Below are 144,179 nucleotides of genomic sequence, written 5' to 3'. Positions count from 1 at the left end.
GGACATAAAAGACCATTAAAATGTGATGCTAACATATTTTCTTCATCTTTACCTTTAGAAATAATTAGAAGTAATCCCACATTATAATGTCAAAATTGACTCATATATGAATATATCCTCAGATGAGGCAAGTTTGTATTTACAAATATAGAAATATAGCTTTTGGATGAAACATTCTTGTCTATTACACCCTATTCCTATGTAGAAATTCTTTAGCACAGAAAACTTCATAAAGATATGTGATTAGATGTTTCTAAAAATCCTCTTTTTTCTTGCAATATTTTCCTTGTAACTCAGTTAACAATTTCATGAATTTTAAAAGTTATGATAAAAATAAACTTAAATGGATTTCCTTACAATACTTAGAAGTTTATCAGTTCTTAAATTTCTTACCTCAGTATTCATCATTTTCCACAGTGCAATTCTAATCCCCAATGTTTAGTTTATGAGAGAACTTGTCCTTTCTAATAATCATGACTATTAAAAATCTGAAAATTCAGGGCGGCTAGGTGGCGCAGTGGATAAAGCACCAGCCCTGGAGTCAGGAGTACCTGGGTTCAAATACGGTCTCAGACACTTAATAATTACCTAGCTGTGTGGCCTTGGGCAAGCCACTTAACCCCATTTGCCTTGCAAAAACCTAAAAAAAATCTGAAAATTCCATGATTAAGTTAAATGTATTCCCAGATTACCTTATAAAATAGTAAACCAAAGTAGAACAACGAACTTTCTCTGAATCCTTAACTTCTAAATTTTTAATGCCAAATAGTAAAATAAATTCTGTATTATCTTAAACATCAAATTAGGAGAGAATAATTTCGCTTAAAATGTGACTAAAACTGAATTCAATAGCACCTGAATCTATATTCCAACTTTTACATAAAATCCCAATTTTTGATAGGATTATTGTAGTGTTATATTGAACAAATGAAATACATCTTAAACTTTTCATATTATGGGGTTTTTCATTTCAGTCAATTCACTGCCAGAGATGCAAAAGCAACAATCCAATGTTAAATTTTTAATTATCCCAATCAGATTTAAAAGCACAACTCAATTTAGAACAGAAGAAATTCCATAGCTTACAAAAGTGACTCATGGTTCATAGCTTATCAATTCACTCATAATTTTCTAAATTCTTTTTCTTTTTTAACATTGATTTTCAAATCAATTTTTAAAATTTCCATAATCATTCTTTTACTTATACAAAGTCAAATCTGTTCATATTCATTCAAAAATCCTCAACCCATATTCCACAAATTTTATATACCTCACTTAGGGTTCAAAACAATCTAATCTTCTTCATACATTTTACTTTGCAAACTTTTAAATTATTATTATTATTATTGTTATTATTATCTTCTTAAGTCTTTCCTAGTCATTACTCAAACTATACAATTTACATTTTCCGTTAATACACTGTTTAATCATATTTCAAACTGGATTAATTCCAAAAAATATTTCCTTTTCTGATTTTATTGCATATTGTCTTTAACCAGATTCTAAAATTTATGTAAAACCCTACTTTCACAGTTAAATAATATAGGTATATAATGACCATATTGTTAATACATGACTTTACTTATCATAGCATAATTCTTTCTCTTAATTTGTCATAATTTAAATATTACTTAAAGATGAAAATATTATAATAATTTTATAGATGTGTTTAACCCTTTACAAAAATATGTAACAGCTTACCAATGCAAAATTTACAAAAATAGCAACAAAATATATTTGTTACTTTCTTAATTGTATGATAAATAGCAAAACATTTCTTCAAGATGCAAACATAGTCAAGGAAGCTAGGTGGCTCAATTAATAGAACACTGTCCCTGGAGTCAGGAGGACCTGAGTTCAAATCCGATCTCAGACACGACTTGGGGCAAGTCACTTAACCCCACTGCCTTGCCAAAAAACAAAAAAACAAAAAAAAACTAAACTAAAAAAGATGAAAACATAGAAAATTATTAGAAGCCTTATATAAATTGTAGCAAGATACATTTGCAGTGAACAACAATTGATATTAACTTCCAAGATGTTAAAATAACAAACTCAATCATGTTATACTTTTTCCTATTTCTCAAAAGACCCTGAGAAGGTTTCTTGTTGGTATTATTTCCAGAATGGGGTGTGCCTTAGATTACACAGAAGCTGAACTGCATTTTGAATTTTTGCTCTGAGAAAAGACTGCTAAAAGAAAAAAAAGTAGAGGAGGGAAATTCCAAGCACTCAAGGCAGAGCAAGAAATAAGAGGGAAGACAGATTTTTCCTTTTCAAGAAAGCAACTTCCAATAAATCTCTATGTGTTGGCTACATGTCACTACTTCCCCTTGTTGTATGGGAAAAAGCAGTGAGAAGAAAATATTTCCCTTGAAAGGGGAGGGAAGGAAAGCTGGGATGGTTATCCACAATACAGAGATCCAGATCTCAGAAACACACATGCACACACACACACATGCACACACACGTGGAAAGACTTTTTATCAACATTGTAAAAATCTTATACCAGCTTAGGTTCTTCTTTGGATTTTTTCCCAATCATATAAATATCTAAAGATTTAATAATTTCTCATGATTGTGCACTCAGTGCAGTCTCTGAAGCTGAGATGCAACAAAATCTGGATCAATTCTGTTCTGCTTGTGCTAAATTTGGTCTAACAATTAACACCAAGAAAATACAGCTGCTCCATCAGCCAGCACCACACCATCTATATGTGGAATCATCGATTATAGTGAATGGGGAAGTTTTGAGTACTGTGGACAAGTTCACTTAACTTGGCAGTGTCCTTTCCAGGGAAGTACACATTGACAATGAAGTTGACACTCCCATTGCCAGAGCTAGTTCAATATTTAGGAGTCTCCAAAAGAAAGTGTGAGAGAAAAGATATTAGACTGACTGTCAAACTGAAGGTCTACAGAGCTCTTGTGCTGACCTCCTTGCTATATGCTTGTGAAACCTGGACAGTCTACCTGAGTCTGTCAGGAAACTGAATTGCTTCCATTGAAATTGTCTTAGGAAGATTCTGAAGATCACCTGGCAGGAGAAGATATCAGACACTGAGGTCCTTTCTGAAACTAAACTGCCTAGCATACAGAGTGTGACTTTGATGGAATTGGTCATGTTGTTAGAATGCCAGATGTATGCTTGCCAAAAACTATTTATGGAGAACTCATACAGGGCAAGAACTCACACGTGGGTCAGGAGAAGCAATACCAAGACACTCTGAAGATCTCATGAAGTACTTTAAAATTGACTGTACAACATGGGAGACACTGGCACAGGATCACCCAGCATGGCATGCCCTCTTCAGTGAGGAGGCTGTACTCTATGAGGAAGAATTGAATTGAAGCAACTCAAAGAAAACTGGACAATTGTAAGTTTAGAGTACCCACCCCAGGTATTTCCTATGGGCTATTTGTGCCCAACCTGTGATAGAGCTCATATTGGTCTGATCAGCCACAATTGGACACACTGCAATTTCTCTTGATCATAGGTATCATTTTGGTCTTCTTCGATAACAAAGGACAAGAGTTAACCAATCAATAATTTCTCATGGTCCTCTAGATAGTATTAAGACTAAGCAAAAATAATTCAAAAATTGGACTAATGGTATTTGGGATCTCAAATCCAATAAGAATGGATGCCATAGCATCTTCCTCAGTAAAGGAAGGTAGGTGAATTTCAGTGTGGGCTATTATTCAGAATAGTTAGTGATCTCTCTAAACCTCACAATTCATCCCATTTTTAATTCCCTTTTTTAAAATCTTCTAACATGGAATTCCTTCTTTCCCTTTCACTTATCATCCTGATAGTCCCATTGGGGATTCACTGGGGCCAGATTCAAAGATGACTATGAGAGAACTCATATGGAAAGGAATGTTTTTAGCTAAAGTTTTTATTCTTTCCCAAAAAGCCAAAGTAAAGTCAAGTAGAATAGAAACTAGTTGACCAACCATGATGGGGGCTGGGGGGGGAGGGGAGAGGAAGGCTTTTTAATGAAAAATTTTTAGACCTCAGGCAGGTACCCATAGGCTAGGGAATTTTCCATTTGCAAAATTCCCAAGATGGGAATTCTCCGAAAGGGAAAGGGAGCAAGAGGGCTTAGAGATAATGGAATAAGGATGAATTTCATGTGCTTGAACCATATTACAAAAGAGACTTATGTCAGTAATTCTTTGTCTGGGACCTCCTTCCACACATAGTTAGGTGCTATAATATCACAGTTAAACCTTCCATTTCAAAGTCCAAATTAAGCACTTCAGTTAACCCCATAATATATGTTGTGCCAGCCCACATCCTCAGTTCACAATCTCTGCCTAAAACTGATCACTATTGTTCTTCACCAGGAGCTTAAGTTCATCCTAGAAGATACTCAGAGGTCATGCACACTATGCTTACCCTTTCTACTTTTTCTTCTTTCTAGTTCTTGTTCCCAGAAGTCTCAGAAATAATTGAGACTTCATTGTTTCTGTGACCTTTAGATTCTTCCCACAATTTCACTGGTAGTATTAACAGAATGGCAGAGGGTCATGCTAACCAGGTGTTACTTCATCTCTGAACTTAAGTTTTGTCATTTGTAAATGGGAAAATAATACAATCTCACTTTCCAACTAGTGAAAGAAGGCAGTGAATTATGACAATGTCCAGTTTTATGTGCAGTTTTTTAAATATTTATTTATTCTCTTTTTGTACAAATATTTTTTTTATACATTAATAAAATATTCTTGTTTGAAAGGCTTATTCCTCCCCTTTATGCCAATCATTGGTTGGGGTCACAATCTAATTGATACATTCACCCCTATATGTTTTCCCCACTCTGGTCATTATACTAATGAGCTAAGGGGAGTGAACAGTAATATGCATGAACCTCTGCTGGGAACCGTTGTGTATGGGAACATTGTAAATTATCTTCACCTGGTGTCTTTGAACATCAGAGCCTTTTTCTACTAAGTGCCACGGGAGTGGGAGCAGATTAGAGACTGGAAAGGTATTTAAGCACTTTTATTCTGGTGAATAAACAGAGCACTTGGAGCATTTGGAGCACTTGGTGATCTTGAGAGAGAAAATTGTCTCCTTTGTCTTCTTTGTCTCCTGCCCCTCCAATGCTCACCTGGGGAAGATTGAAAGAGTCCAGAACTGGGACTCGACATATGGTGTCCAACAGGGACTAAACAAACGTCCTTGAGCAGGTGCAAAGGACAAGGACACAGACCCCAGATCAACCCCTGAGTAGTTGAAGCTAGTTTTTGACCCCTCCCCCCATGGAGAGGGGGCCTTATTCAGCTCATGATCATTTCTTTTATCTTATACTCATAAACCCAAATGTAGACACCAACAGCCACAGATAGACCCCAGTCTTTGTAATGTACACTAAAAATCCCTCCTTATATTCTGTGAGAGCCAACTATCTTACATTACTCACAGCATATTTACCCTCATTTCAAAACTGTGATAGTAGGTAAAATGGTGTTGATAAACAAAGGTTTCTGGCTTATTGTTTTGTCAGTCTATCAAGTCAGGTGAGCGCAAAATTGAGGAAACTATTGGGAAAATTTCCCCAAAGTAGGGAAATTTTGGCCTTAAGAAAGAACAAAAGCCAAATTAGGTTAAAAGCATATTTATTGATGTTTTGCTAAGTTGTGATCAGCCAGAGGGTTAAACTTCTGACTTGATGGGCATTAGTACCCCTACAATGTCACCTCTGGTTTATGCAACCATAGAAAAGGTACAATACTCAATGTAGGATGGGGGCAAGAAGAGGAAGAGGCTGAGGGAACCCAGAAAGAGGTGGGGGAGGAGGCAGGGGACTGGAGACTTTTCATAAAAATAAAACAAAAAAAAAACCCTAGATTCTATCCAAAAATATACCTTACAGGTCTGTTGATCACAATACAATCAGGGTTGTTTTGTGAGTCCTCTTAAGTATCCTTTGTAAATGCTAATTAACTTAATTACCAATAGGTAGTTTACCTTGACTGGACATCTCCCTCTTCTCTTGGTTTCCTAATCTGGTCAAAAGAAAGTTAATTTGTGAAATAGGAGAATTTACAGAGTTGTTACGGAAATATAACTCATTTACATTTGGCAGTTGAATTGATCAGTCTTTCTGATCATTGCTAAGTCTTTCACATTTGAACTTCATAAGTAAAACATTTTGCAAACAGTTAAACTGACTGTGGCTCCACAATATTTGGATTGTTTCTTTCTGGCTGCTTGCAATATTTTCTCTTGAAATTCAGATATAATATTCCTGACAGTTTTTACTTTGGGATCTATTTTAGAAGGTGATTGGTGATTTTTTTTTCAATTTCTATTTTATCCCCTCCTTCTAGGATATGAGAGTAGTTTTATTGGATAATTTCTTGAAAAATGATTTCTAGGCTCTTATTTTTTTTGGTTATGGCTTTCGGGTAGTCCAATAATTTTAAAATTATCTTTATTGGATCTGTTTCTAGGTCAATTATTTTTCCAGTGAGATACTTCACATTTTCTCCTGGTTTTTCATTTTTTTGGTTTTATTTTATTGTTTCTTGATTTCTCAAAAATTCATCAGCTTCCCTTTACTCCATTCTATATTTTAAGGTATTATTTTCTTCAGTGAGCTTTTGTATCTCCTTTTCCATTTGGTCAGTTCTGCTTTTTTAAGGAATTCTTCTTCTCATTGGCTTTTTGGACTTCTTCTTCCATTTGATCCAGTCTGGTTTTTAAGATGTTATTTTCTTCAGTGTTTTTTTGAATCTCCTTCACCAAACTGCTAACATGGTTTTCATGATTTCCCTGTATCCTTCTCATTTTTCTTCCAAATTTTTCCTCTACCTCCCTTATTTGATTTTCAAAAGTTCTTTTTGAGCTCTTCTATAGTCTGAGACCAAGTCATATTTTTCTTGGAGGTTTTGGATGTAGAAGCTTAGACCTTGTTATCTTCTTCTGAGGGTATATTTTGATCTTCCATATGATCATAGTAATTGTCTGTAGTTGAATTTTTTCCTTCTGTTGCTTGCTCATTTCCCAAGCCTATGACTTGATTTTTAATTCTGTTAAGATGGGGCTCTGCTTCCAGGGTGTAGGGAATCCTGTCCCAAGCTTTTGAGTTTTTTCAACTGTTTTCAGAAATACTTCTATGAACCTGAAAATTTTCAGTTCTTCTAAGGTCTTATGAGAGGTCCTGACCTGTGCTCTGGTCTGTGAGAGACTCCAGGAACTCCCTTCTTCCTGCAACTATGAGGAGAATAGTTCTTTCTCCACTACAGCAGGAAGCTCTGGTGTGCTTTAGTACATTTTCTTGGGAGTGGACTGCAATTCAGATCTGAGTATGGGTGAAGCAACAGAGTCCTATCTTAGGAATAGCAAAAAGACCCTATAATCTCTTTCCAACCCTCTTATCACTCATGGGCTTAGGGCTCTGGAAGCAGCTACCACTGTTGAATAGACTTGTTCCTCGTCTGCTGAAGCCAGGTCTGTGCTGCTGAGGCTTTTGTTGGCCTGGGCTCCACTCTCATTCCAGTGTAGTAGTTATCCTTGGCAATCCCTAGGCTGAGAGGTCTGGAAACGACTCTTGCTGCTCCTGACCCAGTTTCCGACCTTCCTGTTTCTGAATGATTAAGGTCTGTTCCCTTCAGTGAGGTCCACGAACTCCTATCCTCTCTCACCCTGGTGCAGAAGCCCCTTCCCACTGATCTTCCATGTCATCTTGGACTGGAAAATTGTTTCACTCAGTCTTTTGTGGGTTCTGCCACTCTAGAATCTGGTTAGAGTTATTATTGAAAGTTAGTTAGAGTGGTTTGGGGGAGAGCTTGTATCTATGGATAATCACTCTACAACTCTCTCATTTTTCTTTTTTTGTAAAATGGGTCTATACAAATTCTTATCTCACAAGAATGCTATGAAGAAAAGCAAAAAAAAAATCAGTTTCTATTCATGTCTCACACCATTATAGTACTTAGTTCTGGAATAGATCTGATCTACTCCAACTCTCCTTTTTATAAATGGGTAAACTGAGGTCCAGAATGCCTTACAGGTAATAAGTAGTACCTCTAAGTTCCCTGGGAAACTCTCTTAGACTCCAAGTTGCAGAAATAGTACCAATCTGCATTCATAGAGGAAGATCATTATATCAATGAAAACAAAGATCTAGTCTCCCCAAAAAAACAAATAAAAAAAACCAAAACAAAGAAATCACATTTGCCTCAATTATACATAGCAAAGAATATTGTATCTTGAATTAAAAAAAGTTTGAGAAACAAGACTCTATCCCCAGCGATGCTAATTCTTGAATTAGAAATTTAGTTCAGTGTGCAGTGGTTGTTGTTTGTCCTTTTTCTCAAAGAAGACCATGTCATCAGGGAAGTGATGCCATGACATGCAAATGAGTTGGGTTTAAGAGATGGAATACAACACTAAGTTACCAGTCTCATTTTCTCCATTACAATCCTAGTAAGGGTGTAAGGAGAATCTTAAGTTGTCCCTTTTCTTTTCTCTTAGTTATTATTCTGTTTAATAACATACCATCTTCTCTTTGTGTCTGAGTTCTTCTTTACTCTTTCTGAACATGCCTTCTTGGATATCTAATCACTTCTCCATTAGTGGGAATTGATGGTGAGAAGCAGGACCATTCCTTATACAAGAGAACCTCAAAAAGTATCCAACCACTCAGCAAGATTTGTTGCAATAACTTTATCTCACCCTCTTCCTGCCCTCTATGTCCAATTGCACCATCTCAACTGCCTCTAGTCCTTCCTCTGTGCTTGGCTCCCCCATTTCTGAATCTTACCAAAGAAACAGGGGGAAGAAATTGAATGCCTCTCATCTATGTCTCACCTCACATTCTGACAAGTCATTATGGGGAACTTTTCTCTTATTCTCTCCTCCCCCTGGCTAAGATGCTCTTGCTCTGCCTGTACTATCCTTCCCCTTATAATATTGATTTATTAATGAATGTAGAGAATAATTTTTCCTCAAATATTAATTCACATCCTCCATCTACTCTTGTCATGAATTTTGCTATTATTGCTTTTGCCCCCTAGACTTATTAACCCACTGATGTTCTTTTTACCTTCTCATTGCTGCTCAATATGTTTTATTTTAATTTCCTTTTTATTATTAGGAACTTGATAAACATTGATAAAGAGGGACATTTTCCCCCAGCTAAAATTTTTCTTTCCCTCCTCAAATTTTCCTAGAGTGCTCAGTCTGAGTTCATCCTTTGCTCTCTTCACATTCTATATTATATTTATTTGTATTCTTGTCAAGTCTACATCTCTACCCCACATCACAAGTTAAGCTTCTTGATGATAGGAACTTTGTCATTATTTTAAACTTCTGTATCCCTGTTTCCCTGTACCCAGTAGCATTTTTATATATTTATTGAATGAAATAGAAATAATGTTATGGCAGTGATTCCTTTTGTGTCTAAGTTGTACAAGATGATTGATAAGGTTCCTTATAATTTTCAGGGAGAAAATTTTCTTTAGGTGGCTCCATAGATAAAGCACTATTCTTGGAATCAGGAAGATTCATTTTTTTGGAGTTCAAATCCAATCTTAGCTATTTACTAGCTGTGTGACCCTGGGCAAGTCACTTAAACCTGTTTGCCTCAGTAAAATGAGCTGGAGTAGGAAATGACAAAAGAATCCAGTGTCTTTGCCAAGAAGATCCCAAATGGGGTCACAAAGAGTTGGCCTTGGTTGAAACAATTGAACAGCAACAATAAAATGTTAAATCTTGTGATTTTATGATACTATGAATTGAATGGTTTAGGATGATGACATTGGACATTCATAATTTGACTTCTGATTTTGGAGAGGGCACTTTAATAGACATTATGTTGGTGTGGCTAGGTGGCACAGTGGATAAAGCACCGGCCTTGGAGTCAGGAGTAACTGGGTTCAAATCCGGTCTCAAACACTTAGTAATTACCTAGCTGTGTGGCCTTGGGCAAGCCACTTAACCCCATTTGCCCTGGCAAAAAAAAAATAGACATTATGTCAACCTTCATAGTCAGTGATAGCTTGAGATACAGAAAAATTAGAAACAGAGTTAACAATATTATTCTATGAATATTGTCTCTAATAAATCTGTGTGAATAAGTTCTGACCAAAGAATCACTAAATAATAATGATAATACCACTTATACATACTACATGTCAGTTATTTTACAAATATTATCTCATTAATAAATTAATCCTGAGAGGTAGATGCTTTTATGATCTCTATTTTACAATGGAGGAAATTGAGACAAACAATGATTAAGTGTCTCGCCCAAGGTCACACAAATATTAAGTGTCTGAGGTCAAATTTGAATTTAGGTCTTAAAAGAGACTCGTGTTTGTTTTCATTGGGGGGATGGATGAGATAGAAGGAATATGAGGGAAGAGGGCTACTAAAGGAGGAAAAAGGAAGATGAAGACACAAACTTAGCAAACCATATTTTTTCTTACATAAACCTGATTAGATCTGTAAATTTCTTGTGATCTTTTTATAGTTTATAACCCAACACTGCTGGTTTTTTTCTTGGATGGTAGTGGTGAGGAGGGTAAAGTTTTCTTATGTGCCATTTTTACTGTTTGGCTTATGAAAGTTCAATATTAAACTATCTCATATAGCCATTAACTGTGCAACCATTGTCCATGTAATCTTTTTTTTTCTTTTTTAAACTTTTGGATTTAATGAAGTTAAAGTAGAAACAACTAGGATGGTTTAGTTCATATCTCCTTTTTTACTGTCTTCTTTTTTATCTTTATATTTGCAGATGGGACAATATAAAAAACACTGACGTCTTGAAAGTCAAATGATCCACCTGCTCCTTGCTGACTTTCAGAACTGAAGCTCAAATTCAGCAAGCCAATGAGTGGAATAGACGGGCCAGTCATGGTTGTCATAGAAACCAACAAACATGTTTTGGCTGCCTCCTTCTCACCCCACCCATACAAGAAGTAAAGACTCCAATGATGAAAGTTTTGAAATTTGATAGATTTATCTACTGTTTCAGTTTTACTTATTTTTCAAAATTATCTAATGTTATGAATTACCTGTACCATTCTATTGATTAATTTTAGCAAATTGTCACTGTTTCACCCTCGTTACCATCTCTATCATAGCTCCCCCATTTGACATGAAATTCTCACCTCACTAATGTCATATTATAATCTGCCTGTCTGTTGGTAAAAAGAATATAGCAAGCAGTTTAACCTCTTTTTTGCCTTATGGATTTGGTACAACCTATCAGTTTTTAAATGCATAGAATAAAATATTTAGTATTACAAAGGAAATAATCTATTTAGACATAAAATATTTTTAAGAAATGGTTAATAGACCCCAAGTTCTGATTTTGCAACTAATTGTAGATATCATCTTAGAAAAGTTTTTTAACCTTTTTGAAATCTGTTTTCTTACCTAAAAATAGGGGAAAAAATCTTTCCTGTTTATCCACAGTGATTTATGAGGATACATACAGATGATATAATCTCTTCAAAAAACTTGAAAGTGTTACACAAATGTAAGATATTATTAGATTAACTGGAATGAGAATGTCATGTCCAGACTGGGACAAACCCTGCATATGTCAGTAATTAGGAGAATACTAATTATTTAAGGTGACACACCCCTATTATGGAGCAGGCAAGGCCTTAAATTTAGAAGAAAGGAGACAACCCCAAAGTCAGGTCAGGTCAATTCCTGGAATGTCTCTTTAGGATTATAATGGGGGAGCTGATGCAGGAGCTCAAAGTAGAGGAAAGTTTAGAGTCTAGGAAGCATAAGTATAGGGAGTGCTGGGCAATGGCAGTTTGGTTTAAGGTGACTCTAGGAAACAGGGAGGACTTTTTTGCATTAAAAATGTTTATCTTTAAAAAATTTTTGTGAGTTATGTGCTCAATCTCTCCTTGATGATTATATATATATATATATATATATATATATATATATATATAAGTGTATAGGTATACATCTATACACATATACAATACATATGGATATATGTATACATGTATTCCAATGTATTCTCAAATTCCAATTCATATGTTTAGGGAGTTTTACAGCTTACAAAGCACTTTCCATACAATCTTTCTAAGGTACAGATGATCAAAATAATATTACTCTTGGAGGTAGGAGCTATTATTATCTCCATTTTACAGATGAGGAAGCTGAGGCCAACATAGATGAAGGGACTTGCCCAGGGTCACACAATGAGTAAATGTTTAAGGTCATATATTAACTCAGGTCTTCTTGACTCCAGGTCCAGTGCTCTGCTTCACTTAGTTGTCCCATTATCGTGCAACACAAGCATCTTTTCATGCATCACACAACACAAACATTATTTATATATGAAAGGTAGCTCCCAAGTAGACTCACCTCAGATAGGGACTGCTAGAATACTCAAAATTCCTGCTACTTTTCCTCCCTGCTGTTGCTGAAGCCTAGGGAGTACCATCCTTGCTTCCTTGACATGGGATTGGGTCTAAGAATTGTTCTCATTTCCTCACCAAGGATTAATATTGGAGTTTGGAACCTAGTTCTATAGGGTGGTTTGGTTGAAGGGAAAGAGTATTCTATAATTGAGCTATATTCTGGGTAAAATGAACTTGAGATGGAGTGGGGCTGGATTCTGGGAATCTAATAATTGATAATAATTTCTATGGGAACATGAGCTCCTTAATAATGACTTACAAACCAGCTTTGGATGCACAAATCTGAAAGTTTGAACTGAAACTTAAGGAGCCTTATCATATTTGAAGAACTTGTATACAATCTCCCCTTGTCTTCAGAAATTCCTTTATCTCTTCCCCATTTTTTCCCTAAAGCAGAATCTATCTTAGGGAGAGTCCTGCTAGTACCTTATCTCCTCGAGCTCAATAAAATGAGTAGTTTGAACTATTGAGCAAGTGGATCTTTAGATGTGAATTTCTACAAATTTGTGAAAGACAACAGAAATGTCACTTAGGGTAGGCATCTAGGGCATGGAGGATAAGGGAAGGAAACCATTTTCTTGAGTGAGGGTGGGGCAGATCTTCATCAGCTATGCAAAAGATGGTGTGGTTTCCACACTATCCTTTAAACCCCAAGCATCTCCGCCTCCTTGCTCCTTTCTCATGATACCTAGTCTGAGATACACAGTCTTAAGGGAGTAGCCAAGGGATGGTCAACCACAATAGCCATAGAGATAACCCCAGTAATTGTAATGCTTTCTTTTGAAATCCGTAATGCTTTCTTTTGACATCAAAAACAATCCTAACAAAAAAAAGGAAAATATTGGAGAATATGAGGCCTCCTCCTCCTTTAATTATGAACTTTGGTGGATTAGTATAGGGCTCTGCTCACTTTACTTATAATGATAGCCTGGTCATATATGTCCTCCCTCTTCTCTCTTTTTTTCTTTTGCAGACAATAGTGTTAAGTGACTTGTCCAAGGTCACACAGTAGGTGATTATTAAGTTTCTGAGGCTGGATTTGAACTCAGATCCTCCTGATTTCAGGGCTCTATCCACCGCATCACCTAGCTCACTCCTCCCTTTTATCTTGAACCAGAGAACTAATTTCAATTCCTTCAGGCTGACCAGGCTGTCTGAGTCCCCTGTCTGTGGAGTGCCCTCTGCAGACTCCCTTGGCAGTCAATCAGATGTAATGAAGAGATTGTGTTGTGAAACAGCAGCCAGGTCCTGATAATGCTTTTGTGTTCAGCCCCAACCTTGCTCAGTCCATCACACCACACTATTACAGCTGTGGATGTTGAAATTGCAGATACCATAGTGATAGAAATCTTAAGAATGCACAAGGCATAGAGACAGACCAAGAAAAGGATTGTTGCAATCTTCTGTGTAAGGTTTTTAATTTCCCAATGGCTAATTAAGGTGATAAACCTGGTGGGGGGTTGGGGAATCAACCCAGAGATCTTTGCTTCTTGGACTGTACAGAAATTTATATTGTTTTCTTTAGACTAGATAGGATTTATGGCATTTTCCTCTCTGAACACAGCCACCCTTCTCATAGTCTTTCATTCTTAGTGGAACTTAGACTTCACCTTTATAATTATTATAATGATAATTAGAGAAAACATTTATGTGGAGTTTTAATGTTTGCAGAACTCTATATATTCATATGCACAAATATGTATGTGTGTATGTATGTATTTGTGTAGCTAGGTGGCACATTGATTTTGAAATCAGGAAGACTCCTCTTCCTGAGTTCAAATTTGGTCTTAAATATTTACTGTGTGACCCTGGTCAAGTCATTTAACTCTGTTTGCCTCAGTTTCTCATCTGCAAAATGTGTTGGAGATAGAAATGGTAAACCACCCCAGTATCTTCACCAAGAAAATCAAAATGGGTTCACAAAGAGTTGGACATGACTGAAATGACTTGAGCAACTACATCTATAACTACTCTATTTATCTAGATAATAGATACTATATATACAAACATAAAGTATATTGTATGTATATATATATATATTGTGTATCTAGTATCTATATATTTCTCTATGTGTGTATGTATGTATATATATTTATATATGTATGTATATCTCTGTTTTAGACTTATCTATTGAGGATACTCTCACTTCTGTTACAAATCAGATCAGCAACATCTTTGTCATTTCCTAAGGCATTACTTGTTGCTTAGTGTACTGAGGAATTAAATGACTTGCCTAGGGTCACACATCCCAAATGTGTCAGAGGGTATTTGAACTCAGATCTTCCTAACTCCAAGGCTAACTCTCAGGCCATCACTCATTTGTTTTTTTGGCTTTTGCAAGGCAATGGGGTTAAGTGACTTGCCCAAGGCCACACAGCTAGGTAATTATTAAGTATCTGAGGTCACATTTTGAACTCAGGTTTTCCTGACTCCAGGGCCATTGCTCTATCCACTGTGCCACCTAGCTGCCTCCATCACACATCTCTTTATGGAGATATCAGTTATTATTATTATTTTGTTTTCACTTATATTTCTAGCTCTGATTTCTCCCTTCTGATCACCAAATTGATATGTCCAATTGCCTACTCACAACACCATTTAAATATCCTGAAGAAACCTATGTCCAACAACAAACTGATCACCTTCTTCCTTACAATTGTTTTTTTTCTCCCTGACTTCCCTATTTCTATTTTATGCTACTAATATTATTCTAGTCACCTAGTCTGGAACTTCTTAGTCATCCATTTCTCCCTTCCTCTCTCTTTCATCATACTTACTGTGCATCATCAACTCTTGTCTGATCTATCTTTAGACTATTTTTTCACTTTTCTTTTCCTTTTCATTGTCATTGGTACAACCCTGATTCTGACTCCTTATATGGTTGATCTCCATTGTTATAATAGTCTCTTAGTTGGTCAGTACTGACATTCATTCAAAATATAGCTGACTGGTATTCTTGACTTTATATTCAGTACACTACCTGCTAGATTACTTAGCTGACTCATCTTCAAAATTACTTCTGTTTCCTATTATAGCATAAGTTTAATCATGCCACATGTTTCTACTTAAAAACTCTAAAATGCTTCCTGTTGCCTATCAAAGAAAATTCAACTCCATAGTCTTATCATTCATTGTCCTCTATAATCTGGTTCCAACTTACCTTTGAAGCCTTTTGCCACATTACTTCCTTTCATATTTTCCATATTCCCATAAAACTTGACTTGTGGTCAATCAACTGATCAATCAACAGGGATCTCTTGAATGTATCTCTTACTTTTTTAACCTCTTTGCAATGGTTTATATTCCACCAAAAATGGGATATGTCCTTTTCAGGAATTTCTGACTCTCATAATTCCACCCATCCTTGAAGGTCCAACTTATATGTTACTTCCCTGATAGATGTAGTCAATGTGATCTCTGATTTTGCACAGCATTGTTTGAATGTTTAATGCACTTGCATTTTGTATTATTTTCATTTGTACATGTTTTATATTCATATTACCATGTAAGTTTTTTTGAGGCTAGGGTTTTATTTATTTCAACAAATATTTAGTTATTATTTACCATGTGACAGGTACTGGACTGTTTCCTTTCTTTTTTTTCCATTTGTGTTTGACTCTTCTTGATGCCGTTTAAGGTTTTCTTGATAGTTTGCCATTTCCTTCTCCAGCCCATTTTACAGATGTGGAAACTGAGGAAAACAAGGGGAAGTAATTTGCCCAGAGTTACATAGCCAGTAAGCGACTGAGGACAGATTTGAAAACATGAAAATGATTCTTTCTGACTTCAGGTCACTTTGACACCTAATTTCATCCCATGGTTATTATTATTATTATTCTCATTTTACAGATGAGGAAACTGAGAATGAGAGAAGGTAGGTGAGTCACTTGAAGTTACATAGTTATTTTCTGAGGGAAGATTTGAACCCAGCACTTCCTGACTCTAGATCCTACTGTACCCAATAGCACTTTAAGATTAACAACACACTTTTCTTATAACTCAGAAAGGCAGGAAGTATAAGGATTTTAGAGATAGGGAAATGAGGCATTGAGTGTTTGGGTGTTTACACTCAAAGCTACTACTGTGAAACTAGAATCTAGGAGTCCTGACTTCAAATCTATTGCTCATTCTTCTCTACCTCAGTTTCAGCTTCATCATGAAAAGGCATCTTTTCATCAGTTTGCAAGACTTCATGAGATCAGAGGAGCCTAAGTTTAGAGGCTATCTGGTCTTCCCCCACTCCCATCATTTTTCAGATGAGGATACTGAGACCCAGAAGGATTAAATGACATACCCAAGGTCACATAGACCTATAAAGTGTGTTGTTTACTTTAAACTCTACACATGTAGAAGTGTCTCTTTATAACCAAGTTCATTTAAGAAATTAGCAGCCCAGATGCTGGTATCCTATATTTATGGCTTACTTAGTGAACTGGTGATCAGTATCACTACTATAAATACAGTGAACTTTTTAATTTTCTTTGTAAATAAAGAGGAAAACATGAAAGTCTCTCAGATTGAAAATAAATGGAACATAGAGTTTATATAAAATGCACAAAGCAGAACTGAATGCATTTTTTTAAACTCTAGTTTTTGTATTTTTATTAAATGTCAAGAAACTGACTTATCCTGGTCAGCTGAGTAAGCATGAGATATATTTTCTGATTTTACAATAGTTTATATTAGTTGGGTCATGATGACTGGGTTCTTAATGTCACAAAATTTGATGTAAGAATTAATGTAAGAATTAAAGTCATCTCAACTCATGGAAATGGACTAATGAAATAGAAATGCACTATATATTTGAATATTCTATACACTGCAGTTAGATGGTAAAGTTGATAAAGTGCTGGGTCTTAGAGTACAAAGCTCTGAGTTCAAGTTAGGATCTCACACTTACTGCTCATAGGAATTTGGGTTCACATGCCAATTGCATAATCCTAGACAAGTCTCTTGTTTACTTCTATTTCTTCATCTATAAAATTAAAGTAATAATAATAATACTTATCTCCCAAGAGTATCAAAAGAGATAATTATAAAGTGCCTGGCATATCATAAGTATAACATGAATGTTAGTTATTATTATAATATTAGTATTCTGTAGTCTATGTAGGCCTTTAGGAAACATTCATGATTTATGCATGAGGTTAGTCATGATTTTAAATCAGGAGTTCTTATCTTTTTTCTTACCTAGCTTAGTTTATTTTTCAAAATATTTTGATAGCTATAGTTCAACATAATTGATTTCCTTTACAGTCAATCCTATGCATTTTATTTTATGCATTTAAAAATATTATTTGGAGAAGGGGTTTCCAGGTTTCACCAAATAGCCAAAAAGGTCCAGAACAAACAAAGAATTAAGATTTAACTGCTCTAAAATAATTGGATTTTTTAAAAAAGATTATATCAAGATTCATATATTCAAACTAGTGTTGTCCTTTAAAAAATCATCTTGAGATACCAGGCACTTATTTCATAGATCTATCTATGTACCTATATTTATAATCTATATACCTAAAAATGCAGAACACCTTCTTAAAATTGCCTTCATGGAGCAGGTAGGTGGTGCAGTGGATAGAGCACTAATCTTGAAGTCAGGAGGACCTGAGTTCAAATTTGACTTCATCACCTAATACTTACTTAGCTGTATGACCTTGGGCAAGTCATTTAACCTCATTGCCTTGCAAAAACTAGGAAAAAATTCCTTCAAAGGCAATTCATGACTCAAACAAATAGAAATTATTCAGTCTCATTATCTTATAATCACTTGCAGAACACATGAATATGTAGCATGAAAACAAGCAAATGTTATCCCAGAATTTATCTTGCTGGTGACATGTTGGAATTTGGATTTCTGGGACACTGTTTTGGAGGGAGAGAGAAAACTAAGTTGGAACAAGTAACCAACTATTATTTCTGTTCAAAGTAATTGTTGTCCTTCATGTTCAAAGAGGACCATGTCGTCATATACATAATGACATGTCTTGCATGTTATGCTTATTTTAGTGAAAGGAGTGTTGTGCAAAAACAGGAAGACAAGAGGGTTCAAGGAGCTACCTAACTTCTGGGTACTCACTTCTCTTTTCTCCCTTCTTTGAAGTCATTGGTGTTAGGCCAGAGGAACAAAGGTCTTCTTCTCCACCCCCTCCCCTCAAAAGAATTGATGGGCATCCACTGGTGGATTGTTGAGTAGTCACAGGGACCTATAGTATTTCTCCTCACTTTCCTCTCAAAGAGGATTTGACACAAAATCCTGTCTCCTTTAAGTTGATAAGATTGGTCCTCTGTTAAGAAGGCAAGAACTCAGAAATAGTGGATTCTACCACTATAGTTAGGAGTGCTGACTTTTGATCTATAAATGAAATGTCTTCTCTCTACTTCCCTTATGCTTTTCCTTCCATTATTCAGTATCCTTTCATTGCTAGTTTTTACTCTCCAGTTTATATATCTATCAAGAACCACTGCCAAGTTCAAGAGTCTGACAAGTTATGACCACTTTCTTTTTTACTATGGCACAGCTGTCCTGGATCTGGGTACATAACTATACTGTTCTTAGCCCTGGGATTTTTCCCCCTTTGTCAACAGTGGACTCAAGAGCTATGAAACCTTAGAATTCACAAGATAGTCTCCTTACCTGAACACATCCATCTTAGGAGTTATATTAATTCACCTAAAATCAGGACATTAGTTGTCGAAAACATGCTTGGGAATTCACCATTTTTGCTGAGATGAAGGAAAAAATGTATACTTTTTCCAGTCCCACATGGGAGAGTTACTTGCCACATGGAAAATTCAGGGAAAAAGAGAGTCAGGGCAGAATCACTTGGGATCTTTTTGAAGCTTCTCTGAGTCCTTGGACTTTTCTTCTTTGGGGTCAAATAAAGAGATGGTTTTTATCAAAGTAGTCTTCAGTGCTGAGGGTAGCCATCCCCAAAGTACTCACAGTGGCATATACAGTTAGCTGAGATTGGGAAGAGCAGCTTTGCCCACATTAAATTCAATTCCTATTTACATATAAAAGGCAATTTGGCAGACATTAATCTTTGATAATCAGAGATTTGAGGAAAGATTTGGATTTCTGTTAAGGGGAGTAATTCCCCTGGGGAGAGAATGTTAAGACAGATGATTCCATTTAAAAGTCACAAACATAAAGAAGACACATAAAAATAATACTCTAAAGCAAATGGAAGTTTCCATGAATGGGAAAGTCTATGAGTAGAGAAAAATTAATAACAAATGAAAACTGACTCCTCACCCTAATAGAGAAAAGTCCTTGGGACAAAGGGGATTTAAATCCTACTTGTGTTAATATTACTATTGTAACCCTGTTGTTTAGTTATGCATAACTACATTTAGGATTTTCTTAGTAAAGGCACAGGAGTGGTTTGCTATTTCCCTCTCCAAGTTTATTTTACAGATAAGAAAACTGAAGAAAACAGGGTGAAGTAACTCGCCCAGGGTCACAGGCTAAAAAGTAGCTAAGGCTGGATTTGAACTCAGGTAGGTGAACCTTCCTGACTTTAGGCCCAAAACTCTAATCACCAAACTACCTAATTTTTTACCTTTTCTGGGTTTCAGTTTCCTGAGGAGATATACCAAATTATCTTTTTAGGCTCTTTCTATCTTTAAATCTATGACCCCCCACAGAAGCAAATGGATCTACATGTTGACTCTGTATGATGCTTGTATCCGAAAGCAGGAGTTTTTTCATCCCTCAAAATGAATTTCAGCAGAGATATTTTGGGGACAGGGATCATAATACTGTTATTATTGATAATGATATTATAGGTATATCAATTATTACCAAGCTAACTACGTGGTAAAGTAGATTGAATGCTAAACTTGGAGTCAAGAGTACTCATCTTCCTAAATTCAAATTCATCTTGAGATACCCTCTAGCTATGTGACCCTGGCCAGACACTTAACCCTGTTTATCTGAGTTTTTTCAACTGTAAAATGAACTGGAGAAGACAAACCACTCTAATATTTTTGCCAAGAAAACCCCCAAATGGGATCACAAAGAATCAGACATGATTGAAAAGTCTCTGAACAAGTCCATATCTCTATCCCTCATTAGAAGGTAGGCTTGTCGTCATTTAAAAACCTAAAAAGTTGAGAAGAATAATTGAAGTATATAATTATATACATATACAATAAACACAATTATTATGTATAATATAAGAAATATAATAATTGCAAATATTATATATCACATAATTAAGATAAACATTAATGATATAATTATATATGACAATTTTAATTATTAAATATTTATTATATATAATAAATAATCATAATTATATAGAAATTACATTAGATATACAATAGAATCTATTAAATATAACAATAATTATTATATTATTTTGATAATGTCAATATAAATGACAATAAATAACATTCATATTTACTATGTGTTAAGTTCTTATATTATTATTATCTCATTTGATCCTTACAACAACTCTAAGACATAAATGATCCACCCCTTTTTAAAATGCTTAAGGGAAATAGTAGAGTTAACCTGGCTTGGAAATGTCTCATCTATAAAGGGTAAGTCAATTTTTAAAATATAGCTTGGTAAGTTTCTCAGGGTCTAGTTATGTAAAATAAAAGTTTCAAATCATAGGAAACATTGGATCATAGATCTAGGACTGGAAGGGACCTCTACCCATTTAACCCACATTTTATAGGTAGTTTAGGTGATTTGATCAAGATTATCTAGTTAGATAGCATCAGAGGTGAAACTTGAGGGTCCTCTAGATTTAAGAGGCAATACCTTTTCCGCTGTATCAAAACATTAGCATTCAAGGGCATTTGCATTGAGAGAGCTGATGAAAAGAGGGTATTTTTGATTTAACCAACTCCACTGGTTTATGTAACTGTGAATCCATTCAGTTTTTACAGTCAGGGATAGGAAACTGTGTTGGGGGTGTGCCACCTTGTGGTGAGAGTGGGGGTTTTTGTTTGTTTCTGATGAAAAGAGGCTCATGGAAATCTAGGTCTGGGAGGACCCATAAAAAGTCATCAAGTTACTGATATAGTAATATTTGGTCCAGACCAGCTGTTTTATCAGTGTGGGAAACCTCTCAATGGTGCAAATGAACAGTTTGTCTGTAACTTGAATCTTAAAAGAGTTGTCTGAGAGAAATTTATTGATGGTCAGAGGCAACAGAGCTCAAACATGGCTGGCTAATTCCAAGAAAGATTCAGTAGCCTGCTTCTATTGTAGTTACACACTCATCTATAAGAATATTCATTCATTTTTCTGTCATGTCTGACCTCATTTGAAATATTCTTGAAAAAGATATTGGAAGCATTTGTCATTTTCTTCTCCAGTATATGAGTACTTGTCTATATTTCTACAACACTTTAAATTTACAAAGAAGAAAGAAAATAAGTATTTATTAAATATCTACTGTAATAATAGTAATTTATATTTACATAGCTAAGCCCTTAACAAATATCATCTCATTTGATCCTCACCACAACCTTGGGGGGGACATGCTGTTATGACTTTGATTTCATTATCAGGGAAACTGAGGCAGATAGAGGTTAAGTGACTAGCCTAAGGTCACATAGCTAATAAGTATCTGAGTATGGCTTTGAATTCTGGTCTTTCTGATTCCAGGTCTAGTGTTCTATCCACTACTCTGGCCATCACGAGTTGACTTGTCTTGCTACTGGACTCTGATGACTTTGGAGAAGAGAGACTGATGACTTTGACTCACTTAAATTCAGTTCACATGCAAATTAAGACACTACCCTCATGATGTCATTGGTACTCTTCAAGAATAAAGGATGAACATAGGCAATCTGTTCCGTTCAACATCTAGACTGGGATTTGCAACACAATTTGCCATTGTTTAACCCCCTAAGTGGTTTTATACACTGTCCAGTTATCACTTAGCTGCCTAAAAGTTAAAGTAGTGTGACTACTTTCATTCATTTAATATACACAATAATCCTCTTTGTAAACTGGCTATTCATACCTTCATTTTGGAGAGGGGGAAAAAAAAGAGGCTCTGAGAAATGGAAAGACTTAATCAGCCAGTTAGATATTTATTAAATGTCTACTATGTATTAGGCACTGTACTAAGTTGGGGATACAAATACAAATACAAATTTGATTATTATGTAGCAAAAGGCAGTCCTTGCCCTCAAGGAGTTTGTAGTCTAATGGGTAGATAACTGTAAAATGGCAGCATTGGAATTTAAATCCATGTTTTCTGAAACTAAGTATAATGTTCTTTACACTTGATTTCAGCAAAACTGTCCCTAATCATAACAGCTGACATGGCTACATGGCTGAATAAAACATTAGAAGAGCTTAAAATGGCATAAGGAACAGAATACTGATAGCTGCTATATAGAAACCATTTTAAGGTTTGTAAAGAGATTTTCAGATTTTTTTTTCATTTGATCCTCATAACATCCTAGAGAGGTAAGGACTGTGCTCGCTTCGTCAGCATATATATACTAAAATTGGAGAGGTAAGGACTAATGGCATAATTATTCCTATTTTCAGATGAGGAAACTGAAACTTAGAGATAGGAAGTTACTTGTCCACAAACAGATAACTAGTAAATGTCCTGTACAGAATAAGAACCCAGGTCCTTTCTGCCTCAAAATCCAACACTTTCCATTCCTTAAGCTGTTTCTCTGTAAATCAGCCTTTTTAACACCAAAGAAGAGAAACTAAGACAATTGTTCAGAATTTTCCTCAGATTATAGCTCTGACTAACATAGAGTTAGTCTGTGATTAGGTAGACAAAGGTTAAATAATTTACCCAGGGTCATATAGCTAGCAAATGTCTGGATCCACATTTAAATTCAGGCCTTCTTAACTCTAGGTCCAGTATTCTATCCAGTATAGTTGCTTCACCTTCAAGATCATGTGCTTCTCTATGAAAGATTAAAATTTCACTAAGATTTTGGGGATACCCTTTATCTTATTCTGCACTCCAAATCCATCCTCTCAGAAAAAGGGGGAAAGCATACCATACCATTGATTCTCCAGAATCATGGATAGTCATTGTATTGATTAACTGTCTTATGGTTTTATTGATATCTTTCATCATTATATATTTTTTTCAATTGATATTTTATTTTTCCAAGTACATGTTATGAAAGTTTTTAAGCATTCATCCACATGCACATACATATTTTTAATTTCCTTCTACCCTCCCTTCCCACCCCCCTCCTCTCAGTGGTGAACAGTCTGATGAATATTATACATAGACATTTGTGTTTAACATGCTTACAGATTAATCATTTCTGTATGAGGAATTAGAATTAAGGGGAAAGAAAGTAAACCATGAGATAGAAAAGAAAAACATAAAAGAAATTTTTAAAAAGTGAATATAGTATTCATTTAAATTCTGTAGGTTTCACGTGTTTTGTTTTGCTTTTCTTCCTCTGGGTGGGGATAACATTATCCATAGCTGGTCTCCTAGGGTTGTCCCAACTCTCTGAACTGCTGAGAGGAGTTGTTCCTATCAAGGTTGATCAACTCACAATCTTGTTGTTAATGTGTACAATATTCTTTTGGTTTCTTTCCCTTCGCTCAGCATCAGTTCCTGTAATTCATTCCATGCTTCTCTAGAGTCTGACCATTCATGGTTTCTTATAGAACAATAGTACTCCATCACATTCGTATAACATATCTTATTCAGCCATTCCCCAATTGAGGGGAATCCCCTCAATTTCTAATTCTTAACCATTACAAAAAGGGCTATTATGAATATTTTGGAACACATCTTTATGTTTTCTAATGAATCTCATTCTAGTTATATTAACCAACACAACTGATATTTGTAGTATTCTACATCTATAATCCCTCACCAATGGAAAGAAATCAGGAAGATGCCTTTTCATATCTCTTCTTTGTGACAAAAACTTGATTATTATAATCATTCAGGGGTGTGTGTGTGTGTGTGTGTGTGTGTGTGTGTGTGTGTGTGATCAAGACTTGATCTCCCTATCTCACCTGGATTGGAAGTGCAAGGACTTGATCCCCCTCTGTTTAGCTTGGGAGCTTGGATATCTTCCATCTTCTGACATTGCCTTGTTTGTCTTCCTTAGCCAACCTTGTTGGAACAGCTTGGTGGCTTGGAATATAGAGCACCAGGCCTAGAGTCAGGAAGACTCATCTTCCTGAATTCAAATCTAACCTCAGATTACTTACTAGCTATAGGACTCTGGGCAAATCACTTGACCCCTATTTGCCTCAGTTTCCTCATCTATAAAATGAGTTGGAAAAGGAAATGGCAAATCACTTTAGTATCTTTTTCCAATAAAATCCCAAATGGGATCACAAAGAATCAAACATGTCTAAACAAGAAATAACAAAAATATTTTAAAGTTAAATATCCCACAACACTTTGGGATAAGATGTTGAAGGTACAAATGAGAGACAATTCTGATGAATGAGAGAACAGGTACTAAAGGATGGATTACTAGAGAGCATTGCCAAAGGATGGAAAGGACTTTGAAGGAATTATTCAAAGAATCTGTTCAAGGCTGACTGGTTAATAGACAATGTTTCAGAAAAGGTGGAAGTTATAGACCAATAGGTTGAATTTTGAAAAAATAGAATACTCAACTCTTTAGATTTTATCACAAAAAAGTAAAACTTTTTTTTTAAATCAGTAATCATGGAGTCCTAGATCTAGAGCTTGGAGCACTTCCCAAAGTCATCTACTCCAACCCCTTTATTTTACAGAGTCTAAGAAAATTGGCAAAGGTCATGCAAACAGGAAGCATCACAGGATTTGAACCACGGTGCTGTGATTCCAGAGTGATTTCTCTTTTCCTTGAAAGAAGCTACCTCTTGTAGCACATCAAAAGGGAGGAAGAACTCAGAAGACTTGAAAAAGAAAGGAAATCATCATTGCTTAAGCCTTGATTGGAAAACTATATTGATGGCTACTATTTAGTTGTCCATGAGGCCCTGAGTACTTAAGTAGATTAGACTCAACTGATAGGATCCTAAGATGGGGGTGGGGAGGGAGGAGAGTTACATTCATTGGGGAAAGAGGGTGTAGCTAAGTCTTGTTCTGAGAGTCATCAGGATGTGGGTTCACTACTAACCAAATCACAGAATCACAGGATCTCAGAAGTCCAAAGCTGGGAGGGGTCACCTTGTACTTGGAAAAAAAAATTATCATTTGAAAAAAACATTCCTGACAAGAAGAAAACTGACAAGCATTATGAAGCATCTGTGGTATACTCTGTGAGCATATATAAAAACAAAACATTTTCTATCTTTAAGGAGCTTACATTCTCCTGGGGGATACAACAGGTACACACACACACACAAAGAGCTGGAATTTAGAGATGCTATTTGGCCAGATAAGAAGTAAATGGAAGAGTGGGTATTTGGATTTGTATATGATGAGTAGGTTTATACATTATATAACTTACAAGTTGATGTAAAATATATAGAGATATAACACATGCATATATTTACACAGAAATACAACTCATATATAGAAATATAACATGTAGATACACACTTACAAATAAATATCACATATATAAGATATAACACTTGCATGTACATTTTCAAATGGATATAATGTATACAGAGATATAATATGTGATACACACTTATAAGTAGATAGAATATAATATATGGAGATATAATACATGCATACACACTTGGGCCACTAGGTGCAGTGGGTAGAATACTGGTCAGGGGAAGCTGGTTTAAATCCAATCTTAGACAATTGATACTTACTAGCTGTGTGACCTTGTCACTTAATACTGATTGTCTCACAACCAGGGCCATGTCCAACCATCCTAATTCATATTGGATCACTGGATCCAGATGGTTCCAGAGGAGAAGTTGAGGCTGGTAACAGCACAGCACCCTTGCCATGGTATCACCTCTCTGATGCCATGGTCTTCATCATCACACATTTACAAACACACACACATATCATACGTTTATGTATGTATACATAACTTATGCATGTATACTTTCAAATAGATATAGTTCATATATGACATAAGACATGCTTACAAATAGATACAACATTTATAAGGAGGCATAACATGTACAGACACACTTATAAACAAATATCACATATATAGATATAACACGTGCATGTACATTTCCAAATAGATATAATGTAAATGGAGATATAGCAATTGATACACACTTATAATTGGATACACTATATGGAAATATAATATGTATATGTACACTCATATAACTCATGTATGTACATTTTCAAATAGATAAAATCTATAGATATAACATGATGCATATAAATAGATACAATACATATATGGAAGTAAAACACATTTGTGCATATTTTCAAATGAATATAACATGTATGTATGGAGATATAATCTATGTATGTAAACTTATAGATATATCAGACATAGACATTTGGCACATGTATGGAACATCTATTATATAATGCATCTATTTGAAGGTATACAGAGATTCTAAATGATACTAGATAGAAGGATGGACCTAGAGTCAGAAAGAGCCAAGTCAAAACCAATCTCAAATACTTAGCTGTGTGACTTTAGGCAAGTCATTTGATCTGTCTGCTCAGTTTCCTCAAATGTAAAATGGGAATCATAAGGACACCTATTTCCCAGAGTTGTGAGGATCAAGTGAAATAATATCTCATTTTATAAAGTTATGCTCAGCACCTAGTAGGTGCTTAATAAATATTTATTCCTGTCCCATCCTCCTAAATACAAAGTCATTTCAAGATGGTGGGTGGAGGAGCTGGTGACTGGAATCAGAAAGGACCTCATGTAAGAGATGGAGCTTGAGCTGAGCTTTAAAGGAGCCTAGAATTTGGGGAGGTCTGCATTTCAGGCAGGAGAGACAACCTGGGCAAAGGCACTGAGATGAGAGATAGAAGGTTTTCTGGGTGTGGAACAACAAGAAGACCATTTTGGCTGGGCTACAGAGATCAGGAAACTGCTCAGTCTGTCAATAAGTTTTTATTAAGCACTTAATTGGAGCCATGTACTATGTTAACCTCTGAGAAGTCAAAGAAAAGCAAAATTAACACTCCTGTGCTTAAAGAGCTCCCATTCTTATGAGGAGATAAAGGTAAACATGTACATATAAAACATCTGCTGAGAGGACAGGAAATATTCAAAGCGGAAGGGCATTAGTATTTGGGGGGATGGTCAGGTCCATTTTTTTTTTGAAGAATGGAGACTCAGGAACATGTGAAGGCAGAGAAGGAGACAGTAGATAAAGAAAGAATGAAGATTAGAAAGTAGGGATGACAATAGAAGGAATCTACTAGAGAATACTGGAGGGTTTGGGATCAAGGGTGTAGGTGGAGGGGTGAACTTGGTGATGAGAAGTTATTTCATCATCAGAGACAGGAATGAAAGAGGAGAATGTGAGGAAAGATGTCTGAGTGATGCAATATGAGGAAGTAGAGAAAAGAGTTCTTGGTGATGGTCTAAATTTTTTCAGTGAAACATGAGGCAAACTGAAGGGAAGGGAAAGGAGTATGGTGGGGGACTGAAGAAGAACTAAATAATTTAAAATAGCCACTGAGGTTCTAGAATAGCAAATTAATGCGGGAGGTGAAAAAGAATTCCCTTGTTCCAGAAAGGCTCTAGCTGACAATGCATAATATAAATTTGTGATGGACCCAGCCAACATAATTTTGTGATCTTTTCCATTTCTGTTCAGGAGCATCTCAAGGCTATTGTTAAAATTAATGAATCACTATAAAGGACTTTGAGTTGAATAAAAAGGGAAGCATTTGTTCAAAATGCTATTATCTCTTCATTTCTATTATGAAATTATAATGTTCTGAAGAAACTAATGATATTGAGTACATTCTACTCATTGGTCTCCTTGCCTTTAGTCTTCCTATTCCCCAAGTGCACCTGAAATTTGCAGTAGAAATTATTCTCCTTCCTCTTTCTCAGTTCCCTAGAATCAGTCTTTCATTTGTTTCTCTGAGAATGTCACAACTAGATTTAGAGTTGGAAAGGAATTTACAGTTCATCTAATACAATCTTTTCATTTTTATAAAAAAAGAAATTAAGTTCCAGAGAGAGATAAGATGACTTGTCCAAAGTCACAGAAGTAGCATATAGCAAAATCAGAATTCAAATCTAGATTCTCTGATTCCAAATCCACTGTCATTTCCATGGTATCACACTATATTCAGTGTCTTTGGGTCTACATCTTTCCCTCCTATATGTCCCTTTTCTCCTTATATCTCTTTCCTCCTTCCTCCTTCCTCTCCCTTTAAAGTCATTCATTGCCATTATTTTTTCAATACTATAGTGGGAAGTTATGAAAAGTTTCCTGTCATCTCTGTCTCTTTAATTTTTCTCAAATAAGTTTGTATGGGTCTTCTCATTTTCTTGATCATTTCATACTTGTGCATTCATACTTGAGGCAAGAGGACTCTGGTGCATAGAATATTGGATTTGGAGACAATAAGATCTAAGTTCAAATTCTTCCTCAGACATTTACTAGCATGATAGGATCATAGGATTATAGATTTAAAGTCAGAAGGGACTTTAGAAGCCATCTAGTCCAGCCCATTCATTTTATAGCAGCATAGAGAGGATTTGCTTGAACAGCTATTAAATGTCATAGGTAGGATTTGAATCCTGGTCTTTCTATTTCCAAGTTAGGCTATTTGCTATACCACATACTTATGAATTTCTTCTTTGTTTCTTCTCCCTTTTTATAGCAACTTCCTCATATCTTGCTATCTATGAACAAATTCCAAATGCTCAAGCAGCAAGTTGTTCTATGTCTTTGTAAAAATGGTGCCTATGTCAACAGATAATGATAAGGTAATCTGATGGGTTGCTATGCTCATCTTCATGATGAGTATTCAAAAATACTCATGCAGTGACTTGTTTCCATTATTAAGAAATTCACAATCAATGGACTATCTTTGCTAAAATTCCTGAAGGCAAGTTGAAATCAACTTTAAAAAGACTCACCATTAGGAGTATAAGGTAGATCTTTAAAGGAGACCAGCTAGTGGATTTATTCTATTCCCTTGTCTGCTGCCAACTATGAATAATAGAAAAAGATCTTGTTTTTCAGTTAATTTATTTGAAAAATGGGAATAATCTTTCTGTTATAGATTGTGATATGTATTATGGGAATGCCAATACATTTAATTAGATTTTTAAAAAATCTGATGTTCCCTTTTCTCTAATTCCCAAAACTAAGACGCTACTTAAGAACCTCATCCTATCTCTCCTGGACTATTGCAATTGTGAAGAGGCCACCTCAGACTTGCTTCAAGGCTCAACTGAAGTGCCTTTCTTAATCATTCTTACTTTGAGATAATAGAAAGAAAAATGGACTTGGAATCAGAGGTGATGGGTTGGACTTCACTTGCCCCTATACTTAAAAAAAAAACTCCGCCATCTTTATAACTTTAGACATGCTAATAAACTCTGTACCTCAATTTCCTTATCTATAAAAAAAATGGCTGAGTTAGTTGACCTTTGAGGTCTCTCTAAATTCTAAATTTTAGAGTAGGAAGTTATAAAAAAGTTTCCTGTGTCTCCGTCTCCTTAATTTTCCTCAATGAAGTTTGTATGTATCTCCCCCTTTCCTTTTTAAAAACATTACTTATTTTGAATTTTACATTTTTCCCCTAATCTTGCTTCCCTCCCCCCCCCACCTCTCCACAGAAGGCAGTCTGTTAGACTTTACATTGTTTCCATGGCATACATTGATCTAAGTTGAATGTAATGAGAGAGAAATCATATCCTTAAGGAAAAAAAGTATAAGAAATCACAAAATTACATAATAAGATAACATTTTTTTTAAATTAAAGGTAATAGTCTTTGGTCTTTGTTCAAATTTCACAATTCTTTCACTGGAAACATATGGTATTCTCCATCACAGATATCCCAAAATTGTGCCTGATTGTTGCACTAATGGAATGAGCAAATCCATTAAGGTTGATCATCACCCCCATGTTGCTGTTGGGGTGTACAATGTTTTTCCTGGTTCTACTCATCTGGCTCACCATCAGCTCATGCAAATCCTTCTAGGCTTCCCTGAATTCCCATCCCTCCTGCTTCCTAATAGAACAATAGTGTTCCATCACATGCATATACCACAGTTTATTAAACCATTCCCCAATTGATGGACAATCACTCAATTTCCAATTCTTTGCCACCACAAACAGGGCTGCTATGAATATTTTTGTACAAGTGATGTTTTTACCCTTTTTCATCATCTCTTCAGAGTATAGACCCAGTAGTGGTATTGCTGGATCAAAGGGTATGCACATTTTTGTTGCCCTTTGGGCATAATTCCAAATTGCTCTCCAGAAAGGTTGGATGAGTTCACAGCTCCACCAACAATGTATGTGTCCCAGATTTCCCACATCCCTTCCAACACTGATCATTGTCATGGCCAGTCTGAGAGGTATGATCTCCCCTTTTCCTTGATCATTTTATTTGAGGGAGGAGGGTGGAGTGGTGGCTAGAATGCTAGAGTTAGAGTCAATAAAATCCAAGTTCAAATTCTGTCTCAAACATTTACTTATTCTGTTGTTAGTCATTTCAGACTCTCATTTTATAGATGAAGAATGAGACAAATAGGGTGAAATGACTTGCTTAGGATCACACAACCAGTAAGTGTCTGAGGTCAGATTTGAACTCATGAAATTAAGTCTTCCTGATTCCAAGGACCTACTACTAGCTCTGGGTAACACATGGTATCCCCTGAATCATCTCTCAGCATCAATTTCCTTATCTGCCAAGTAGGGATTATAATGATACCTATCTTTCAGAGTTGTAAGAATCAGCTGAGATATGAATGGACTTGGAAACCTAAAACAGTGTTGTCAGACTCAAACAGAAATATCAATCTGTGGGTCATATATTGATTTAGTTTTAAAATGTAATATTAGTTATATGTTATTATATTTTTATTTATTTTATTAAATATTTCCCAATTACATTTTAATTTGATTCAGGTTGCACTCTGGAATGTTGCAGGCCAAAAGCAGTGTATTTAAATACCTCTAATTTAAAGTATTATAAAATGCTAGCTATAATTTTGGGAGGCATATATTCCTTCACTTCTTGCTCTTCCACTCCATCAGGGAAGGGACACACTCTTTTCCCCTTTGAATTCTGAGTCACTGCAAAGTGACTTGCACACTTTATACATGTTTGTTGAATAGGATGGGATTGAATGGTGGTAGATTTGGCAGTGAGATGTGGCAGTAAATAGAGCACTGGACCTGGAGTGTGAATTCTGCCTCATATACATAATATCTATGGTATCTTTCTCCTCCTCCTCCTCTCTTTCTTTTCCTCTTCCTCTTCCCCTTCCCTCTTTCCTTATTTTCTGCTTTCCCCTTCTCCCCTTCCTTTTATTCTTTCTTCTCTCCTCTTCCCCCTTTCTCCTTCTCTTCCTCTTCCTCCTCCTCCTTCTCCATCTTCAACTAATACCCTGTTAGTTTAGATATAAAGTTGAAATGAAATGCTGCATTCATGGGTCACTGAAAATTAACAAGAGGAGATGTACTTAGCCTTAACATATAAAGAATATATATAGTATCACTTGGCTTCAGAAGATGCAGCCTCCCCTCCTTTCCTATTTCTCTCTATGGAAACATGTCTGGTCAGTAAACCAAGGTATAGTGACTGCAGTTGTCTCAGGACATTCACTAAGTCTGAAGGGCATCAACCCTATATAGATGGAAACTTTTAATTGCCTAGGTGACCAATTTATTTCAGCATAGCTAGATGCAATCAGGAAAGTGTTTCAAATTGTCTTACTCTAATTCTTGAGTTATTCAAGGTCCAGTTTTGTTTCCTTTTTAGGAAAAAAAATCTAGCTAAGTAGTGTAGTGGATAGAATACTGGATCTGGAGTCATATAGACTTATCTTCTTGAATTGATATCTGGTCTTAGATATTTATTAGCTGTGAGATTTTGAGTAAGTCACCTGTTTGCCTCAGTTTCCTCATCTATAAAATGAGCTGAAGAAGGAGATGGCAAATCACTCCAGTACCTTTGACCCCAAAAAACCAAACCAAATGGGGTAACAAAGACTTAATCTACTGAACAATAAAACCCATGTTTGAGAGTAGAGAAGAATGATTCTATCATAAATGGTTCCCTTTCCCAAAGTTCCTTCCCATTTCCCCTTAGTTCCTGTCACAGGTTCCAAACTGTAGCCAAACAAAAGTACCATTCTCTGCTGCTCTCTCTTACTAAGACAATTTTAACAAGGTATATCATTAGATGCTAGCTGGGACTGGCACTATGATCCCTAATTCTGAGATTGGGCTAGTATGAGGTTCCTAGAATGAAATGAACCCAGACTGACCAATCTAGTCTAAAGAATATTCTATCTTCTTTCACCAATGGAAAAGGAAAAGTAGGTAGTTCCCTACCATCCTTGAAATCTTTTATAAGGGATTTGACATCAGGATTTTTTCTGGTCTACTCTTTTGCTTTGTCTTCTCTTTTAGCTTTAGTTTTTCTCCTCCCCTTTCCCTTTAAATGTTTTATTGATTGTCCTTTGTTTTTTCAAATATCACTGTTATTTCCCAATGACTCCCCTTCATTCTCAATAGAATCCTTCCATGTACCAAAATCAGTATAGTCTAGCAAAACTAATCAATACATTGACTATGTCTGAAAACATATAATCATTCTGTACTTACAGTTTACTCACTCTTCTAAAGAAAAAAAGTCTACTTTTCTTAAAGATTGATCCTGATTGGATCCTTGGACCTGTTTTTTACAAGCAGACTGAAACACAGCTCTCTTCTCTCAGTCTCTGAGTTGTCCTTGTATATTAAATTATTTATTTTGCATTATGCAAAAGGATTAGTCTATCACATTTTCCTGGAGGCTGAATCTATTATTTCTTCATGCACCCAGTTAGGGGAATATAGCTGAAAATATAACCATCATGGCTCTAGATAATGAGATTTATTAGACTGGATATACATATATATATATATATATATGTATTTATATATATATATATTTCAGTACATACTTTTATGCATGTAATATTATTATATGGAAATTAATTGTATTGATGAACTTGATTTATACATAATGTACATAATTTGTACATAATTCTGTTCTATGTCCTTTTGTTATGTTTTGCACAAAACTTGTAGTTTTTGTTATGTGTATAATATTGTAATATAATGTTATTATTATATAACATGTTAATTTCTACATTTCCATAAGCTTGTGAACATCTTGGTGTAGTTTATGCTGTTTGTGGGGACTGATAGATGCAGGATAGATTTGTTACTAGAAATATGAGGGAATTGACTAATGAGAACTAGTCCTTAGAGAATGCTCATATATTTTTTTTGTTGTAGGTTGTAAGAAAAATGCATGATCCCCATTTGGTTTCAATCTAACATGTCAAGGCTTGAACCTACTTCTAGCCATTAATGAGAGTTTTAATGCTGTGTGGAGATGAGGAGTCTTCTGGTTGCCTGGGGAGCCAGAAAATCTAATAATTTAGGAGGAATGGAGTTAGAACTGAGTTCAAATGAAAAAAGATTGTTATATTCCTCTTTCAGTCTCTTGCATTTTTTTTTCTTCTGGCAGGGAAGACAACAACTACTGTGAGGCACCAGGGGGTAGGAAGGCAGCAGCTGCCTAGCCTCTCCCCTGCTACCATACAGCTATGAGCATATGGTGCCTCTTTTTCCTGTATGTTTGTTCTTTTCTGATCTTAGCTGGAGAATTTTGAAAAGGGGTGGGGCAGGGTATCCAGGTAACCCAGGGAACTGGAGATCCATCAAAACAATCAGAGGTTCAACTAGCAAGCACTGCTGGTAGCCAAGACCAATGAAGAGCCAGCACAATGGTTGAACAACCTATTAAACTTAGGTCAGAAGTGTATTGACTTGCCACCAAAGACACTATGCCATATGAAGACAACCTAGCTGAGATGAGGAGTTTACATCTTTAATTCTGATGCCTTATCCTGAACTGAATGTGGTGGGAGCCCCTTGAAGAGAGAAAAAGATAATCAGGGACTTGAGTCCCAAAGTAATCCTTGACCCCATATGTTCCCTGCATGTAAGCCCCATTGCCTCTGAATTTTTTGTTTGAGTCTAATCTCTCTGGGCCATTGTGGGTATGTGGAAAGGGATAGTTGCCTCATGATTGGAAGAATTGTTTTATAATACTATTCTTGCTATACTTCCTAAGCACATATTCTTTTGTAAAAGTTAACTTTTTCAATTGTTTAGTTGATATTGGAAAATACAATGGATAAGGGCATGTGAGTTGTAGGATTAGAAGTCATAACCTTGACCCAAGAGAAGAGTCAGATTCTTTCCTCTGGGATCCAATCTGCCAAGACCAGTGAAAGTTGGATCTAGGTGTGATCATTACCTACATATAAATACACACATATTCATTATGTTATAGATGCACCAAGACATATGTACACATGTATGTAAAGATGTGTTTGTATTATATATTTATGTGTGTCTATATTTGTCACATGTGTCCATATGTTTAGATACATATGTGCTTGTATGTGTAAATATAATGGAATATGATAGAATCAGAGAAGGATGATGACTTTGCCTTCTGAGATTAACTTTATTTTTGTGTCTGTCTTGTTAAATAAAAATAAACTTCTGAAAGGGCCAGAGTTCAATCACAGTTTGCAAAGATTATAAATGCATTTATTGTCTGAGAAGGAGCTTGCAAGCTGGAACAGTAAGACAGTGTTCTTATGTGTTCAAGAGGGAATTGGAAAACGTAAGATATTTATTCTTTATAAACAAAGGAAGGCAGAGAATTGGGGAGAAAGGCAGGAATTGAGCAGGTCCTGGAAAGGAATAACAAAGCCTATTTCCAAGGGGAGGGGAAGATCCAGAAAATAGGGGGAGTGAGGAGTTGGAGGTGTCAGAACTGTGGCCATTTGATGCACAAATCAGAAGGCATTCTTGGTGATAAGCAATCCTGGGTAGTTCAAGACTTGAGCACAAACAATAAGGTAAGGGAATGTTTCCAAAAACTTTAAAACAAAATGTGTCCAAGAGTCCTATAACCAATAGAGGAATCTCTGAGGATAAGATCCATAAACTACCAAAGGGTTCAGGGTCTGCTTCAAAGCTGGTTTCTGCAAAAGATTGGTATGTCACGAAACTAAGATATCTACATAGAAATCTTCTTGGTCACCTGGATAATTGAAGGTTCAAGCAAGTCAAGGTAGTTAGCATATCTATTTTTATAGTCTGATTCCCACTCATTTACTGGAGAATTTTGCAGTTTAAAAAAATGGGCATCTAATGTGTCTTTGGTAGTTTGTTGTCTTTAAACGCCTGATTAGGTGTGGTTTGGCCAAATAAATCATGGAATTCAGTGGGTTTTCTCACTCTAAAGACTTATTAGAGAGAGACAGTGGCTTTGGTGACCAGGAAACATAGGCAAATGAAATCTGAAGGTCCAAGTTACCTGGAGGAGATTCCATTCTGTTTTCCTTCTTGGTTGCCCTCTAATCAAGGCACCCCACCTCCCAACAAAATATATATATATATATACATGTATGTATATATCATGGCTTATGGAGAGAAATACTGAAATGCATTTTTCATTGTTTATTGATGAGTTGTATGAGGTTTCTGCTTTTCTAAAAAAACTATAGTAACAAAGATTTTGTACTTTAATCTAAAAGAAAAGTTGCAGAATACATTCCTCTTCTATGAGGAAGAAGTACTTTAATTAAGAAATCTAGTTTAATTCAGAAAGGGCAGTCAGGAATCTCAGGAGATAGAGTGCCAGACCTGGAGACTCATCTTTTTGAGTTCACTAACTAGCCGTGTGACCCTGGGCAAGGGGACAGCTAGATGGCATGGTGGATAGAGTGCCTCACCTGCAGCCAGGAGGACCTAAGTTCAATTCTGTCCTCCGACACTTACTAGCTGTGTGACCTTGGGCAAGTCACTTAACATTGTTTGCTCAGTTTCTTTATCTGTAAAATGAGCTAGAGAAGGAAATGGCAAATCACCTTAGTATCTCTGCCAAGAACACCCCAAATGGAGTCAAGGAGAGTCAGACATAATTGAAACAACAGAAGAGCAACAAATTAATCCAGAAGCCTGAAGCAGAGAAAAACTCCATAACCTAGTTCCCAATGGAGATGGGCATGGAAGCAACTAGCAACGACCACAGATAACATGATACAATGGAAAGAGTAATGAGGTTGGAGTCAGAAGACCTGGGTTCAAATGATGACTCTGCTACTTTTGTGACCTTGGTAAGTCATTTAACCTTTCTGGGCTCATCTGTAAAATGAATCAATTAGATTAGATGACCTCTAAGGTCTTTTGCAGCTCTAAATCTATTGTCCTTTATAACATCAAGCAGTAGCCCTTTAGAAGAAACCAGATGGCGGCTAGGTGGCACAGTGGATAGAGCACTGGCTCTGGAGTCAGGAGTACCTGAGTTCAAATCTGCCCTCAGACACTTAATAATTAGCCAGCTGTGTGGCTGTGGGCAAGCCACTTAACCCCATTTGCCTTGCAAAAACCTAAAAAAAAAAGATAAGAAAAGATTGTTTAAAAAAAAAAAGCAGAAATTATATGTCTTTCCAACATTGCCCTCAATAACAATGTGATAACATTATCAGAAGACCTAGAGGCCCCTGGAGCTTCAGGGATGGGAGCTGCCTTTGCAGACAAGGGTGCCATAGTTATGTTTGTTCCATATGGGTGTGTACTCTGTGTGTCCACTCTTGCCACTAATGGTGTACATGTTTATAAAAAGATATGTTCCAGATTTAGTGAGGACTGTTTCACTGATATTTTTCTTGCTGTGCTATTTTATTAAATACCTTACTTAATAAGTTACCAAATAGCTTATTAAATAGCTACTATTTTATTAAATAGCTCATTATGCCCTTTGCCCAGCTAGAAAAAAGTAAACACATAGGTGGTGGTGGTGAGGAGGATTCTGGAACTTTGTTCTTTGATATGGATACAGACCCACAGAGTACCTTGAATTTAGGGTAGCTTTGTTTGAGGAACCACCTTGAGGGTTGGGTGTGGCTCTAGGCTCTATATGAGACAGGTGCTTAACAATTATTGACTTTTATTACTTGAGGCTACTGAGGATGCTAAAATTTTCCTCAGTCCGGAGGTGAGAATCTTTAAAAATTAGATTAATGGTGTTTACTCTGCCCATATCTTGATCATTCAATAGGGCTCAGATACATTTCCAGCTAACCAGATGGGCTTGTTGATAAATAGTACTATCAACTATTAGCTCAGTCCCTAGAGAAGGAGCTGATGACAGAAGGAGTTTGAGAATAAAATAAACCTGAGAACAAAAGGTGGTCTAGTTGCCTGGTTCCATGGTGTTACATAGTTCTTTTTCACTCAGGTTTCCCAGACAGGTGACTTATGAAGATGAGTTTGTGTATCCTGTCTCCTTAAAAGGATTCCTGATTTCAAACACTATAATGAGCTTTCTCTATATGCAGGTTGCTTCCTGAGACAGGTTTGGCCTGGCAGGCTAGGGGAGAGAATGTCACAACCAGTACTTTGTTATAGCCGATCATGATTTAAAGAAATTAGACCCTTGGGGGAGACAAGATGCTGTTTATCTTTGTTACTTGGCTAAGCCAGGGGTGACTTAATTCACAACACCAGTCCCCATGGGATAAGCCAAAGAATTGATTTCACCTTGGTTCCAGGTTGTCCTGTGGGGTGAGAGCCTTGGTATTAAAATGTTCTGGAAAAGTACCTGGTGATCCTATCACCATATCCAAGATCAGACTTGGATTTTGGCCATTGCGAAACTGAACACATGTGAGTTAGACCCACAAGAGGAAAGGGATTTTTCTGTTCTTCCCATAGGTGTCCGGATAGGTGAACAGAGAGTTCTTGAATCTGTGAATAAGAAATCAGATAAGCAGAGCTGTGCCTAGGAATTTTTTCACTTGAGGCAAAAGGGAGGTAGCAGTAATGCAGAGAGTGAGAGAGGAAGGAAATAGGGTGCAGAGGTGATTCAGACCAACCCCAACCTATGACCCTATTCTCATTCTCCATCAAGATTTACCTTCCCCCACAATCTGTGGGGGTGGAAGTATGCTCCCCCCACTCTGGTTCAAAATCTCAATTGCCAACCCTAGTTACTATTGTGTAAATGATGCACAGGCTTATACATACTAGGTCTAAAATGACACTCAGACATGACAAAAGAATTAAAATAATCAATCCTTCTATGTGAACACATATAACACTATAAATTTATAATAAATTTTGACCAGTTTCATTGTATGTCAGAAACCAAAACTTCTGCACTCTGTAATCCAACCTTTAAAAAGCAAAGACATTCTTTATTCTCCATAGCTGCAGACTGGATGGTGCTTGATAAGGAAGTGCTAGAAAAGAGTCCAGCTGTCAAACCTTAGCATAAAGCTGTGGAGATTAAAAACCATGGTTACATAAACTCACCCACACCCTCAAGGGAATTAATCCCACTTCTCTCTCACAACATATATGCTTCCTGTAGCTTCTCAGATTAATCTGGCATATGGTCTAAAATAATCCTGGGAAACAAGTGATTCTTAATAAGAGGGTAGAGAGAGTGTGGCCTTTCCAAAAGGATAGAGACAAGGGAATGAATCTCTAACAAATATAATTTCATTTGACCCTCACAACCACTCTGGTAGAAGCTGTTAATGAATCCATTTTACTGTTGAGGAAACTGAGGCAGACAAGTTAAGTGATCTCCTTCCTATGTTTAATTTCATTTGACCCTCTTAACACTTTGGGAAGCAGATACTGTTATTATCTCCATTTTACTGAGGAAAATTCTTAATCAGTGAAATCATAGACCCACATGAATATTTTTGTATTGAGCTAGACATTTTCCCCATGTTGCGTGTTCATTTTAGTTCTGTGTGATTTATAAAAAGAAATTGTTGTGTAATTATTTTTGAACTCTAGTCCATGGTCAGCATTCTATTTGTTCCCAAAATATTTAGTAGGGACTAGCTGGAAAGCAGTGGGGAAATCCCAGAACTCTAGATCTATTGCTAGCTGAAGGTAAAATACAATGAATCAGTATACATCATGAGGTTGATGCTAGACAGGGAGGGTAACAGGGAGATAACCACAGAGTCAAGGAAACAGTGTTTATTAAGCTTCTGCTCCAAGCAGGCAGTGTGCTAAGTGCTAGAGATATAAAAAAGGGAAAAATAATCACAGCCCTAAGAAGCTCACAATCTAAAGGGGAGAAGGGGTGGAGACGACATACCAACGCATATGAGCAAAGGAGCTATTTATTGACTGGGGAGTTGCCAAGTGGTCAGAAAGAAATACAGATGCTTTGACTTTTCGACTCTGAAGGCTATCTTCAGAAAGTTCCTATTTAATACAAAAAATACTTCAAAACGCTTTTGGGGAAGCATTACGTTTAGCCAAGACTCTCTTCTTCCCCTCAAGTCTATGAAATAGTCACAACTCACACCTCTGGTATGCAGAGGCAGATGCATGTTAAAAAACAAACAAACAATATTATGACAGTTATGGAAATTTATGCAGATTAAAAATTACACTTACTAAGAGAGTTCGAAAATAAACAGAAATTTATTTGGAAAACACTTGCAACTAAGAGTGTTAAAAGCTTTGGGAGGTGAGCCAACCTGATGATTCTATCTCGAACAGAGCCAGCCAGGATAGGGAATATCACAAGGTAACTGCTCTTGGTAAGTAGATAATTTTTATTTTCACCTGTAATGTTCTGAAAACTGTGGTTCTTGGGGCAGGATATGTGAGCCATTATTTCATTTGACTGGGACTCTTTTTGTCTTCCAGTTTTATCATGAGATTATTGATCGATGACATTGAAATTTTTCACTTGTATAACAGACTCACATTGGTTGGTAGTAGTTATTGATGATTTCCTATTTCTTCTTAAAATTTTTAACTTTTTTCCAATTACATGTAAAGATAGTATGATTTTGAGTGCTACATTTTTCTCCTTTCTTTTCTCTCCCCTCCCCTTGACAGTGAGTAATCTTATATAGGTTATACATACATAACTATGTTAAACATATTTCCATAATAATGATATTGTAAAAGAAAACTCAGAACAAAAGGGAAAAACCCAAGAGGGAAAAAAGCATAAATTTTTTTTTAAAGTGAAAATAGTATGATTTGATCTGCATTTAGATTCCATAGTTTTTATCTGGATGTGGATGGTATATTCCATCAAAAGTCTTTTAGAATTGTCTTTAATTGCTTTAGTTCTGAGAAAAGCTAAATCTATCATAGTTGATCAGAAGACTTCATATGTCGAGTATGTATAATTAAGTTAATGTTTATGTAGCAGCTAAATAGCTCAGTGGGTAGAGTACTAGTCCTAAAGTCAGGAGGACTTGAGTTCAAATCCAGCTTAGACACTTGGGCTGTGTGATCTTAGGTAAGTCACCTAACCTTGCATCCAGTACCATCTCCAGTTTATCTGTTTCACATCTAGTCTCTGGATCCAGATGGCTCCAGAGGAGAAAGTGAGGTTGGTGACTTAGCTCAGCACCCCCCCATTCAAATCCAATCCAGTGTCATGGCATCATCTCCTTGATGTTGTGGTCTTCTTCAAGAACAAAGGACAAACATCAGGAGCAGCAGGTCACCAAAAACAATGTACCTGACCACTGATAAGTAGAACTCCCTTAGTCTATGCCCCTGGAGAGTCATTGAGACCCTCTTAGTGATGACCTAGCTCTGAAAAATCATCTTTTCTCCTGAGGATGAAGGAGTGGGAGAGGAAACCTTTCAAGAGGAGTGGAAACAGAGGGCATACAAGATATGGTCTCTGGCCCATAAATGGAGACTGTCATTGCTACTATTATTACTGGCCTGAAAAAAAGTACAGATTCTGCTATGGTCAACCAAGTAAAATGATGGGTAAAAGCTGAGGAAGTAAGATAATGTTCAGGAGTCCCCCAGAATAAATACCAAATGGCTGGAGCCAATCATACTGCTAAGAACAGAACAGATAACTCTCCAATTGCCTTTTACTTCATTATATTCCCAACATTTTTAAGAGGTTTTTTTCCCTCTTTGCTAATGTTTTTGTAGTGAATATTCTGGTCTCATTCTTTCAGATTGAAGCTACATCCCCCCTTTATGTTTCTGAGGGTACTTACTCCTGAGTGACTCAGAAGTGGCACAGAAGATAGAAAGCTAGACCTGGAATCAGGAAGACCTGGATTCAAATCTGAACTCAGACATTCACTAGCTGTGAGACCCTGGGCAAGTCACTTAACCTTGTTTATCTCAGTTTCCTCAACTGTAAAATAGGGACCATAATAGTATAAATCATTCAAGATTGTTGGGGGATCAAATGAGATAAAACTTTTAAAGCATTAGCTATTATTATTTCTCTATTGCTAATGGCTCAAACCCCCATTCCAGGGTGTTGCTACCCATATTAGCAACCAGTGATTAGCATCTAAGTTCTATTTAATTAACATCAATTAGTCTTTACAAAGGGATATTTACTTTGAAGACATAGCAAAAATAAAAGTACAAACATTTCCACCAAAGTCTCAGGGACATACTCTCATGTACCATCTTGGTCTCTGAGAAGAGAGAGGTCATATTTAATTCAATTCTACATTGGCCTCACAAAGTCCTTGCCTGATTGCAACATCCCTATTAGAAGAACCCTTGTTTCACATGCTTCTTGGCTGGATATCAACAATCTTTGAGCTCCCCTGGGCTTCAAAGTTCAACTAGCTGGTTGCAAAACTTAATGTGAACACAGCCCTTGCCCTTTCTTAGTGTTTAACTCTCCTTACCTCTTGAGTTTCACAAGTTTGTGGCTGCTAGAATAATTCCTTCATCTAAAATAAACAAATAAATAAAATGAAAATAAAATGAAATAATAGATACAGAGGCAAGGAACTACATTCTATTATCATGGACCACAGACGAGATTGAGATGGCATGCATGCAAGGTCTATTCCCTTATGATATTATGACATTAGCCAGGAAGAAATCAAAACCAAGTAAGATAAATTAACAAGCTTATTCTTTTAATTTTGGATGATTATTTTTTAATTTTTATTTTTTTGTGGTATGCTTTTCCAATTCCATTTGTGTGTATGTGTGTGTGTGTGTGTGTGTGTGTGTGTGTGTGTGTGTGTGTGTTTTGGTTCTGTTTACTTCACTTTACTTTAGTTCATGGAATTTTTTCTATGCTGTTTTCTGTATACTATACTTGTTTCTCACTTTCACAATTTGTTTAGCCATTACCAAATGGGCATCTATTTTTTCCATTTCTTTGCTACAACAAAAAGGGCTGCCATAAATATTTTGGTGTAAATAAGACCTTTCTTCTTATTAGTTGCATTCTTGGGGAATATACCTAGAAGTGGAATCAAAAGGTATGACTAGATTATAGACTTTCACCTTTTTTGCAGAATTCCAAAATACTTTCCAAAACATGGATCCACCAATAATACTTTAGTGTACCTAGCTTTCTACAATCCTCCAACACTGACTATTCTGTCTTATGTCATCTTTGACAATTTGCTCAGTGTGAGGTGAAACCTCAGGGTTGTCTGATTTGCACTTCATTTATTATTCATGATTTGGATCATTCTTTCATATGATTGTTGAGAGTTGAAATTCTTCTTTGGAAGCCCATTTAATCATATCCATTGGTCATTTATCTATTGAAGAGTGGTTTTTGTTTTTGTTAGTTGTCTGAATATCTTGGATACCAAATCCTCAACTGAGAAATTTGATACAAAGATTTTTCTTTTCATTCAATAGCTTCTTTTTTTTTTATCATAGATACATTAACTCTATGTGGGCCTGAAGTCAAGAAGACTCATCTTTCAGAATTCAAATTTGACCTCAGATATTTCTGAGTAGTTGTATGACCCTGGGAAAGTCATTTCAAGCCCTTTGCTTCAGTTCCTCAGTAAAATGAGTTGAAGGAAATGACAAATTGCTCCAGTATCTTTGCCAAGAAAGAGCTTTAATGTGGGTTGGTTTTGAATCTTATCTCTGCCATTTGTGTGTCTTGGAACAAGTAACTTAATTTCTCTAGACCTGAATTTCCTCAGGGTCACACAGCTAGTAGGTTTCTAAGCCTGGATTTGAATTCAGGTTTCCACTGACTCTAGGGCTGAGACTCTATGGACCACCTAGCTGCCTAGATGATCCTTTTAAGGTCCTTCCAGCTCTTGATCTCAAGAGCCTGTGGAAATGAAATATTAACAAAGCATCTGGAATAATCAGTTTATCACAATGGAGCAAGAATGAAAGGCAACCTTGGGGACCCAGAGAGGGCAAGTGATTACTCCAGGTCACACAAGAAGTAAGTGACAAGAGGTAGGATTTGAATTCAAGTCTTCTGACTTCAAAGTGAATGTTTTTTCCCAATTATATCTCACTGCCTCTTAGAGCTGCAGGCAGAGTCCTACTTGAATAGGGTTGCTATTTTCCCCTGCTGTTAGGTTGAACAGTGTCTTGTTTTTGCCATTCCTGATTTAAATGACAGAGGGACTATCCTCACCAATTAGCATGCATCAAATGCCACCTGGGTATATGGCTCCATAATAAGAGCTAAGCAGGCAGCCAACCAATTTCTTATTCTCTTTGTTCCATTTTTTAGAGGATTTAGGTCATGCTAATCTTTCTTTTCTTTCTGTTTTCAGTTCTTCTTGATCATTTATCCCTGAATGAGATCATTGAGTGGCTTGGCTTTAATCACATAGTTCTTCACACATTTCAGTTAACAGTCCAAAAAAGTTCTTAACTCTTGAAGGCTTTGAACACAGCTAGCTGAAGAACACAACTACCTTGTTTTGATAGTTGTGAGCTGGTCATTGTTTAACAACCTTCTCTTCAGGGAAAAAAATATGTTCAATCGAATTTTAAATTTAATCTGAAGTTTTTCCTTTTCTCTATCAGTTCCATTAAGGTGAAGTCTAATATATAAAAAAAAAAACTGAACCCTGATTTGTAGTTTTGCCTATTTCCCAGAGGTAAATGCTCCCATTAGAACTTTAACAATGGACATACTTTTGTATGAGACCCACCTATGTGTGAGAGAGGGTCTGTGACACTAGAAAGTGACCCCTGTAAGCTTCAGACCAACTTCCACTAGATCATTCCAATATTTTATCAGTTTTTTTCCTAAGTTCTCTCACAGTTTTTCTAATGATAACAAAGTCATCTTGACATAGCAACATTTCCATGCAATTCCTGTCTACAGTTACCTTCTCCATAAGGCTTCAAATTGGAAAAATACTTAGGGAAGAATGAAAATTACCTTTTCTCTGTCTTCCTTTGCTATTGGAATCTGATTATCCACTGCATAAATTCATCATTGAAAACCACTTAGCCTAGAAATCATTGAGGGATATCTTGAACTCTGGACATGATATTTTGATCTATTCTAGTTACCTTATTCAAAGTTTGGTAACCCTATAAAATTATAGATTTTCCCAGTTTTCTTCTCTACTCTTACTCTAGGTTAGTGGTGTCAAATGCAAGCAGAAACAGATCCCTATAGGCCACACAATGACTTAGAAAACCACAAAAGAACATCATCTATATTGTATTGTATTGCAGTTTTATTTTGCTTAACATTTCTCAATTAAGATTTAATATGGTTCCTGGGCCATTGCATGTGGCCTCTGGTAGCTTGACACCTTTGTTGAAGGACTGTAGGATTCTGTAATAATGCCACTGTTCTGCAGTTTTTCAGAGTTTAAAACATCATTCATTAGAGAGGGGCATCTTCCCTGAATGTTAGGCATTCTAGGTGGAGAAAAGAGAACCGGAGCTAAAGTCAGGAAGACCTGAGCTCAAACTCAATCTTAGAGACTAGCTGTATGATTGTGGCAAGTCACTCAATCCCTATTTCCCTCAGTTTCCTCATTTGTGAAAATGAACAGGAGGAAGAAATGATAAACTACTCCAGTATCTTTGCCAAGAAAACACTAAATGGGGTCATGAAGAGTTATGACAAAAACCCCCCAACAAAATTGTATTTTGTTTGTTGGGATAGCCTCAAAGGCAAGGGTTATATAATGTGTATTTTGTCATCTTTAGCATCTAGCACAATGAAGTCTCTTAGCAAGTATACATACATACATATATATATATATGTATATATATATATATATACATATATATATATATATATATATATATATATATATATATGTATATATATATATATATGCATGCGAGGTGGGGGGAGGATTTGTCCCTTTTTCACCACCCTGAGTTCAATTGATGTAATCACAAATGATGGAGTATTAACATGTTCTTTTTAAAAAAAAAATTGTATTTATTTATTTATTTTTCCAACCACATGGAATGAGTTTTTCAACAATCATTTTTTTCAAGGTTTTGAATTTTATATTTTTCTCCTGCTTTCCCTCCCCCCCCAGAAAACAATCTAACATAGCCATTTATGTATAATCATGCTAAACATAGATTTATGTTAACATGTTTTTCTGATGGAATTTAGGGGACATGCCCCTGAAAGTCTTTAAATAGCTAAGGCTGGAGTTAAATAGCAGGCCAGTTTCTAGCAGTTTGGGAGTGAGATCATACTAGGAAGTAGTAAGGAGGCATGGGCAGGTATCCATCCCCCCACCCCATCATGGCATCAGAAGAGCACTTTACCCATTAGGAGATTCCCTGATCAGTAGTTGGGAGAGTCAGCTTGAGCTACAGCTGAGATGCATCCTGCAAGAAGCAGAGACATCCACCCTGGAAATATCGAAGGATCCAAAGAGGCAGTGACTGGGGAGGGGGGGAGGCTCTGCAGAAAAGAGAGCAGCTGTCTACACTCTCAAGAGAGAGCTAGCCCTGGCCCCTGGGTGTCACCCAAGCAGGGCGAGCCCTGGGAGGACTCTACAGGAGACAAAGGGATGGAAACCCCACAGTGTTGTGGTCCCGCTACATTGTATCCACTCTGCCCTCCCTGGGATACAGTGTGTCCTCGTGGGGAACATTTCCGGTCCCTGTTTTTTTCCATCGCGTTCTCCTCATTGTGACCGTGGGCTGCAGCTAAGGAGAAGCTCGTCTTGGCTCAGTGGCTCTAAGGGGCCGGTGGGCCCGGAACGTGAGTAAGAGACGGGACTAGCGGCGCCTCCATTTCTCCGTAAGGGAGTGCAGGCCCACGGCCTTGGGGGCCTCGCCGGCCGGCGTCACCCAGCTGCTGGCGGCGGCCCTGTAGCCCGGAGGCTCCACCCCAGGCGGGGGGCGCCACGCACAGCGGGGCTCAGGCCCCGAAGCCCTGGACTCAGGCGGCTTACAGCTCCGGCGGGAGCCGCCTCTCCCGCTGGCTCCGCCCATTCGCGTGAGTAAGGGCGGGGCCCGAGGCCCGCCCCCTGACCTCCTCGGAACTCCGGCCCTCCCGAGCCTCCGGTGGCCGAATGCCCCGCCCGGCCGGGAAGGCGCGCTCTGCTATTGGCTGCGAGGCCTGAGGGGGCGGGGCGCCGAGCCGGGAAGGCGGTCCCGGCTAATGGTTGCGAGGCCCGAGGGGGCGGGGCGCCGAGCCGGGAAGGCGCGCCCGGCCATTGGCTGCGAGGCCCGAGGGGGACGGGGCACCCCGCCATGTAAGGGCGGGCCGGAGCGCGCTGCGCCGGCGCGTCGCTGGGGACGCCGGAGCGGGACGCCCCGGGGCCCCGCCCACTGGGCTCTTGTCCCGTTAACCGCGGCGGCAGGAGGGCGGCGGCGGCCCGGCGGCAGGGGCGGCCGAGACATGCCCGTGCGCTTCCGGGTGAGCCCCCGGGGGGGCGGGGGGCGGGGGGCGGCGTGGCCCGGAGGCCCGGCGCCCCGTTTTACAGACGAGGAAAGCGAGGCCCCGCGGAGGGGACGGCCGGGCCTGCGCGGCGCGGGCCGCTCGTGAGCGCGCCGGCCGGGCTCGGGGGTCCCGCCGGGCGCGGCCTGGGGAGCGGGGGACCTTTCGCCTCGACTACTCCAGCTTCGATGCTTCTCGAGTCTGGTGTTGGGGGGCGGGGAGGGGGAGGGTTTCTCAATCAGCGCTTCTGAGAAGGGGGTCCCCAAAGCTGGCGGACGTGAAAGCCATTTGGGCTTGAGACTGCGCCTGCGCGACCCCCGTGGTCATGACTGTAATAACAAACGATAATAAGATTGCTGTTTCTTGGCAGAGACACGGCAGTGGTTGGGCATTTCCTCTTCCGCTTCATTTTACAGACGAGGAAACTGAGGCAGGCAGGGCACAGTGACCCACCCAGGGTCACACAGCCGCAAGTACCTGAGGCTGAGTTTGACCTCAGGAGAATGAGCCTTCCTGATCCCCGGACTTGATGCTCTGTCTGAGGCTGCTCATAATCATCATCATCATCATAATAATAATAATAGTGATGATGATGATATAATGATACCGATAATCAAATAGCAACCATTTACACAGTACTTCATGGTTTACAAAGAGCTTTATGTATCTCAATTCATAATGATAATGTTACTATTTTTGTGTGTTTTATGCTTTGCAGAGAGCTTTATGTATCTCAATAATAATGACATTGGCACCATTTATATAGTACTTTATGGTTTATAAAGAGCTTCATGTATCTCATTCGATAATAATGATGATAAAAGCAACTAATATTTATATAGTAATTACTCTATGCCAGGCAATTATCTCTTTTGATCCCCAGGAGAACCCTGGAAGGTGCCGTGCTGTCATTTGCTTTTTATAAGTGGGGAAACGGAGGCAGATAGAAGTGAAGTGACTTGCTCAGGGTCACACAGCTAGTATGTGTCCAAGACAGGATTCAGGAAGACAGAGAACTAAGTTCTGTGCTCTCTATGCACGGTGCCACTTGGCTATATTTGCGTTTCTTTGTATGTGTATGCATACATCTAGGCACAGACATATACATACATATGTATATGAGCTTACACATTTGCATAGACATACATGTGTAGTGTCCCAAAAGTCTTAGTGCACTCACACGACTATTTCTGTGTATATTTTTACACAATATGCACACACACATATCTATAATATATACATGTGGATACATACACATATACAACAGATGTTCCAAAAGACTTAATGCAATCCTTTATACACTATGCCCATTTTTATGTTTATATATGTATAAGGTTTATGGATACATACAAACATACATACACACAACAGGTGTCCCCCAAATCTTAGTGAACTCTTCTATGCACTCTGCCTCCTAACTGTATTTGTGTGTATGTGTGTATTACAGATAATATGTGTGTGTATTTAAGAGAGAATATGTCCCCAAAGTCTTCGTGCAATTTAAATTTTGAAAAAGAGTCGTTTAATAGCTATTAAAAGTTATGATTGCATGAAGACTATTGGGATAACTTATATGCGCATGAACAAATTGGCAGCATGTGAATGTATAAATGTATAAAATGTATAAAATTCCTTGTAAATTTTAATTGCACTATATGACTTCTAGTGGTTATTATTTATCATTTGATATTTCAATTGATAAAGCTGGTTTCTTTTATTTACTAAGTGGTTTACCAAAACTTTTGAAAGCACCAGAGGCAGCTGCCTGATATTTTGGAGGCAGTGCTGCATTTGAACTCAGAGGTTCTAAACTCTAATACTTGCTCTTCCACTCTAGTGCAAGACTTTGGGCAATCAAGTTCACATCTCTAGATCTCTGTATCCTCATCAGTAAAATGAAATTGGACCAGATAGTTCCAGAGTCTGTGTGTGGTCTTTTCTAGCTCTAATTCAATGATCCTCCGCATTTTCATTCTTTTAAGAAATGGAGATTCTGATCGAGAATCACAATTTCTTATGCATTTTAGAGTTTGGGTGAAGTGCTAGATTAGCTCTTGAAATCATTTGCCCTTTAAAACTTGACCGATGAAAAAGTGACTGTCTTTCACGTGGCCTGACAGGCCTTCTGGTTAGGTAAGTGTGTACTCAGGGTTCTCAGTCTTAACTCTGCTGCACCTTATATTATATAGATCCTGTCATCCAGAGAATACTTTAACAAGTTTTAATTCAATTTAACAAGAATAGTAAAGATTGAAGATTGAAAGATAAAAAAGGCTAAATATACCCTCAAAGAGCTTGCTTTCTATTGAAGTATGTACGTGTAAACAGAAAGGTAAAATGAAGATAATCTGAACAATAATAAACATGGAACTCAAGAAAGGCTTCCCATAGAAGAGTGTACTACAGGCAGAATTTGAATTAAGTAACAATAGTTTCATGGTAATGATAACCTACCATGAAGGAATTCATTTAATTTCTTGTCCCCCCTAGTTATCACAGGGAGATCTTTTGTATTTGATTACTAATCCTGAGTTTTGAAAAATTTTTTAAAGGTTCAAAAGTACTACTATACATATTTGTCTTTTATAGGGTTTGAGTGAATACCAGAGAAATTTTCTGTGGAAGAAATCGCATCTCTCAGACTTAAGTAATTCTCTAGAAAGTCAAAAGCATCCATGGTCTGGACTTCGATCAGATCAAATTGGTAAGTTTTGGAAGCTGATGGCTATTAGAATTTGTGCTAATTTTTTTTCTTACTTGTCAAAATAATAATTCAATTTGGCTTTGCAGTTAATAAATTGTGAGGTCTTCCCAGAGGTCTTATGGTTGTCCTTGTGGACATTTGCGAACTTGACATGTTTGACATTAATTTAAACCACATTGACTTATAAACATCAGAACACTATCCAACAAAGAGGCATGTGAAAGTCTGCAGGGCAGAGCAGATGGTGTATTTTGACTTGTGCTCTGGCCAGTGTTTTGTGTAATTTTTGCAAGTTGCTATCAGTTGACATCACCTCATGAGCAACCGAAGTTGAGGCTGTAGAGAACAGAGTCAAACTGGAGTTTGATGGAAGGGCCCACTGTATTTAACCCCTCTATCTCTAACCCCTCTGCTCCTGTACTTCACCCCTTCTCTAAGTCAGACAAGACCTCGCCATGCTGGGAAAGTCTTTTTGGGTGCTCTTGGTCTTGGAGTAACAGGACAGGAACTGGGAAAAGGGAGAACTTTTAACAGATTAGGTCAGGGGATTTCTGGAATCATCTGGGGGTTGGGAAGAAGAGCGCCCCCATCACTAAACTCAGGAGCAGTTAGGTGTCTGGACTTCTGACTGTGCTTGCTCAGAATTAGGCTGCTCTCTTGTCTGAGTTCTTAAATACTTCAAAAGTGGGGTAACTTGTTGGTGCAGTGGATAGAGCACCGGCCAGGGAGTCAGGGGGACCCGAGTTCATATATGACCTCTTTTACTTTCACTAGCTGTGTGACCTTGGACTAGTCACTGAACCCCATTGCCTCACAACAAAACAACAAACAAACAAACAATAAATACTTCAAAAGCTATGTGATGTTGAATGCAAATGGTAATTCCTCCATACCTTGATTGGTGGTTCAAGTTGTTCTGGACAGCCTTTTTGAACTTGTTGTGACTCAGTTTTTTTTTTTTTTTTTTGGTGGCAGAACTTAAAGCCTTTTCCTCTTATTATGTCAGCCCTGCTTGAGCTTTTTCTGCATGCAAACTTTGAAGACCTCAGATTTACATGCAAGCAGTATGAATCTCAGTGTATGACTTTGATAGTTGTTACTTAGTCAGATGCTGGAAATTCTACCAGTTGGAGTCTATGGTAAATTGTCAAGTCCAGTAAATGTCCTGAAAATGCAGATTTTAGTTGGCGTGATAAGGGGAGATGCTATTTATAATCTATACCTTTGGGCTCAATTAGTTTGATCAGATTTCCTTCTTAAAGTGAGATGACCCCATGGGGAAATAGGTAGAAGGAGGGTATAGAGAAGGAATAGATAATTTGGAATGATGGTAATATTGTGGGAGGGGAGACTTATAGAGGGAGCTTGGGCAGTGTGAGAAACTGCAACCCTTTAAGGATCCAGAAGTCTGGAGAAAGGGAGGTGAAAAATGCCAAATAAAATCTCAAGATATATCTATGGAACTCTCTGTTCTTGCCTTTTCTGCCAGTTTTCTTGTTAATATTCTCTATTCTCCAAGACTCTACAGTGTTGGAAGGTAAGAGCAAACTCCCTTTTCTATTCATGTTGCCTGGTGAGACTTGGAAAAACTCCCTTGTGTTCCTCGCTTGCCAGATGGAGCTACCCCCACTCAGAAACATAAATCACTGATGTGCCTTTACTTTACCTAGGATCTGAGCTAGGAAGCATCTTAGGAATCATGCAGTCTACATCCTTCCTTTTACAGGTGGAGAAACAGGAGTTAGCTCTGTGACTTAGGGAAACCCCTGCCTGTGTACGTGCCCAAGGTTGTGTGGGTGGTATGGAGCAGAGCCATCATTCCTGAGGGGGTCTTCTGCCTCTAGATCCAGGATTATTAGTGGGTGCAGTAAACAGGATTTGGAGAGAGACTTTTGGTCTTGCATCGTATTTTATAAGGTCACTTAGAAGGAATAACAGACACTACCCAGGCCCCCTCACTTACTCTCTCCATCATCATGTTTCTGTCCTCTCTTCTTTCACTTCTTGATTACTTGAAAACAGAGAATTTAGAATTACATCCTGTGTGCTCTTGGGCAAATCATTTAATCTCTATTCCAGTTTCCCCAGTTTTAAACTTAAGGGGTCATATCAGACTTAGATGGCCTTTTTGACTCCTTGCAAGCTCCAGATTTATGATTTATGTCTGAACTTTTCCACACAACACAATTTTCTTTATAACTAAAGAACTTTCCCCAGTTTTAGACAATTTTGGTTTGTTTTGTGACTGAGACTCGCAATCTGTAAATTCCATTTGTCTAAAAAAAAAGTTTGCTCTATCAAAATAGATTTATCAGACAGTATTCGCTTGCTAAGGATAGTTTTCTTAGTTCTCTGGCCATCAAGGCTAATGTAGAATCTTTTTTGGGAATCTCTTCTCATCTTGGAATATTCACTTTTCCTCTGCCTAGTCTGCATAAGTAAGCCTTTTGAAAAGGTTCAAATTTGAATAGCACCAGAGTCAGTTGTTTTTATTAAATAACCAGGAAAAAAAATTAGAAACTGTGGCAACAGGTCCTCTTGACTTTCCAAGAATATGATGTCATAACCTTGCTGCCTATCACAACTGACTGGAAGAGTATGACTACTTTTTTTTTCCTAAGAAGACTTGTAAATTTAGATTTTTTAGTCTGTTTCTTCTTTTGAAAAATCCTTATTTAGTTTTCTTAAAGACTCTCTAAAACTCAAGTAAGCTGATGCATTTTAACTTGAATTTCTCTGTCTTATACAAATTCATGTCTTTATATCATTAGAACTACCGTAATGAAATTAGAATCACTTAAGTAGTCTTATTATTAACTCTTTTATAGGAATCACAAAAGAACCAAGTTTTATCTCAAAGAAAAGAGTTCCTTATTATGACCCACAAATTTCCAAATACCTTGAGTGGAAGTCAGAAGATGCCTCTGAAAATGAGTTGGTTGTATTACCAGAACCTGAAGTCCCCAAAGGGACAGAATTGCAGGAAAAAGATGGCTTGAATGAAGGAAGAATTTTAACCCGTGAGGCTCCTAGAGTGCTCAAGAGGGTTTGTTCGCACTCTGCTGACTCCCAAGTTGAAGTCATTGACCCTGTGGATGATGATAAAGAAGAAATTTCAGATCCCACACCCATGAAAGAAAATACAGAAACCCAAAAACCTACCCAAGGTCTTTCAGAAAATGTCCATGACCAGGTAAGAATTTTCACTAAGTTTTTCTGAAAGGTAAAAGAAAAAAATCTCAGTTTTACAGTAGCTCTAGTAGTATTGGCATAACTAAAACTCTTTTGTGTGTTATACATTGGGGAGGGGGTGTTTTTGTGTGCGTGGGGGGGTAGTCAGTGCTCACTGAGTCTCCCCTTTGGTGTTATAATTGCAGGGATTGGTAGTAAAAGTTGAACTTTGGCTGAGTTAGGGACCATTTCTAAACTTTGATTCCACATAAACTTTGGAAACAGTGTCAGTGACACAAAACAGTAGATGATCTGCCTCTGGATTTTATTCACTATTTATCAGTACCTGAATCATGAGAGAGAGAGAGAGAGAGAGAGAGAGAGAGAGAGAGACAGACAGACAGACAGACAGACAGACAGACAGACAGACAGACAGACAGAGACAGAGACAGACAGGCAGGCAGATACTTTGGTCTATCCTTTAAAGGTTGACCTCTCAATAGTCCCTTTTCAGTTTCTTATCATGGACCAACAGGAACTCAAAACAAAATCATGATTGACAAAAATCCTAAGAGGAAGGAGGAGAGATCTGGCTGGGTGTCCCAAGTATTATTGCCAACCTTGCTTTCTCCTTCCAAAGCCACGTGGTGGTCACACACATAAGGGTGTGTAGCAGTTCTTGTAGGAATATCACCCTCTCCTAGGTTCCTTTGCCTGTTGGAGCTCTCCTTCCCAGTTTCTTGTCTGCAGCTAATGGGGACAACAGAAGATACTAATAGTATTAGAGAAGAACCTGTGGCCCCTTAGAGAAAGCAGACAAGGAGAAGGGATTCCAGAAAGGTGATTTGGGAAGCTTGGTGGGCAGGGGACAGTGTCTGTGGCAGTGACTGAGCAAATAGTGACAGCTCTTGATGGCTTGTGGATAAGACAGTCATAACTAAAATACTAGCATAATATTTAAGAATGTCATTGTTAAATGTTTTGTCACTATTTGGATTTGAAAAATCTTAATAGCTTTAAGGAGAAATTAAGAATTGGTTTAAATGGCAATTGCATCAGTGATGGAAATTAAAAAAAAACTTGTATAAAAACATTAAAAAAAGGTTTTTTTAAACAGTTGGACAGGATTCTACGGAGGAAAGTAGGATTGCCTGTTGCTCCCACATATCATTCCCTCAGAAATTCTGAATATCAAAGACAATTTGTGTGGAAGACCCCAAAGGAGAATTCCCCAATTCTTGCAGCTAATCAGGTAGCTTGAAGGATGGGTTTGACAGTATTTGGTAACTTTTTACATTGCATGCTAACATGGGATGAAGATCTTAAAAGAAATTAAACTGATGTATGAAAGAAGTAGAATCCAGAAAAGTGAAAATTTTGCTTAAAATTTTCTTTAAATTACTGAGTTGGGTTCCTTAATATTACTTCAAATTTCTCCAGAGATTTAATTTCCTTTTTCTTCTTTTCTTTGTAAGTCTACTCAGACCTCATATTCATTTTTTCCCCTTAAAGACCCCCATGAATTAGAAGTGGAATGAGATATTGTTAATTATATCTAAAGCAATGATCTTGTCAGTTATAAACTGTTTTGCATTTATAAGCATTAGTTTGTTACTTTAGTCATAATTCTCCAATGCAAAAAAATGTGACTTAGATAGCTTTCCAGAACTGATAACAGGCATACCTTTGCTTTTTAAAAATCTACTCACAGAGGTCCTAAATAGATTAAATCTGCTAACAAGGTTAGAAATCTTACTTGAGAATTAGAAAATGAAAGGTTTTCTTCTCTGTGGTCTCTAAGATCTTATTTTTTTCAGGTTGTGTTCCTTAAATAGAGATGAAAGCTGTGTCATAAACCTGGGGGTTGCTTTGGTGGGCTTATATGCAGATGAAAGAATTGGGTTAAGTCAATGTTGTTTCCTTAGAATGAACTAAGTGTCTTAGGCATTAATTTCATCCCTTTCATTAGAGAAGGATTTAAATAAGTTTTTTGGGATGCAAATTTGGTATTTCATTTGAAGCCAGATAAGTTTCTGAATTCTGTATCTCTATTATCTCTCTCTCTCTCTCTCTCTCTCTCTCTCTCTCTCTCTCTCTCTCTCTCTCTCTCTCTATATATATATATATATATATATATATGTATTGGAGAGCTGTATGAAAGAAGCTCAAAATGAATTTCTAAATAAATTCTGTTATACCAAAAACCTGTTCTCTGAAAAGATAACTTATACAAGTTTGTAAGTTAACTGTGGCACCTTTGGTTAAGAAATTCCCTGGGATTATAAAGTACCAAATCAGTACATTCTGTACTTGGATTCAGACTTTATCAAGAAATAATGTTTAGGAAGTACAAACAAATAATAAAATCTCCATCTTTATATATTGAACTTATACCCTCTGGACTTGTTTTTTCAAGGGAAAAGACAGAAATATGAAAAAAAGTTTTTTCTTGCCTCTTATAAGTTGTTTTAGTTTACGATAAATTTTATTTTTAGTTTTTGCAAGGCAATGGGGTTAAGTGGCTTGCCCAAGGCCATATAGCTAGGTAATTATTAAGTGTCTGAGGCCAGATTTTGAACTCAGGTACTCCTGATTCCCAAGGCCAGTGCTCTATCCACTGTGCCACCTAGTCACCCCTATTTAAGATAAAAATTAAATAAGAGATGCTCACCTTTCAGATATAAGTTTTTCCTTACTGAATATAATTGAACTTAAATAAATTATGATTTAATAAATAAGTACTGCTGCACTGTTTAAAATACTATTGCAGGAAATGGGAAAAAATTAAGAGAATAAATAAAAAAAAGTACGAAGCTAGTAAATGAGTTAATTTTTTAATTAAATTAATATTATGATTGAAAGATCCTGAAATCCAGGAATCCAGAGTTCGAAGCTTCTAGACTGAATTTTCTCATTAAATTCAGACTTATTGAATATGAGAGCTAGAAGGGGCCTTAAAGTTTACCTCTCTGGGCCTCAGTTTCTTCTTATGATGAGACTTGAATTAGATGACTTGTCCAGTGTCTAGCAATGTAAAGTGGCTCATTACTGTTCCTTTTGTTTTCCAAAGGTCCTTTCCAGATTTAAACTATCAGAATTCCTTGACCTTGTAGCAACAGCCTTTTAAGTAGCTGGTATTCATCACAACTCATTTTCATTTGCTGGATTGACCCTGTAGCAGACATGACTAGGTGTGTTTGGTTGGCCTTTCTGTTTTCTGTCTAATACTTTGTTTCTTTCACTCTTGTGTTCAGAAGGAATTAGTGCACTGAAGTTCAGTTTAATAGATAGTTGTTAAATTAAGGTATTTGTTAGACTGTCTTCTATATTGGGGATAGAGAGGCAAAATGCTTGGGGATCAGATGGGTTCATTTAGCTGGATACAAACACAGGGATGGTTTTGTGGAGTGCTTTGGTTGAGCTGTCGTGGTAATGTTGACCTCCAGGGGAAAGTTAGTAGACCAGTTTGACCTGAAGATAGAAACTGAGACAAACAGGGTTAAGTGACTTACTTTTGGCTAGATTTGAACTTAGATCTTCCTGATTTCCAGGCCAGTACTGTCCACTGGGCCACCCAGCTGCCTTAATGTTGTTGTTGTTTAGTCATGTCCAACTCTGTGGGGTGTTGTAGGCAAAGAGACTGGAGTGGTTTGCCTTGTCTTTCTCCAGCTCATTTTTACAGGTGATGGACTGAGCCAAACAGGGTGAAATTGAAATTATTTACCTAGGATTACAGTGCTAGTGTTTCAGGTTAGATTTGATCTCAGGTCTTCCTGACTCTAGATCCATTAAAACATGATTACAGATGAGTCAATGAGGCATGTGTGTTTGTATGTATATGTATGTATGTATGTATATATGTGTAGATAATTTCTGGTAGGATACTAGCAACTGAGGAGAGCTTCTTCATGGAGGTGGCTGTCAGCCTGTACCTTGAAAGGAGCTAGGATGGAGAGATCTTATGGGCTGATTTCCTGGGGGTACAGTGGATGAGGACAGGATGGGCAAATGAAGCATTTGGAGAAGATATTGTGAAGAGTAGTGCCATGTGGAGGTGGAGTGGAGAGAGGGAGCTGGGAGAAAACCATTTAGGAACCTTGTCAAGTAGGCCATGAGGAGGCTCCATGTGTGGGGAGTGGTGGAGCACTTGGAGAGAAGAGAATGAATCTAAGAGCCAATGAGGAGAGAGATCTGATAGATCAGAGCTGGGGGGCAGGGGGAGCTAGTGAGAGTGAAGGGAAGTGCTAAGAATGACTCCTGTTGGACCTAATAAGATTGACATGCCAATGGGATATTAAGGTAGGATGGAGATGTGCAGAATCAATCAAATAAAAAACATTTATTAAGCACTCTTTCTATACCAAAAGACAGTTTTTTTGGTAAGACTTGGAGAGATTGGGGCTGAATTTGTTTTAATAGTCATCTGCATAAAGATAATTGAAACCCTATTGAGAGTGAAGAGAGGATGGCCCAGGAAAGGAATTCGGGGAGTAGAAGCTGAAAAGTTTGGAGATACATGATGATTCAGCAAAGGAGACTGAGAAAGTAGACAAGGAAGATAAATAGGAGAGCATTGTGTTATGGAAGCCAGGGGAAAAGAGGTTCTTAAGAGGAAAAGGATTTTGAACATATCAGAAGCTACAGAAAGGTGAAAAAAAAAAGGATGAGAAATGAGAAAAGATGAAAAGAGATAATGGTAACCTTAGAGAAATAGGTTTCAGTAGGGTAGTGCAGAAAGAAGACAGATTTTAAGAGGCTGAGAAGTTGAGTAGGGACTGGGAAGGGAGAAATAAATTGGGAGAGTGGGATGGGATTAGAGACAATCCTTTTTAAGGAATTGACCTGAAAAAAGTCATTGGATTTTTGCAGTTAAGAGATTTTTTGTATCCTTGGGCAACATTATGAACCCTCCCTTCACCCCTTCATCATTGAGAATTAAAAAAGCAAACAGATCCATTTTGTTATCTTTTCACATTATTGTGATGTGCTAACAGTCTGTAATAGGAATTATAATTTAAAGCATTAGTCTGAGAACAGAGCAGATGGATTAACACATGCTGATCTTTGGGTTTTAGCTTCTTGGCATGAGAGTGGAAGTATAATGGACATCAAATACAGTTTTGTGTGCTGTAACTTAATCTTCAATCATTGTGATGTAGTGAAAAGTGTGTTAGATTCTGAGTCAGAAGACCTGGGTCTAGTTCCTGGTGCTGCCATTAGCTAGTTGGATAACCTTAGACAAGTTGTATTGCTTTTCTTTTCCTCACTTTTCTTATGTTTAAATTAAAAGAGTTGGATGAATTATCTTTTTAGCCATAGCATTTGGTTATATTTTATTTTCTATTCTTAGAGATCTCATTTTTGAATAGTTGAGCCTTGAAATTAGGAAAAATAACTTTGTTGTTCTTATTTTAAGGTTTTTTTTAGTAAAAATAAATCTGTTCCACCATTCAATGTTGATGTAACTATCCCTGAAACAGAATACAAGAGAAATTTCAAAGGTTTGTCTCCAAATAAAGAGAGAAGATATGGGCATGATTTGAAAGAGAATGAAAATCCCAAAATTGACTCCCCTGAGAAGGTATTTATCATTTCTTACTCCTTTTAACTACCATTTTCTGTATCTTATTCTTATTGGACATATGATGGCTTAATCTACTGGAAAAATAGCCTATCATAGCTTTCTAGGAACCATGAGTACAGACAGAATTTAAATAAAGAAAAAAAATATGGTCACAGAAATTGCCGTTCCATTCTTTTGTGCAAAGTATAGCAGATGACAAGATATCATTCAGTGTAAAGCATATGCATTACGTCAATATATATTATATATATATAGTATTTTCTTTAGAATATTGCAACCTTAGGGGGTGGCTAGGTGGCGCAGTGGATAGTGTACTGGTCCTGAGTTCAAATACAACCTCAGACACTTAATAATTACCTAGCTTTGTGGCCTTGGGCAAGCCACTTAACCCCATTGTCTTGCAAAAAAAAAAAAGAATATTCCAGCCTTAGAGAAGCATAACTTTGTCTCTACTTGAAATATTGTGTATATTGTCACTCTAGTCACCTTAAGAAAGATTATAATAGAAATAGAAAAGATTCGATGAGAGGTATTATCATCATCATCATCATCATCATCATTTTGATGGATCTGACCATGCTTCTCTTTTGAATTGGAGAAATGTAGCTATTTAAGAATAGCCTGGGGTTCATAACCACCAAATATTTGAGTTACTTCTCTCAATCCCTAGCTTCCTTTCAGACCCAGCTCAGAGATCATCTGCCATGTGGAGAAGCTTTCTTGGTGTTTCCCTTATCTTTGACCAACAGTTTTGGTGCTTTCTTCCTTCACAGATTTTCCTTATTTTGTGTTTAGTTGTCTGTATTCTCTAAGGCCTAAGTTGTGCTGCAAGTGCTGACTTGTATTGGTAGAGGGAACTCTTCCCTGGGAATACCCTCAACTAGAGAACTCTTGGATATATTCCCCAAGATCCCCAAGCCCTGTCCCTAAGGGTGTTGTGTAGGACACAATGGAGATTACCAAGCTCCCTGCCTTTTAGAAGCTTGCATTCTTCAGTTATGTAAGTCAGTACAAGGAGTCAGGGCAGACTCTTGGCCCTTACGGGCTCAGGAAAGGCCTCCCTTGTAAGGAGATTGAATGGGCTGCTCTTTGGGCCTGGTGGACAGTCTGGCCACCAAAAAAACCAGTGGAGGGTCCAGTTTGGGAACACAAGCTCCTTGAGGGAAGGGACCCTTTTGGTTTTGTCTTTGTATCCCTAAGACACCACCATGCTTTGTATGTATTTAACAAATTTCTATTGAATTGAGTGTTGGAAATGTGGCCAGCCTCCTGGGAGAGTAGTTAGAAGGACATTGATGTCTGGTCTTAGCAAATGAAGTTAGACATCTAAATAAATAACATATTATAGAATCATAGATCTTGAGCTGGAAGGGACCTCTAAGACCCTCTAGTCATAGACAGGAAATTGAAGCCAAGGGAGGTTTTATGGTCACACAAGTAGTAAGCCTCAGGGGTGGGATTTGAATTCAAGTCATCTAATGGGGGTGGAGTGGGCATTCTAGTCATTTAATGAAGAGTTCCCTCTAATGGGGGTTCAGTGACTAGTGTGCCAGCTTAATCTTGCTGAGTTCAAATCTGGCCTTAGACACAATGACTAGCTAGGTGACCCCAGGCAAATCACTTCACTCTATTTGTCTCACTTCCTTATCTCTAAAATCTGTAAAATTACTACAGAAGGAAATGGCAAATCATTCCAGTATCTTTGCCAACATAGTATATTCACCAGTATTTTTGCTTAAAATGGAGTTACTTAGAGTCACATATGACTGAAATAAGTGAACAACATCTTGCTCCAAAGTCAGGGTTATTTCCCCTCTACAATTTTATCTTACTCATTGAAACTGCTTAGGAAATACTTGTTATACTTAATTTTAATATTACTGTGCCTTACCTAGTCTCTTTTTATAAAGGTACCACATGGTGTTAAAAAGTATATATTTTATTTAATGTAGATGCATATAATGCAATATGACTTTAAATATAATATGATATATTTTAATATATTACTATATTATATTTTGTTCTTTAATATGTTTGGAAGACTTCTTTCATCTTTAATCTTCCTTTTTTCTTTATTGTTGTTTTGTTAGCTCTTGGGAGAAGATTTATTATTATCTATTATTATTATTATTTTTACATATCTTTTTGTAATTTAGTTAACTCTTCCCTTATGAATTTTTATTTTTGCATATTTCATATTTAATATGATACTTGCAACATTGCTATCTTTGTTTCCTTCTGAGTTTCCTTCTGCTCTCTTCTGTGTACTTTTAAACTTTTTATTTTTATTTTTTATTTAAGGCAATGGGGTTAAGTGACTTGTCCAAGGTCACACAGCTAGGCAATTATTAAGTGTCTGAGTTCCCTTTTGGACTCAGGTCCTCCTGACTCTAGGGTCAGTGCTCTATTCACCTAGCTGCCCCTTTCTGTGTTCTTTTAAAACGATTCATTGATGCACTTTTGTTTTTTTTCTTTCCTTTTTTTCCTTGTTATATTACTACCCCCCCAAAAAAAGGAATAAGAGAAAAACTCTCCCTTGAAACAAGAGTAGTTACATAAAACAAATCATATACCTAATATTAATGTGATCTGAATATTATCTTACTCTTCATCTTTCAAAAATCATTTTTCTAGCAGAAGAGGATGATCATGCTTCAACATCAGTTTTTTGGTATCATTACATTAATCAGAGTTCTTAAGTTTTTCACAGTTGTTTCCTTCACATTATAACCAGCATTTTATTAATTGTTCTCCTGGTTCTATGTTTTTCACTCTGGATAAGTTCATACAGTCCTCCTAGTTTTTTCAGAATCTATCCATTTAATCATTTCTTTCTTTTTGAAGAAACTATTTCATTTGTTTCTTACAGTTCATCAGTATGTCACATCTATAATTTTTTCATCCATTCATTCATTTGCATATATAAAACTGGCTTATATCCAGTTTTAGGTTTACAGGTTGGTACAAATGGGTCCTTTCCCTCTTTTCTTTATTCTTTTAGAGGTAGATGCCTAGTACTATTATTCCTAGGAGATGCACAGTTCAGTGATTTTTTGATGTTAGAACCAAACTGCTTTCTAGAATGGTGGTACTCTATTTTATAGTAAGCTCCTATGTATTTTTAGTATCAGATCTTTATTATAAAAATTTGGTGCAAATCTTTCCTAGTTCATTTTTTTTGTTTTGGTGGGGTCATGGGGTTAAGTGACTTGCCCAGGATCACACAAGCTAGTAAGTATCAAGTATCTGAGGTCAGATTTGAACTAAGATCTTCCTTACTAGGACCTATGCTCTACACTACATTACTCGGCTGCCTTCCCCTAGTTCGTTTTTTTTTTTTTAAATTCTAGCTATATTGATTTTGTTTATGTAAAATCTTTAAAAATAATCAAGACTGCTCATTTCATTTTCTGGGATTATCTCTTTTCTTTGACTGCTATTCTTAGATTTAACTTTTGCCTTTTGAAATATTGTATCCTAAGATTTTCTCTTCTTTCTGTTATTTTCAAATCTTACATAATTTTTTGCTATGGTTCCTTGGTACTTGAACTCTGGATTTTAGTTTTGATTGTCTTAGGTGTATTTTCAGTTGAAGTTTCTTTGATGAGATACTGTTTTTTTTTGGCAAGGCAATGGGGTTAAGTGGTTTGCCCAAGGCCACACATCTAGGTCATTATTAAGTGTCTGAGGCCAAATTTGAACTCAGGTACTCTTGACTCTAGGGCTGGTGCTCCATCCACTGTGCCACCTAACTGCCCCTACCCTCTGATTTTAATAAATCTGGATATTTTTTAAAATACAGTTTTTGTTTTATGTAGTTTTTCAGGGAATTGCAAGGATTTTAAAATTCTCTCTTGTTTCCATTTATTTGTTTTTGATAGATGTATCATGTAGCTGCTCTTTTAATTCTTGTGGTTGGGCCATTTTTTTCCCTCTTGAGGTTCTGTTTGTAGATGGTGTAGAGTTAATTTCTTCCTCTGGACTTATCTTTTAGGCTTCTCATGGATGGTGGTTTTGTATTTATGCCACCCCCTCCAGGGCACTATTGGTCCTGTTTCCTCTGTCATCTGCTTTGCCTTTTTCTAAAATGTTTTTCTTTAGTTTCTTCTGTTTATTATTTCTCTTACATTCCATCCTAGAATTGTATTCTGTAATTTTTATATCCTTTATTCCTTACTTAACTTCTTTATGGGATATGGGATAAAAACTTCTGAAGAACTAGATTGGAGCTCCCTCTTCTGATAAGTATCTTATTATTGCTTTTAAAGATCTTGTTCTATCCATTTTTCTGCTGTTTTACTTTTGCAGGTAATGAAGCTAGCAGACAGACTCAGTGCTGTGTGGTAGAAATTACCAACATGTTCTAAATTCTGCACCAATCCCTACCTCTTGCTGTCCTTTCTAAAGGTCATGATATCTTATTTCTGAGTCTTTTAATTCAATAAATATTTGTTGGTTTTTTGGGGGAGGGGATGCTAGGCCTATAAATTGGTATAGGGAACTTCAGTGAGGTAACTCCTACCAGTGCAAATACTATATTGTTGTGTACGTTTTAGTCTTAGAGTTATCTGGGGGGACTGCTATTCAGCATGTGTCAGATATAGAACTTAAATTCAGATCTGTGGCCAGTTCATAATTTACCATGATAGGCTGCCTTGAAATCTAATATAATAATAGGGCATAATAAATATATTAAAAAGAGATTGGAGTCAAATTTATAATAATAGGGGCATATTAAAAGAAGTTGAAATATATTTAACCCTTAAAATCTCCCTAGATATCTGTAGGACACTGGTCCTAAACACCACAGAGGTAAAACAAAGGCAGTGTTGATAGCTGGAAAGTGACTTAGGAAGAGAACTTTGGAAGAGGTTGAGAAGAAGAGGTGGTCAGCTAATATTCTTTGAGACAGGCATAGATATTCTCTTCAAAGCTCTACCTTCCCAAAGGAAAAGCTGGCAAATTGTCCTCATAATGTCTTTTTATGAATTCTTTTCCCTTTTAAAGAATGTCTTTTATCTTAATCTTATTTAACCAATCTAAAGGTATTTTGGGAACTAAGGATTTAGGTTGATGAGTTCAATGTGTGATTTTTGCTTCTGACCAAACCAAGAGAAGCTTGAAGCTAATTCTGGATGTCATGACTTTCAGGAATGGCCTGAAATGTTGATGGTAGAAAAGTTGTGTGTGCTGTTCTATAGACTGTGCCTTAAGACTTTGCTGATCTATGGAGTACTAATGAGATATCTGAGTTTAACAAGTCATAATTTTTTATGTAATTTTTATGGTAGATCATTTACATTTTTTCAAGGCTTAAAAATAAATATATATATATATATAAATAAGCACTCACATATATATGAATATAAATATACATGTATGATATATACATATGTATTCTTTTCCACAAAAGATGAATAACTGAAATAAAATTAAAGCAATTTGTTAATCTTACTTTAAAGTATTACTAACTTTTGTATTTTGTAGCAGAGGGCTGGTTTGTTATTAATTAATACTTGGTGAGAAGAGAAGAAATGTATTTGTTTCTCTTTCAGAATAAGAAGGGAATAACATTTACTGAGTGATCCCACTTGTTTTCCTTTTTGTGCCTTTGTAGTACATGTTACTACAAAAATGGTCATGCAGATAGATATTCAGAATATCAGGGTGAAAGCAGTAGTGATGTAAGATATGTAACAAAGTGGGATTACAGAGTAGTAAGTTGTTAGGTGTTATTTAAAAAAGGGAAAAAACCCCTATAAAACTGTGATCAAAATCTTTGCTGTGTCATAAAATGATGCTAGTTTTGGATCTATACTTATCCCTGACCAGGATGATTTAACTACCTCATAATAATTCACTTCATAGTTCTGTTTGATGTTCGTATTTAGCTTTAATTATTCAATGAATAAAACAAAATAAATCTTTCTTCTTCATGTAGAAATATTGTAATATAAAATCTAGAATTATAGAATTTCAACATTTTCCAATATAGTATTTTAAAAACTAACACTATTTAAATCATTCATTTTCAGTGTAGTAAAAAAGAAAATTCAAAACAGAGAAAAGCAGAAATGGAACCAGATGATAAAATTTCTCCCCATATATCTCAAAGGTTTGAGCATATTTTTGGATCAAAAATATCATGATTTTAAGACTTGTATTTAGAAAAAATTTATTTACTGTTGTTTTCTTTGTACTAGGAAAGTAAACACTGAATATAGAGCTAAATTTTTATCCCCATCTCAGTATTTATACAGAGATGGGGCTTGGAAACAGGTGAGGGAAAACACACTAAATCAGGTGAGTATTTGTAAATATAGGATATAGAAATGTTGACTACTTCCTGAGGTCTTTGTATTAGTGATGTTCTATGAGTAGAAAAATTTCTAGCATCTTTATTGGCAGGTTTAGACATATGGATTTAAAAATGTTTGAATTCTTTCTGCTTCTTACACCCCTTATATTCTTCATAACTCATGTCTGAGTTAGCCCAGTTCAGGTGTCTGTCCCTGCAGAAATGTTATTTAGTGCAGTCGTTATTTGTAGAGGATCCACAGCTTCACTCACCAGAAAGATGGGATGCTGCAGTCAGTGGTTAGAAATGTGGGCATTGAAGAAGGAGTTGGGAGCAGGGATCAATGGACAGGGGCGGGTGTAGAGGCATCTCAGAATTGGAGTATGACAAGAAGCCACATGGAGCCACCAGGTGAAAGAGTAAAGCAGTTTAGGCAACGATAGCATCAGGATCATGGAAAAATGTTAGCTAATAATCTAGGATCTCTGTTCTTAGGAAGCCTGAGTGATTTCACAATTTAAATGCAGGCTAAGCAGTTCAGATTAGAGTAGTCTGAGAAGCAGCAGGAGGAACAGCTTGTCTAGGCTTCCACTCTAAGCTTGTGGGGAGTAAGAGTGTTTCATTTTTTGTATTTTTATACACAGAACCTGCCACAAATTCAGTGATTAAGAAATACTTCTTGAATGACCCCAACACCTCCTTTTATTACCAAAGGTGTTATACTCAACCTTCAGGTTGCATTTCACAAGAGGGTAATAGTTTTAACCTGATTTCTCATTTTAAAAATTAGAAACAGGAATGAGCTGTATTGGAAGAAGGCAATTGAAATAAATTACTTGATATTATATTTGAGTTTCACAGTAACTTGTTAAATCAGTACTTTTATTATTCCCATTTTACAGAATAGGAAACAGAATGAAAGAGGCCAAGTGACATGTATAGATAATAATATTTTCCAGGATTTTAGAGGAATGCAATGAGTTGGGAAAATGTTAAAGAAAGTATAGGAGGCTCCCTTTGGCAGTCTGGTGAAGAATGTGAACCCTTTCTTGAATATTGTTTTTAACTGTATGAAATAAAATGCATAGGATTACAAAGGAAAATGATTACATTGAAGTAATTGTCAGTATTTTTAAAAATTCAGAAGTTCAAGGATCCCAGGTTAAAAATTTCTGCTCTTAAGGCTTTAGATTTTTAACTCAAGAGAACATTTCTTATCTATTAGGTAAAATTAGATTAGCAAGTCTATCACTATCTCAATTTTACATTTTCAGGGAACTTAGAGGGAAGAGATTTTTTAAAGGAAAGACCAATAGTTTTTAATGTTTCCTGGAAAGGAAAACTCCCATTGTCTTTGCAGTAATAGAGTTTATCATTTTGATGGAGTATTGAGTGGGTATAAAATTATGATATTGTGGGAATTCCTGCCACTGGTGGTTATAAGCATTTTAAATAAATAGTATAGTTGACATCTATTTCAGAAACTGTTAAGGTGAAATGGCATAGAAAAGGAATGAATTCTAAAAGAAAAAGGTACTGGAGATTCTTTGAGAAAGGGGCCATTTCCACACTACTGAAGATGGAAGAAATTTTAGCTGTTGACTCATGAATATGTAAAACGTACGGTATTTAAGGTACATGTCTTTATTTACAATTAATTTGTTCTTTTTAACTTTTTCTTTTAAACAGATTTTTTTTCAAATTGCATTTTAAGTGATTTGGTGGTTGCTTTTAAAAGGTTAACCTATTTTTTCAAACTGTTGGAAGCATTATAGATCATATACCCATGACAAAATTAGATTTACTACAATAGAGACCTTATTAAAATGTTAATTTTAAGTAATAATTATTAGTTTAGATAGATCCTGTACATAAGAAGTATATTTCCCTTTCAATATAATTTAACCAAATTTTCAAAAATCCTAATTTTTTTTTAAATTTAAACTTCATGATTATTTTGATAGACTTAGATAGTAGGAGAAAAGTTCTGGAAAAAAAAACAATGCGTGTTTCTTTTGGTCTTTATCTGTTCAACGATTAGACTTATGTTAGTGCTTTTCATATAAAACAGAAGAACAAATTCTTAAACTGAATATGCATGCTACTCCAAAGAGCAGAAAATCTTGCTAAGGCTCTAGTCCTGTTTATTTTGGACTTAGAGATTGTCTAGTGATTTGTCATGATCTATTTCCCTTTACTTTGTGTTACAGGGCTTTAATCTATTTCTCCAGGTGTTTTAGTTTAAAGAGATTAGAAAAAAGACTTGCCAAATTCAGTCCTTCTAATTGGAAGGAATTGTAATGCAAAAATAAAGAATTAATTGTAATAACAAGTTAATAGACAAATGCACCATTTTAATTATATTTGGATTTAGTGTTTTAGTTCAATTCTTTTATTTTAATATATATTTGGATTTGTTCTTTAAATTGCTATTCTTTGATATGATAAAGATAATTTCAAGAGTCTTCAAGTTTTTTGTGGGGAAAACATAATCGAGACATTTGTTTCAGAAATGGCTTAGAATGATTGGTTGGTTGGTCTTGAAGAAGATAGAAGACTATATTGTAATTTAGTGATAGGCCAACAGGTGGCAGTGTGATGCAAGAAATGAAAGGATTTCAGACAACTGAAAAGTTCCTAGGGTTAGTTGTGTTTTGTGGGGGTTTTTTTTGTTTTTTTTTAACAGGGCACAACTAAAAGTGCTTTTGCAAATTATTAGGAAGATAAAATTACATTAGGAACATTTTAAAAAAGTGTTCCTTTTTAAGTCTTGTCCTTTTCAGATGTATGTATGTTGTTATTTAATCCTAGCCCATGTACTGCTGCGAAGAAGTTGCCCTCTTTTTCTTAAGAAATCTCATAGACCAGTTCAGGAATTCAGAGAAAGATTATTTTTGTTTGTCAGGGAGCTGGTGGAGATTTTGGCCCAGAAACGGTGAAGATTCATTTTGGTGAATGTTAAAATGCATGCTATGGGTGGGTGTATGAGGGGGAGACCTGAGGCAGAAAAAAAGCAAGAGAGGTGCAGCCCCTCAGAGTGCTCATGGAGTAGAGGCAGGCCTCATCTTGAGCCCCACTTTATCTGTAAAGTGAGAGGATTTTGGGAGAATCAAAGGGACATTGCCTTGTCCCCCGAAGCCTTGTGTCAGTGTTAGCAGGTATCGAATGGAGTGGAGAGGTCAGAGACTCTGTCGGGCACCTCTTGACTCAGAACAGTCGCTTTGGTCTAGCTAATAATGAGTACAAAGTCAGGCTGGAAGAGGAATGTAGGAAGGAAACCAGCATTTATTAGAAGCTGAAACAGGGCAGATGACCACATCAGGATCACACAGGATGAGTTGTACTTGGCTTCCTGACTGTGGGCCCTGGGCAGGGGACCCTGTGCCACTTTGAAGCCTCTGATCAGACCTTGGGTCTGCAGCTTGCCTTTCAGTATTTTAGTGATTTTTATTTCAGCATCATTTCTTTTGTATCATATATATTTTATGCATTTAAAAGCATGACTTTGAGAAGGAGTCCAGAGTTTTCAGCAGACTGCCAAATAGGAGTCCATGCCAGTCCTTGCCACTCAAAAAAGATGCCAAAATGCCTGTATTCTTAGTTTCTACATAGTCCCCCTGCCTGCTGAATGAACAACTAGCATTAACCTAACTGGTTAGCTTTTAAAGTTAGAATAACGGACTTAATTGAATAAGATGAAATTGAATAAGAATCAATGTACAATTTTACACAAGTTCAAAAAAATATGTTTCACAAAGTTGAAGTAGATGTGTGTAGATAGCAGTTTCCCTGGAAAACAACCTGGGGTTAGCATCAATATTAGTCAGCAATGTAACATGGACCCCCAAATCCCTCCTGTATCATTAGGTTGTATTCAATATTGTCTAGTGTTGCCCATTGTTTAGGGCTAGGAGATAATCCTGTCAAGACACTTTTTAGAAAGAACATTGATAAGCAAGAAACATCTAGATGGGCATAACCAAGATGATGGATTGATTAAGGAACTTGAGAATGGTTAGCTTTGAGAAGAGAAGATTTGGGAGCAAGATCATTAATTAATCATTTATGAAATTCCTGTTGTCTCTCTGGTGCTCTCCTAGGAGCCGGAGATCCCAAATCAAAAAAGACACAATCCCTGCCCTCAGAGAACTCACTTAGATGTATTTATGTTTATTATGTATGTACCAAGAAAATGAAAGACATATTAAGTCAAGCAGGGAAGGCACCCACTGCTGGGAGGGTTAGGGCCTCATTTTGAGCTGTTCTTTGAAAAAGAAGGTTCTTGAGATGCCAAGGTTGGGAGAGAGACTGTTCCTTGCCTTGGGCCGGCCCTGTCCAGGTAGGCATGGGGACAGAGTGGCAGGGCCATTGGGGCAGAATGAGAAAGCTGGAAGGAGTTTGGACTCAATCTCTTCCAGTCATGGAAAACCACTGGAACTTATTAAGTTGGGAGAGTGACATGATCAGATGCCCCTCAGGAAAGAAATGCCGCTTGGGTAGCATGTGGAGCAGAGGAACAGGCTTTACACATGGAAGGGCTGCCACTGGGAGAGAGGACCCAGAGGCTGGAGGGGGCCCTGGATGGAAGTTGTAAAGAGGCAGACTGGTTTGTGAGGAAAAGCTTACTGCTAGTTAGAGCTCCCCTACAGCTTATGTATGTATGTAAGCCACAGTGGAGAGGAGGTTGGAGATAGTCTTACTGACCTCCAAGGAACCTTTTCTCTTTGGGACTTTTTTGGGTGAACTGAGAGAATAGTGATGGGTCAATTCTATGTGTACCTAAAAGTCAGTATGAGGATGTGTTATTACTTGGTTCCCACTGATGATGATGATGTGGTATTATCATGCTGATATATTTCAAATATGTTTTATTCCTCCTCCTCCTAGGGTTTCCAAAACACCCTAAATTTCCTGTGGTATGCTGAGGTTGGTTGCTTCTGAGTTTTTTAAAAAAATCTAATGCATAGAATATTTGTGCAAGCTCAGGCTGAAAATAAAATAGATGCCAAAATGACCATATTCTTAGTTGCTACATAATCTCCCTGCCCGCTGAATGAAGAACCTAGTGCTGTGCTTTGGCTTGATTCTTCTGATTTTGGCTTAAGAATGCCTATCATCATGTAAATGTGGCTGATTTTTTTTTTCCTTCATTTTGTGGCCTAATTTGTGCTGTGGATATTCAAGATTGTCTGTCTTTTGCTTTTTGATATTTGTAACAAAAGCTTTAGATTTTTATAATGGTTTATGTTGCTGGATTCTTCCTGTTTAGGTTAAAGAACTTCGAGAGAAAGCTGAGTCTTACAGGAAACGGATTCTTGGGACACATTTTTCTCGGGACCATCTGAATCAGATTCTCTCTGATAACAATTGTGTATGGGATGTCTCTTCTGTGTCCAGCTCAGAGGGAACTATCAGTAACAACATCAGAGCCCTGGATCTTGCTGGGTAAGAGCAATTTTTTTTTTCTTAAAGATAATGAAACAACTCATTATGGTTACAAAACTGGAATTTAGGAAAATAATGAAATAATGATATGAGAAAATGACACCTATCACTCAGACTTTACTTATACTAAATGTCAGTCATTTACTAGATCAAAGTTATGTTTAATTTTTTTAGAGCACAGAATAAAACTGTGGAGGGTAAGACTTGAATTTGATCTATTTCTTTTAGAGTTTATTATAGTTTGGAGAGTGAATTTTAAGAGACTAAATTTTTCTGGAGTGAATGCCAAAGCACTTTAAAAAGTAAAAAATCACTTTAAGATCTTGTTGATTTCAAAGTGAATACCAGTAAATATAGACCAAAAAAGAATTGCTGTAAGAAGTTGGAGCAAATAATGTGGCTTTGTTTATTGTGTGTATGATGGGATTTGTATATCTGGAGTGGGGATCATCTCCCGCTAGAGAATGGCAGTCCCTTTGCTCACTATGATTGCCGATTGAATGATGTTCTTAAACATTCATCCATTGAAAGGAAAATTCACCATTTCTTTTTTTTAATTATAAAGATTTTATTTATTTTGAGTTTTATAATTTTTCCCCTAATCTGACTCCCCCCCCCAGAAGACAATTTGCCAGTCTGTACATTGTTTCTATGGTATACATTGATCCAAATTGAATGTGATGAGAGAGAAATCATATCCTTAAGGAAGAAACAAAGTATAAGAGATAGCAAGATCAGACAATAAGATATCAGGTTTTTTTTCCTAAATTAAAGTCTTTGGTCTTGTTCAAACTCCACAGTTCTTTATCTGGATACAGATGGTATTCTCCATTGCAGACAGCCCCAAATTGTCCCTGATTGTTGCACTGATGGAATGAGCAAGTCCATTGAGGTTGATCATCACCCCCATGTTGCTGTTAGGGTGTACAGTGTTTTCTGGTTCTGCTCATCTCACTCAGCATCAGTTCATGTAAATCCCTCCAGGCTTCCCTGAATTCCCATTCCCTCTTGGTTTCTAATAGAACAATAGTGTTCCATGACATAGATATGCCACAGTTTGCTAAGCCATTCCCCAGTTGAAGTACATTTACTTGATTTCCAATTCTTTGCCACCAGAAACAGGGCTGCTGTGAATATTTCTGTGCAAGTGATGTTTTTACCCTTTTTCATCATCTCTTCAGGGTATAGACCCAGTGGTGGTATTGCTAGATCAAAGGGTATGCACATTTTTGTTGCCCTTTGGGCGTAGTTCCAGATTTCTCTCCAGAAAGGCTGGATGAGTTCACAGCTCCACCAACAATGTAATAGTGTCCCAGATTTCCCATAACCCTTCCAACAATGATCATTGTCCTTTCTGGTCATACTGGCTAGTCTGAGAGGTGTGAAGTGGTACGTGGTACCTCAGAGAAGCTTTAATTTGCATTCTCTAATAAGTAATGATTTGGAGCAAGAAAATTCACCAGTTCAAACAGAGTTGGGTTTTATAATGAGGTCTTGTTTGTGCAGGCTGAGCGACAATGCTGGAGGCTGGCCAGGCTGCATGCTTCCTAGGTCCTGAGTACAGGCAGCTATCAAGGGTGGGCTTTGTGACTGGAGCTTTGGGGGAAAGTGGGGCTCTTCATGTGTATCTGAATTTTGTGTAACCTCTAGATAATTTATTTAGTATTCTTCTCTTTTTAAAAAATTTTTAAATTTATTTACGGCAATGGGGCTAAGTGACTTGCCCAAGGTCACAGAGCTAGGTAATTTTTTTTTTGCAAGGCAATGGGGTTAAGCAGATTTGAATTCAGGTCCTTCTGACTCCACGGCCGGTGTTCTGTTCTCTGTGACACCTAACTGCCCCATTTAGAATTCTTTAAAGCAAATCTACTTAGTGGCATAAGACATTGCGTGTGTCTGTGTGTGTGTGTGTGTGTGTGTGTGTGTGTGTGTGTGTGTGTATCCACACACATAGGTTAGATGTACATATTATTTATATATAAAGAATATGTATGTAATGAATAATAGAGGGAAATAAATGGGAATAAAATGGCTTCAAACTGGAGAGGCTATGTTATTAACTTATATTTAAATTTGTTTTGGTCATTCAGAATTCCTACAGGCCATAAGACATTGCAGAGCCATGATTCCCCAAAAAAAGCAGAAGGGCCATCTTTGACAACACGATGCCAGAAAGATAGTACAGAAAAGTTGGGTGTGTTGAATGCTCCCACCTTCCCTGTTAGAAGAAAACTGGCCTGGGGTGAAGGCAGTGCTGGTGATCAGATCCATAACTGTGAAAGAAGAATGGAAGAAGAGAAAAATGAAAAGAACAAGTCAGATTTTGTAGAGGAGGCCAAGGAAATAGAAGAAAAAGATAGTGATGCCAAGAGAGACAGAATCCAAGAAGGGTGAGGTTTTTAATTGCCTGTTATAGCAAATCAGTTTTTCTCTCATTGGACTTCGTAGTTATGTATGTATTTAGTTTGATTAGTATGTAAAAGACAAAAGATTTATTAGACATTACATTTTATTAGTAATCAAGAAAAATGACAGTTAAGTTTTGCAGTTTGTAGACCAATTGCGGCATATTTTGCATAAACATTTTCAAATAGGTCTTTTTATACGACACTGCTAAGGTTAAGAATTTGACTCAATTATTTTCTGTAGAGCCCAGAACTTCCCTCAAGTTGGTAGTGTTGTGACCCCTTCCCTGTATTCAGAGTTTAGATCAGTGTGTTGTCCTGGCCAGGGGCATTTCAGGATAGCTGCTTGGCAAAGGGCTCAGCCTCCTCTGGCAGGGTGAGTCAGTTATCTGTACTTTATGGCATCAGGTCTCTTTGGTGTGAATGATCTAGATTTGATTACATTTGATACTGGAAACAGCCCTCTTATACGTTTAGAATGAACCATTGCATAGCTGTGGCAAATATCTTTGCTCATGTTTTACAGGGAGACTGCTTCCCTCCCAAGTGCTTCAGCAGACCTGTCAGATTCTTCTTCTGTGTCCTCAGGAAAAGGGGGCCGGCTCCCCACCCCAAAGCTGAAAGAACTTGGTGGAGCCCCCAGGACTCATCATGATCTAACCACTCCTACTATTGGTAATAGGGAGAGAAGAACTAGCAGAATATTTTCTGCCTAATGATGTCCAGTTTACTTTAAATCTCTTGGCTTCTGCATTCTTCCAGGGGGTGCTGTTTTAGTGTCTCCATCTAAAGTGAAGTCTTCATTCCCAGAACACAGGGAAAAAAAGCCCTCTCCAGATTTCTTAGGAGAAACTTCAAAAAGCAACTCTAATAGGGTAAGATAAAGTCAGTGTTGGAGGGAGTGGGAGAGCAAGGGAGCCAAATCTCTTCCTAGTTTAAATAAATATGTTAACACTGTGCAGTAAATGCCTAACAACTTTAGCTCTTTCCTAAATGAAGATGACTGGTGAATTGTTGTTAGTGAAGTATATACTTAAAATGGTTTTTCTAGTAATGGCAATGAATTTGCTGACTATAATCCCTTACCTGCTGCCATTTGTGAATGAGGAAGTAAACATTAATGAGATTGCTTATTGGGGTTTAGGGCAAATAGTTTATGGTCTAGTTTAGAAATTGAAACTGTTACTTTGACCTTATTAGCTCAGTGTGTATGATCAAGTAAGCTGATTACACATAAATGAAACATGTATAGTCAGGATAAATAAGGGTGGCTTCCTAGTAACTTAATTTTTATTCTTATATTTATTTAATATTGGGGAATAGAAAATACCAGAACAGTATCTTTCCAAGCAGATTAGTATCAAATATTTTTTAGTTTTTCAGGTTCAAAAAACAGAATTGGTCATAGTAATTTCAGACTTAAACAGTTTTAACTCCATTCATGCATCATTTCAAAAGAGAATGTCCTTAACAGTTAAGTGCAGATCTGACTTGGTCAGAAGTAAAATTTAGACTCAGTCCTTGAGAACCAAATGTGGCTTGGACTGTGTGGCTCAGCTTGCTCAGCCACATTGATGACTGCTTTTGTTACAACTGCACTGACTAATTAATATAACAGCAAGAGGAACAGGGAACGAAAGCTAAAGATTATCTTGTGGTTTATATAAATTTCTCTAGAAGCTTCTGATTTGTTTGTGATGCATTAATTTTAAAAACTACATGTTATCACTGATAATAGAATTGTGGAATTATAAGACTGTTCATTTTATGTTTACAGTTATAAGACTACACTTAATGTCTTGGGGTCTCTGTCTGCATCCCAAAGTATTACTGAGCAACATTAGTGCTGAATGTATATTCTGTGGCACAACTCTGATTTCTATAGTTCATTTTTATTATGGTCAGATTAGAAATTTTTGAATATTGTGAAATAAATGAATACTTCACTAGTTTCCAAGCAATATTCCAATAGGCCAAATATAAGAGGTGAAGAATAACTTTGAATTTGAAAATATTTAGATGCTACAGATTGCCAGGGGATTTTAAGCTACTCATTGAGTAAAATCACATTGAATAAAAATGACCCTGTTCTATAAGAGTCCAGGAATTCTTAATCTTTTTTGTGTCTTAGGTCAGGGATGGGGAACTTTGTTTTTGCCAAGGACCATTTGGATATTTATAACATCATTCAAAGAACATACAAAATTATCAACTTAAAAATTAGCCCACTATATGGTCAAACATTTAATGCACCCCCCCCAAAAGCTCCTAGATTTATTGAATTTCAAATCCTGCCTGTGATTACTATGGCAGTGCCAGACCAAATGTTTGAGTGAATTTGGTGAATGGATCCTTATTTCAGAAGAATGTGTTTAACAGAATAAAATAAAATCTGTGGGATTACAAAGGAAGTCAATTAGATTGCAATGTGGTTATCAGTATATTAAATAATATTTCCACAAAATATTACTTCAAATTTTATTAAATGTAAATATTATAGCATGCCATCAAATATTTAAAGTTTTTAAAAAAAATTTTAAGTAAACTTTTTAAGTTTATGGGCCCTAAGTTAACAACTCCTATGTTTATGTTAGTAATTTGTATTAATATTTAGTAGTTTTAGCAGTTAGTTTGAGGGAACTCTGTTGATCAAGTGATTTGCAATATAGGGAAGCTCTTTCCATTGTTTGACAAATCTTAGTTCAAGAAAGGGAGTTAGTGTGTATAGATTTAAATCCCATGTAGATATTAAGCCCATGAAGTTTATTTCCAAAAGAGATAAAAGTAATAGCTAAAGAAATAGAAAGTTTCTCAACCCTTGACTTGTGAATGATGGCCTCTAGAGCTACTAAGGTCCCTTATGTAGTTGTAATTTTTCTATTTCTGTTTTTCTCTGATATGCAAATAAGAAATAAAGTCTAGAAGCACAAAAGTGAGATAAGTCAAAGCTTTTCATATGGTTGATTTAGGAACACTTATGGAAATTATTTGATTCATCATCACTAGGAAAATAAAACCTATAGAGAGATAAGAAAGATTGGTAGGACTTGGCTACCATCTGAAGCAGGGAAACAGTGAATTAGCCTAGGGCTTTTAATATTGAAGTGGAATAGATGAGAGAAAGCACTAAGTATGTTGGTTTGAAGATGCAAGAAGAAAGAAATAGGAATTTCAGTGGTTAAGAATGAGGAAGGTAGGGGCAGCTAGATGGCCTTGGAGTCAGGAGGACCTGAGTTCAAATATGACCTCAGACACTTAATAATTACCTAGCTGTGTGGCCTTGGGCAAGCCACTTAACCCCATTGCCTTGCCAAAAAAAAAAAAAAACAAAAACCCAAAAACTTAAAAAAAAAGAATGAGGAAGGTATCAACTTTATCTTTTTTAAATTTTTTAAAATAAATCATACTTTCTAGAAATTACCTACTTTAATTTTTTCTGTGTTTGGCTGTTTTAACAGTTGTGAGTTTTTTTTTTTTAAGGATGAGAGATGAATGCACTTTAGTCTGGATCTCATATAAAGCTTGAGCTTTTTTAACTTGAACTACAGTCTTCTAACTGATAGAGGTCCCACCACTACCCAGGGTCAGCATACTTTTAATGTAGGAAAAACAGAATCTAAGGGAGAGAAACAATTTAGCTCTAAATCTAAAGAGAACAGAAATCACAGGAAATCGCTTAGGAATTGTCAGGCAGGATTGGAGCATCGGTGAGCAGCAGTTCAATAGGTGTTATTTAAAGCGTATTTATATGTATTTATATGTATTCAGAGTCTGTTTTGTTCTTCCTAATCAGAAGGTATAACTATGCCATACTGCTTCCATTCCAATTAGCATTCACTTCTCTCTTGCATCAACATAAGTCTTTCATAATATATTTTTTTACCTTTTAGAAAGAACTTGGGCCAAGACCCTTGCTGACTCCTCTAGCTGCTGGTTTGAAAACAATGGATCCCCTCCCTTTGAGAGATGAGATTGAAGTCAGTATTTCTAAACCCGAGGTTGTTCCTACAGGCCAGAAGCTTCCTGAGCATTCCATAAAAGTCCCGGTGCTGGGGCCGCGGCCTCTTGGTGCCCCGTCCTACTGGAATCCGTCCTGTCGCATTCAGGGGGCGCTCCGCAATGCAGAGTTCCAGCATAATGGTGAAATTTGATTTACTCTACTATAGCCCGCAGAGATAAGCATACACACACACACACACACACACACACACACACACACACACACACACACACACGTATGTGTAGATACACCTGTCCACACATGCATACATGGGTTATATAACGTGTTAATTGAATTGTTTATGAAGGTGTCTCATAACTGAAGTAGTAAGATTAATGACTGGGAGTGACGCACAGGACATAGACATAAATTGTGAAAATGATGTGATTGAGTAGTATTGCAAAGGCTGTTAGTTTCTATATTCCATAACTGATATTTAAACCACAGAAGAGACAATTAGTTCAAATTGGTAGCAACAGCAGCTGAAGATGCCCCCATCCCTCAGTAAATCAAATGAATGATGAACTTTGTCCAGTTGTGCGCATGTCTAGCTTAACTGTTATCCTCTTGGTCCTATTACTCTGACAGTCTGTCCACTATTTGTTAGTGGATACTTTAGATAGCTGTATGATATTTATGAAAATGATAAAATTGATATTCTTTTATAATCTGCTTTCTCTAAGTACTTGTTTTTAAAGGAGTCAACTATTTGGAGCCAAAATAAATCTATTTTGCTTTTTTTTTCCCCTCCATAGGAAACCTTGAGAGCCCAAGAACAGGCCATTACCATTTACCTTACCAAGAAATCAATAATGATGAAGGTAATTTACTAAAAATGGAGTAAGACTTGATAAAATGTAAGGTTTCTAAACATAGTAATTCCATGGATCTATAATAATAATATTTTTAATTTTTTAAAATTGTTTTACTTGTATATTTTCCCCTCAAAAATTCCTTCCCTAGTTGAAGAATAAATGCATCTTTTTTTTCTCTGCATAGTTTTCACCCTATCAGATTGTTATTTCTTAGCACCAGTAGGAAGAACTTTGAAAACTTGATGTGAATATTTGAAAGTGTAAATGACTATTAACAAAATATGCTTGAAATTTTCAATTATTAATTTAATTGCTAAAATGCTTGAGGCTTTGATATTTTCCCCCTGCATTATTAGCCCTCTGAGATCTCTCTTTGAAGATCTAACAAATGGTCATTGAATTATCATACACTAAAAAATCCAAATATCTAGGGCAGCTAGGTGGTGCAGTGGATAGAGCACTGGCCCTGGAGTCAGGAGGGTCTGAGTTCAAATCTGGTTTCAGACACTTAATAATTACTTAACTGTATGACCTTGGGCAAGTCATTTAACTTGATTGCCTTGAAAAAACCAAAAAAAATTGCAAAGATTTCTTAATACACATGGTTTAATAGGTAGATTTTTTTTGACCACTAAGCCTTCAGTCAAATTTTCCTGAATAGATTACTATAAGAAATCTGAGTGCTTAAAAACTGTAAAACTCAAATAATATCTTTAATAAAAAAAATAAAAAAAAGAAATCTGAGTACTTAGATGAATTTGTTGTTGGTTGTTCAGTTGTTTCCAGCTCTTTGTGACCCCTTTTTCTTGGCAGAGATACTGAAATGGTTTGCCATTTCCTTGTCTCTAGCTCATCTTATGTATGAGGAAACTGAGGCAACCAGGGTGAAGTGACTAGCCCAGGATCACTCCAGTCACACATGTCTGAGGCCAGATTTGAATTGAGGAAGATGAGTCTTCCTGACTCCAAGCCTGGCACTCTATCCACTGCCTAGCTGCCCTATTCAATTGAATAACAAGCTCAAAAATTAGAGGCAGTTTCTCTTTCTCTAAATCAGGGGCAGGGGAACCTCTGGCTTGCAGGCCTTATTGGTCTGGCATTAATAAGGCAGGGACTTGAAATTCAATAAATCTAGGAACTTTTTAGGGGGTGAATTAAATGTTTGACCAAATATAGGCTGCTATTGATGTTAGAAATTTTCCATTGAAAAATGGTCCCCTACCCCTGCTCTAAATTGTCTTAAAAGTTTTAAAGCTGTGTTGATACTCAGAGTAAGGAACATTTTCCTATATGTTCTGCTTCTAAGGAGACTGGGGTCTGGTCCCACCTTTTCAGTTTTCCAGTCTGTTGACCTTGTGCTGCATCACTTCACATTTCTGGGACTCAGCTCTCCTCTATCACAAGGGCTTGGCCTGTTAAGTCCCTGGAGATGCTGGTTCCTCTTCTGATCCTTTTACATCAAAATATCTAGTTGTTATAAACACATGCAAGGGCTGATAGGGTTTGGTTGCCCTGCTTTGTTAACGTGGATTTTCCTTTGTAGATGATGACAGAATGTCCCAGATCTCTGCTCGGTCCGCAGCCTCAAGTCTGATGGCTTCTCAAACATTGGCACGTGCTCAGAAAAGGAAAGAGAGCTTTTGGGGCAAAAAGTAGTGTTCTTTGTGTCTAGCACTTTCCATTTTGATGACTTTCTGTGATTACTTTTTTAGTTTTCGTATAGGAAGTTGAGGTTTTTGAGTATTTGGGATTCTTGTATTTTGGGGCAAATGGGTAGTTTGACTTTGTCTAGGAATATTCTAATAACCTTCAGTTCAGTCATTTTAATTTTTTTCCTTATGTAGATAAATTGAATTTTAATTTTAAATTAGTTGCCATTTTAGGCTTATCTAAAAAGGTACTAATGGATTTGCCTAGTCCTTCACAAGTTCTGAACTTAACTATTTGTCATCAAGCATAGATGGTAGAATTGAGAATTAGATCCATGTTACCAAGAGTATTCTGAAAAGTTAACTGTGTAAAAACTAAGAATTAAGTTTGAGGTAATGTTTTTGTAGGGTTGGTTACCTATATTTATAAATTAAAGATGTCATAAATTGAATTTGTACTCATAATATTCACTTCTAGTTTTTCAAATTTTTAAAAAATTACCTTCAGAATTTTGTTACTGTTAGTATGATGAAAATAATTGTACTTAGGTAAAAATATTAACTATATATATTTTTATCTTATATAAGAAATTTTGCTTTAAAATATGTATATTTTTGGTCTCTTGTGTTTTCCATTTGTTTAAGAAGAATCTTACATTTTAATAATGTTTAAAGGTGAATAAATTATTTGTACTTTGGTATTGAAACTTTTTAGACATTTTCAAATTAAAAAAAAAATCGAGTACATTTAGTTTCTCCAGGAAGTTATTTCATGGAACAGTGGTGATCTTTTTACTGGGTTTTTCCTCCCAGAACAAAGTGACCAAAGTTTTCCATACTTCCTTTAAAGCTTTTGTTAGAATACAATAGAAGATGAGTCCACATCTTTTTTCCTTTTTGTGGTGGGGGTGGGGCTGGGAGGAAGGTAATGCTGGGGAAGACATTAGTTAGAGAAACAGTATTTTTGATCTCTCCTTTTTACTCCTGGGTGCAAATGCAAGGGAACTCAATCTATGCTAGAAACTGTCCTAAGTAACAAACAAAAATAGAAATAAAAACAGTCTCTACTCTCAGGAGGGCTCCACCTTCTAAAGGGAGGGAAGGGGATGTATATGGAAGACCCAAAGGTAGAGCAGAGAGAAAAGGGGAAGTATGTATAAGGGAGACCTGAAGGTAGAGCAGACAGAAGGGATGTATAAGGGCGACTCAAAAGTAGAAACAACCAGACCCAGCAGCAGATCACATGTAGGGTTGTGTGGGTGAGAACTGGGTTGACTGGGAGGATGGTGATAGCATAGAATAGGTAGAAGAGAGGAGGGTTGGAAGGTGGAGTGGGAGAAGATAATCCATCCCTATAGTTATTCATATTACCCATCTTTATAGTATTAATGTTTTTCTATATGCTGGTAACTCAGAATTTTCATTATTTAAAATCTGTACATAAATCAGTACAACTTGATGGTGCAGTGTATATTTTAACCCTTTCCCATAAAACACTAGCACCTGTTACAGAGAATAGTGAAATCACCAATGTCTTAACATTGATCTTGAATGCATGGTTTTATCTGGTGTGCTGTTCAAAAATTACAATTTTCCCCCCAAGAAATCATAACATGGACCAAGGTATCTATTTTCTACCCAAGTCTCAAGTTCTTATTAAATTGAACTTTTTTTCCTCATTTAAACCATATTTGATATTGAAAATTCAAGTGAATAAAGGAGATATTATTTTTGATGAAATTTAAGCTTTAAAACACAAGAACCAACTCTGTATTCTATCCTAGTGACTTGAGACATCTAAGATCTATCCATAATGACCTACATTAAACAAAGGCATTTCTGGGTGGAGGTACTGAAATGATTTTTCTGTTTCTGGTATGTGGTGAGACATTTTGTTTCTGACTAGAGCAGTGACTCAGCACTCCACTGTGTGGAATTAATTAACTTTTATATGCAAAATATGTTAAAGCAACCATGATCCTATCGCCTGGAAATCCAGAGGTAAAACACCCACAGTAATCAACCTGATGTGTGATAAAGGAAAGTTAAACTAGCTTTCCCTCTGAAGGTAAGCTTACTAGCAAAGAATTATTTTGCTAAGCTGCAAAATTTTTGACTGTTCTAAGACAGGAATAAAACTTCTTACACTAAAGTCTGTGTAGAGATCTGGAATCAAGAAGACCCAAGTGCCTTACACATTTACTATTTATATAACCTTGGGCAAGTCACTCTCTTGCCTCAGTTTCCTCAAATGTAAAATGGGATGAATAGAAGTAACTACCTCCTAGTGTTGTGAGAATCCAATGAGAATAAAAATTATAACCAGCTTCGAAAAATGTCTGACATAGATATAAATATTAACTACTATGATATTACATGTAGATAAAAATGCCAAACAGAGGACTCTTTAGAGAAGTTACGCTATCAATCCAGAAAATGAACTGAAGCAAGAAGAGACTTGAGACCAAAAGACCAGTTAGAAAGTGATTGTAATTGTCCAAGCAAAAGGTGAGTTTCTCAAAGGCCATGCCAGCTTGGCACAAACTCTGGCAAGTTTTACCAGTCCAAAAAAGGCTTTCTAATAAGTCACCTAGCTAAATCTAAAGATACTCATTCCTGGAAAATTGAGTTTCTACAATGCTAAAAATATTGAAGAAATACTAAATATAGCTGGGAATTGGAATATAATATGATTAAAGAAATTAAGATAGTACAAATGTACAGGCTAAGAGCAATTATATTCCATTCATTTCTATATATTTCTCTCTCTATATATATATTTCCATTCATTTTAAATTCTATTTTGTATTTCTTCAATTGTTAGTCCTTCCTTAGGTTAAACCCAAAACACACACACACTCACACACACACACACACACACACACACACACACACACACACACAGACAAAATGATTTTTTTGTCTTTTGCTTTTGGATTTGTCAAACTATATGTTTCTGTGTTCAAAAACTGTTCTGTTCATATATCTTAGGAAAGAAAAAAAAGGAAAACCTTAATAAAGCCAGTTATAAAATCCCTTAGAAGCCTATGACAGCTTCATTAAGAATCCTATTCATCATGAGAGTGGAGGAAGTCAGAGAAACTTTGCAATATCCAGTTTCTTGTTTGTAAAAATGAGGGGGTTGGACTGCAGTCCCTTTCAGACTGAACTCAAGAGTCTTGTGATCTTCTAACATCCTAGGTGGTTTACCAGGAAAAACCTTTTCCCAGTTGGAAGAGAAGAAGCATGTTCAATGAAAGCATGCTGCCTTTTTCTTTAATAAGTTTTCTCTTTAACCAAGATGCATGGAACTGAGGGTAAGTAAAAAAAGATTTTGCTCCCTGCAAAGAGATTCAGAGGAAAGTGACTGAAAAAGAATAGTCCCTGAGTTAATTGGATGTACCCAGGAAGACTTAGCATCCTCTCTCTGTTAAGTGACAAACAGAGTAATTAAAAGGCCTCTAAGCTGCTTCTCAGTACATGTTGCCAGAACCTTCCAGAACCAACAGCATTGAAATGATGAGGAGCCATATTTAAAAGGTTATCAATATCCAAAGATTGATGAGAAAAACCTTAAATGTCCTCCTTAAGGCATGATAAGACCAACCAGGGTTGGAACTCTAATCTGAGAAAGTTACCATATTATATGTAGATAAAAATGCCAAACAGAGGACTCTTTAGAGAAGTTATGCTATCAACCCAGAAAATGAACTGAAGCAAGAAGAGATTTGAGACCAAAAGACCAGCTAGAAAGTGGTTGTAATTGTCCAAGCAAGAGGTGAATAGGGAGAAGAGGATCATGAAGTTCCGAGTTGGGAAGGTAGAAAGAATAGCATTTGGCAATGGATTGGATTTGTAAGGTGGGAGCAAGCAGATAATACTGAGGAAGTGGGTCTTGGGAGACTTAGAGTGACTTAGAACAGTGAATTGGACACAAATAGTGTCAAATTTACATAGAAATGGGCTATTAAACCATACCAAGATCCCTGTGGGTCACAGACTGACTTTGAAAATCATATATTAATTTTCTGTTTTCTAATAGTTTTATTACATATTTCCCAGTGATACTTTACACTCTATAGAGTGTTATAGGCAGCAGTTAAACTAGAATATTTGATAATTCTGGCCTAGACAATAATGAGGTTAGGAAAAAAAGGAATGTGTGGAGAGCTCTTTTGGATGTGGTTGAATTTTTAAGTCTTTAGTATTATAAAATGTTGATTGTCCTTCAAAGAAAAAATATGTAAGGTATAATTTTCGGGTTAGGTATATTTGAATACAAGGCAGTTAGACTCAGTGAATAGAGTGCTGGATCTCAGGAAGACCTGTTGGCCTCACATATCTACTAGTTGTGTGACCCTGGGCAAGTCACTTAAACTTTTGTTTGCCTTAATCCACTGCAGAAGAAAATGTCAAACCACTCCAATATCTTTCTTTAGGAAACCCCTTGAACCTTCTTGACTTTCCATGGTTTATGGGGTCACAGAATTGGACATGTAGGAACAACACAATTTTAGGGGGTCGGCTAGGTGGCACAGTGAATAGAGCACCAGCCTTGGAGTCAGGAGTACCTGGGTTCAAATCCGACCTCAGACACTTAATAATTACCTAGCTGTGTGGCCTTGGGCAAGCCATCTAGCCCCATTGCCTTGAAAAATCTAAAAAAGAAAGAAACAACACAATATGTTGTGGAATATGGTTTCCTCATATATTCTAATATAAGTAACCATAATATTTAAGTAGGATACCTCAAGTCTTTGGACAATAAGGATAAATGACACTTTATGTTAAAAAGAAATAAAAATGCTGTTTTCTTTTTAATGGCAATCAAAATTTCATTGGCTAATAGTGGGGAGGTCAACTTGACCTAGTGAAAAGTCAATTATAGATTTTTTTAAAAAACACATTTTGTTACTTTCTAGTAATACATAATTATATATGTGCATATATATTTATGCATTCACACACACACACACACACACACACACACACACACTAGTCTCCCTCCCACCACTTCCCTTGCCACCTAAAAGGAATAGTAAGCCTATGCCCACCTTTGCTCATTCTATAACACCCCTTGGAATCTGTGAGTTTCACTATTCATCTCCCACCCATTATTATGCTTTTTTGCTGCTCCTCAGTTTCTATATATCCTTTTGTTAAATCTTTCACTGAGAGGAGGTAACTAGCCCCATTTTCCTCCTCCCAATCTCTCATCTCCCTACTCAACCTTGTTTCACTATGGCCCACTCCAATCCTGCCTACCCCATTATGCTTCTGGAATTCCTGTTTCATGTTGACCAAAGTCCTTTTCACCCTGGATCTCTCTCAGAATCACTGAGACCAGAGTTTCCTCTGGTGATAACCACATCCCCAACTCTTCTCTCCAGTCAGTCCCGCTCACTCAAATCCAATCACTTGCTTATTGCATCACCTCCTTGATATCACCTGTAGTTTCTTCCACAACTTCCTCTCCCCCTTCTCCTAGGTCCTGAACAGTGAGTCAGAATACTCTGTCATTTCCAGTCTCTCTGTTTATCTCCACTATCCAGTAACCTCTTCTTTCAAGTCCACTCCAACAAAATTTTCCTCCCATATTAAATTATGATGGCCAGTAAACAAGTCATTCTTTCTCAAGGAGTTTAGCATCTGGTTTGCCACTTTTCTCTCCTCACCTAACACCTGTCCTCATATTTTGTTGTTGCTGTTGAGTTCTTCATGACCTTGTGGACTCCAGCACACCAGGTCATTCCCACATGAGAAGCTCATCTTCTGATGTCATATCTTGTAGCATTTTAATACTTTCCATGTGTTTTTGTTTGTTTGATTTTTCCATTTCCTTCTTCATTGGATCACCTTTTGTCAGAGTTCGCCACTGTGACCTGTCCTGAATCACAATTTGGTTGTGGCAGAGGGGCTTGCCCAGTTCAGTGAATCTAGAAGTTATGTCTAGAGGGATTGCCCATCTATTAGGTGACTTTAATATATACATAGACATCACTCATCCTTATCGTCCCAATTCCCCAGCCTCCTTAAGCTTCATGATCTACTCTTAAACTTCACCTTTCACTCATAGGCATGGTCAAACACAAGATCTCTCCATTAGCCACAAGTGTTCCACTTCCCCAATTAGAATCTGCCATTCCCTTATCTAATCATAACCTTTCATCAGTTCAAACTCTCTATGCCTCACTCCTCTTAACCTTAGTCTTCATCTTTATTGGGAAATCAATCTCTCTACCCCTAATTTCTCTCTCAGGAACCCCAACCCAACAATTAGCCTTTTCAACCCTTCAGTTTTCCTGCCTTCCTACACATTCTTTGAATCCCTTGACTTTTTGCTTTTCTCTTGCCAAACCACAACCATCTGCCTTCTCTGCTCCAACTCAGGAGCTTTTGAATAGAACTGAAAGTAGTCTTACAAACATACTGATTGGTATTAGACCCTACCACTCAAGCTATTGTTTTATTTGTCTCATTTCTTTCCCAGTCAAACTCCAACAGGGAGAAAAAAGAAATCATCTCCACTTTCTCTCTTCTCCTTTAACTCTTTGCAATCTAGTATCTGACCTGAAACTGATCTCTCTAAAGTTGCAAAGTCTCTTAACTACCAAATCTGATGATATTTTTCTCAATCTTAATCCTTGATCTCCCTGCATTATTTGGCATGGCTGACCACTCTCTCTACCGTGATCCTATTTCCCTTTCTGGGTTTTTATGACAGTAATCTCTCCTGGTTCTCATTCTATCTGTCTGCTCCTTCTCAATCTCTTTTGCTGATTCAAATTTCAGATAATTCCTCTCTTCTTCCCTCTATGGGAGATGGTACCTAAGATACTTTATTTCCAGCTCCATTTTTCCCCCTGAACTCCAGTCCTGTATCATCAATTGATTACTGAATATTTAAAATTTAAATTATTATATCTTAAGATATCTTAAACTCAACCTTTCAGCTTAATTTCCATACTTTCTTATTTTCATTCAGATTTCAAATTAGTTTTGAGTAATTTTTGTTAAAGGGACTCCCATTCTCTCATTCTCCAAGGTTTACAAATTGGCCTCATCCCTGACTCCTCCCTCCACTTTATGCCATATAACCAATTAGTTTCAAAAATCTTATGATTTCTATCTTCACTATATCTCTCATCCAACTCCTTCTCTTGCTCATTAATTATTGATTAAAATTGATTATTGATTGATGCTAATCTAATAGACTCTTGCACAGGATAGCTTAGGAGACCTGCTTTATTGAACAAATAAGAATAGTCTTTGAATCATATCAGTTTTCATAACTGATGCTATGACATAGTTTAAGAGCAAAGTCATTTGTTCAGCATGCTAAGAAACTAGAAGTTGAAAAGAAAGCATTGACTTAACATTTGATAGGGTTTCCTTCCCCTGGTAGTTTCTTATTCCAATGAAATTATAGATCCAGCCCTTTTGTTCACTTTTTAAACATTTCATGGGAATATTTATTATACTATAAATTGTTTTCATGTATATTATAGTTTAAAGGTGAATTTCAAATTAGTTTTGAATTATCCTAAATCCTTAATTTTAATAAAGTCCAAATTAATGAAGTAAATTGGTCTATAGTTTTCTTTTTCTGTTTTGATTCTTCTTTGTTTAGGTATCAAAACCACTACTGAATTAAATAGTGGATTGATATAGCCATATCTAATTTCTTGCTGAGGTGGGATGTTCTCTGGGTGTTGAGAATGGAGACATTCCAAGGTTCCTAAGTTAGGGGTCTGACTCTGTGGGTCAATATCTGGTACTCCTATCTCTGCCCCATCCATTTCCATTAAGCAGTTAAATAGTTAGCACTGGCTGGGAAACAATTATTATTAAATAATTAAGGTGGCTGAACTGTTCTTAGAAAAATCTATTACAAATGTGGAAGTGATAATTATAACTATATAGAAAGCTCTCTCTCTCTCTCTCTCTCTCTCTCTCTCTCTCTCTCTCTCTCTCTCTCCCTCCCCCCCACCCCCACCCCCATCTCTCTGTATTGTTTCATTGAATCCCTAGAATAACTGTGTGAGATAGGTAATATAGATGCTATTATACCCATATTAAGGATGAAGAAATTGAGGTTCAGAACGCCTCAATACTGTATCATCACAGCCAGGAGGGATTTGAGGCAAGTCTCTCTAGGCTCTAGAATCATTGTTCTTTCTATTAGCCTACAATTACGCTTAGTTTTTATGGGATTTTTTTTGACCCCTCTTGTGATTTCATTGTCAGAGGGAATTCTCAAATGAGGGAATTCTTTTTCTATAACTTACTGTTTTAGAGAATTGTTTGAAGATGCTGAGAGATTAAGTGACTTATGTGTGGTCAAATAACCAAGTTCAAGTAGGACTTGAACTATACCTAATTCTAAGGTCAGTTTTGCCTCTTGCCAACTCAGTTGCCATATTCAGTTAGATTTTGTGTATTGTCTATCTTCGTGCCCTCTTAATCTAGATGGATGCAGTAGATAGAGCATGGGGTTTGTTGTGAGAAACAACTTGGCCTCAGAGACTTGCTGGTTCTGTGACTCTAGCAAGTCACTTAGCTACTGCCTGCCTCAGTTTCCTCAGCTGTAAAATGGGGATAATAACAATGCCTACCTCCTAGAAATATTGTGAGGATTAAGTGAGATATTTGTAAAGCACATGGCATTGTACCTGGAACAATGGGTATTCCCTCCTCCCCTGTAATCTGTTTAAGTGGTTTCAAACATTTTATTTTTTGGTTGTATTCTACTCTTCATGATCCCATTTAGGTTTTTCTTGGCAAAGATATTGGAATGGTTTGTCATTTCCTTCTCCACCTCATTTTACAAACTGAATCGGTAATCTAATTTAACAAAGACCCAGACCCAGAATTGTAGCTCTGGGTTTACATGAATGAAACCAATCTTGGGGGATCCCTCAAAAATCTTTCTTTTCAGCTCTTTTATTTTTATTTGAGATCTCTCTTGGATTTCAGAATTCGATACATTTTCATGAATTTTGTTAAGTTCCTGGGCCAATTTTTCAGAAGAGAAAAATACCTGGATTACTTTGAGTATTGATGTTATGCTATAGACCAAGTAGGAGCTGGAGCTTAGGTGTGGTAGAAGAAAGAACCATGATGTGGAAGAGTAAACCCTGACCTTGCTGTCTACTAAATGAGTTTCCTTATGTGTAAAATGAAGTGACTGAATTTGATGGTCTTGATGGTTCCTAACCAGCTCTAAATCTATGATCCTATAAGTCTGTATTGTTATATCAGTCTCTAAGGGACTTTTCTTGGGGGAAAAGAGTATTGTTTTGACTGTCTGTGAACTGAGATGCAAATTTTTTATTTCTCACTTTTTTTTTGAAAATAAAGTATCCAATATATTGTTAACTTGAAGGCTCCCAAGGGAACCGAGGTCCCTTTTACTTTTTCTTCAGATCCCTATACATAAGCTCATTTCTGATTTTCTTAGAGTAGATTGAGTAGACCATGGCTGTTATGCCCATGACTGGGATATTAGGTTAGATGTGATTCAGATTAGCACAATATATCTAGTTCATGATTAGAATGAAATGAGACACTTTTAATTCATCCATTTAACAAAAAAGAAGTTTGTTGACTGTGGTGGACATAGTTCCCCTATGTCTTTCTGGAGACCAAAAGAGGTATTAAGACACAAGGGTGGTTGATACATATGCAAGTGGGACAGCTGTCGAGTTTGAGGGGCACCAATTCCCCCTGGACTGACATAATGTGGAAGCCATATCACTACCATTAGTCCTAGTCCTCTCTAGTTATCAAGTCTCAGTAACAATTTCTTTATCTTTTAGAGAACAATTAGTTCTGCCTACATGGGAAGAACCCCAGTTGATCTTACTCCCCTCACATGGTCTAGGGATTATTCCTAAATACCGTTGTATAATAATGATGATTGTTGTTTTACTTGGACAGTGGGGTCAAACCATGTGGTCTGGCATATAATTCAAAATGAGAAATGTACTTAAAGGTAATTTTTAGGACTCATGAAATGATCAAAATCTCCAGATAACTAGATAAGGCCTTATCTCTTAGTATGGATGGAGGGATGACCTGGTAGATATCAATCAGATGTTTGGTTTATCAAGATTTTCCTCAGGGCATTGTTATCCTTAGAGCATGAAGGCGACCAGTACCTTGATGTTACCTTGATGTTCCCTTGACTAAAGGACATTAAAATAACCAGAAAAGAATTTGCTGACTTACTATTGATCCCATTGCTGCTATAAACAATGATAAAAGGTTGCAATACTCCTACCATATAGTGTTTTAACAGTAGTGACCACTGTTTTGGAGAAAGAGACCAAACCACTTCAAAGAGGAGCATTTGACCGATTTCTGCATTTAAATGACAGCTCCCACAATACGTTTTAGTTCTGAAGATGAAGAAATTGCTGATGATGTGATTTATTCTGAATATGTAGGTAAAACTGGCCAAAAAAGACATGACATCTAGAATCTTCTGAGTGGAATAACTAATTGATTTAATATAGAATCAGATATCACAGATCCTACCATGACTTTTCTTATGCTAAGGGTATGAGTTTGTGTATTAAGGAGAGAGGAAGGTGAGTGACTATTTCCCCCAATGGTGTGCCCACTCAAACTAGCTGGAAAGAACCAAATGTTAAATTTTCAGTGTGAGTACTTATTTTTTTGTAAATGAGCAAATGTTACAAAAATGGAATTTTTGATTTGTTAATTATCCAGACTTAAGAAAGCAATTGAGGCGGCTAGGTGGCGCAGTGGATAGAGCACCAGCCCTGGAGTCAGGAATACCTGAGTTCAAATTCGATCTCAGACACATAATAATTACCTAGCTGTGTGGCCTTGGGCAAGCCACTTAACCCCATTGCCTTGCAAAAACTTAAAAAAAAAAGCAATGGAGAAAATGTTAATAATGCAGACTTAAAAGTGTGAACTGTGCACTTTTGTTTCAGAGAACTGGCTATTAATTTCAGACAGCTGATTGTTAAACATTTATCAGTATTGCATTGCAGCATCATATAAGACTCTAAGACTGCCCATAGCATTTTTTTTAGTACTTCTCCCAACATGTATCATATGTTAATGGGTATTAGAATCAACTGTGTATGTGTTTCTTGTGATTAACTTCACAGTCTGTTTTGTCTAAATTTAAAATTCTTAAAGCTACTTAATAGCTCCATGGGCAGTAGGTATATAATAAATGTTTGCTGAATTGATTAGTATTGACTTTCAGTTCCTAGTTTTTCTTTTTTTAACTCCATCCCCAAAGGAAAGATAATGGACTTGAGAGCTCAGTCTGTACTTTCAATAATCTGTTCACATATATAAATTTAAGAGGCTAAATTCTAATAGAGAAGTGCATAGTAGATATGATTGGGCAATTAACAAAGAGGGAATTTCAAGTAAAATTGGGAAAAAGAAATCACCAAAGAAATATCATACGTGAACAAGAAGACGGACTGGTCAGGGCACCTAGGTGGTGCATTGGTTAGAGCACTGACCCTGGAGTCAGGAAGACCTGAGTTCAAATCCAGCCTTGGACACAATAATTACCTAGCTGTGAGACCTTGGGCAAGTCACTTAACCCCCCACTGCCTTGCAAAAAAAAAATGAACTGGTCAAAGATGACTAGAGGAGGGCATAACCAATAGAAAACTTGTGTATTCTTTTGATGTCAGAGAAGGAAAAGAAGGGCCTCAACTTATTGTGGTGAATTTGTTGCCGTTGGTTGTTTCTTGAGTTCCATAACTACCTCACCATGAATCTGGGTTTTGGAAAGAAGATAGAGATTTATTAAAAGAAGTTACAACACATAAGAAGGGGGATAGAAATGTTAAGAAGAGTTTAAAGAGTAGACCATGCGGCTTGCTGATTGAACTGGTGAGGCCAGCTGACCAGGGTTTTCAGCAGGAGTCTGGAAGGTCAAAGAGAGGGAGTCCCTTCCTCCATCTCCTTAAATTTTCCCTCAGAGTCCATGGGAGGGGTGGTGACCTAGGAGTGACCCAAGTCCCACATTGGAGATTTTGCCTTTTGGGAAGGGGTCTATTTTGGGTGGTTTGGGGTGTTTCCAATACCTGAGCTCCCTGGCAGCCCCACCAGAAGACAATGCAACCCAAATACGGTTGAAGATCAGGCCCTCAGGCCATAACCTAAATTAGATGATAAAGGAAGATTCCCTTAACAATGCAAACAAAACATTTACAAAGTTTGTCTCCAACTGTTCTCATCACCCCCTATGCCTTTGACATCAAATTTATATAGAATAATATGGAAAATGTGTGCATAGGATGGAGAAATATGCATGGGTTTCTGTCTATGTGTGTGGCAGAAATACTCATATGAATGAGATCTGAGGAAACTGGAAATGATTTATGCATTGCTACTGCCCCTAATTCCTTTACCCTTCTATCCCTCAAGGAACAGAGAATGTTCTTCTTTTAAATGTCCATAATAGATGAAAACAAATTGTGGTCATCAAATATAGAGAATTCAATAAGTACTGTACTTTATGCTAACCACTTAACTAAAGGATGGGGATATAAATGCAAAAGCACAGTGAAGTGGTGATTCTATAGAGAGGGATACTTTATTCTTGACAGTTATGGGGATGATGAGTGGGGCAATTACTGGAAAATATGGTGGGAAGAATGTTGCTTCTGTATACCATGAATTACAAAAACAAGGTGTGAATATCGGCAGCTCGAAACCCCCAGCTAAAGGCATATTTCCAAATCTGTCCTGGTCGTGACCAGCTGAAATAGACTAAAATTGATTTTGCAATTAGACACATTACTGGAAAATTCTAGGGAATATGAACAAAGATGGCATGGGATCAATAGGGGGTAGGGGCAATGAAATGTGAGGAATAGGAGAGGTGAATGGCAGGGGGGGCAGAGACTCATGTGGGTGTCTTGGGTACTCTAGATAGCCTGTCAACTGCACCTGGTCACTGAGAAAACAAAGGAAGAGACTGCCTATAGAGAATAAGGAATAAAAGTCTGAACACTTCACCTGAATGGGTGTGTCTACTGGTTGGACACCCACCTTTGCACAGATGTTAAATAAAGTACCTTCCTGATTCACCCAAGGCCATGTGGAGTTCTTGGTAAGGGGCTTGTTAATTACATATAAAGGCTTTTTTGGGGTCCTGACATCCTGAGTAGGGGGCACTGGCAGCTGAAGGACATGTACTGTTGATTTAAATGGTCCTGCATAGGGTGCTCCCAGCTAATGGACTGTTCAAGATCCCTGCCCAACATTAATAGATGAGACTGCTATGAATCAAGCAATGCAAAGGAGAAAAAGAAAGTGGGCACCAAGGCAAATGACTCTGGGCATGGACCAAGGTAAGGAAAAAGTACTGCTTTGGTGGTTAGGGGCATCCTTTTGGGGAGACTGAGTGTGTGAGTGTGTGAGACATACTGGTAAAGTAGGAAGTGAGTGTATAGTCCAGATTCATAGTTCTTTTGGTCCCATGAGGGAAACAGAGAAAGATAAAGCATTTGGTTTTAACAGAAGAAAGTCTTCAACCAAGGATGGGGAATAAAAACATGAAGCTTGAGGGAAAAAGAGGGAATAGTGACAATAGTCCCACAAGCATTCCTCAGGACAGTCTCTTAGCAAGGATGTGGAGATGATGATGGAAGATACAAACTGTACCAGTTTGATAAGAAAAAGATGATAAAATATTGCTGTTTTATCTGACCAAAGAAGAGTATACAATGGGGCAGATAAGGATTGGTTGGGCCAAGTCCTTAATTTATATGTAAATGAAAAGGGATCCCTTTCCAAGTGGGAATTAGATTATGCCTCCTGCTGTTGGAGGAGGGTCAGGGACAGGTGGCAGCCTCTGACTTTGCTGGATGATATCAATGTAGGAAACTTGGTCATTTTAAGAATGAATATCCAGAATTAGGAAGGGACTAAAAAGGAATTCCTTTATGAGCTTTAGAGGGATTAGAGGGATCAGGGGTTCTTCAGCTCCAGGCCCCACTGGGAGCCCTTGATAAATTTGAAGGTGGGGCCACAAGAAGATTAATCAATAGTAAAGGAAGGGAACTGGTCCATGGTGAATTGGTAAAGCAGATATTAGCAAACTTACTATTGCCAAAAGAGGTTACAGTGGTCCATCTAAGTGAAACCAGAGAGGAAACACTAAGCAAAGGGGAATGGATTAGTCCATGAGAATAGTTAAGGAGGTCACCTTAAAAGTGGGACTCAAAGAATTATATGTCCTGGTTCCAAAAGTCCCTGGAACAAAGGTGGTTCTGTTATTCACTAAATTAGAAGAAAAGGACCTGACTGAACTAGGAGTGATAAAGATATATTGCCAAGGGTATTGGGCATTCAAGCAATGTGTGAACTAGTGTTAAGAAAGTATGGATGTGTAGGAATATACACAGTGGCTAAACAAGTATATGAAGGATGTATAATCTGTAAAATTTTTTGTGATTAATAATTAGGCCTATTATTTTCAAATCCTCAAAATAATTTATTGCAATAATGTGATGATATTTCTTATAGTTTTCATAGGGAATTGGAAGTTACCATTGCAATACAAAGTTAATTGGTCATTGGATTAATATTAAAATCATTTAAAGTTACTGTAATAATTGCAAGTAGAAAAGTCTTGCTGTTTTGATCTAAATTTGTTGCTATTCCATGGCATAAGAGTTATATTTGTATTTTGAAATTAACATAGGTATAAAATATCTGTATTTTGAATTTTAAAAGAATGTCTCATTTTCTAGCCATACATTATTTTTCAGGAAGTAATGTAAAACTGGGTTGTTACTTGGGTGAATAATTTATCAAAATTTGGCTAAAATCTGAATGGATTCTAAAAGCTTTTGTAATTTGATTTTTTTTTAGGTTTTTGCAAGGCAAATGGGGTTAAGTGGCTTGCCCAAGGCCACACAGCTAGGTAATTATTGTCTGAGACCGGATTTGAACCCAGGTACTCCTGACTCCAGGGCTGGTGCTTTATCCACTACGCCACCTAGCCGCCCCTACGCCACCTAGGCACCCCCCAATAATGATAATAAAAAATGTGCTTCAGTCTGTGTTCCAACACCACCAGCTCTGTCCTGGGTGGATCACATTATGATAAGTCCATTACAAAAGTTACTTCCATATTTTTCTACCATTGCCATTGCTGATCACAACTCCCTCCATTCATACTTCTCTACTACCATAAACTATATTTTCTCTCTCCTTTCACTCTGACACTGCTGTAGGGTAGCTGAGTGGTGCAGCAGACAGATCCCTGTTCCTGGGGCCAAGAGGCCCTGAGCCCACATACCACCCCTTAGGCCCAGAATCCACCTGACCCTATGGTCCCGGACAGGCCATCCAATCCACGCCCCTTGCAAGAAATAAAAAAGAAAATGTGTTATATCTGAGCACTCTCCCTGCCATGGTCCATCCTCTCCTCCATCACCCACATCCCCTCATCCCCCTGTCCCCCTTCTCTCCTTCTTACTACAGATGTCTATACCCCATTGAGTATATATGCTGTTTCCTCTCCTAGCCACCTCTGATGAGAGTGAAGATTCCCTCATTCCCCCTTGCCTTCCCCCCTTCCAAATCATTGCAATAGCTCATTGTAATAAAGAACAATCTTATTATATGAAATATCTTAGCCTATTCCTCCTCTCCTTTTTCTTTCTCCCATTACATTTTCCTTTTATCTATTGACTCCATTTTTACACCACAATGTATCTTCAAATTCAGTTTTCTCCTGTGCTTCATCTATAAAAGCTTCTACCTGCTCTGTTAACTGAGAAGGTTCATATGAGTATTATCAGTGTCATTTTTCTATACAGGAATACATGCAGTTCATCATTAAGTCCCTCATATTTTCCTCTTCTCCTCCACTCTCTATGCTTCACTTGAGTCCTGTATTTGAAGATCAAACCTTCTGTTCAGCTCTGGCCATTCCAACATGAACATTTGAAATTCCCCTGGTTCATTGAAAGTCCATCTTTTTCCCTGGAAGAGGACATTCAGTTTTCCTGGGTAGTTGATTCTCAGTTGCATTCCAAGCTCTTTTGCCTTCTGGAATATTATATTCCAGAGCTTTTAATGTAGTTGTTGCTAAGTCTTGTGTGATCCTGACTGCAGCTCCACAATATTTGCATTGTGTCCTTCTGGCTGCTTGTAATATTTTCTCTTTGACTTGGGAGTTCTGGAACTTGGCTATAATATTCCTGAGGGGGTTGGTTTTTTTTTTTGGATCTCTTTCCAGGGGAGATTGGTAGATTCTCTCAATTTCTATTTTGTCCTCTGCTTCTAGGATATCAGGGCAATTTTCCTGTAATAATTCTTTGAAAATGATGTCAAGGCTCTTTTCCTGGTCATGACTTTCAGGTATTCCAATAATTTTTAAATGATCTTTTCTAAGTCTGTTTTCCATATCTGTTGTTTTTTCAATGAGATGTTTCACATTTTCTTCTAATTTTTCATTCTTTTGGTTTTGAAGTATTGAGTCCTGATCTCTTGTAAAATCAGCAATCTCCCTGAGTTCTATTCTTTGTCTGAAGGATTTGTTTTCCTCAGAGAGCTTTCTTATCTCTTTTTCCATCTGGCCAATTTTACTTTTTAAAGCATTCTTCTCAACAACTTTTTGAACTGTTTTATCCATTTGATCTTTAAGCTGGTTTTTAACATGTTATTTTCTTCAGCATTTTTTAGATATCCTTGACTAAGCTGCTGACTTCATTTTCATGTTTTTCCTGCATCTCTCTCATTTCTTTTCCCAATTTTTCTTCTACCTCCCTCACTTGCTTTTCAAAGTCTCTGTTGAGCTCTGTCATAGCCTGAGCTCAATTTCTGTTTTTCTTGGAGTCTTTAGATGCAGGAGCTTGTGCTTCCTCATCTTCAGATTGAGTGTTTTGATCCTTCTTGGGATCACAGGCAAAATATTTCTCAATGGTGTTCTTTTTTTCTCTGCTTACTCATTTCCCCAGCCTGTGCCTCATTTTGGGGTGCTTCCTGAGCTTTTGAGTATAAGAGGGACACCCCCACAAGGATCTCTGTGTGTGAGGCTCTGTCTTCTCTCCTGGTCTGTGAATGACCATAAGTGCCCCCCTCTGCTGGGGGGCTGCTATTCTATGGGGGGCCTAGACTGGGACCAGGATCTGAATGTGTTCAGAGCCCCAGAGTCCTGTTCCAGGGACAGAGGACAGAGCTAGGCAGTCTCTCTTCACTCCCTTCCCTAGGCTCAGCACTCATGCCCTGGGGGTATCTGCTTACCAGCTTCTGCTTCCGCTTCCTCCATCTGGGCTGATGGGGCCACACTGCTTGCTGTGTGCCCTGAGGGCTGGGCTTCACATGCTCGCTCTGGCAGAGGTCCCCCTTGCTGTTCCCCCACTTTGTGCCTGGTGATCCCCGGGGTGTAGCTCAGGAAACTCCCCCTCTGCTGTGAGCCGGGGCTCCCAGTGCCCTGGGGCTGCCTGCGGGAGGCTGAAGTTTCTTCGCTCTGGCGGGCCACCCCTCTGGTGGGCCACCCTTCTGACCCTGTGGAGCCAAGCCTTTCTGCTCTTTTTCCCAGGTTACCTTGGGTTGTAGAACTACCTCACTGAATCCCTCTGTGGGCTCTGTCTCTCAAAAATGTAGTTAGAGTCCTTAGTTTATAAGTTTTGATCCAGAGCACCTAAGACTCAGTCCTCTCCTGTAGACATCTTGACTCTGCCCCCTCTTTCACCTTTCTTAACAGCAAATGTTTCAGATGCAACAACTGCTATTTTTATATTAAAAAAAAGATTAGCAAGAGAAGTTGTCTCCCTTCACATACCCCAAGTTTTCTCCATACTTGACCTTTCCAACATTGGTATTTGAAGCACCCCTCTTTAAATACAAGTGTGCTATGTAGGAGAGGCATCAGGCAGAAAAACTGATATCTACTGGGGTACCTACAACCAGCTGCTACACAGGTGCCATTAGGAAAAACCATTTTTCCTCAACCTACTCACCTTCTGTTTTCTCCTCCCTCCCACTCCTTTTTACTTTGTGGGTAAAACTGGTACCCCTCCAAGGGGAGACTTCATGCTCTGGGGCAGTATCAGCCCTGCCTCCCCTCCTCATACTTTCATTTGGGGTGAGACAGAATCAGTCACAAAGGATGAGTGAGTATTGATAGGTTGTGTAATCTGCATTGCTGATCTCATTAATTTTTTTTCTCCCCTTCCAAGCTTCCCTCTAACAGTAAAGGGCACCACCATCTTTCCAGTCACCCCGGTCCACAACCACAGTGGTGTCATCTCCCTTGACCCAATATACAATCAATTTCCAAAACTTGGCACTCCTTCTTCATATTCTTCTTTCCACGTCTTCCAAATCTATCCACTTCTCTTTATTCACCCCAGTTCCTGTTCTTTTCTTTTCTCCACTAGACTTTTTCACTAACTTCCTAATTGGTTTCTGCTTCAAGAATCTCTGTTCTCTGTTCTCAAATCTCTTTTCCACCTAAGTGAATTTTCCCAAAAGGTTTCCCAACAGTTATTTATATGCAAGGCACTGTGCTAAGTAAGCACTGAAGATACAAAGAAAGACAAAAGAATAGTCTTTGCTGATACCACTACTAGTTGTGTCCCGAAGAGATCACAAAAAAAGGGTAAAAAACTCACATGTACAAAAATATTTATAGCAGCTCTTTTCATTATGGCAAAGAATTTTAAATTGAGGGGTTGCCCATCAACTGGGGAATGACTGGACAAATTGTGGTATATGAATGTGATGGAGAACTATTATTCTATAAGAAATCACGAGGAATGGAACTTTAGAATAGCCTGGAAAGACTTACATGAATTAATCCAGAGTAAAGTGAGAAGAACCAGGAGAACATTTTACACACTAATAGCAAACATGGGGTGAACTTGTTCATTCCAGCAGTACAATAATCAAAGACAATTCTAAAATACTTGTGATGGAAAATACCATCCATATCCAGAGAAGAAACTGTGAAGTTTAAATGGAGACCAAAGTTTACTATTATTATTTTTCCTGTTTTAATTTAATTCTTTCATAACAGGATTAATATGGATCTATGTTTAGCATGGATCTACATGTAAACCCTGTATTAGATTGTTTTCTATCAGGGGGAAGGAGGAAAGGAAGAAGGTAGAGAGAAAAATGTGAATCTCAAAACCTTGCAAAAAATGATTGTTGAAAATTACCATTGCATGTAGTTGGAAAAATAAATAAAATATTTTTTAAAAAGAATGGTCTCTGCTCTCAAGGAACCAACAGTTTAATGGGGAGCCAGCATGTAAGTAAGGATGGACAAACAAGATATAGAAAAGGTAAATTGGGCGTTATCAGCAGAGGGACACCTGGTAGGAAGGGGGATTGGGGAAGATTTCTTGTAGAAAGTCAGATTTTGGATAGAGCACCGGCCCTGGAGTCAGGAGTACTTGAGTTCAAATCTGGCCTCAGACAGTTAATAATTACCTTGCTGTGTGGCCTTGGGCAAACCACTTAACCCCATTTGCCTTACAAAAAACCTAAAAAAAAGTCAGATTTTAGTAGTAGTGGTGGTATAGTGGTAGTGTTAGTAGTGGTAGCAGTAGTAGTGGTAGTGGTAGTAGTAGTAGTAGTAGTAGTAGTAGTAGTAGTAGTAGTAGTAGTAGCAGTTGTGGTAGTAGTAATAGTAATTATGGTAGTGGTGGTGGTGGTGTTAGTGATAGTGATAGTGGTAGTGGTAGTTGTGATAGCAGCAGCAGCAACAGCAGCAGCAGTAGTAGTAGTAGTAATACAAATAATTGTAGGGAGGGGAAGTTGGGAAGCCATGATGAATCAGTCTAGAAAGACAGATTGTTAAAGTTTTAAAAGTGAGACAGAAACTTTGTATTTTATCCTAAAGTTAATCACTGAAGTAAGTAGAATGATCCTGTCTTTGCTTTAAGAATGTCAGTTTGGCAGTCATGTGGAGTAAGAATAGAGAAGACTAGGGCAAAGAGACAAATTAGGAATCAACAGATTTTAAGAATGCAATCACTTTCGAATACTTGTATCATAAAATGTTATAACAGGATCATAAAATGCTCAAGGTCTTCTAGTCTAATCCCTCTATTTTACAGATGAGAAAACTAAAATTCTTAGAGATGAAATGATTCACTCATTTATACAACTTGTTAGTGGTAGAACTGGAACAAAAACTTTTCTCTTGAATCACCTTCCTTTATCTCATGCCCTTCTTGGTCCCTCTCTATTTTCTGTAGATTCTTTTACCATAAGGTGACTGGGATAAGTTGAATAAAGGTATTTAGTTGAGATCAACTATGATTTTGTCTAGAGTATGAAGACATTGTTGAGGTTTTCTGTCCCTTGCTCAACAACTTCAGATCTGGAGATGCAGCAAGGTTTGCCTTATATATCTAACATGTGCCTCAAAGGTAGTTTCAAGAGAATTCTAGGGGTGCATGCCAAAGGAATAGGATGATGGGGGAAATGAATGAGTGGCTAGAGAGTAGATGTAGCAGGTGTTGACTGCACCTTCTATGAATATGGCAAAGAAAGGATGAATAGAGATTGGGTGCTAGAATGAAAGGTGGCACTGAGATTCTTTTTTTTTAAGATAAGAAAGACTTAAGCTTATTTGAAGATTGAGAGGAAGGAACTTAAAAATATGAAACTTCTGGGGGGGAGGTTAGTTGGAGGAGTTAAGTATTAGAGGAGGTTGTAAACTATAATTCACTTCAGAAAAGAAGTAAAAATCGATCTTTCAGAGCATACTTTTATATAGAAATAGTCGTTGTATTATTGAATTTCCCAAGTCATTTAATCATATTAAACATTTCTATTTTTTAGCATTGGACCAAGAATCTCTTTATGGTGGAAGCTACTATCCCCAAATCATGAATTCTCTTTGTTGTAAGGGACTTTGGAGTTCATTTAGTCTAAGCTACAAATGAACAAGGATTCCCATTATAACTGAACTGAAAAGTGACTATTGTACTTTTGTTTGACAGCTTTTTGAGGCAGCCAATTCCATTTTTGAATGGTTAAATTTCCTTCCATCAAATCTAAATATGATTGTCTTCACTTTCCACCCAAGGTTCATTCATAGTTCAACTGTCTTGGGACCAAGTAGAACAATTCTGAACTCTCATATTGTAGCCTTTCTTATATTAGAAATCAGCTATTTTTTTCTCTTTGTCTCTGATTTAACATCTTTAATTCCATCACTGACTCTCCTATAGCAAAATCTTGAGGCTCTTCACCAGTACTAATCACTTTTTTGTTCAGTGCTCTCTAGCTTATCAATGTCCTTTCTAAAATATGGTACTCTAGATTAAGCAATACTTTAATTACCATCTATATAGGAAAACTGAACTATGACCTATCTTATACAGACACCATTCCTCTCTCTCTCTCTCTCTCTCTCTCTCTCTCTCTCTCTCTCTCTCTCTCTCTCTTTTACATTTTTGCAAGGCAAATGGGGTTAAGTGATTTGCCCAAGGCCACACAGCTAGGTAATTATTAAGTGTCTGAGGTCGGATTTGAACTCAGGCACTCCTGACTCCAGGGCCAGTGCTCTATCTACTGTGCCACCTAGCCACCCCCACCATTCTTCTCAATGTTTTATAAAATCATATTACCTTCTTGACTGCCAAATTGAATTCACATTGAAATTATGGTCCACTAAAACCCCCAGATCTTTTTTTAGGTTTTTGTAAGGCAAATGGGGTTAAGTGGCTTGCCCAAGGCCACACAGCTAGGTAATTATTAAGTGTCTGAGGCCGGATTTGAACCCAGGTCCTCGTGACTCCAGGGCTGGCGCTCTATCCACTGCACCACCTAGCCACCCCCAAACCCCCAGATCTTAAAAAAAAGATGTTACATACCACACATTCCCCAATTTGTATCTGTGAAATTTATATTTTGAACCCAAATTTAAAACTTTACATTTAGCTCTATTACATTTCATTCTTTTAGTTTTGGCCAGTTTTGTTGCCTTTTAGACTTTGTTGATCTTGATTCTGTTATCTAGAAGGCTAGTTATCTCTCCCAGCTTTCTAACATTTGCAAATTTGCATCTGTGCCTTTATCTAACTCACTGAAACAATTATTAATCTTCATAGTGACAAGGAGAGATCATCCAGTTTTCCATAGGAGGTCACCCTCTAATAGTCAACGATTAATTAATTAACTTTTTTAGTTCTGGTCATTTAATGGAGTCTGAATCCATCTACTTTTGCTATCTTCTTGTCCCTATCTCTAGCTTATTACAAAAATATCAGGGCAGCTAGGTGGTGCAGTGGATAGAGCATAGGTACTAGAGTCAGGAGGACCTGAGCTCAAATACTGGCCTAAGATACTTAATACTTAGCTATGATTCAAAGTCAAAACTATCATGGATGATTTTTTCAAGTGCTTTGTTAAAATCAAGTCATACTGTAGCTTTAATATTAATTCATTTTACCATAAGATATTTAAAATAATAAAGCTTTCTTTTTAAAAAAATTATGATTCAAACTTTTTCATTGATTTAGAATTGTCTGAACTGCCTATGTAATGATGTTGTGTTAGTTACCCTAATACAAAGATATCTTTAAAAATAATTTAAAATAATTATTATTCTGAACTGGACTGATACTAACAAATATGAATATATATATATATATATATATATATATACACACACACACACATAGGAAGAACAGCAAAAGAGAACTGAACATGATTCTATGCAGCTCTCATAAATAGCTCTTAAAATATACAATAAATTCAGTATATTAAATTCACTTTTGTTCTGCTTGTCTCTTTGTCCCTCTCATTCTCTTTTGGTTATGTTTTTCCTGGAATTTGTAATCCTTCATTCATGCTTATTGTTCTTTATTATCTCTTTTTATATTGCTATTACTGGTACCCCAAATAACTACCCCCCCCAGTAAAAACTAAAAGCCAATAAGCATAATCAAGCAAAAGAAATCCACTCTTTGGTCAGATCAAAAAATGTTTATCTCCTTCTGCACCTCTAGTCCATGCCCTCTCTGCCAGGGGATTGGGAGCATAATTTATTGGTAGTCCTCTGTAGAGTCATGGCTAAGTATGCCCCTTGATCAAAATTCTGAAGTCTTTTCAAATTATTTGTCTTTCCAATGTTGTAGTGCTTGTATAGACTTATCTTTTCATTTGGCATTGTTCCTAAAGTTCTTCCATCATCGCATTGCATCTTTCATCATATTATATCATAATACCATTTCATTATATATTCATATAGTAGCAAATATGCATATAATAGCTTAAAGTTTATAAAATACTTTATGTATATATTAATTTGCTTGAGGTATAGTTAATAGAGATGAAATGCTTTACAAATTCTAACTTGCTGTATACAAGTTAGTAACATTATATGAAAGTAATGTAATATTATTGTGCCATGATATGATGAAAAGGACAGATACAGTGAAATCTGGATGGACTTATATGAACAGATACAGAGCAAAATGAACTTGAAAATGGTCTATACAGTAATTAAAACATTATAACGACAATTTTGGTTTCTGATGAATGCAATGCAATATCAAACTAGAGGACCAATGATGAAGTATATGTATATATTGTCTAAGTCTAATACTCTATATTTCTGATCAGAAATTGTTTTTCAGCCTCTCATTGAGGTTTGTAAGTCTTAATGGTAACCTTTGCCCTGCTCAAGGTCAATGTCTCTCCAGTTATAAATATGAAGACAGGTTCTGTCTGTTTAAATAGCCTTGCTCCCATTCAATTGCATCTGCAAGTTTGGGCTTTCATAGTTATGTAAACAATCAGAGTGAAGACCATCTTAAGAAGGCAGGCAACTGGTCTGGTTACCTCTATAAAGACTGAATAAATTCTTATTCTTATGACATTTTGAAAAGGAAGAAATCCCAATGTCCATATTATATCTGATAACATAGACTATCAAATCAGAGGAGCAGACAGTAGTCCTGTTGCTATTTGGATCTTTGTCAGTTCTGACATAGAACAGATCTTATGGATGATTTGGAGAATCATAAAGTAATTAGTGACATCTTTAATGTACTAATGTGTAACATGAATGGTTAGCTGCCATTTTTATTTTTATCCATTGTGAGATTTCTATAAATATTGCTTCCTCATTAAGTTCTGGTTGGTATCTTTAATGACACCATCCACCCATGGATTCAGTAACATCCTAGAAAATAAAACTTTGTGCATAAAACTAACTTTTTGTTATTTCATTTTTAGCCTAAGAAAATTGTGATCAACAATAATGGTGCCATGACTCAGATCTAAGCATGATTTTGAAAGAGAATAGACTTTCCCTCTGGACAACAGAAAGGATCCCTAGAAAACCAGGACAGAGTTTTGAACCATGGACAATAGAATGATTTGTCTAAAGATGTGTTTATTACTTTTCAATTCAAATTGCTTTAGTTTTGAACTATTGTTTACTTTTAAGTTGAAGTTTCTCTGGGATTTTACCTCTGGTTTTGGGAATTCTCACAGGTTAGTGAGAATTGCTTGGTTATTAAGTGGCCAGGTGGATGATGAGTACTTATCCCTAGATTGAAGTGTGGTATTTCTTTGGTGAAGTTCCCTAGTGGTTAGATCTCTGGCATTTTTTTTGTGAAGTACAAGGAATTTGTATGGCATTCCTGTCATATGTTCAGTGTCTAATAAATGGGTTTTTTTAATTGTTCCTTTTGATGTTTGGTTTTGTGTATAGTAAGTAATTGCTGTTTAATTGATTGTTGTATCTGGTCATGCGACAACTCTAATGACCATGCATTTTATCAGTGTTGGTGTAAACTAGCAAGCTATGATTCTAAATGATGTTGACTAAAATTGGATCTTTTGGAAGAACTAAATTGAACTATCTTTTTTTTTTAAATTTATTTATTTAAGGCAATGGGATTAAGTGACTTGCTCAAGATCACACAGCTAGATAATTATAAAGTTTCAGAGCCAAGATGGCAGAGAAAAGACAGGAATTTAAACAAGCTCTCCCCCAGATCATTCCAAATACCTTTCAGTAAGGACTCTAGCCAAATTCTAGAGTGGCAGAACCCACAGAAAGACTGAAACAATTTTACAGCCCAAGATCACTTGGAAGATCCATGGGAAGGATCTGTTACACTGGGGTTAGATAGAACCCTTAGGGCAGTCCAGGCTGCCCTGGAACAAACTGGCTCCAACCATCCAAGAACAGTGTGCAGGGCACCTGGGTCCCTGGAGGTGCCAGGTTCTATGGCAGTGGGGCAGTCTTCAGCTATCCCAGTACATTCTTTTCTTGCCCATTCCCTCAGCTGAGGGAATGCCAAGGACAACTTGGGAGGTCATTGGAAAAACTCTACTGCATCAGAGTAAAAGGAGAGGTCAATCCAACACAGTCTTAGAGAACACCTGGTCCAGGGGGACCAGGAGCAGGCCTGGGGAGCCATCTGGCAAGGAGGCACCCAGCAGCTGTTTCCAGAGTGCTCAGCCCATAGACAGTAAGGAGGGTCAGAGGAGATTGCAGAGGTTTCTGAGGTAGGACTCTGGCTTTGTCCATACTCAGATCCAGGTCACATTCTGGTACCTCAGTCTCAGGAAAAGAAACTTTATTGCCATGGCAGAGCAGGGACCCACCCCCCACCCCTCACAGTTCCAGGGAAGAGGGGAGTGTTTGTGATCATCTGTAGAACAGAGCACAGACCACAAAAGCAGTCATAGCCTCTCATAAGATCTTGAAGGAATTGAGGTTCCTGGGGGTGGGGGAGAGTTTACCTGAGAACAACTGCAAAAACCCTCAAAAGCTTGAGACAGTGCACCATCTGCCCTAGAAGCAGAGCCCCACCTTAATAAAGAGTTAAAATCAAGTCATAGATTGGGGAAATGATCAAATAACAGAAGAAAATAATCTAACTATAGACAATTACTTTACTCTATGGAGGATCAAAATACTCACTCAGAAGATAACAAGGTCAAAGCTTCTGTATCTAAAACTTCCAAGAAAAATATGAATTGGTCTCAAACTATGGAAGAGTTCAAAAAAGATTTTGAAAATCATCTAAAGAAGGGAGAGGAGAAATTGGGAAGAGAAATGAGAGTTATGCAGGAAAATCATGAAAACCAAGTATCTCCTTAGTGAAGGAGATACTAAAGGTTACTGAAGAAAATGACATGTTAAAAATTAGTTTGGGTCAAATGGAAAAGACAGCCTATAAGGTCAGTGAGAAGAAGAATGACTTAAAAAGCAGAATTGGTCAGATAGAAAAGAAGATACAATAGCTCTCTGTAGAAAACAATTCCTTCAAATGTAGATTGGAGTTAAGAAAAGCAGATGACTTTGTGAGAACTCAAGAAGCAATAAAACAAAATGTGAAATATATCATTGGAAAAACAATGACCTGGAAAACAAATCCAGGAGAGATAAAATTATTGAACTACCTGAAAATCATGACTCAAAAAACCCCCTAAATTTCATTTTCCAAGAAATTCTCCTAGAAGCAGAGGATAAAATAGAAATTGAAAGAATCCACCTATTAGCTCTTGAAAGAGATCCCAAAATGAAAACTCCCAGGAATATTATAGCCAAAATTCAGAACTCTTAAGTCAAGGAGACAATATTATAGGCAGCCAGAAAGAAACAATTCAAATAAAGCTTTAGCAACATCTACATTAAGACCTTGTAGAACTTGGACTATAATATTCCAGAAGGCAAAAGAGCTTGGATTACAACCAAGCATCAACTTCGCAGCAAAACTGAACATACTCTTTCAGGGGAATAGGAGACTTTCAATGAAACAGGGGACTTTCAAACTTTCCTGATGAAGGAAAGAGCTGAACAGAAAGTTTGATCTCTAAGTACAGGATTCAGGTGAAGCATTAGAGAGGGTGGACAAATCATGAGGGATTTAATGATGCTGAACTGCTTGTGTTCCTACATGGAAAGAAGATACTGATATTTCATATGAACCTTCTCATTTATTCAAGCACTTAGAAGGAGCATATATAGATAAGGCACAGGAGGGAGCTGAATTTGAAGGTATAACCTTTTTAATATGGAGTTAATGGGCAAGAAAAGAGTGCACTGGGAGAAAAGGAAAGAAGAGGTAGAATGAGGTAAATTATTTCACATAAAAGAGGCAAGAAAAAGCTTTTGCAATGGAGTGGAAGAGGGGGAGTGGAAGAGGGACAGTGAGTGAACCTTCACTTTCTTCGGAAGTGGCTCAGAGAGGAAATATACATGCTCAACTGGGTATGAAAATCTATCTTACCCTAGAGAAAAATAGGAGAGGAAAGGGATGAGAGAAAGGGGACAGGGAGAGGAAAGTGGGGTCTGGGTGATAGAAGAGAGGGAAGATTATGGGAAAGGATAGTCAGATACAATACACTTTTGAGGAGGGACAGGGTAAAAGGAGAGAGAATAAAGTAAATGAGGTGGGGGGGAGGATGGAGGAAAATAAAGCTAGCAATAACAACTAGAAGAAAAACTCTTGAAGTAATTTTTCTGATGGACTTTGGTACTGATGGTGTCTGAATACAGACTGAAGCACACTTTTTTCTCATTTTATTTTGAAGTTCCTCTTTCTTTGGGGGGATTGTGTTTGTTTATATAGCATGACTATTGTAATGTGTTTCATAGCTACACATCTTTAATCTATACTAGGTAACTTGCTTTCTTTTTTTTTTAGGTTTTTGCAAGGCAAATGGGGTTAAGTGGCTTGCCCAAGGCCAGCTAGGTAATTATTAAGTGTCTGAGACCAGATTTGAACCCAGGTAACTCCTGACTCCAGGGCTGGTGCTTTATCCACTACGCCATCTAGCTGCCCCATAACTTGCTTTCTTAATAGGGGAGAGTGGAGTGGGAGGAAGGGAGAGAATTTAAAATTCAAGGTTTTGGAAGTAAATGTTGAAACTTGCTTTTGCAAATTAAAATTTAAAAAAAATAAAATTAAAAAAAAGCAACAGCTAAGGATATTCTTGGGTCTTACTAGGTAGTGTAGGTCTTGGATACCCAAATCTTCTGTTTTAGCTCATACCTTGTATAAGACTCAGCATTATCAAACTCCTATCTCCTTTTGTCTGTCTGATGAGCAATGTGTGGCTATTGAGACTATAAAGCTATCTCTTTCTCAATCTCTCACTCTAGGTCTTCCTAATCACTCACTTCCTTTTGTTCTGTTGGTAATACAGTAATAATTTTAGCACACAGACATGGGGATAGGCATAGATCAGAGGGGTATTATAGTAAACAACTGGATGCAGTAGTTAGCTACTCTATCCCATACACTACTCAACTTACATCATACCCAACATTTATCACACAGTGGTCTAGCAAAAACTGAAACCCACTTACTCACTCCCCTGTCACCCTCAAAAGATTTAATGTACTTAATCCTAAAGTCTATAAATTTAGAAACAAACCAGTCTGTGGGCAAAGACCATGAACCCGATCCTTCTGACTATGACTGTGTCCCAGTTCTGGGTCACTTACTGACTCTTAAAACCAATCTCACAGAAACACCATCCCTGATGCTGACCTTCATAGATGGCTCCTACCTGAGGAACTCTGAGGGTTGAGAGGTTTCAGGTTATGGCATCACCATAGTAAATGAGGTATTAGAGTCTGGCCAACTGTCCTCTGCCCAGCAGAATGAGTTGGAAGCAGTAGCTAGAGCCTATGAATTAGAAAAAAGAACTGAAAATTTACATTTACACAGATAGTAGGTATGTTTTTGGACTGGCTCGTGATTTGGGGATGCTGTGGAAGCAAAGGGGGGTTTTTGATTTCCACTGGGGAACCCCATTAAAAATAGTTTTGGAGTGTACTGCTGCCTATGCAGGTTGTTGTTAAAACTACTGGCCATTCAAGTGACTCCACTCCTGAGGCTAAGGGGAATCAGTTAGCTGATAAGGCAGCAAAGGAAGCAGCACTTCCTTCCCCAATTCCTATAATGATCTCTTGTCCTATTCCAGCTGCACCTCCCCCAATTGACTTAGTAGCTTTAACAGAGTCACAAGGCACCTGAGACTCAAAAACAGAATTTTGGAAACATGGACTCAGAGTAGTCCTCCCTGCCTACTACATCATCCATTGCTACAACATTTGAATCATTCAAGTTATTGGGGTGCTGAGAAGCTTTATAAGCTTGATTCAAAACACTGGTGGGGAATATCAAGGAAAGTAGTTGAGAAAATGATATACAGCTGTCAGATCTGTCCTCTGTATAATACTTCCAAACCTCTTAAACCTCCCTTAGACAGTCCCCCATTCCCCTCCTCTCCTTTTGAAATTTGGCAGATTAACTTCCTCCAGCTGCCCCCCATACAAAGAGTATAAGTAGACATTAATTATAGTTTGTATATTCTCTAGTCGGGTGGAAGGTTTTTCCCTGTAGAGAAGAATGTAATGTGAACAATATCATCCCTTATTGGGGGGGGGGTCCATGGGGAATTCATGTGATGGGGGAACTCTTTTTACAGAAAAAGGCTTAAAACAATTCTGGAAAGCCTGGGGAATTCATCAGCATTTACACTGTGCATATCATCCCCAGTCCTCAGAGATGGTGGAGAGAAGTGATGGGGTGCTTAGGGGGCCATTGGGGAGACTTACCTCTGACTTCAAGGCATCCTGGATTAAAGGGCTCCTCATTACCCTTTTAGTCCTCTAGTCCTGGGCTGTGGGCAAGACTAAGTGGTTCCCTTATGAAATTATTAGAGGGACATCTATGCTCCTTATCTTGGCTGAAATCTCTCCTCTGGTACCACATTGTCTTCAAGAAAACAGTGTTAAACTTAGCAGATTCACCAAGTCCAGGATTTTGCTTCTTAGTCTCCTTCCTTAGGTTTGCCCTCTTATCTCCCTTGGTGATTGGGTTTTCTGGAAGAGACATCTGAGAAAACACTCCTTGGAGCCTTGCTGAGAGGGACCTTTCCAAGTGTTACCACTTCCATGGCTGCAGTGCTCCAGGGTATGGATGCCTGCATTCATCTGCCACACCTGAAAACTGCCCCAAAGCTGAGTGGACATCAGAGCCTATTGGAGACCTTGCCCTGGGATTCTGAAGGAGTCAGAAAAGGATGACATCAGGGGTAGCTGAGGCCCCCAAGAATCAGAACCAGACCTGTGCGACTTCAATTATCCTCCATACTTAACTTTTTACACTTTATATTGTTATTGCCTCTTTTACTAAGTGCAGAATAGCTTGTGTAGGTATGACTGTGATTTCTTTCCTTATTGTACTCTTTCACACCTTACCCTACTTTTTGCATTCTACCAAGTTTCTCATCCCCTTTCGCATCCCCTGCATGGGTAGGTCCCTGGGTTGGTTTATGATTATTTTCCATCTTTTGAGGGATCACCCTTTTGGGATGAACCCCATCCCTTGGCTCACCTTCTAACACAGCCCATGTGGAAGCTAAGGCAGAAGGCAGTCCAGAAGGCAACCTGTCCAGTTGTTGGGTGTGTGCTCGCCCACTGGAATCACTGCGGGCTAGCCTGGCTCTGCCACCAGTTGGGGATCTGTTGAGTTGGCAGCAGGAGCCCACCCGAGCAAGGGCCTAGAACTTTCTGAGGACACTTCTCTCAACCCACAAGTGGCAGCAGAAAGGGCACCTGAGCTCAGGAAGAGGATGGAGAAGGAAGTTTCCCTGAGTTCCCCTTTCTTCCAGAAAAGACTGAGCCAGAGTCTGTATCCCTGGACTCCACCAGCAGCACAGGCTCAAGAGGTTAAATGGGCTCCAGCGGCCCCTGGATGCATTCTGGTACTGGTGAGTCACTCTGCTGGAGTCCAGGTTGGAAACCTGGAGCTGGCCCCTGTAATTGCACCTCCTGGGCCTGTCCAGGGAGGTCCCTCACCACCATTCGGGGTCGGGGGGGAAGAAAACTCCCTTTCTGTGAGCTTGGCCTCCTCCCAGAACTTAGGCCCTAATACAACTCAAGGGGGGTTGTCCACCTCCATCCACCTCCAGATTCTGTGGTGGAAGGCTGGCTGGGCCAGTCCCACTCCTGCTTTAGCAGTTTCTTCCTCATCAAAGGCCCCTATCCTGAGGTGGCTGGACAGGACCGGGATCAAGTCACCTACTGGGACCACCATCGAGGTTACGTCTGGGCAGAGAAAGGGCATGGCATCTCTAGTCACCCCTGCCTGGACCTGTTCCCATGGCATCTCTAGCCCCCCCCCCCCCCCCCCCGGACTGTTCCCATGACATCTCCAGTCACCCCTGCCTGGACCCTTCCATGGGAAGGACTGTTTCTCAGAGCTGGCTTCTATACAATGATACCTCTAGACATCCGTTTAATGGAAGATAGAAGACATGGGGTCACATCCCTAATTATAGAAGGACCCCAGGCACGATTTCATTTTCCCTCATCCTACCGTCTGCCCCAGGGATGCTCTTCATGTGTGGCTCAACCCTCCTTCAGATTCTCCCTCTACGGTGCTCAGTACCATGTACAATTGTCTGGGCAGGGCCCGATCTTCACTGTATTCCTGGGGAGACCCTCATACCCTTGCCAATCCCTCAGTCTGGCCAGTCCGTGCTCTCTGCACTTTCCCCCTTGCATTGCCTTGCCCGAGCCTTGCCTTAGCCTTGCGTTGCCTTGCCTTGCCTACCTTGCCTTAGCCTTGCCTTGCCTTGCCTTGCCTTAGGCTTGCCTTGCCTTAGTCTTGCCTTAGCCTTACCTTCCCTGAGCCTTGGCTTGCCTTGCCTTGCCTTAGCATTGCCTTTCCTTCCCTTAACCTTGCCTTACATTGCCTTGCCTTGCCTTGCCTTCCCTTGCCTTTCCTTGCCTTGCCTTGCCTTGCCTTGCCTTGACTTAGCCTTGCCTTGCCTTGCCTTAGCTTTGCCTTCCCTTGCCTTGCCATGCCTTACCCTTGCCTTGCCTTGCCTTAGGCTTTCCTTGCCTTGCCTTAGCATTGCCTTGCTTTGGCTTGCCTTAGCTTGCCGTGCCTTCACTAAGCCTTGCCTTGCCTTAGCCTTGCCTTGTCTTACCTGGCATTGCCTTATCTTTGCCTTGCCTTGCCTTGAATTAACCTTGATTGCTTGCCTTGCCTTGCCTTAGCCTTGCTTTGCCTTAGCCTTGCCTTGCCTTAGCCTTGCCTTGCCTTGCCTTAGCCTTACCTTGCTTTAGCCTTACCTTGCCTTGCCTTAGCCTTGCCTTGCCTTGCCTTCAGCTTGCATTGCCTTGCCTTGCCTTCAGCTTGCATTGCCTTGCCTTCCCTTAGCCTTGCCTTCCCTTGTCCCTGCCTTGACTTGCCTTGCCTTAGCCTTACTTTGCTTTGCCTTGCCTTTCCTTGCCTTGCCTTGCCTTACCCATGCATTTCCTTGCCTTTCCTTGCCTTGGCTTGCCTGGCATTGCCTTATCTTTGCCTTGAATTAACCTTGATTGCTTGCCTTGCCTTGCCTTAGCCTTGCTTTGCCTTAGCCTTGCCTTGCCTTAGCCTTACCTTGCTTTAGCCTTACCTTGCTTTGCCTTGCCTTAGCTTTGCATTGCCTTGCCTTGCCATAGCCTTGCCTTTCCTTGCCTTGCCTTGACTTAATCTTACCTTAGCCTTACTTTGCTTTGCCTTGCTTTGCCTTAGACTTGCCTTGCCTTACCTGGCATTGCCTTATCTTTGCCTTGCCTTGCCTTGAATTAACCTTGATTGCTTTCCTTGCCTTGCCTTGTCTTAGCCTTGCTTTGCCTTACGTTGCCTTGCCTTCCCTTGCCTTGCCTTAGCTTTGCCTTGCCTTAACCTTGCCTTGCCTTAGCCTTGCCTTGCCTTGACTTTCCTTGCCCTGCCTTGCCTAGCCATGGATTTGTTTTGCCTTGCCTTGCCTTAGCCTTGCCTTGCCTTGCCTTAGCCTTGCCTTGACTAGCCTTAGCCTTGCCTTGCCTTGCCTTGCCTTGCCTTGCCTTGCCTTGCCTTGCCTTGCCTTGCCTTAGCCTTGCCTTGCTTTGCCTTAGCCTTCCCCTGCCTTGCTTTGCCTAAGCCTTGCCTTGCCTTATCTTTTCTTGCCTTGATTTGCCATGCCTTCCCTTTGCCTTGCCTTGCCTTGCCTTGCCTTAGCCTTGCCTTGTGTTGCCTTGCCTTAGCCTTGCCTGGCCTTGTCTTGTCTTGCCTAGCCTTGCCTTGTCTGGCCTTAGCCTTACCTTGCCTTGCCTTGTCTTAGCCTTGCTTTTCCTAGCCTTAACGTTTCCTTCCCATGCCTTGCCTTGCCTTAGCCTTAGCCTTGCCTTGCCTTTCCTTACCTTTCCTTAGCCTTGCCTTGCCTTGCCTGAGCCTTCCCTTAACTTGCCTTGACTTTGACTTAGCCTTGCCTTGCCTTAGCCTTAGCCTTGCCTTGCCTTAGCCTTACCTTGCCTAAGCATTGCATTGCTTTAGCCTTGCTTTGCCTTTCCTTGCCTTGCCTTAGCCTTGCCTTGCCTCAGTCTTGCCTTACCCTTGCCTTGCTATGCCTGAGCCTTTCCTTGCCCTGTCTTGCCTTACCTTAGCCTTGGTTTGCCTCGCCTTGCCTTGCCTTAGCCTTGCCTTGCTTTGCCTTGCATTAGCCTTGCCTTGCCTTGCCATGCCTTGCTTTCCCTTGCATTTCCTTATCCTTGCCTTGACTTGCCTGGCCTTGTCTTAACCTTGCCTTGTCTCAGCCTTGCCTAGCCTTCCCTTGCCTTGCCTTATCCTTACCTTTCCTTGGCCTTGAGTTGCCTTAGCCTTGACTTTCACTACCTTGCCTTAGCTTTGCCTTGCCTTTCCTTGCCTTGCCTTATCCTTGTCTTGCCTTGCCTGAGCCTTTCCTTGCCTTTCCTTGCCTTTTCCTTGCCTTGCCTTGCCTGAGCCTTGCCTTGCCTTAGTCTTGCCTTAGCCTTGCCTTGCCATGCCTGAACCTTTCCTTGCCCAGCCTTGCCTCACCTTAGCCTTGGTTTGCCTCGCCTTGCCTAGACTTAGCTTTGCCTTAGCCTTACCTTGCCTTGCCTTGCATTAGCCTTGCTTTCCCTTGCATTTCCTTAGCCTTGCCTTGACTTGCCTGGCCTTGCCTTAACCTTGCCTTGTCTCAGCCTTGCCTAGCCTTTCCTTGCCTTGCCTAAGACTTACCTTTCCTTGGCCTTGAGTTGCCTTAGCCTTGACTTTCACTACCTTGCCTTAGCTTTGCCTTGCCTTGCCTTGCCTTATCCTTGCCTTGCCTTGCCTGAGCCTTTCCTTGCCTTGCCTTATCCTTGCCTTTCCTTGCCTGAGCCTTGCCTTGCCTTAGCCTTGCCTTGCCTTAGTCTTGCCTTAGCCTTGCCTTGCCATGCCTGAACCTTTCCTTGCCCTGCCTTGCCTCACCTTAGCCTTGGTTTGCCTCGCCTTAGCCTTGCCTTAGCCTTACCTTGCCTTGCCTTGCCTTGCCTTGCATTAGCCTTGCCTTGCCTTGCCATGACTTGCTTTCCCTTGCATTTCCTTAGCCTTGCCTTGACTTGCCTGGCCTTGCCTTAACCTTGCCTTGTCTCAGCCTTGCCTAGCCTTTCCTTGCCTTTCCTTATCCTTACCTTTCCTTGGCCTTGAGTTGCCTTAGCCTTGACTTTCACTACCTTGCCTTGCCTTAGCCTCTCCTTGCCTTGCCTTGCATTAGCCTTGCCTGGCCTTGCCTTAGACTTGCCTTGCCTTGGCCTTACCTTGCCATTCCTTGCCATGCCTTAGCCTTGCCTTGCATTTCCTTGCCTGGCCTTAGGTTTGCTTTGCCTTGCCTTGCCGTTCCATGACTTAGCCTTGCCTTGCCTTGCCATGCCTTGCTTTCCCTTGCATTTCCTTAGCCTTGCCTTGGCTTGCCTGTCCTTGCCTTAACTTTGCCTTGCCTTGGCTTGCCTGTCCTTGCCTTAGCCTTGCCTTGCCTCAGCCTTGCCTTGCCTTGCCTTATCCTTACCTTGCCTTGGCCTTGAGTTGCCTTAGCCTTGACTTTCACTACCTTGCCTTAGCCTTTCCTTCCCTTGCCTTGCCTTAGCCTTTCCTTTCCTTGCCTTGCCTTGCCTTAGCTTGCCTTAGACTTGCCTTGCATTGTCTTTCCATTCCTTGCCTTAGCCTTACCTTGCCTTGCCTTGCCTTACCTTGCCTGAGCATTGCCTTTGCTTTGCCTTGACTGAGCCTTGCCTTGCCTTCCCTTAGCCTAGCCTTGCCTTGTCTTGCCTTAGCGTTGCCTTCCCTTGCCTTGCCTGGGCTTAGGCTTCTCTTGCCTTGCCTTGCCTTGCCGTGCCTTGACTTAGCATTGCCTTGCCTTGCCTTGCATTGCTTTGCCTTAGCCTTGCCTTGACTTGCCTGGCCATGGATTTGCTTTTCCTTGCCCAGCCTTGCCTTAGCCTTGCCTTGCCTTGCCTTAGCCTTGCCTTGCCTTAGCCTTGCCTTGACTAGCCTTAGCCTTGCCTGGCCTTAGACTTGCCTTGCCTTGCCTTGCCTTACCTTGCCTTAGCCTTGCCTGGCCTTGCCTTAGACTTGCCTTGCCTTAGCCTTGCCTTGCCTTTCCTTGCCTCGCCTTAGCCTTGCCTTGACTTGCCTTAGCCTTGCCTAGCCTTTCATTGCCTTGCCTAAGACTTACCTTTCCTTGGCCTTGAGTTGCCTTAGCCTTGACTTTCACTACCTTGCCTTAGCCTTTCCTTCCCTCACCTTGCCTTGCCTTAGCCTTGCTTTGCCATTCCTTGCCTTTCCTTAGCCATTCCTTGCCTTGCCTTGCCTTGCCTTACCTTGCCTTAGCCTTGCCTTGAATTGCCTTCACCTTTCCTTGCCTTTCCTTTCCTTGCCTCAGCCTTACCCTTGCCTTGCCTTGCCTTGCCTTGCCTTGCATTGCTTTGCCTTAGCCTTGCCTTGACTTGCCTGGCCCTGCCTTGCCTGGCTGTGGATTTGCTTTTCCTTGCCTTGCCTTGCCTTAGCATTGCATTGCCTTGTCTTACCTTAACCTTTCCTTGCCTTCCATTACCCTTGCCTTGACTTAGCCTTGCCTTGCCTTGCCTTAGCTTTGCCTTAGCCTTGCCTTGACTTAGCGTTGCCTTACCTTAGCCTTAGCCTTGCCTTGACTTAGCGTTACCTTGCCTTAGCCTTAGCCTTGCCTTGCCTTGCCTTAGCCTTGCCTTGCCTTACCTAGCCTTCCCTTGCCTTAGCCTTACCTTGCCTTGCCTTGTCTTAGCCTTACCTTGCCTTGCCTTCTCTGAGCCTTGGCTTGCCTTGCCTTCCCTGAGCCTTTCCTTAGCTTAACTTTTCCTTTCCTTGCCTTGCCTTTTCTTGCCTTGTCATTCCTTGCCTTGCCTTGCCTTGCCTTTGCATTGCCTTGCCTTGCCCTTGCCTTGCCTTGCCTTGCCTTAGCCTTGCCTTGCCTTGCCTTAGACTTGCCTTGCCTTGCCTTGCCTTAGCCTTGCCTTGCCTTGGCCTTGCCTTGCCTTGCCTGGCCTTGCCTTAGCCTTGCCTTGCCTTAGCCTTGCCTTGCCTTTCCTTGCCTTGCCTTGCCTTGCCCTTAGCCTTGCCTAGCCTTTCATTGCCTTGCCTAAGACTTACCTTGCCTTGGCCTTGAGTTGCCTTAGCCTTGACTTTCACTACCTTGCCTTAGCCTTTCCTTCCCTCGCCTTGCCTTGCCTCAGCCTTGCCTTGCCATTCCTTACCTTTCCTTAGCCGTTCCTTGCCTTGCCTTGCCTTGCCTTTGCCCTGCCTTACCTTGCCTTAGCCTTGCCTTGAATTGCCTTCACCTTTCCTTGCCTTTCCTTTCCTTGCCTCAGCCTTACCTTGCCTTGCCTTGCCAGAGCATTGCATTGCCTTGCCTTGCCTTGCCTTCCCTTAGCCTAGCCTTGCCTTAGCCTTGCATTGCCTTCCTTTGCCTTGCCTGAGCCTTGCCTTTCCTTGCTTTAGGCTTGCCTTGCCTTTCCTTGCCTTGCCTTTCCTTGCCTTGCCATTCCTTGCCTTGCTTTAGCCTTTCCTTGCCTTGCCTTGCCTTGCCTTGCCTTGCCTTGCCTTGCCTTGCCTTAGCCTTGCCTTGCCTTGCCATGCCTTGCTGTCCCTTGCCTTTCCTTAGCCTTGCCTTGACTTGACTTGCCTGGCCTTGCCTTAGCCTTGCCTTGCCTCAGCCTTGCCTAGCCTTTCCTTGCCTTGCTTAAGACTTAACTTGCCTTGTCCTTGAGTTGCCTTAGCCTTGACTTTCACTACCTTGCCTTAGCCTTTCCTTCCCTCGCCTTGACTTGCCTTAGCCTTGCCTTGACTAGCCTTAGCCTTGCCTGGCCTTTGACTTGCCTTGCTTCGCCTTGCCTTAGCTTGCCTTAGCCTTGCCTTGAATTGCCTTCACCTTTCCTTGCCTTTCCTTTCCTTGCCTCAGCCTTACCTTGCCTTGCCTTGCCAGAGCATTGCATTGCCTTGCCATGCCTTGCTTTCCCTTGCCTTTCCTTAGCCTTGCCTTGCCTTGACTTGCCTGGCCTTGCCTTGCCTTGCCTTCCCTTATCCTTGCCTTGCCTTGCCTTGCCTTAGCCTTGCATTGCCTTCCTTTGCCTTGCCTGAGCCTTGCTTTTCCTTGCTTTAGGCTTGCCTTGCCTTTCCTTGCTTTAGGCTTGCCTTGCCTTTCCTTGCCTTGCCTTGCCTTGCCTTGCCTTTGCCTTGCCTTGCTTTAGCCTTGCCTTGCCTTGCCTTGCCTTGCCTTGCCTTGCCTTGCCTTGCCTTAGCCTTGCCTTAGCCTTGCCTTGCCTTGCCTTGCCTTAGCCTTGCCTTGCCTTGCCTTGCCTTTGCCTTGCCTTGCCTTGCCATGCCTTAGCCTTGCCTTTCCTTGCCTTGCGATGCCTTGCCTTAGCCTTACCTTGCCTTGCCTTGCCTTAGCCTTACCTTGCCTTGCCTTCTCTGAGCCTTGGCTTGCCTTGCCTTCCCTGAGCCTTTCCTTAGCTTAACTTTTCCTTTCCTTGCCTTGCCTTGAATTGCCTTGCCTTGCCTTATCCTTCCCTTGCCTTGCCTTGCCTGAGCCTTCCCTTAACTTGCCTTGACTTAGCCTTGCCTTGCCTTGCCTTAGCCTTAGCCTTGCCTTGACTTAGCGTTGCCTTGCCTTAGCCTTAGCCTTGCCTTGCCTTGCCTTAGCCTTGCCTTGCCTTACCTAGCCTTCCCTTGCCTTAGCCTTACCTTGCCTTGCCTTGTCTTAGCCTTACCTTGCCTTGCCTTCTCTGAGCCTTGGCTTGCCTTGCCTTCCCTGAGCCTTTCCTTAGCTTAACTTTTCCTTTCCTTGCCTTGCCTTGAATTGCCTTGCCTTGCCTTATCCTTCCCTTGCCTTGCCTTGCCTGAGCCTTCCCTTAACTTGCCTTGACTTAGCCTTGCCTTGCCTTAGCCTTAGCCTTAGCCTTAGCCTTGCCTAAGCCTTGCATTGCCTTAGCCTTGCTTTGCCTTTCCTTGCCTTGCCTTAGCCTTGCCTTGCCTCAGTCTTGCCTTAGCCTTGCCTTGCCATGCCTGAGCCTTTCCTTGCCCTGTCTTGCCTTACCTTAGCCTTGGTTTGCCTCGCCTTGCCTTGCCTTGCTTTGCCTCGCATTAGCCTTGCCTTGCCTTGCCATGCCTTGCTTTCCCTTGCATTTCCTTATCCTTGCCTTGACTTGCCTGGCCTTGTCTTAACCTTGTCTTGTCTCAGCCTTGCCTAGCCTTTCATTGCCTTGCCTAAGACTTACCTTGCCTTGGCCTTGAGTTGCCTTAGCCTTGACTTTCACTACCTTGCCTTAGCCTTTCCTTCCCTCGCCTTGCCTTGCCTTAGCCTTGCCTTGCCATTCCTTGCCTTTCCTTAGCCTTTCCTTGCCTTGCCTTGCCTTGCCTTGCCTTGCCTTAGCCTTGCCTTGAATTGCCTTCACCTTTCCTTGCCTTTCCTTTCCTTGCCTCAGCCTTACCTTGCCTTGCCTTGCCAGAGCATTGCATTGCCTTGCCTTGCCTTGCCTTCCCTTAGCCTAGCCTTGCCTTAGCTTTGCATTGCCTTCCTTTGCCTTGCCTGAGCCTTGCCTTTCCTTGCTTTAGGCTTGCCTTGCCTTTCCTTGCCTTGCCATTCCTTGCCTTGCCTTGCCGTGCCTTGCCTTGCCTTGCCTTGCCTTGCCTTAGCCTTGCCTTGCCTTGCCATGCCTTGCATTGCCTTCCTTTGCCTTGCCTGAGCCTTGCTTTTCCTTGCTTTAGGCTTGCCTTGCCTTTCCTTGCTTTAGGCTTGCCTTGCCTTTCCTTGCCTTGCCTTTCCTTGCTTTGCTTTAGCCTTGCCTTGACTTGACTTGCCTGGCCTTGCCTTAGCCTTAGCCTTGCCTAGCCTTTCCTTGCCTTGCTTAAGACTTAACTTGCCTTGTCCTTGAGTTGCCTTAGCCTTGACTTTCACTACCTTGCCTTAGCCTTTCCTTCCCTCGCCTTGACTTGCCTTAGCCTTGCCTTGACTAGCCTTAGCCTTGCCTGGCCTTTGACTTGCCTTGCTTCGCCTTGCCTTAGCTTGCCTTAGCCTTGCCTTGAATTGCCTTCACCTTTCCTTGCCTTTCCTTTCCTTGCCTCAGCCTTACCTTGCCTTGCCTTGCCAGAGCATTGCATTGCCTTGCCATGCCTTGCTTTCCCTTGCCTTTCCTTAGCCTTGCCTTGACTTGACTTGCCTGGCCTTGCCTTGCCTTGCCTTCCCTTATCCTAGCCTTGCCTTGCCTTGCCTTAGCCTTGCATTGCCTTCCTTTGCCTTGCCTGAGCCTTGCTTTTCCTTGCTTTAGGCTTGCCTTGCCTTTCCTTGCTTTGCCTTGCCTTGCCTTTCCTTGCCTTGCCTTGCCTTGCCTTGCCTTGCCTTGCCTTGCTTTAGCCTTGCCTTGCCTTGCCTTGCCTTGCCGTGCCTTGCCTTGCCTTGCCTTGCCTTGCCTTGCCTTTCCTTGCCTGGCCTTGACTTAGCGTTCCTTGCCTTAGGCTTACCTGTCCTTAAGCTTGCCTTGCCTTCGCCTTACCTGGCCATACCCTTGCCTTGCCTTAGCCTTACCTTGCCTTGCCTTGCCTTAGCCTTGCCTTGCCTTGCCTTCCCTGAGCCTTTCCTTAGCTTAACTTTTCCTTTCCTTGCCTTGCCTTGCCTTATCCTTCCCTTGCCTTGCCTTGCCTGAGCCTTCCCTTAACTTGCCTTGACTTAGCCTTGCCTTGCCTTGCCTTAGCCTTGCCTTGCCTTGCCCTTGCCTTGCCTTGCCTTAGCCTTGCCTTGCCTTGCCTTGCCTTGCCTTGCCTTGCCTTGCCTTGCCTTGCCTTAGCCTTACCTTGCCTTGCCTTGTCTTAGCCTTACCTTGCCTTGCCTTCTCTGAGCCTTGGCTTGCCTTGCCTTCCCTGAGCCTTTCCTTAGCTTAACTTTTCCTTTCCTTGCCTTGCCTTGAATTGCCTTGCCTTGCCTTATCCTTCCCTTGCCTTGCCTTGCCTGAGCCTTCCCTTAACTTGCCTTGACTTAGCCTTGCCTTGCCTTGCCTTAGCCTTAGCCTTGCCTTGACTTAGCTTTGCCTTGCCTTGCCTTGCCTTGCCTTGCCTTGCCTTGCCTGACCCTTCCCTTGCCTTAGCCTTACCTTGCCTTGCCTTGCCTTAGCCTTGCCTTGCCTTGCCTTCTCTGAGCCTTGGCTTGCCTTGCCTTCCCTGAGCCTTTCCTTAGCTTAACTTTTCCTTTCCTTGCCTTGCCTTGAATTGCCTTGCCTTGCCTTATCCTTCCCTTGCCTTGCCTTGCCTGAGCCTTCCCTTAACTTGCCTTGACTTAGCCTTGCCTTGCCTTAGCCTTAGCCTTGCCTTGCCTTAGCCTTGCCTTGCCTTAACCTTTCCTTGCCTTGCCTTAGCCTTGCCTTGCCTTGCCTGCCTTCCCTTGCCTTAGCCTTGCCTTGCCTTGCCTTGCCTTAGCCTTACCTTGCCTTGCCTTCTCTGAGCCTTGGCTTGCCTTGCCTTCCCTGAGCCTTTCCTTAGCTTAACTTTTCCTTTCCTTGCCTTGCCTTGAATTGCCTTGCCTTGCCTTATCCTTCCCTTGCCTTGCCTTGCCTGAGCCTTCCCTTAACTTGCCTTGACTTAGCCTTGCCTTGCCTTGCCATAGCCTTGCTTTGCCTTAGCCTTGCCTTGCCTTGCCTTGTCTGAGCCTTGCCTTGCCTTGCTTTGCCTTACCTTAGCCTTGGCTTGCCTAGCCTTGCCTAGCCTTAGCCTTGCCTTGCTTTGCCTTAGCCTTGCCTTGCCTTGCCTTGCCTTAGCCTTGCCTTCCCTTGAGCCTTGCCTTTCCTTACCTTAGGCTTGACTTGCCTTTCCTTTCCTTGCCTTTTCTTGCCTTGTCATTCCTTGCCTTGCCTTGCCTTGCCGTGCCTTGCATTGCCTTGCCTTTTCCTTGACTTTCTTTGCCTTGCCTTAGCCTTACCTTCCCTGAGCCTTGGGTTGCCTTGCCTTCCCTGAGCCTTTCCTTTCCTTAGCTTAACCTTTCCTTTCCTTGCCTTGCCTTGAATTGCCTTGCCTTGCCTTAGCCATCCCTTGCCTTGCCTTGCCTGAGTCTTCCCTTAACTTGCTTTGACTTAGCCTTGCTTTGCCTTGCCTTAGCCTTAGCCTTGCCATGCCTTGCCTTAGCCTTACTTTGCCTAAGCTTTGCCTTGCCATAGCCTTGCTTTTCCTTACCTTGCCTTGCCTTAGCCTTCCCTTGCCTTAGTCTTCACTTAACCATGCTTTGCCTTGCCTGAGCCTTGCCTTGCCTTACCTTAGCCTTGGCTTGCCTAGCCTTGCCTTGCCTTAGCCTTGCCTTGCCTTCGCCTTGCCTTGCCTTACCTAGCCTTACCTTGCCTTTCCATCCCTTAGCCTTGGCTTGCCTTGCCTTGCCTTAGCCTTTCCTTTCCTTCCCTTAACCTTTCCTTTCCTTTCCTTGCCTTGACTTGCCTTGGCCTTGGCCTTGGCCTTCCCTTGCCTTGCCTTGCCAGAGCCTTACCCTGCCTAAGCCTTGCCTTGCCTTGCATTGCTTTGCCTTAGCCTTGCCTTGCCTTGCTTTGCCTTAGCCTTGCCTTGCCTTGCCTTGCCGTGCCTTTGCCTTAGCCTTGCCTTGCCTTGCCTTAGCCTTTGCTTGCCTTGCCTTAGCCTTGCCTTGCCTTAGACTTGCCTTGCCTTGCCTTGCCTTAGCCTTGCCTTGCCTTGCCTTGCCTTGCCTTGCCTTGCCTTAGCCTTGCCTTGCCTTGCCTTAGACTTGCCTTGCCTTAGCCTTGCCTTGCTGTTCTTTGCCTTGCCTTAGCCTTGCCTTGCATTGCCTTGCCTTGCCTTAGGTTTGCCTTGCCTTGCCTTGCCTTGCCTTAGCCATGCCTTGCCTTGCCTTGCCTTGCCTTGCCTTGCCTTCCCTTGCCTTCCGTTACCCTTGCCTTGCCTTGCCTCCCCTTGCCTTGCCTTGCCTTGCCTTGCATTGCCTTACCTTAGCCTTGCCTTGACTAGCCTTAGCCTTGCCTGGTCTTAGACTTGCCTTGCCATGCCATGCCTTGATTTCCCTTGCCTTTCCTTAGCCTTGCCTTGACTTGTCAGGCCTTGCCTTAGCCTTGCCTTGCCTCAGCTTTGCCTAGCCTTTCCTTGCCTTGCCTTAGACTTACCTTGCCTTGGCCTTGAGTTGCCTTAGCCTTGACTTTCACTACCTTGCCTTAGCCTTTCCTTGCCTTGCCTTGCCTTGCCTTAGCCTTGCCTTGCCTTGCCTTGCCTTGCCTTGCCTTAGCCGTTCCTTGCCTTGGCTTGCCTTAGCTTGCCTTAGCCTTGCCTTGCCTTGCCTTAGCCTTTCCTTGCCTTTCCTTTCCTTTCCTTGCCTTAGCCTTACCTTGCCTTGCCTTGCCTTGCCTTGCCTTACCTTAGCCTTGCCTTGCCTTAGCCTTGCCTTGCCTTGCCTTGCCTTGCCTTGCCTTAGCCTTGCCTTGCCTTGCCTTGCCTTGCCTTGCCTTGCCTTGCCTTGCCTTTGCCTTGCCTTGCCTTGCCTTGCCTTGCCTTGCCTTGCCTTGCCTTAGCCTTGCCTTAGCCTTGCCTTTTGCCTTGCCTTGCCTTTGCCTTGCCTTGCCTTAGCCTTGCCTTGCCTTGCCTTGCCTTGCCTTAGCCTTGCCTTGCCTTGCCTTGCCTTGCCTTGCCTTGCCTTGCCTTGCCTTGACTTGCCTTGCCTTGCCTTGCCTTACCCTTGCCTTGCCTTAGCCTTGCCTTGCCTTAGCCTTGCATTGCCTTAGCCTTGCCTTGCCTTGCCTTGCCTTGCCTTAGCCTTGCCTTGCCTCAGTCTTGCCTTAGCCTTGCCTTGCCATGCCTGAGCCTTTCCTTGCCCTGTCTTGCCTTACCTTAGCCTTGGTTTGCCTCGCCTTGCCTTGCCTTAGCCTTGCCTTGCCTTGCCTTGCTTTGCCTCGCATTAGCCTTGCCGTGCCTTGCCATGCCTTGCTTTCCCTTGCATTTCCTTATCCTTGCCTTGACTTGCCTGGCCTTGTCTTAACCTTGTCTTGTCTCAGCCTTGCCTAGCCTTTCATTGCCTTGCCTAAGACTTACCTTTCCTTGGCCTTGAGTTGCCTTAGCCTTGACTTTCACTACCTTGCCTTAGCCTTTCCTTGTCTTTCCTTGCCTTATCCTTGCCTTGCCTTGCCTTGCCTTTTCTTAGCCTTGCCTTGCCTTGCCTTGCCTTAGCCTTTCCTTTCCTTCCCTTAACCTTTCCTTTCCTTTCCTTGCCTTGACTTGCCTTGGCCTTGGCCTTGGCCTTCCCTTGCCTTGCCTTGCCAGAGCCTTACCCTGCCTAAGCCTTGCCTTGCCTTGCATTGCTTTGCCTTAGCCTTGCCTTGCTTTGCTTTGCCTTAGCCTTGCCCTGCCTTCCCTGGCCCTGGATTTGTTTTGCCTAGCCTTGCCTTGCCTTAGCCTTGCCTTGACTAGCCTTAGCCTTGCCTTGCCTTGCCTTGCCTTGCCTTGCCTTGCCTTAGCCTTGCCTTTCCTTTCCTTGTCTTGGCTTGCCTTGCCTTAGCCTTGCCTTGCCTTGCCTTGCCTTGCCTTAGCCTTGCCTTCCTTTGCCGTGCCTTGCCTTAGCCTTGCCTTGCATTTCCTTGCCTGGCCTTAGGCTTGCCTTGCCTTGCCTTGCCTTGACTTAGCCTTGCCTTGCCTTGCCTTGCCTTGCTATGCCTTGCTTTCCCTTGCCTTTCTTTAGCCTTGCCTTGCCTTGCCTCGCCTTGCCTTGCCTTAGCCTTGCCTTGCATTGCCTTACCTTAGCCTTGCCTTGACTAGCCTTAGCCTTGCCTGGTCTTAGACTTGCCTTGCCATGCCATGCCTTGATTTCCCTTGCCTTTCCTTAGCCTTGCCTTGACTTGTCAGGCCTTGCCTTAGCCTTGCCTTGCCTCAGCTTTGCCTAGCCTTTCCTTGCCTTGCCTTAGACTTACCTTGCCTTGGCCTTGAGTTGCCTTAGCCTTGACTTTCACTACCTTGCCTTAGCCTTTCCTTCCCTTGCCTTGCCTTGCCTTAGCCTTGCCTTGCCTTGCCTTGCCTTAGCCTTTCCTTGCCTTGCCTTGCCTTGCCTTGCCTTGCCTTGTCTTGCCTTGCCTTGCCTTGCCTTTCCTTTCCTTGCCTTAGCCTTACCTTGCCTTGCCTTGCCTTGCTTGCCTTGCCTTGCCTTGCCTTGCCTTGCCTTGCCTTGCCTTGCCTTGCCTTGCCTTGCCTTGCCTTGCCTTAGCCTTGCCTTGCCTTACCTTGCCTTGCCTTGCCCTTGCCTTGCCTTGCCTTGCCTTGACTTAGCCTTGCCTTGCCTTAGCTTTAGCCTTGCCTTGCCTTACCCTTGCCTTGCCTTGCCTTAGCCTTGCCTTGCCTTTCCTTGCCTTGCCTTAGCCTTGCCTTGCCTTTCCTTGCCTTGCCTTGCCTTGCCTTGCCTTGCCTTGCCTTGCCTTGCCTTGCCTTGCCTTGCCTTGCCTTGCCTTGCCTTGCCTTGCCTTGCCTTAGCCTTGCCTTACCTTAGCCTTGCTTTGCCTTTCCTTGCCTTGCCTTAGCCTTGCCTTGCCTCAGTCTTGCCTTAGCCTTGCCTTGCCATGCCTGAGCCTTTCCTTGCCCTGTCTTGCCTTACCTTAGCCTTGGTTTGCCTCGCCTTGCCTTGCCTTAGCCTTACCTTGCCTTGCCTTGCTTTGCCTCGCATTAGCCTTGCCGTGCCTTGCCATGCCTTGCTTTCCCTTGCATTTCCTTATCCTTGCCTTGACTTGCCTGGCCTTGTCTTAACCTTGTCTTGTCTCAGCCTTGCCTAGCCTTTCATTGCCTTGCCTAAGACTTACCTTTCCTTGGCCTTGAGTTGCCTTAGCCTTGACTTTCACTACCTTGCCTTAGCTTTGCCTTGCCTTTCCTTGCCTTATCCTTGCCTTGCCTTGCCTTGCCTTGCCTTTCCTTGCCTTGCCTTGCCTTGCCTTATCCTTGCCTTTCCTTGCCTGAGGCTTGCCTTGCCTTAGCCTTGCCTTGCCTTAGTCTTGCCTTAGCCTTGCCTTGCCATGCCTGAACCTTTCCTTGCCCTGCCTTGCCTCACCTTAGCCTTGGTTTGCCTCGCCTTGCCTCGCCTTAGCCTTGCCTTAGCCTTACCTTGCCTTGCCTTGCCATGACTTGCTTTCCCTTGCATTTCCTTAGCCTTGCCTTGACTTGCCTGGCCTTGCCTTAACCTTGCCTTGTCTCAGCCTTAGCCTTGCCTTGCCTGGCCTTGTCTCAGCCTTGCCTAGCCTTTCCTTGCCTTTCCTTATCCTTACCTTTCCTTGGCCTTGAGTTGCCTTAGCCTTGACTTTCACTACCTTGCCTTAGCGTTGCCTTGCCTTGCCTTGCCTTGCCTTGCCTTAGCCTTTCCTTGCATTGTCTTTCCATTCCTTGCCTTAGCCTTACCTTGCCTTGCCTTGCCTTACCTTGCCTGAGCATTGCCTTTGCTTTGCCTTGACTGAGCCTTGCCTTGCCTTCCCTGAGCCTTTCCTTAGCTTAACTTTTCCTTTCCTTGCCTTGCCTTGAATTGCCTTGCCTTGCCTTATCCTTCCCTTGCCTTGCCTTGCCTGAGCCTTCCCTTAACTTGCCTTGACTTAGCCTTGCCTTGCCTTGCCATAGCCTTGCTTTGCCTTAGCCTTGCCTTGCCTTGCCTTGTCTGAGCCTTGCCTTGCCTTGCTTTGCCTTACCTTAGCCTTGGCTTGCCTAGCCTTGCCTAGCCTTAGCCTTGCCTTGCTTTGCCTTAGCCTTGCTTTGCCTTGCCTTGCCTTAGCCTTGCCTTCCCTTGACGTGCCTGAGCCTTGCCTTTCCTTACCTTAGGCTTGACTTGCCTTTCCTTTCCTTGCCTTTTCTTGCCTTGTCATTCCTTGCCTTGCCTTGCCTTGCCGTGCCTTGCATTGCCTTGCCTTTTCCTTGACTTTCTTTGCCTTGCCTTAGCCTTACCTTCCCTGAGCCTTGGGTTGCCTTGCCTTCCCTGAGCCTTTCCTTTCCTTAGCTTAACCTTTCCTTTCCTTGCCTTGCCTTGAATTGCCTTGCCTTGCCTTAGCCATCCCTTGCCTTGCCTTGCCTGAGTCTTCCCTTAACTTGCTTTGACTTAGCCTTGCTTTGCCTTGCCTTAGCCTTAGCCTTGCCATGCCTTGCCTTAGCCTTACTTTGCCTAAGCTTTGCCTTGCCATAGCCTTGCTTTTCCTTACCTTGCCTTGCCTTAGCCTTCCCTTGCCTTAGTCTTCACTTAACCATGCTTTGCCTTGCCTTAGCCTTGCCTTGCCTTACCTTAGCCTTGCCTTGCCTTAGCCTTGCCTTGCCTTAGCCTTGCCTTGCCTTGCCTTGCCTTGCCTTGCCTTTGCCTTGCCTTGCCTTGCCATCCCTTAGCCTTGCCTTGCCTTGCCTTGCCTTAGCCTTTCCTTTCCTTCCCTTAACCTTTCCTTTCCTTTCCTTGCCTTGACTTGCCTTGGCCTTGGCCTTGGCCTTCCCTTGCCTTGCCTTGCCAGAGCCTTACCCTGCCTAAGCCTTGCCTTGCCTTGCATTGCTTTGCCTTAGCCTTGCCTTGCTTTGCTTTGCCTTAGCCTTGCCCTGCCTTCCCTGGCCCTGGATTTGTTTTGCCTAGCCTTGCCTTGCCTTAGCCTTGCCTTGACTAGCCTTAGCCTTGCCTGGCCTTAGACTTGCCTTGCCTTGCCTTGCCTTAGCCTTGCCTTTCCTTTCCTTGTCTTGGCTTGCCTTGCCTTAGCCTTGCCGGGCCTTGCCTTAGATTTGCCTTGCCTTAGCCTTGCCTTGCTGTTCTTTGCCTTGCCTTAGCCTTGCCTTGCATTGCCTTGCCTGGCCTTAGGTTTGCCTTGCCTTGCCTTGCCTTGCCTTGCCTTGACTTAGCCTTGCCTTGCCTTGCTATGCCTTGCTTTCCCTTGCCTTTCTTTAGCCTTGCCTTGCCTTGCCTTGCCTTGCCTTGCCTTAGCCTTGCCTTGCATTGCCTTACCTTAGCCTTGCCTTGACTAGCCTTAGCCTTGCCTGGTCTTAGACTTGCCTTGCCATGCCATGCCTTGATTTCCCTTGCCTTTCCTTAGCCTTGCCTTGACTTGTCAGGCCTTGCCTTAGCCTTGCCTTGCCTCAGCTTTGCCTAGCCTTTCCTTGCCTTGCCTTAGACTTACCTTGCCTTGGCCTTGAGTTGCCTTAGCCTTGACTTTCACTACCTTGCCTTAGCCTTTCCTTCCCTTGCCCTTGCCTTGCCTTGCCTTAGCCTTGCCTTGCCTTGCCTTGCCTTGCCTTGCCTTGCCTTAGCCTTGCCTTGCCTTGCCTTGCCTTGCCTTAGCCTTGCCTTATCTTGCCTTGCCTTAGCCTTTGCTTGCCTTGACTTAGCCTTGCCTTGCCTTAGACATGCCTGGCCTTGCCTTGCCTTGGACTTTCCTTGCCTTGCCTTAGCCTTGCCTTGCCTTTCCTTGCCTTGCCTTAGCCTTGCCTTGCCTTGCCTTGCCTTGCCTTGCCTTGCCTTGCCTTGCCTTGACTTAGCCTTGCCTTGCCTTAGCTTTAGCCTTGCCTTGCCTTAGCCTTAGCCTTGCCTAAGCCTTGCATTACCTTAGCCTTGCTTTGCCTTTCCTTGCCTTGCCTTAGCCTTGCCTTGCCTCAGTCTTGCCTTAGCCTTGCCTTGCCATGCCTGAGCCTTTCCTTGCCCTGTCTTGCCTTACCTTAGCCTTGGTTTGCCTCGCCTTGCCTTGCCTTGCTTTGCCTCGCATTAGCCTTGCCTTGCCTTGCCATGCCTTGCTTTCCCTTGCATTTCCTTATCCTTGCCTTGACTTGCCTGGCCTTGTCTTAACCTTGTCTTGTCTCAGCCTTGCCTAGCCTTTCATTGCCTTGCCTAAGACTTACCTTTCCTTGGCCTTGAGTTGCCTTAGCCTTGACTTTCACTACCTTGCCTTAGCTTTGCCTTGCCTTTCCTTGCCTTATCCTTGCCTTGCCTTGCCTTGCATGAGCCTTTCCTTGCCTTGCCTTGCCTTGCCTTATCCTTGCCTTTCCTTGCCTGAGGCTTGCCTTGCCTTAGTCTTGCCTTAGCCTTGCCTTGCCATGCCTGAACCTTTCCTTGCCCTGCCTTGCCTCACCTTAGCCTTGGTTTGCCTCGCCTTGCCTCGCCTTAGCCTTGCCTTAGCCTTACCTTGCCTTGCCTTGCCATGACTTGCTTTCCCTTGCATTTCCTTAGCCTTGCCTTGACTTGCCTGGCCTTGCCTTAACCTTGCCTTGTCTCAGCCTTAGCCTTGCCTTGCCTGGCCTTGTCTCAGCCTTGCCTAGCCTTTCCTTGCCTTTCCTTATCCTTACCTTTCCTTGGCCTTGAGTTGCCTTAGCCTTGACTTTCACTACCTTGCCTTAGCGTTGCCTTGCCTTGCCTTGCCTTGCCTTAGCCTTTCCTTGCATTGTCTTTCCATTCCTTGCCTTAGCCTTACCTTGCCTTGCCTTGCCTTACCTTGCCTGAGCATTGCCTTTGCTTTGCCTTGACTGAGCCTTGCCTTGCCTTCCCTTAGCCTAGCCTTGCCTTGTCTTGCCTTAGTGTTGCCTTCCCTTGCCTTAGCGTTGCGTTCCCTTGCCTTGCCTGGCCTTAGGCTTCTCTTGCCTTGCCGTGCCTTGCCTTAGCATTGCCTTGCCTTACCCTTGCCTTGCCTTGCCTTAGCATTGCCTTGCCTTAGCATTGCCTTGCCTTACCCTTGCCTTGCCTTGCATTGCTTTGCCTTAGCCTTGCCTTGACTTGACTGGCCCTGCCTTGCCTGGCCGTCGATTTGCTTTGCCTTGCCCAGCCTTGCCTTAGCCTTGCCTTGACTTGCCTTAGCCTTGCCTTGCCTGGCCTTGCCTTAGACTTGCCTTGCCTTACCCTTGCCTTGCCTTGCATTGCTTTGCCTTAGCCTTGCCTTGCCTTGCTTTGCCTTAGCCTTGCCTTGACTTGCCTGGCCCTGCCTTGCCTGGCCGTGGATTTGCTTTGCCTTGCCCAGCCTTGCCTTGCCTTGCCTTAGCCTTGCCTTGCCTGGCCTTGCCTTAGACTTGCCTTGCCTTTCCTTGCCTCGCCTTAGCCTTGCCTTGCCTTGCCATGCCTTGCTTTCCCTTTCCTTTCCTTAGCCTTGCCTTGACTTGCCTGGCCTTGCCTTAGCCTTGCCTTGCCTCAGCCTTGCCTAGCCTTTCCTTGCCTTGCCTAAGACTTACCTTGCCTTGGCCTTGAGTTGCCTTAGCCTTGACTTTCACTACGTTGCCTTAGCCTTTCCTTCCCTCGCCTTGCCTTGCCTTAGCCTTGCCTTGCCATTCCTTGCCTTTCCTTAGCTGTTCCTTGCCTTGCCTTGCCTTGCCTTAGCTTGCCTTAGCCTTGCCTTGAATTCCCTTCACCTTTCCCTGCCTCCGCCTTACCTTGCCTTTCCTTGCCAGAGCATTGCATTGCCTTTCCTTGCCTTGCCTTCCCTTAGCCTAGCCTTGCCTTGCCTTGCCTTAGCTTTGCATTGCCTTCCTTTGCCTTGCCTGAGCCTTGCCTTTCCTTGCTTTAGGCTTGCCTTGCCTTTCCTTGCCTTGCTTTAGCCTCGCCTTGCCATTCCTTGCCTTGCTTTAGCCTTGCGTTGCCTTGCTTTAGCCTTGCGTTGCCTTGCTGTGCCTTGCCTTGCCTTGCCTGAGCCTTTCCTTTCCTTTCCTTTCCTTAGCCTTACCTTGCCTTGCCTTGCCTGAGCCTTCCCTTAACTTGCCTTGACTTAGCCTTGCCTTGCCTTGCCTTTCCTTGTCTTCCCTTGCCTTACCTTAGCCTTGCCTGGCCTTGCCTTTGATTTGCCTTGCCGTTCTTTGCCTTGCCTTAGCTTTGCCTTGCCTGGCATTAGGTTTGCCTTGCCTTGCCTTGCCCTGCCATGCCATGACTTAGCCTTGCCTTGCCTTGCCTTCCCTTGCCTTGCCTTCCCTTGCCTTGCCTGAGCCTTGCCTTCCCTTCCTTGCCTTGCCTTTCCTTGCCTTGCCATGCCTTGCCTTGCCTTTCCTGAGCCTTGCCTTTGCTTGCCTTGCCTTAGCCTTGCATTGCCTTGCCATGGCTTTACCTTGCCTTGCCTACCTTGCCTTAGCCTTGCCTTGCCTTGCCTTGCCTTAGCCTTGCCTTGCCTTGCCTTAGACTTGCCTTGCCTTAGCCTTGCCTTGCATTGCCTTGCCTTAGGCTTGCCTTGCCTTGCCTTGCTTGCTTGCCTTAGGCTTGCCTTGCCTTGACTTGCCTTAGCCTTGCCTTACCTTAACCTTGTCTTGCCTTAGCCTTTCCTTGCCCTTCCTTGCCTTGCCTTGCCTTAGCCTTAGCTTGCCTTGCCTTCCCTGAGCCTTGCCTTTCCTTAGCTTAACCTTTCCTTTCCTTGCCTTAGCCTTCCCTTGCCTTCCCTTGCCTGAGCCTTCCCTTAACTTGCTTTGACTTAGCCTTGCCTTGCCTTAGACTTCCCTTGCCTTAGTCTTGCCTTAGCTTTGCTTTGCCGTGCCTGAGCCTTTCCTTGCCTTACCTTAGCCTTGGCTTGCCTAGCCTTGCCTAGCCTTAGCCTTGCCTTGCTTTGCCTTAGCCTTGGCTTGCCTAGCCTTGCCTAGCCTTAGCCTTGCCTTGCCTTAGCCTTGCTTTGCCTTACCTTGCCTTGCCTTCCCTTCCCTTGCCCTAGCCTTGCCTTGCCTTTCCTTGCCTTAGCCTTGCCTTGCCTTGCCTTGCCTTAGCCTTGCCTTTCCTTACGTAGCCTTGCCTTGCCTTGCCTTAGCCTTACCTTGCCTTGACTTCCCTGAGCCTTGGCTTGCCTTGCCTTGCCTTAGCTTTGACTTTCCTTCCCTTAACCTTTCCTTTCCTTGCCTTGCCTTGAATTGCCCTGTCTTGCCTTAGCCTTAGCTTGCCTGAGCCTTCCCTTACCTTGCCTTGACTTACCCTTGCCTTAGCCTTACCTTGCCTAACCCTTGCCTTGCCTTAGCCATGCTTTGCCTTACCTTGCCTTACCTGGCCTTGCCTTAGCCTTACCTTGCCTTAGCCTTGCCTTGCCTTAACCTTGCCTTGCCTTAGCCTTTTCTTCCCCTGCCTTGCCTTGCCTTAGCCTTGCCTTATCCTTGCCTTGCCTTGCCTGAGCCTTGCCTTGCCTTAAACTTGCCTTGCCTTAGCTTTGCCTTCCTTGCCTTGCCTTAGCCTTCCCTTGCCTTGCCTTGTCTTACCCTTGCCTTGCTTTGCCTTAGCCTTGCCTTGCCTTGCCTTGCCTTGCCTTAGCCTTGCCTTGCCTTGCGTTACCTAGCCTTGCCTTGCCTTGCCTTAGCCTTACCTTGCCTTTCCATCCCTTAGCCTTGGCTTGCCTTGCCTTGCCTCAGCCTTTCCTTTCCTTCCCTTGCCTTGCCTTGACTTGCGTTGCCTTAGCCTTCCCTTGCCTTGCCTTGCCTGAGCCTTACCCTGCCTAAGCCTTGCCATGCCTTGTCTTTCCTTGCCTTAGCCATGCCTTGCCTTCCCATGCCTTTGCCTTGCCTTGCCTTTCCTTGCCTTGCCTTAGCCTTACCTTGCCTTGCCTTGCCTTTGCTGTCATTGCCTTAGCTTTGCCTTGCCTTGCTTTTCCTTGAATTAGCCTTTCTTTGCTTGCCTTGCCTTGCCTTGCCTTGCCATTCCATGCCTTTCCTTGCCTTAGTCTTTCCTTTCCTTGCCTTGCCTTAGCGTTGCCTTTCCTTGCCTTGCCTGGCCTTAGGCTTCTCTTGCCTTGCCTTGCCTTACCGTGCCTTCACTTAGCCTTGCCTTGCCTTACCCTTGCCTTGCCTTCCCTTGCCTTGTTTTGCCTTAGCCTTGCCTTGCCTTGCCCTGCCTTGCCTGACCTTGGATTTGCTTTGCCTTGCCTTGCCTTAGCCTTGCCTTGCATTGCCTTAGCCTTGCCTTGCATTGCCTTGCCTTAGCCTTGCCTTGACTAGCCTTAGCCTTGCCTGGCCTTAGATTTGCCTTGCCTTGCCTTGCTTTGCCTTAGCCTTGCCTTGCCTTAGCATTTCCTTGCCTTGCCTTAGGCTTGCCTTGCCTTGCTTTGCCTTAGCCTTGCCTTGCCTTAGCCTTTCCTTGCCTTACCTAGCCTTGCCTTGCCTTGCCTTAGCCTTACTTTGCCTTGCCTTCCCCGAGCCTTGCCTTGCCTTGCCTTAGCTTTGACTTTCCTTCCCTTAACCTTTCCTTTCCTTTCCTTGCCTTGAATTGCCTTGCCTTGCCTTAGCCTTCCCTTGCCTTGCCTTGCCTGAGCCTTCCCTTCCCTTGCCTTGCTTTTCCTTAGCCTTGCCTTGCCTTGCCTTAGGCTTGCCTTGCCTTACCCTTGCCTTGCCATACCTAGCCTTGCCTTGCCTTGCCTTAGCTTTACCTGGCCTTTCCTTCCCTGAGCCTTGGCTTCCCTTGCCTTGCCTTAGCTTTGACTTTCCTTCCCTTAACCTTTCCTTTCCTTGCCTTGCCTTGCCTTGAATTGCCTTAGCCTTCCCTTGCCTGAGCCTTCCCTTACCTTGCCTTAGCCTTAGCCTTGCCTTGCCTTAGGCTTACCTTGCCTAACCCTTGCCTTGCCTTAGCGATGCTTTGCCTTACCTTGCCTTGCCTGGCCTTGCCTTTGCCTTTCCTTGCCTTGCCATGCCATGACTTAGCCTTGCCTTGCCTTCCCTTAATCTTGCCTTGCCTTGCCATGCCTTGCTTTCCCTTGCCTTTCCTTAGCCTTGCCTTGACTTGCCTGGCTTTGCCTTAGCCTTGCATTGCCTCAGCCTTGCCTTAGCCTTGCCTTGGCTTAGTCTTGCCTTAGCCTTGCCTTGCCTTGCCTTAGCCTTACCTTGCCTAAGCCTGGCCTTGCCTTAGCCTTGCTTTGCCTTACCTTGCATTGCCTTGCCTTGCCTTGCCTTGCCTTGCCTTAGCCTTACCTTGCCTAAGCCTGGCCTTGCCTTAGCCTTGCTTTGCCTTACCTTGCATTGCCTTGCCTTGCCTTGCCTTAGCCTTGCCTTAGTCTTGCCTAAGCCTTGCCTTGCCTTTCCTTGCCCTGCCTTGCCTTACCTTAGCCTTGGTTTGCCTAGCCTTGCCTAGCCTTAGCCTTGCCTTAGCCTTACCTTGCCTTGCCTTGCCTTGCCTTAGCCTTGCCTTGCCTTGCTTTCCCTGAGCCTTGGCTTGCCTTGCCTTGCCTTAGCCTTGCCTTGCCTTGCTTTCCCTGAGCCTTGGCTTGCCTTGCCTTGACTTAGCTTTGACTTTCCTTCCCTTAACCTTTCCTTTCCTTGCCTTGCCTTGAATTGCCTTGCCTTTCCTTAGCCTTCCCTTGCCTTGCCTTGCTTGAGCCTTCCCTTACCTTGCCTTGACTTAGCCTTGCCTTGCCTTGCCTTAGCCTTACCTTGCCTTGCCTTAGCCTTACCTTGCCTAAGCCTTGCCTTGCCTTAGCCTTGCCTTTCCTTACCTTGCGTTGCCTTGCCTTAGCCTTGCCTTACCTTAGCCTTGGTTTGCCTAGCCTTGCCTAGCCTTAGCCTTGCCTTAGCCTTACCTTGCCTTGCCTTGCCTTAGCCTTGCCTTAGCCTTGCTTTGCCTTGCCTTCCCTGAGCCTTGGCTTACCTTGCCTTGCCTTAGCTTTGACTTTCCTTCCCTTAAACTTTCCTTTCCTTGCCTTGCCTTGAATTGCCTTGCTTTGCCTTAGCCTTTCCTTGCCTTGCCTTGCCTGAGCCTTCCCTTCCTTTACCTTGACTTAGCCTTGCCTTGCCTTAGCCTTAGCCTTGCCTTACCTTAGCCTTAGCCTTGCCTTACCTTAGCCTTACCTTGCCTAACCCTTGCCTTGTCTTGCCTTAGCCATGCTTTGCCTTACCTTGCCTTGCCTTGCCTTGCCTTAGCCTTGCCTTTCCTTAGCCTTTCCTTGCCTTGCCTTGTCTTAGCCTTGCCTGGCCTTGCCTTAGACTTGCCTTGCCTTAGCCTTGCCTTGCCGTTCCTTGCCTTGCCTTAACCTTGCCTTGCCTTGCCTCAACCTTGCCTTGCATTGCCTTGCCTGGGCCTAGGCTTGCCTTACCTTGCCTTGCTGTGCCATGACTTAGCCTTGCCTTGCCTTGCCATGCCTTGCTTTCCCTTGCATTTCCTTAGCCTTGCCTTGACTTGCCTGGCCTTGCCTCAGCCTTGCTTTGCATTGCCTTGCCTGGACCTAGGCTTGCCTTACCTTGCCTTGCCGTGCCATGACTTAGCCTTGCCTTGCCTTGCCATGCCTTGCTTTCCCTTGCATTTCCTTAGCCTTGCCTTGACTTGCCTGGCCTTGCGTTACCCTTGCCTTGCCTCAGCCTTACCTAGCCTTTCCTTGCCTTGCCTTATCCTTACCTTGCCTTGCCTTATCCTTACCTTGCCTTGGCCTTGAATTGCCTTAGCCTTGACTTTCACTACCTTGCCTTAGCCTTTCCTTCCCTTGCCTTACCTTGCGTTAGCCTTGCATTGCCTTGCCTTGCTGTGGCTTTCACTTGCCTTGCCTATCTTGCCTTAGCCTTGCCTTGCCTTGCCTTGCCTTGCTTTGCCTTCGCCTTTCCTTGCCTTGCCTTAGCCTTGCCTTGCATTGCCTTGCCTTGCCTTGCCTTAGCCTTTCCTTGCCTTACCTAGCCTTGCCTTGCCTTAGCCTTACCTTGCCTTGCCTTCCCTGAGCCTTGCCTTTCCTTAGCTTAACCTTTCCTTTTCTTTCCTTGACTTGAATTGCCTTGCCGTGCCTTAACCTTCCCTTGCCTTGCCTTGCCTGAGCCTTCCCTTAACTTGCTTTGACTTAGCCTTGCCTTACCTTGCCTATGCCTTGCCTTGCCATAGCCTTGCTTTGCCTTACCTTGCCTTGCCTTAGCCTTGCCTTGCCTTAGCCTTGCTTTGCCTTACCTTGCCTTGCCTTGCCTTAGCCTTGCCTTGCCTTGCTTTGCCTTAGCCTTGCCTTGCCTTGCCTTAGCCTTGCCTTGACTTGCCTTAGCCTTGCCTTGCCTTAGACTTGCCTTGCCTTGCCTTGCATTGCCTAGCCTTGCCTTGCCTTGCCTTAGCCTTGCCTTGCATTCTTTGGCCTTGCCTTGCATTGCCTTTCCTAGCCTTGCCTTTCCTTGCCTTGCCATTCCTTGCCTTGCCTTGCCTTTGCGTGCCTTGCATTGCCTTGCCTTGCCTTGCCTTGCCTGAGCCTTGCCTTTCTTTGCCTGGCCTTAGCCTTGCCTTAACTTTCCTTAGCCTTGAATTGCCTTGCCTTGCCGTGGCTTTCCCTTGCCTTGCCTACCTTGCCTTAGCCTTGCCTTGCCTTGCTTTGCCTTAGCCTTGCCTTGCCTTGCCTTAGCCTTGCCTTGCCTTGCCTTAGCCTTGCCTTGCCTTAGCCTTACCTTGCCTTGCCTTCCCTTAGCTTAACCTTTCATTTCCTTGCCTTGCCTTGAATTGCCTTGCCTTGCCTTAGCCTTCCCTTGCCTTGCCTTGCCTGAGCCTTCCCTTAACTTGCTTTGACTTAGCCTTGCCTTGCCTTGCCTTAGCCTTGCCTTGGCCTTACCTTGCCTAAGCTTTGCCTTGCCATAGCCTTGCTTTGCCTTACGTTGCCTTGCCTTAGCCTTCCCTTGCCTTAGTCTTACCTTAGCCTTGCCTTGCCTTGCTTTAGCCTTACCTTGCCTTGCCTTCCCTGAGCCTTGGCTTGCCTTGCCTTGCCTTAGCCTTGCCTTATCCTTGCCTTGCCTTGCCTGAGCCTTGCCTTACCTAGCCTTTCCTTGCCTTAGCCTTACCTTGTCTTGCCTTCCCTGAGCCTTGGCTTGCTTTGTCTTCCCTTAGCCTTGCCTTTCCTTAGCTTAACCTTTCCTTTCCTTTCCTTGCCTTGCTTTGCCTTGCCTTGCCTTACCTTAGCCTTGGCTTGCCTAGCCTTAGCCTTGCCTTGCCTTAGCCTTGCCTTGCCTTCACCAGCCTTAGCCTTTCCTTGCCTCGCATTGCCTAGCCTTGCCTTGCCTTGCCTTGCCTTCCCTTGCCTTGCCTGAGCCTTGCCCTTCCTTGCTTTTGGCTTGTCTTGCCTTTCCTTGCCTTGCCTTTCCTTCCCTTGACATTCCTTGCCTTAGCCTTTCTTTGCCTTGCCTTGCTGTGGCTTTCCCTTGCCTTGCCTACCTTGCCTTAGGCTTGCCTTGCCTTAGCCTTGCCTTAGGCTTGCCTTGCCTTAGCCTTGCCTTGCCTTACCTAGCCTTGCCTTGCCTTAGCCTTACCTTGCCTTGCCTTCCCTGAGCCTTGGCTTGCCTTGCCTTCCCTGAGCCTTGCCTCTCCTTAGCTTAACCATTTCTTTCCTTGCCTTGCTTTGAATTGCCTTCCCTTGCCTTGCCTTGTCTGAGCCTTCCCTTAACTTGCTTTGACTTAGCCTTGCCTTAGCCTTCCCTTGCCTTGCCTTGCCTGAGCCTTCCCTTAACTTGCTTTGACTTAGCCTTGCCTTGCCTTTCCTTAGCCTTAGCCTTGCCTTAGCCTTACCTTGCCTAAGCTTTGCCTTGCCATAGCCTTGCTTTGCCTTACATTGCCTTGCCTTGCCTTGCCTTAGCCTTCCCTTGCCTTAGTCTTGCCTTAGCCTTGCTTTGCCTTGCCTGAGCCTTGCCTTGCCTTGCCTTGCCTTGCCTTAGGCTTGCCTTGCCTTGCCTTGCATTGCCTAGCCTTGTCTTGCCTTGCCTTAGCCTTGCCTTGCATTCTTTTGCCTTGCCTTGCATTGCCTTTCCTAGCCTTGCCTTTCCTTGCCTTGCCATTCCTTGCCTTGCCTTGCCTTTGCGTGCCTTGCATTGCCTTGCCTTGCCTTGCCTGAGCCTTGCCTTTCTTTGCCTGGCCTTAGCCTTGCCTTAACTTTCCTTAGCCTTGAATTGCCTTGCCTTACCGTGGCTTTCCCTTGCCTTGCCTACCTTGCCTTAGCCTTGCCTTGCCTTGCTTTGCCTTAGCCTTGCCTTGCCTTGCCTTAGCCTTGCCTTGCCTTGCCTTAGCCTTGCCTTGCCTTGCCTTAGCCTTGCCTTGCCTTAGCCTTACCTTGCCTTGCCTTCCCTTAGCCTTTCCTTTCCTTGCCTTGCCTTGAATTGCCTTGCCTTGCCTTAGCCTTCCCTTGCCTTGCCTTGCCTGAGCCTTCCCTTAACTTGCTTTGACTTAGCCTTGCCTTAGCCTTGCCTTGGCCTTACCTTGCCTAAGCTTTGCCTTGCCATAGCCTTGCTTTGCCTTACGTTGCCTTGCCTTAGCCTTCCCTTGCCTTAGTCTTACCTTAGCCTTGCCTTGCCTTGCTTTAGCCTTACCTTGCCTTGCCTTCCCTGAGCCTTGGCTTGCCTTGCCTTGCCTTAGCCTTGCCTTGCCTTGCCTTGCCTTGCCTTGCCTTACCTAGCCTTTCCTTGCCTTAGCCTTACCTTGTCTTGCCTTCCCTGAGCCTTGGCTTGCTTTGTCTTCCCTTAGCCTTGCCTTTCCTTAGCTTAACCTTTCCTTTCCTTTCCTTGCCTTGCTTTGCCTTGCCTTGCCTTACCTTAGCCTTGGCTTGCCTAGCCTTAGCCTTGCCTTGCCTTAGCCTTGCCTTGCCTTCACCAGCCTTAGCCTTTCCTTGCCTCGCATTGCCTAGCCTTGCCTTGCCTTGCCTTGCCTTCCCTTGACATTCCTTGCCTTAGCCTTTCTTTGCCTTGCCTTGCTGTGGCTTTCCCTTGCCTTGCCTACCTTGCCTTAGCATAGCCTTGCTTTGCCTTAGCCTTGCCTTGCCTTGCCTTGCATTGCCTTGCCTTGCCTTAGGCTTGCCTTGCCTTAGCCTTGCCTTGCCTTACCTAGCCTTGCCTTGCCTTAGCCTTACCTTGCCTTGCCTTCCCTGAGCCTTGGCTTGCCTTGCCTTCCCTGAGCCTTGCCTCTCCTTAGCTTAACCATTTCTTTCCTTGCCTTGCTTTGAATTGCCTTCCCTTGCCTTGCCTTGTCTGAGCCTTCCCTTAACTTGCTTTGACTTAGCCTTGCCTTAGCCTTCCCTTGCCTTGCCTTGCCTGAGCCTTCCCTTAACTTGCTTTGACTTAGCCTTGCCTTGCCTTTCCCTAGCCTTAGCCTTGCCTTAGCCTTACCTTGCCTAAGCTTTGCCTTGCCATAGCCTTGCTTTGCCTTACGTTGCCTTGCCTTGCCTTGCCTTAGCCTTCCCTTGCCTTAGTCTTGCCTTAGCCTTGCTTTGCCTTGCCTGAGCCTTGCCTTGCCTTGCCTTGCCTTGCCTTAGGCTTGCCTTGCCTTACCGTTGCCTTGCCTTGCCTTAGCCTTACCTTGCCTTGCCTTCCCTGAGCCTTGGCTTGCCTTGCCTTGCCTTGGCTTTGACTTTCCTTCCCTGAAACTTTCCTTTCCTTGCCTTGCCTTGAATTGCCTTGCCTTAGCCTTCCGTTGCCTTAGCCTTCTGTTGCCTTGCCTTGCCTGAGCCTTATCTTACCTTGCCTTGACTTAGCCTTGCCTTGCCTTGCCTTAGCCTTAACCTTGCCTTGCCTTAGCCTTACCTTGCCTAACCCTTGCCTTGCCTTAGCCATGCTTTGCCTTACCTTGCCTTGCCTTAACCTTGCCTTGCCTTAGCCTTTCCTTGCCTGGGCTTGCCTTGCCTTGCCTTAGCCTTGTCTTATCCTTGCCTTGCCTTGCCTGAGCCTTGCCTTACCTAGCCTTTCCTTGCCTTAGCCTTACCTTGCCTTGCCTTCCCTGAGCCTTGGCTTGCTTTGTCTTCCCTTAGCCTTGCCTTTCCTTAGCTTAACCTTTCCTTGCCTTGAATTGCCTTGCCTTGCCTGAACCTTCCCTTGCCTTGCCTTGCCTGAGCCTTCCCTTAATTTGCTTTGACTTAGCCTTGCCTTGCCTTGCCTTAGCCTTAGCCTTTCCTTTCCTTAGCCTTACCTTGCCTAAGCCTTGCTTTGCCTTGCCTTGCCTTGGCTTGCCTAGCCTTGCCTAGCCTTAGCCTTGCCTTGCCTTAGCCTTGCCTTGCCTTGCTTTGCCTTAGCCTTGCCTTGCCTTGCCTTTGCCTTGCCTTGCCTTAGCCTTGCCTTGCCTTAGCCTTGCCTTGCCTTAGCCTTGCCTTGCCTTGCCTTTTGCCTTGCCTTGCCTTGCCTTGCCTTGCCTTGCCTTGCCTTCCCTTAGCCTTGCCTTGCCTTGCCTTGCCTTGCCTTTAGCCTTGCCTTGCCTTGCCTTCCCTGAGCCTTGGCTTGCCTTGCCTTCCCTGAGCCTTGCCTTTCCTTAGCTTAACCATTCCTTTCCTTCTCTTGCCTTGCCTTGCCTGAGCCTTTCCTTAACTTGCTTTGACTTAGCCTTGCCTTGCCTTAGCCTTGCCTTGCCTTGCCTTAGCCTTAACCTTGCCTTGCCTTAGCCTTACCTTGCCTAACCCTTGCCTTGGCTTGGCCTTGCTTTGCCTTACCTTGCCTTGCCTGACTCTTGCCTTGCCTTAGCCTTGCCTTGCCTTGCCTTGCCTTGCCTTGCCTTAGCCTTGTCTTATCCTTGCCTTGCCTTGCCTGAGCCTTGCCTTACCTAGCCTTTCCTTGCCTTAGCCTTACCTTGCCTTGCCTTCCCTGAGCCTTGGCTTGCTTTGTCTTCCCTTAGCCTTGCCTTTCCTTAGCTTAACCTTTCCTTGCCTTGAATTGCCTTGCCTTGCCTGAACCTTCCCTTGCCTTGCCTTGCCTGAGCCTTCCCTTAATTTGCTTTGACTTAGCCTTGCCTTGCCTTGCCTTAGCCTTAGCCTTTCCTTTCCTTAGCCTTACCTTGCCTAAGCCTTGCTTTGCCTTGCCTTGCCTTGCTTTAGCCTTGCCTTGCCTTGCCTTAGCCTTGCCTTGCCTTGCCTTGCCTTGCTTTGCCTTAGCCTTGCCTTGCCTTAGCCTTGGCTTGCCTAGCCTTGCCTAGCCTAGCCTTGCCTAGCCTTAGCCTTGCCTTGCCTTAGCCTTGCCTTGCCTTGCTTTGCCTTAGCCTTGCCTTGCCTTAGCCTTGCCTTGCCTTCCCTTACCTTCCCTTAGCCTTGCCTTGCCTAGCCTTGCCTAGCCTTAGCCTTACCTTGCCTTGCCTTCCCTGAGCCTTGGCTTGCCTTGCCTTCCCTGAGCCTTGCCTTTCCTTAGCTTAACCATTCCTTTCCTTCTCTTGCCTTGCCTTGCCTGAGCCTTTCCTTAACTTGCTTTGACTTAGCCTTGCCTTGCCTTAGCCTTAGCCTTGCCTTGCCTTAGCCTTACCTTGCCTAAGCCTTGCATTGCCATAGCCTTGCTTTGAGCCTTGCTTTGAGTTACCTTGCCTTGCCTTAGCCTTGCCTTGCCTTGCCTGAGCCTTGCCTTGCCTTACCTTGCCTTACATTAGCCTTGGCTTGCCTAGCCTTAGCCTTTCCTTGCCTTAGCCTTGCCTTGCCTTGCTTTGCCTTAGCCTTGCCTTGCCTTGCCTTAGCCTTTCCTTGCCTTGCCTTGCCTTGCCTTAGCCTTGCCTTGCCTTGCCTTGCCTTAGCCTTGCCTTGCCTTGCCTTAGCCTTCCCTTGCCTTGCCTGGCCTTGCCTTAGACTTTCCTTGCCTTAGCCTTGCCTTGCCGTTCCTTACCTCGCCTTAGCCTTGCTTGCCTTGCCTTAGCCTTGCATGCCTCAGCCTTGCCTAGCCTTTCCTTGCTTTGCCTTTCCTTGCCTTAGCCTTACCTTGCCTTGCCTTAGCCCTGCCTTGCCGTTCCTTGCCCTGCCGTAGCATTGCCTTGCCTTAGCCTTACATTGCATTGCCTTGCCTGGCCTTAGGCTTTCCTTGCCCTGCCTTGCCTGGCTGTGGATTTGCTTTTCCTTGCCTTAGCCTTGCCTTGCCTTGCCTTGCCATGCCTTGCCTTCCCTTGCCTTGCCTTAGCCTTGCCTTGACTTGCCTGTCCTTGCCTTAGCCTTGCCTTAGCCTTGCCTTGCCTCAGCCTTGCCTAGCCTTTCCTTGCCTTGCCTTAGCCTTACCTTGCCTTGGCCTTGACTTGCCTTAGCCTTGCCTTGACTTGCCTGTCCTTGCCTTAGCCTTGCCTTAGCCTTGCCTTGCCTCAGCCTTGCCTAGCCTTTCCTTGCCTTGCCTTAGCCTTACCTTGCCTTGGCCTTGACTTGCCTTAGCCTTGACTTTCGCTACCTTGCCTTAGCCTTTCCTTCCCTTGTCTTGCCTTGCCTTGCCTTGGCCTTGCCTTGCCGTTCCATGCCTTGCCTTGCCTTAGCGTTGCCTTCCCTTGAAGGCTAATTACCAAACATTCCATAATTAGGAAAAAATTAGAAGATCTATCAGGGGCAACATTTATATTATGATTCTAAGTCAGCATCAAAATACCTTCTATAAGAACATGAGGTCCAATATAACAGATTCATTGATGGATATCACATAAGTTGCAAAGAAAAGTTTAGCTATAGTATGAACAAATGTACTGAAAAGGCATTTTAAAAACTGCACATGTCTAAAAATTAATTTGCAATAAAATTTTCTATTTTAGTTTTGTCCTTGTTTAGATTGAACAAAAATTTTAGTTGAACAATAGATCTATGAGGACATGTTCCCTTAAACAGTCAGTATTTTTCAATGGGCCTAGTTGAGGCTAGAGTTATTCTTTCAAAAGTCACTTACTTCATCTGAACATCAAACCCCATAGGGTTAAATGGCTTCACTGGCATATTGTCTTTCTATTTTATCATACATGATGTCATGCAGATGAGTATGTTATAATATAGTAATTACCTATAACCAGAGCTTCAGGTAGTTTGAACACTAAGGAGATCCAAGAATGTGCCAGGCTGTAATTGTTATAAGAGATCCAGGGAAAATATTCATACTTTAATTGTTGCCCACGTGCCTAAGGACAGTGCTTTAATTGAAATGCAATAAACAGATTTTGAGATGTAAAAACAACAATTCTAATTTATATATATATATATATATTTAATAAAATTGACTTTTTAACAATAGATTCACTTAGTTATTAACTATTTAAGATAACTAAACTGAAATAACTGACTAGGATTTTCTGCATCATCTCCATACTTCTCACATAACAATTGGCTAGAGATTGTCATAGAGAAATCTCAAATTATCATCATTATTTTATCTTCCTCATGTTACATAGGTGCTTTTGCTTCAAAGCACCCAGTTTAGTCGCAGTTTACACATATAGCTAGAAATATCTCTGTGTAAACTTAAATACTATCCACCTTCAGAATACAAATTACTCTCAGAATTATTTGAAACCATTAGGACATCTTAGTAACTTTTAATTTCCAACATGTGTTATTCATTGCAATTCAACATAAAATAGTAAAAACAACCATGCATTCAAATCAATTAAAAACATGAGTTAATATGCATGAACCCACAGATTTATCCCAGAAGGGGATCATAATTTGTGATATTTCCCTTACCACCCCTTCAGAATAATCACATGCTAATTCCAGGTTTTAACATTACAGTATTAAAATAATGTACTTGTTCACAAGAGAACCAAACACTTTTAATATGTGTTTGAAGTTATAAAAGAATATCACACAACTGATAAATACATATGTATATTCCCTTCCTTAAGCATGTGATGATAGATGATGAGACAAAGATTATAAACTTCCATCTTTTACGAACAAAAGACCTTGTTAGATTCTGGACAATTATCAATATTGATTTAACATTGAAACAAATCAGATTGCAAAATTTGGTACAATGTTTCTCTTTACCAAGAGAAATCAGTAAATTATATGATTCAATATTCTCAAATTCCTTGACATACAATTTATCCCAATTATGTTTCCCTTCTTAATAACAGATATAATTATCAAGATTTTTACAAAACTCATGTGACTAAATTACTCTCAGATAGTTTCTTTAAACACAAGGAGATGACCTTTTCCTATCAAAGGTCTTCCATCCCTCTTTTCAAAACTTCTTGAAGGCAGGGGGTCTAAATTTACTAAACCCTAAAATCTCCATTAACTTAAGTTGAATACAGCCTTCAGTCAATATTAGGTTAACAAAAACTTAGTTCACACCTGAAATCATTTCAAACTTTGCCACTCACAAACTTTCAAATGGTATAATTGGATAGGCTCAGATCCCAAGTTCATTAATTACTTAATTTTAAATTAGACCTTTTTAATCAATTAAATTCAACCCCAAACTAAGAGAAGTAACATTAAACTCAGGTAACTGTAGCTATTTCATAGCTGAATGAGACACACATAGTCACAGGAGTTTAGACACAGACACAATTCTTTTCATTAAATTTACCAAACTGAGATTAATATACCCTAGCTGGTACCAGATCTCAGAATAAAGAAACATTCCCACCTCTCTGTACCAGTAGAGAGATGTGAAAACATCCCACTGATCTTTAAATACACATGTATACACATATACACGCATATATTTATATTAGTTTTTGAATGCAACCATTAAGACTAGTCAAAAAAAATAACTTTTAGAATAAATCAGAATTTCTTGAAGAACCTCATACTGTTCCTTAGTACCCTGGTTGTGGGTCTGTCCTGTTTAGACTGAGAGGAGAAATGGAAGTTCTGAGGTGTGTTTGGTTTATACCCCATTGTGAGTGAGGGTTGGTAAGGAAGGACATTTGGTGTAAGTCCAATTGATGAGTTTGCCTTCCTATAAACTGATGAGAATTAAAATATGGGGGGAAGTTGATACCAAAAAAGTCCCCCCACTTGTGTGCTTGCCCCTTGGGAGGAATTAAATTTGAAAAAAGCCTTGGGTGGTACTCTCTTTCTCTCTCTTTGAAATGCTCTTTCTCATTCTCTGCTACCCCAATCCTCTGGGGGGGCGGGGGTGAGGAAGAAGGGAAATCTTCCTTTTTAGAACTTGGAAACTCAACCTATGTCTCACATGGAACTCATGCTTTGCTGCAGGAAGGGTAAGCCTCCCCCTGCCAAAAAAAACAAAACAAAACAAAAAAAAAAACTTGTTTTGGTCCCATTGTTTAAAAGAAGGGACTCCCATGCCTTCTTCCTGGTTTAGGGAGGAGAGCAGAAAATGATCACATTATTCTTAGAATACATGTGTTTATCAATTCCAACCCCCATTTGGCTGGCCTGAGAAAGTCCCACCCTGGGGAGTGGGAAGGGAAATGGGAAGATTGATCTGGGGAAATCTTGTGGTCAATTAGTTAAAAGAAAAAAGAGGGGAAGATAACTTTTTTCTGCAAAAAGGAAATTCAGATTTCATCTTTTAAGCCTGTGCTAATAACTAATAGCTCTGTAATAGAGTAACTGGATTTAAACTTCATAAAGTTACTTAAGAATACATTCAACTTTAAATATTGTTTGGCTCTTTGATAGGACAAAGTGAGTAAATTACCTTGCCTTCAAAGGAAAAAGAAACTATCTGAGACTGATTTAATCACCTTTGAAAGTTTTGTAACAATTCCTGAGAATTTATGTGTGTTATTTAGAAGGCAAACATAATTGGGATAAATTGTATGTCACGGAATTTGGGAATATTGAATCATATGTAATTTACTGATTTCTTTTGGGAAAGGGATATTGTATTAAGTTTTGTAATCTGATTTTGTTGTGATGTTAAATTGATATACATTGTCAACAATCTCACAAGGTCTTTTGTTGGTAAAGGAAGAACTTCTTTGTGGGTTTTTTTTGGTTTGTTTGTTTGTTTTAGTTTTTGCAAGGCAATAGGCTTAAGTGGCTTGCCCAAGACCACCCAGCTAGGTAATAAGTAAGGTGTCTGAAGCTGATTTGAACTCA

General features: G+C 40.7%; 1 protein-coding gene across 9 annotated transcripts; it reads left to right on the top strand.

Moving 5' to 3' along the window:
• Positions 1–47,049: 47,049 nt before the first annotated feature.
• LOC141514917 (nuclear protein MDM1-like) lies at positions 47,050–79,781 on the top strand. Of its 9 annotated transcripts, XM_074226081.1 has the most exons (15): positions 47,050–47,163; positions 49,774–49,888; positions 52,717–53,081; positions 54,177–54,311; positions 58,476–58,640; positions 64,679–64,758; positions 64,847–64,946; positions 69,829–69,867; positions 70,211–70,386; positions 72,477–72,776; positions 73,318–73,466; positions 73,554–73,666; positions 76,682–76,931; positions 77,547–77,612; positions 79,150–79,781. In XM_074226081.1, the coding sequence occupies exons 1-15, from the start codon at positions 47,146–47,148 to the stop codon at positions 79,260–79,262; spliced, it is 2,184 nt and encodes a 727-aa protein (XP_074082182.1). In that variant the 5' UTR covers positions 47,050–47,145; the 3' UTR covers positions 79,263–79,781. The 9 variants fall into 9 exon arrangements, with proteins under 9 accessions (XP_074082182.1, XP_074082184.1, XP_074082185.1 ...); XM_074226083.1 differs by lacking the exon at positions 54,177–54,311; XM_074226084.1 differs by lacking the exon at positions 58,476–58,640.
• Positions 79,782–144,179: the final 64,398 nt, after the last annotated feature.

The sequence above is a fragment of the Macrotis lagotis genome, chromosome 2 (assembly GCF_037893015.1).
Source record: "Macrotis lagotis isolate mMagLag1 chromosome 2, bilby.v1.9.chrom.fasta, whole genome shotgun sequence".
Classification (NCBI taxonomy): Eukaryota; Metazoa; Chordata; class Mammalia; order Peramelemorphia; family Peramelidae; genus Macrotis; species Macrotis lagotis.
Note: the sequence above shows the minus strand (reverse complement) of the source record. Positions and strands in the feature narration are given on the sequence as shown.

Bases quoted from the DNA above. Each gene is read 5' to 3' on its own strand.
- LOC141514917 (XM_074226081.1), top strand. The intron at 54,312-58,475 runs GTAGCTTGAAGG...TCTTATTTTAAG, and splicing joins CAATTCTTGCAGCTAATCAG to GTTTTTTTTAGTAAAAATAA. The intron at 69,868-70,210 runs GTTGGTTGCTTC...CTTCCTGTTTAG, and splicing joins ATTTCCTGTGGTATGCTGAG to GTTAAAGAACTTCGAGAGAA.